Source organism: Diadema antillarum, unplaced genomic scaffold, assembly GCF_040938485.1.
Source record: "Diadema antillarum isolate AM-2024a unplaced genomic scaffold, OU_Dant_1.0 seq00001131_RagTag, whole genome shotgun sequence".
Taxonomy (NCBI): Eukaryota; Metazoa; Echinodermata; class Echinoidea; order Diadematoida; family Diadematidae; genus Diadema; species Diadema antillarum.
Window position 1 is genome coordinate 361,027 of NW_027271944.1, and position 144,179 is coordinate 505,205.

The 144,179-nt window shown below is 39.1% G+C and overlaps 3 protein-coding genes across 3 annotated transcripts; 2 read left to right on the top strand and 1 right to left on the bottom strand.

Annotated features, from left to right (window-relative positions):
- The first annotated feature begins 3,366 nt into the window (after positions 1-3,366).
- On the top strand, positions 3,367-71,345 carry LOC139744053 (stress-activated protein kinase JNK-like). Its single transcript, XM_071654510.1, has 12 exons — positions 3,367-3,496; positions 42,829-42,943; positions 52,628-52,819; positions 56,223-56,352; positions 57,932-58,129; positions 59,820-59,985; positions 62,198-62,269; positions 63,522-63,713; positions 64,710-64,834; positions 66,036-66,099; positions 67,233-67,343; positions 68,349-71,345. The coding sequence occupies exons 3-12, from the start codon at positions 52,653-52,655 to the stop codon at positions 68,483-68,485; spliced, it is 1,362 nt and encodes a 453-aa protein (XP_071510611.1). The 5' UTR covers positions 3,367-3,496; positions 42,829-42,943; positions 52,628-52,652; the 3' UTR covers positions 68,486-71,345.
- A 28,977-nt stretch (positions 71,346-100,322) lies between these two features.
- Positions 100,323-124,114, top strand: LOC139744049 (uncharacterized). Its single transcript, XM_071654508.1, has 5 exons — positions 100,323-100,569; positions 112,697-112,804; positions 116,349-116,481; positions 118,621-120,031; positions 124,028-124,114. Exons 1-5 carry the CDS (start codon positions 100,323-100,325, stop codon positions 124,112-124,114), a joined length of 1,986 nt encoding a protein of 661 aa, XP_071510609.1.
- An 11,351-nt stretch (positions 124,115-135,465) lies between these two features.
- LOC139744045 (histamine H3 receptor-like) lies at positions 135,466-136,665 on the bottom strand. Its single transcript, XM_071654504.1, has one exon. The coding sequence runs from the start codon at positions 136,663-136,665 to the stop codon at positions 135,466-135,468; it is 1,200 nt and encodes a 399-aa protein (XP_071510605.1).
- Positions 136,666-144,179: the final 7,514 nt, after the last annotated feature.

Genomic DNA, 144,179 nt, shown 5'->3' on the forward strand with positions numbered 1-144,179 from the left:
TTTCAATCATTTTCTTTGCTTTTCATCAGCCTCAATCTCAAATATTGCAACTTGATAAAAAAAAATGATTTATCTGTTTTTGCATGTAAGCTCTACATGATTATACACTGTATTCATGTCCTACTGTATATCATTGCTTGGGCATGTAATATCATTTTTTTTTCATCAAGTAAATTCAAGATGACAGAATTCAAAAAAGCACAAAATGATCTTGGTACGTACAGGTATGGTATTACCGGACACCATGGTATTACCGGACACGCACATTTTTGCGTACTGACATTCCGTACTCGCGAGACTTTGTAGATTAGCCTCACAGAACTTTGTGTGGAACGAAATCGCAAAAAAACGTGACATAAAGATGTAAAAACACGAAGAAATTCACATTTTATCTCAAATTTGTAGTTGAGTGACCCGCACCTCGTCATAATTAATATTTATGCATGTTTGAATCATATTTCGTGACTGAAATTCTATGAAATCCCACTCACATACAGGAAATATGCTGAAGATTCCAATAGAACCAAAAGTTCACTGATCGATATCAGAAATTTGTAGCTATCGTCCTCAAACGCGAACGATACGGAATAGTTGTGCGCTATAAGGAAGGGGCCCGCCACTCGTCACCCGCGCATGCAGCTCCCATAGACAAAGCACGTAAAATAGAAGTTGTCGATTTCTCACAAGGTTTTATTGCGTGAACTGTTCGAAATGTTCAAGACAGACATTTTACCGTAAAATACGAAATTTGAACCTCATTTGCCGATTTGTTTCTTTGTCATCCACTCAGTAAGAATGTGTACGGTGATTTGTGGGATGAATTGTGATTCTGATGCGAGGACTAGGTGCGAAAGACGTCGATTATTTCATTGCGAAAATCGTGTCCGGTAATACAATGCGATTCACCGCGCAAAAAGACAACTCTTTTTTAGAGGGGTACGTTTGAAGTATATTTCCTAAAAATTGGAGCGAACAATTGACATAAGTTGGCTGAATTCGTAATTTCCAGGAGTCTGTGAATAAGTGGTATTATTTTTAGCCGAAATTTCATCCTCTGAGTACGGAAATCGAAGCCACGAAAAAAAAAGAGTCCGGTGATACAATCTATTCTCCTACAAAGCAAGGAAAATGTGCCATGTGCATGGGATAGTTCCACGTCATATTCAAGTTTGATGAGAATACAAAAACAGTAACGTCAAACAAACAGAACGGAGAAAATATACTATAATCAAGTATTCATAAAAAGTTATGGAATTTCTGAGATTCTAATATTTTCTCGTAACAATGATAGCGGGCATAGGACCAACTCATCGTCTACAAGACAGATGAACTTCATAAACTTAGGGCTCCAGATAGCCTCACAAACTGTCCCTCTAATTTACGTTAACATAAGTGTCTTATATAGTGTATACTATAATCATTTGTTGTCAAAAGTTGGAAATGATTATAAGAACACCCATCATGCTGTAAAAAGTCACTATCTCAATTTTAACAGGGTATATTGCGAAAAATGTATCCTTATTTTTAGTTTGTTTTCAACAGAGAAATCTGAGCTAAGGATTTATGTGCAAGGTAATGAGAAAAATTATGCGATGATCAAGTTTTCAAACGTACTGTGAACGATATCACTCATAAATGCAAATATGAATGCAGACTATAATTTTTTTTTTAAATGGCCATTTTTGTCCAATTTGAATGAACATTTTAGTTTTTTTTTTGTAATTTGTTTGATGTGAGTCGATTTTATAAATGAATTCGACCATTGTCGGCGTTTCACGTGTGGACCTATACACGGGATATCATAGTCAATGATCATGAGACAGGATCGTGGCGACGTGTAAATAAACTGTAACAGCCTCATCACTTCCCTTGTCCATTGATCATCACAGGCGAAGGCTGCTAACAGAATGTCTGTAGTCAGACAAAAGATGGCGTTGTTAATGAATGCTTTTCTGTTGTCTACATCTTTGCTGCTCAACTGCTGGATGCATTTCCATGGATGTAATCATTGAATTTTGTGTGTGCGTGTGGGGTCTTTGTGTGCGTACCTCCATACATTTACTGAAGATCTGTGTTAAACACCAATGAAAACAACAATCTATTATACATTTTTAAGCGTCCGCACCTTCCGGACTGGAAAGTGATATTCTATCAATTTAGGCACATACATTTAATGTCGAAACATCAAACAAGCAAACAAACCAACTAACTGACCCAAAACATCAAACAAACAAACTAACTAACTAACAAACTAACTAACTAACTGACTGACTAACTAACTGAATAACTAACTAACTAACTAACTGACTGACTAACTAACTAACCAACTATACTCTCTGCATCACTTGTCGTTTGTACTAGCTTGTGTGAGACATGATTGAGAACTTATGAAGAACTGAGTACCCGACAGGGGTGTATTAGGGGAAAACGGTATACAAGACTATGAGGACAGAACGAAAGTGGATTATTATCTTAGCATGTTCTTAATCCAAAGTGGTCAATTTGCGGTTCGTTTAGCCATCATCTTGTATTTCTCTCTGATGGCAATCCAAATGAGCACAAATGGAAATGATCGATTCGTTTAAATAAAAAAAAACTTGTTGTTGTCAGTCACACAATTTTTCCCTCTCTCTCTTGTCTGACTCTAGGAAAGCAGATTTAATCTAGAAAATTCCAGTGTCGTATTAAAGTTTACCTTTTGAAACATTGGTTTTTGTGACCAATCTTATACATAAGTATTATTTATGACATTAGAGAATACGGTTTGATATCAAATGCTTACTCTTTCTTCTCACCATTTGATAGAACAGAACTTAACCAAAAAAAGAAAAGAAAGAGAGAGTCTCTTTATTATTGGATGGAAAACTTAACTCAAAGAGAAGAAGCAAAAGTAAAAGTCATACAAACAGAACGGTACAAACTTTATTAAAATCAGAAAACAGTGATGAGGATCACAACTCTGCAAATTGTATCTTTTATGAAATGCACGAAATTATATCACTATGACTTAATGATTTATTTGCAAATGATATGACGTGATGATAACCACGTCGAAAGCCTAAAGGATACCAGACAAAAACGATACATGGTAACACTTCGAAAACCTCTGGGTAAAATTCAGTGGCAATGACACAAGCTCTTTGTCGATGAAGTGAATTTGCTATAGCGTCCTCTACTGGCGACCTGTTCGGTTCAGCTTGTGAAAATTCGCTGACACCACCAGCGAAGGGATTTATTGCACCTTTTACGTATTACTCGACGACAACTTCAGTCTCAAAATAGCGGATCAAGCGAAATTGAAATGACGTCAATTGCCTATTTAGAACAGCATATTATTATGTGTACTATCCCAATCCTATGATTCTCGGCTGACAAACCTGCATCAGTGAAGCCAGTTTAGCATAGATCTGTACACATCTACATCAAGATTCTATCCTGTTAACACTCAAGGGTGTACGGGCGATCTTGCGAAACAATATCCATACTGTACAAGTCGGTAAGTGTGTATCACTTTTCCAGTAATGTTCAGTTTGCTATGTTTATCGTCGTTCTGTTCCGACTATTAAGTTTTTATCACCAGCCCACACAAATCAATTAAGTAAGGTATCGGTGCGGTGTAGACACAGGCTTACAACCTTACTAGATTCTATAATAGATGTGCTTCTACGGCTGCCCGTGGAGAACTCTAGCTGGTGAATTGCAGATTTGTAATATACCAGGGTAACCAGCTATCGTACAAGTTTTTTACAACAGATGTAGACGACTGTAGTGTTCTAGTGTGACATCAGTGATACTAACTGAGCTCTGTGACATTTGTGTGTATGTCCCAAGCTGAATTGTGTTCCATACCATACTGCATACACTTACGTAGGTCGTAGGAATTCAGTCTGTGGAAGTGGGCCCTGTGGAAGTATCACTGTATCATGGTCATAGTCATGTAATGAATAGAAGCCTGAGGTTTTTTGGTGATCATGTTGCCCTGCAGCTGCACTACTACTACTTAGTACTGGCCAAACAAAGGCACAGTGTAGACCCCAATATCTTCTTCTTCTTCTTCCAATATGCAATTTGCCAATAGAAGAGGGAACCTACCGATTGTATACATAATTATGTGAATACCAATTCTTCTTCCAATAATGTGCAGAACCTTGGCTTGGAAGATTGTGTCTACTCGCACAACTGATGAAAGGCTCTTCTTTTGTTTTTAAGTGCAGCTCAGGCTGCTTCATGCTTGAAGTTGAAGATCATGCACTGTTGTGTGCGTGTGTGTGTGTGTGTGTATGTGTGTGTGTAGGTAGTTAGGCCTCACATTATATGTGACCTCAAATTTATGTCCTTTCTGAGGGACTCTTGTTCATGCAGACAGTCTAGGCGTTTAAACAAAACAAAAGACTAATTAATAATAAAATGTATGGTCTATTATGTATAAGATTCAAAAGTCTAGTGCTTGGATAAATGACTAGTTGCCAAAGTCAACATCTCTTATTTTCTCTGGTTTTGATTTAGAATAGTTGTTAGCGGTAATATACTGTTTGTAGAAAATATATCATGCAGTGGTCAAAAAAGCGTAGAAAGTGAACAATCTTTGTGAGCGCCCTGATGCATTCTGTGTACATACAATGTAGATCCTTCTGTAGCCTGACCAGACCGCTGTGCACAGCACAGCAGTCTGACATGCGTTAGTGTTTCAATGTTGTAAACGACTGTCACTATTGATGGCAAAATCACATAAAATATCTTTTATTTTGTATGATTTTAAGAGTAATATAATTTTTAACACTCACCTACAGCGTATTTTCCTGATGGTTGAGTTGAATTCGGCGTTTTGTTAGTATCCAGACCTTATTGTTGAATTTTTCGGAGTAGATTGTGCGGTGGCATCTTTTCCTTCTAGAGCTTCACAAAATCAACTACCACGCATGCGCAACCGGAAGTGGTTGTGTTTTACGTACGCCCGTGCGCAGGTGCGTTTTATGTGTTACGTAAAGCTTATCTATTGGCCTACCTTGTTCATTACGCGCGCCGGCAATGATTTTACCTTTTTTAGTCGGGGTCATCCGACTATCTCATCACTTCCGCCCCGACTACCTACGTTGTAGTATACGAGAGTGAATGCCATACAAATAACACGCAGATGAGGAGTTAAGCAATAAGGACGTTTACAGACCTGATTTTAGCCACAGATTTCAGTGAGTTTTTAACGTAATTAAACAAAAAATCGCATACCGATTATTGAATGATTATCATAGATTACGATAATTCCTTATATTTTAGTTTTCCACGATTAATAAAGATATTCACGAAGGAAACAGTGAACCATAACAACGTCTGCGAAGGAATAGAGGTGCAGCCGAAGCGACAGCGGCTATGTGTAGTTAATCCTACTGTAGTTTTGATACAAAGTTACATGTACATGTAATGCTACTGTATTTCTCACATGCTACATCAAGTATAACCAAACTTTTTCTGTTGAATGTCTCGAAACTGTAAGGATAATTATAGTTGCAGGAGAAATGAGAAAAATAATCCATTATTCAGTGTCCAGCATGGGGCATGGGCATAACCAAAATTGTTACAAATGTGAAAAATTATATTAGCACTTATACTTGCTGAGTTGTTTGTTTGTGTGTGTGTGTGTGTGTGTATGTGTGCTGTGTTAAAAGATTTTCTCTGGAGAAATGCAATTGCCAGAACACTTGATAGCTGAAATACATGCATACATGTAGGTAATCTTTTAGCTGCCCATGGTATGTCAGTGCAAGAGCATAAAAATTTGAAGGGAGAAGTACACATACAAGTGTACAATATGTACATGTACATCTTGTAGGTATCCCAAAGACCAGGAACCAATAATTGTGGCCTACCTCCGAGTAGCCAATGTGCAATGCACACAACACAAAAACAATTTATGGTTGAGTCTGGAATTATATCGCGCAAATAGGTTTTATATGGATATGGTCATTGTTTAATAAAAATGTAGTTACTGGTACTACCATTGTAATGAAAATACATGTACTTATAGGCACACATTGTACATGTACCTGTCAATCTTGTGATTTACAAGAAAATGTTAGGTACACTGTGTCACTGTACTTTTGTTGCTGTGTAACAACAAGTACAGTAACTTTAGTAGACCCACCTTTAAGCGAACTGAAGAGATGATCCTCAATTAAGCTCATCAAAAAGACTTATTATGCAGTAAAATTAACAATTTTAATTGAGCCTTTCAAGTTCTAATTAGTACAGGTATTGAGGAAAACTGTTAAAAGCACTTTTTCTTGGTGTGCACTGATATTGAAAGAAGATTAAAAAGAGATCCTTCCTCCCAGATGCTTTCAGGTTATGGAACACCCTGCCAGAAAAACTTGTCACCACCACCTCTGCAAACCTCTTTAAGTAGGAGGTGCAGAGCATCCTGCTTTGTTAATAGTCTAGAGGAGCGTTGTTTTTAGCTGCACATATTGAAATGTGTTTTGAAGTCACTGTACATACACCGCATCAGACCTGCCAAATAGTACGACTATATACACCCGATGGTGGACTGTATATTGTACTTTCCAAGAAGAAGAAAAAACAACAAACTAATGTGTCTTTGTTTGCATAGTGTGTAAGTACTGTCAAAACAAGTCATTACCACTCCTTTCTAATCCTACACAAATCAATTTGAAGTGTTATATGACTTGTAGAACTTTGCATGTGTGTAATTTCATCTATTCAGCATGTGAAGCCCTCATTTTGGCTTGCCTGAGGCATTCTAAACTCTGTGGAAAATGTAAGAGCACTTGATTATCATGTGTGCTCAATACCAATTTATCATCCAATTTCTTTCTATTGCAAATAGGATAAATGTTATCTGTAGCAGACGTAATTGCAAACCTATTGACACATCTACAAAGATCCCCCCCCCCCTTCGTCATAGCAAGGATATAATCGCAATACAGTTGAAGGCCTTTGTTGGTGACCATGCCATCAGAGGTCTATTTTAGGAGCTTGTAGAAGATTAAACAAAAACAAAAACAAATGCCAAAAATCCTTGCTCAGAAATGTTACAAACAAGTTTCCTCTCATCCCCTCTACCCTCTTCCTTTCTCTCTCATTACCTCTATAATCGACACATCTGGTAGTGTGAAGTAACAAGTTTTATTACAAGTAACTGTAAATGCAGAATACAATGTACAAAGATCAGTGGCAGTGTATTCTTTATCAATTCAATCAGTCTGCATTTGTTTTAATATTCATTATTGATATTTTGTGGGGAAGCACGGAACAGGAATGCTCACAGTTCTGTCCATTGTTCATTACAATGTATTCACATATCCTTTTCCGGTAGGAACTGGACACAATTTCTCATACTCAACATCTCTCAAAACCTACATTGTATGCTGTTCTTTAGTTTGACTTGGTATGACTATGATTGTAATGATATGATTTGTTGTGTATTGATTGCAAATAAAGTCACACACATGTTGCACACATACATGTTTGTGTACCTTATATGAAAACACAAACAGCCATTCTTCATAATAAATACACTTTATAGTCATTGTTCTCAATGTTAGGAACTCCAAGCTTTGTATTACTGAGTATATGTGCTTCGTATGTACACAATACATTGTACATGTCTTGTATGGGACCCCTATCCAGTAGAGATGTAAAGACTGCTTTCTTCTTTCAAGCGCTGTCATCAGCTGCCAAAATGTTTTTGGCACATTGTTTTTGGCACATGCCTTTTTGGTGTCGAAATATTGCTTATATTTTTGTTGTAAGTTCCACGCATTTTCGAAGTTTGCCCAATCACTGTTAAATAACAACAGTGTAGACATCAGCTACCATGTACATGTATGCGTATCTTTATGATTGCATGTGTGTTACACAACTTTGCAATCAAATATTAACCTTGCTCGAAGGGACTTTCAAGTACACATACAGTACTACAATGTACCAAGCCCTCTCTGCAAGCCTTGACAGTTTCATTTCACAGGGCTGAGGAAGTGTCATGAAAAGGACATTGCTACAGAGTGTGGCAATATGTTGTACAATATAAATTTTGTTTATTTTCTTTTTGTTCTTTTCTTATTATGTAGATATGTTATATAGAATACTTGTAGAAGATAAGAAGAACAACAAAACAATATGAAGCAGTGACTGATTGACATCTGTGGGTGAAAATGTCAAGGAAATGAACTACAGTTGTACATGTACAATGGCCCACCTGTATTGGGAATCAGTGGGTGTCATTGTCTGAAGACCTAGAGCATCAAGTACAAATTTGTAGACCAGTTTACTATTAAACATTGCCAGTTATGTGCATGTCACTGCAACAAACATTGTTTCCAGCAACTCGCAAGCTTGTGTGCGGATCGTCTGACAGAGCAACAACAAATGCATGCAAACTGATTTCAAACAGGTATCAAAATATGTTTACTCGGAACAAAGGAATTAGATAGATTCTAACACAAATTGTAGGTTCTCAGGCTGTACTTAGTAGTAATGAGTTTGGAGTACATCAGTAAACTTTGGGTGCGTTCATGCTTCCATTTTGAGGGCCAAAATCAGGCATATGAAACGTGTTTAGTGCAAAACGCTGTTGCGTTCATGCTCATTTCGATAGAAACGCTGATTCAAAACGCCGATTCAAAACGCACAAAAAGGTGCGTTTACGATCGGCGTTTCTGACTAATCACGTTTGACGGGGGAGCGTAAACGCAACTCACATCACAAACGCGTTTAAATGACGTCATCTCCATCGCCTTTCCGGTTCACTTGAAAATGAGCACACCAGGCCAGCCGACCTTTCGATAACTTTACGTGCTGTGCAACATAATTTGCAGGTGCTGATCCTTCAAGCTCCCTGTTGGTACAGTACTGTACATGGTGACAGACATAACTATGAATTAATGCATGAAGAGCTCACTATTATCATACATTCCGACTTTGTCAACAATTCGTCAATGAAATAGAAACTTGTATTTCCCATCACTGTCTACAGTTCATGTTAGTAAAGCAATCGACACGCTATGGAACATGAACAATGCACACACTCAGGCCAGAACTTTCAAAAAACGCGCGCCCCAATTTGACCTGTCTCTGCTGAGGTCAGCGAAGCAATCGCAAACGCTCTTTCCAAGGCTCGAAGAAAGTGAGCATAAACAGTGCTCCCGTGAACGGCGTTTTGAATCAGCGTTTTGAATCAGCGTGTCAAAACGCTGATTCTGCCTTCGCAAATTGAGCATAAACACACCCTTACTTTATAGGTGTACCATAGAAATTCATGAAAATTCAACTTCATGTACTCTAAATCAACAGTTTCAGAAGTAACATTTGACCAGTTCAGAGGCATAGTCATAAGTCTGATTGTTCCTTGTGCTTCTCCAACTGTATTTTCATATGATCATTTCTTTTTTATTTATCTTGTGCTTTTGTATTTGTGGCAGGTTATGTCACAAATGGGTTGTTAAAATTTGTAGATTTTTTTTTTTAATGTGTGTATAATTGTAGAACCTGTATATATCACAGTCAGTGTAAGACTTGCAATGTTGATGTTCAAACTAATGGGTATATAAGCTTTTAACCCTGCAGCCCCCCCCCCATAACTACCTGAGGCTACCCGTGAAATCACTGCATCTCTCATTGTCTCCATTTCGTGTGTGTGTCTGTCTGTGTGTGTGTGTGTATATATGTGTGTGTGTGTGGCTAGGATGCAGCATGTTTTACAGTAAAAATGTGTGTATTTCTGTGTATGGTTCATGTATGTCATAGTATCTTCCTACTCTGCAATTTACTTTTTATCTTTTGTTACTTTATTAAACATGGTCAATTTGTTCAAACCCTATCAAAATTGTGAATTGTAAATTGTGAATTTACTGCATTCTTCATTGATTAGAAAATGAAATTGTAAGAAACCTCCAGGTGCCAACATATTCAGGTTCTAAGGGGTTAAACCAGACATTGACACAGCTGGTAGTCAGTGCACTTCAAATCTCAAGTGACAGAAAAAGTATCATCAATATTTATCTTTTTTTGTAATGCAATTGGCACACTTTTACTCCTTCCACAAGTTGGCCTATACAATTGTATGTAGTCAATGAACAGTTTATTGAGGCTTCCCTATTACAATACTCGAGACAGCGCAGCATTGCAATTTGAAAAGGAAAAAGCAGCTAGTGATGTAACCAGTGCTCTTGCAGAGACAAGTGCATGCCCACTCTGTCTCAAGATCTGTCTGTTATGCCTATTGCCCTTTTTGTTTTCAAGTCTGATGAAACAGTGTCCAAATTAGATATATATCCCCGACAATGCAATAACCTTCCCTCCCAAATTGGGCTGAATTAGAAATGTGCCATTATTATCTCCTTGTCCCCTTGTCCCCAGCTCCCCCTCCCAATTTCTCTTGTCCCCATCTCGTGGAGTCTGTCCATGCCCTGCCAGGGGCACCGCTGACGCCATTAGCATAATTGCCTCTGGAAGGCCCCTCACTTTATTCGCACAGCTCACATAAATTATGCAAGGGAGTTGGAGGGATGTGCAGTTGGTAGCGATGAGAAGGGGGATTGACGAAGCCCGTATTTTGAGCATACAGATTTTTTTCTTCATCTCGGTTTTGTCTCTCTCCATTCCATGTTGCCATTTCCTCTTTATTTTTTGTACCCCAGTTATTGAAAATCTGAATTGAAATCCTGGTGTATGCTCTGGGTAATCAGGGGGCAAGTAAATTTGCCTGGATGATTTTCTTTTTTTTTTATCTGACAGGGTGTTTTCAATTGTATTGTACATACATGCTGTAAGTAGTGAGTGCATGCTCTTCAGACCCCTGCTCTTAGCGCATGGGTCAGAAGGTGCATGTGTGTGTACTGTGCCTGATTTGCCAGAGAGGAGGGTGTGTTACAATGTATGTCCCTGCCATGTGATTTGTGAAGATCTTGTGCGATGCCCTCGTTTAATCCTGGCCTCCTGGTACTTGGTTCAGTCCTGTTTGCATGAGCTCTCTCTTCAATTTAGAATCCTCCTTTATCAGGCATATTTGCAGATGACAGTTATTGTAGCAATAAGAGGCCCTGTATAATTCTGCGGAATACAATTTGTATACAATGTTTTATCAGTGATTGCATGAATTATCAATATAACCTTCAACTAGTGCTACAACTGTACAATGGAGTAACGATCATCTGACCAGTGAAATGCAAATAAACAGATATGACACATGAGCTGTATAATGTCTCTGTAATCAATTTGAAATTATTCTGCCATCTCTGATGTGTGAGAGATAATTGATCCCTTATCATTGAATTGATCAGTCGTCCATTTTGAGACTTTGATCGAAAGTGGCTCAAATAGAGCGCCGTGAATCATTCCTTTCTCCAAAAGCATTGCTAAAACAGTGACTCAGGCTTACGCCATCGGTGGGAGTAAAGATGGTGAATCAGCAGACCCGTGTGTTTGACATCCCCGCACCACCCCTCTCCCGTGATCGCGCTCTCAGTGTGTTGAACAGAGAGACACTTTGATGACGGAGAGATCAAATTTATGGAATGCGTGCACTGCCTGCGTTGACCATGAATATTCCTCATTTCATATTTCTGTGCCTGGTACACAATTGAAAAGAGACCTTTGAAGTATTTCCAGATTTCTTACGTGTTGCCGACAAGGAATATTGACTTTTGTCGGGTATAAACAAGAAGTGGCATGACATTTCATAAGCCATCTCAATGTGTGTCCTACTCGATGCCTGGCCATATGAACTTGGATTTCATCTCATTTTAAACAAAGCCAGGATGGAACAGTGAACTGTGATCGTTCCCAAACATCCATTGCATCACGTGTGATACCGTGACAAGTACAAAAGATGTATCACATCTTAGTTTACTTTTCCTGTGACAATTTCCTTCTAAACAGTGCTCATTCTGCAGACACATGCATGATCTTTGTGGCACTTACGTCTGCACTGGGGAGGATGTCATGAAGTGTGCCTTGGATCTGTTAAATACAAGAGAAAGAAAAATGACACAATGAACTCCTGATGAACTATTATTAGTATTGTGCGAGTAACTCTGTACATTGTACATGCTCTTATGGTTGGCTTCAGGACTGTGAAACATGCAGCTGTAACAAGTGCATCGCTTAGAATAAAATTTCAGTTAGATGTGCAGGATTATGCATCACTGCTCCAACAATTCCTGCCACAATCAAGCTTGTGCAGTGATATTGTCAAGGTGAGAATTTGACAATCCCTATTATAGTAGTTTACTGTTCTTGCTGCTTTGTTGAAACAGACAGCTATCAGTGTGTGGTTCAATGTTGAGACTTTTCTTCGTCGTCAGCCATGTTGTTGAGAATTAGGAAGCAAAGATGTGCACTTGCCACATGTACATGTACCCCTGCCTTCATCAGCTTTGCGTAATTGTGATTTATACGAGGACAGGGTATCCTTCTCCACTGGACCAGTCCATCAACTGAAGTGAATGCCTGACCTGACCCCCTCGTCCTGCCAGTGTGGGTCGGTTTGATTGTTTCCGATGGCCTCAGTGTTTATTGGGGACAGTGCCTGGCCTCCCCTCTTTGATGAGATGGATGGAAATTCATGGACGACCTGCCTGAGTTTATGAGAAGGCAGAGATTGAGTATTGTCAGGCAAAGAATACCACGCACTGTTGGGGGAGAATTCATCATTGTGCCATGTGAGCGAGACCCTTCAACCGGAAGATGCTGATTCCCCCCTGCTCTGTCAGAGTTATTCACGTTCATGAATCTATAAACTTCTTTGGAGATGCACTGATATCTCCCATAGAGAAGAGGCTTTAGAGCTCGCTGGGAACCTATTTTGTATCCGATACATGGAAATTGATATGCTGAAATTGTATTCACACTACAGGTGAGCAAATTGAATTTTGACAATATGCACTGCATCTGTTCTTAAATGCAAATGAAGATACAGTTTGTATTTGACTTTGGTGTGATCATCATACACTTTTGTAATATCTCTTCCACTTTAATATGATCTACATGGTTGTATGGTTTGCTTAAAAGAGAAAAAAAAACACCTTTCCCCCTCCAGATTCCCTGCTGATGTAATTATTGTACAGTAGATGATTGAGTGATTGATGATCAATACCAAAATGGTTGGAAGTCCTGGTTAAGATGACACTTTGAAGTCAGTGATTAGCAGATATGCACACACACACAGACACAGACACAGACACAGACACACACACACACACACACACACACACAAGCACACAAACACACACACACACACACACACACACACCTTGGAAGAGGATGGCTGATGGCTTGTGATAAGATGAGGAGCAGTGGGCAGGTAGGATGCCGGAGACTCGGCTGCATCCTGGAGGACGGGATTACCATGTGGGCGGAGAGGAACTTGGGGAGAAACGAGCCTGATCCTAGCCCTGAATTTCTTCCTAGTGCGGATTCACTGGCTTCAATTTCAATGTGCTGTCTAATTAGCCATTACCTTGGCAACACTGATACAGTGTGCATGTGCTGCATGACACTTGGTCAATTTGTGCGGTAGTCCAATTAGCTTTCATTACCCCCCTCCCCTTATTTTTTTTTTCATGAGCATCACGGATACATCATAAACAGGGCAGGTTGATTATACAAAATTTACTGTATGTAGGCAGATTTATGTATTCAGTCTCGAGATAGGAGACATTGTGTTTTCCATGCAGTGTTGTAATGCTACAGTGTATGTGCTTTCAAAGCAATATGTACAATTGTACAGTGCTATATGTACAGTACTATACAGTTTTACATTCCTATCCACATGTAAACATCAGTAAGCCTTTTTCCAGATGAAATGAATAGCTGCAGATGTGTGTTTGAATTCCAGTGCTATCTATATTTATCACAAAATATTTATCACAAAATATTTGTATTCTGTAAAGAAAGAACAATTTACCATCAATTTAACAGGCATTCTAATAATGGGATGAAGATTACAGTGTACTTGAGATAATGTAGGCAGAAAAAGAACTTCTCTCCCATTTCATATCTTTAGATTGGATGTGTTACAGTGGAGATAAAGATGCAAAGTACTATCATTTTCAGCAAAGTAACATACAATGGAATGACATTCTCTTTCTTGGAGAAGATGTGATAACGCATTGTACATGTACAACATACAATTTTACTTCTATTGACATCCAATCATAACATTCTGTGCAGCCTCTACAGGGTGTATATACAAGCAGGGCTCCACCCAAGAAATTTGTTGGACAATTTTTGTGAGAGGAGTATAAACACAATGTCATTCTCATTATAAATTGTACAGCATGCTGTACTTTCTAAAAAAGCTTAGTGCTGCACAGTGTGGACACAATTAATTATGTGTCTATTTGTCGGGCCTGTCTGGATTATCTGTAAATCAGGCTCACCATGTGATTAACAATCTTTCCGTGACAAGCTGATGTGGATTGCTGAAAGGTGTGGTTTTAATAAGGAGACGCTGTGCATACATACTGTACGTGTGTGAGCGTTCTACATTTCATTTCGTAATCTAGATCTCGGTCTGCTTGACTTGCTGATTGGGAAATGCCCATTTCCTCCAGTGGCTGAACCCTCGGCAGTCAAGGGAGGGACCCGTTTCTTGGAGCATGTGATTTTCGGGGCACGCTGCCTCTTCGAGACGAGCAACACAAGGTTTGCTGAAAGGGCGAATCCTTGTGTTTGTGGCTATATGAAACAAATTCTATACAATATATTTTATAACATGATGGTAAAAGTCATTGTTGATGAGCATCATGTTGATATTAGACTTGAGTTTGGAAACATGCCATCTCTGATCTGCGATTATACCAGTGGAGAGGGCATCTCGCAAATGATGACAGTTTTTGAAAGCTCTGCAAGGGTGCATACTGAACATTCTACTATGAATATTTTTTGATCTGTCATTAAGCTGAATGAGGCACAAACAGTGTGATCAGTTTCAAAGGTGAATTGCATTGATTTTCAAGATGAAACAAGCTGCCTTTATTTTCTATGGTATTGTTGTTACTGTCATCATCATCATTATCATCACCATCACCGTCATCATCAGATATTGTTTTCATCATAATCATTTTCAGGACTACAGTGTTCATGCTGAGATGTTTCGTCCTATTAGTTTCCTATATTCATAGTGTGTCTTGAGTGAGAAAAAGAATGCCATCATGAATGATGCATTTCTGGAATGATTTTCAATTCCAAAATAGATAAATACGTGTACATGGCTTACCCAACTGTCTCTGCGTAAGAAATTTGCTTGTGTACGTACACATACAGTTGTATATTACAGTGTATGTCAATAACCTTGTATCAGTTGTGGCGCATAATTGATCAGGCTGATTTTCAGAACCATTTTGTACTAGATGCCATGTAGCTAGGATTCAACGAGGCTGTGCTACAACTGCAAAATGCACTTCAAATCCGGTTGTTTTTCGGGGATGCGCATCTCTGCATGTAACCTCAGGATGACCCCTCCAGAGCCTGTATAATCTGTCGAATCTGGAAGGCGCCCAAATGGAGAGGGTAGCAGGAGGAAAGGGATGGATGGGGATAGGACAAGGAATAGAAAGAAGAGGAAAAGTGAATGGAGAGGTACAATTGTATATAATCTATTTGTGCATGTGGAGTGGAGATTAGTAGTTGGGAAGATCCAGTGCCCATGATGAGGAATTGCTGTGGTGAAGATGAGCCAAAAGTTAGCAGCACACATCAATTAATTAATCCTGCTATTACTTACAATGTATAGAATGAGGCTCTGTCTGAGAGTGAAGGAATGTTGTATGTGGAGAAACCTATCCGGATGGTAAATGGATTGGCCTGCAGCAGATAAAAAATTGTATGAAGTAAAATGTGAAGGACAGAATGATTGAATTGTGAACAGGTTATTCAGTGATACAAAGGAAATGGACAGGGATTTGCTATTACATGTGTGTACAAAGAAGCAAAAATGAATGGCAGAGAGAAAGAGAAAAGGAAGGACAGAGAGAGAAAGAAGGAAAGACAGAAGGACAGAGAGTCAGGAGTTTTTAGTCTGTGCTTTCAAACTTCCGCAACAGGAGAGAGAAAATATCCACCTTCCTATTCCCCTCGGCTCGTGGCTTCCTCTGTCAATAGAGGCAATTAGAAAGAGATCCAAGCACTCGCACAGTAGTAAACCCTGCCTTTGAGAGGCACGGTCTGTTCCTGAAGTTCATGTCCATTTCAACTCCGAAATGTTGGCCACATCTTTTGCAAGAGTAAATCCCTCCAGGTAGCGCCAGCAGGCAAGGTACGCTGTCGGGTAATCCAGTAGCGCCGCCTTCTGCAAAGTCTCAGAGAGCCAGGATTTGGTGGATGATTTTGATCGATTTGCCTGGTAAATATAATTTTTTTTGTGTGTGTGTTGCTGTCAGCATGCCCAATGAATGCTGCGGTTGTATTTATTAAGACAGATCTTGTGTATGTGTTAGAATATGTCCATGTCATGTAGCCTCATGTGCAAAAAGTTTTTTTTTTTCCATGTATAACATGTTTCTTACTGCATACCAGCCGCGTAAACTGTAGTCAAAGATAGTAATGATTGTTGAGCATTGCAGATACATAAATTTGATATGCCTTAAACATCAAGAAAGTTTGAGTTTTGATGGTTTTGCTAATGCCTCTGCCCTACTGTAGTCAAAGATACAAACTTGTAGTAATGATTATTGAGCATTGCAGATACATAAATTTGAAATGCCTTAAACATCAAGAAAGTTTGAATTTTTGATGGTTTTGCTAATGCCTCTGCCCTATTAAGATTGCCTGAAGCATCACGGTTATTACATATTGTAGTACAGCTGTAGCCTTCTGTAAAATAGATTCAGTATTAATTGATACTCAAGTCTCTATGATCAGTGGGTCATATTTGTTTGGCAAATTTGGGAAGGTGCTGAGTATTTGATCCATTCAGGACCACCAGCTCAAAAATTCATTGCACACTGTGTACAATCAGGTTGTCATGGTGATGACTAAGTAACAGGACTTACATTTACATTGATATTGAAATACCATGGTACTGTATTTCGTGTAATATTTTGTATTGTGAATGCAAATACAATGTGAAATACTGTACTATATAGGGTGGTAATTGAAACTTCACACAAAATGTGACCAGCCACAACAAAAGGATCCAAAAGTCGCTGATGGTTGAGCCGAGAAAATTGTGTTTGAAATCAGATCATCTAAATCTGTCAAAACCATAGAATTTCTGGTTTTGGCATAATTTTTTAGTCTAATGTTTCATCTACCATCTGCTGAAATTTCAAAGCTAAATGATCAAGGGAAAGGCAAGAAATTAGCATTTTTCTGGGTCATGATTTTCTGACTTTCAGCAGAACAGAAACATGTTCGTAGATTTGGATTTAGTGCTGCAGATAGACTCCGCCCCTAGCAATGAGGGAGTGATCTTATTGGTCAGTGCGTGGCACCCTGGTTGCTGATTGGTCATTGTAGACCACTGGCACTAAAAAGTTTGAATGAACATCGTGAAGGTTGCTAGGACCATACATAAGAGGTGAAAACTGTTTTACCTCCCCTTGATCATGATCATATCGGAAGAAAAACCTCGAAGGCAGTTTTTTCAAAACGCTAATTTCCTAGACCACTCGACTTGCTCTCATAAAATCGTCTATATATCTGCAACCGAGTACATTTACGAGTCATGTTATGTATGAAATTAAAGCGGAAAAATGAGGAAATAATGTCACGTCATTTTCAGAAAATCGACTACCCCCGACTTTCCGATCCTTTTCTTGTAGTGGGTCACAAATATGCATGCGAGACTTGAGTGTAAATCTTGTTGCGAAGTACAGTGTTGTACCACCGATTGTACCATGGTGTACAAAAGTATTTCTCATTGACGGGAAGCACTTTGGTGTCTTTTCCTGTTGGAATGTGCATGAGCAATGATTGCCAGAAATTCCATGGTATTTCTTGAATGAGAATGGAACCAAGTGAATTACCACAGTACAGTGTATATGTACATGTAGTGTATATGTATTACTGTGGTATTTTGCCAGGGAGAAAAGTGCCAACATATTGCAGTGGTATTTATTACCACAGTAATTCTATTGTGAATGCACCTAGTGATTGCCTTTACAAGAGGCTACAAGTTGTATTTATCATTCCCTTCCCCCCTTTTCCCACGTTCACATTTTCTTCAGTTTTCTCTTTCAGATAAATTTAAAAAAAAGTTTCATAGCACATTAATATTTTTCTGTGATATCAAATGACCAAAGCACATTAATATGTCTAGGATATCAAATCCATTTGATATTCATAACTGTTGATGCCATGCAGGCTGTTTGTGTTGGATATTTTGGCCAGAAATCAGCGAAGCGACTTGGTGTATTCTGCACGATTTCAGTCTTCCTTTTCATATCATACAGCTTCCTGTAATGATGAATGCATTCCTGGAATCAGTGTTCTGGGATATTTAAAGCCTGGGAAATATTGATTTGTAAGCTTAGCACACAGTCCTTTAGGCAGTGGCGTCATGGATGCATTTGTTGACATATGCATATGATTTGCAGCTTGCTGTGTAGCATCACAGACATAAGAGCATGGTGATGATTGCAAGCTCTGTACAGTGCAACATACAGTACATTTGTACATAGCACGCTGTACTGTTTCTTACCTTATAGGCTTAAATACATTGTGTGATGTTCCTTGACCCTTCTTTATTGTTTTGCAGTTATGCTTGAAAAAGGGGATATTACTGTTTTAGCCTACTGCTTGAGTTCTGTTTATAAGGAAAATGAAAAAAATGAAGGATTTCTCAAATTTTTGGGTTTTTTAGCAGTAATACTGTGAAAATATTGAGATGCAATTACATGTGCATCTGTGTGCTTTCAAAAGCTAATGCACATTTAAGTATACAAGTTTGGAGTCCCTATGATTGTTAATTATCTGTGATGTTTAGCTAGAAGGATATCAAGATCAACAAATGCTTTGTTGGAAGTCACATTGGAAATTGGAAAATATAATTTACAAACATACATTGTATGTACAATGTAGAAAGAGTCTTCTTATACACCTATCAATACCCTACTTGTGAAAACTGACATTGGCTTGTCATCATGAATGTCTCAAAACAGAAACCTTGACCCATTTGGCTATGAAAAATTTCATGTAATGAAAGTCTTAACATGTCAAATTTGCAGTCTCAGTGCTTCTCGCAAAATATAAATAAACTGATTGTGCAAGTGTTCAAGTAGCTGGGAGGTACTCAGAGCATTCAAAGGAGAAAAAGTGAACAAGTTGCCTGAGTTTTTCCTGCCTTAACATTAAAAAGTTTTAGCCATGTTTTTTACATAATATGTGCCACATATTGTGAAGTAGTCATTGTAAGGTGTAATCTGTTGGCTGGGAGGGTTTGCATACCAGAACTGATGCCAGTAAAGCCTGTCTTGTCTCAGCCTCAGTTGAGATCGAGCCATCACCAGGCTGTGGCTGGGCATTTGTACTGCGACTACTGCTGCCATCTTGCCTCTTGAAGGAATCGATCTTTGTTGCAACTCTTGCGCTTGGCTCGCTCAAAATTGTGTCCAAATTGATGCCTAAGCTGGTGGTAAATGTTGCAGTTGCCAAGCCCAATAAGTACACTGCGCTAGGCGAAAAATTCTGCGAGTGGAGGAAAAAAAAAAAAGCCACCCGCAACATAAATCGAAGAGAGAGAGAGAAAGGGAGACGCTAAGAAGCAACGTTCTGTGGTCCTTGCAGCCAGGGTCTCCGCTTAATCAGGAGACGCCGCAGGATTTAAAGCTGGATGGAAGTTCACTTATCAGGGCGTCCTGAAATTACCACTGCCTCGCTGAGCTCCTAGTTTTACATTTGTTTTCTTTTTCTCCCTAGGTTTTCTGTGCAATACAAGTAAATTTGTATGAAGATTACAGTTGCCAAGAAAACATTTGCTTTGACTTCCAGAACCATTGCATAAAACTACAATTGTATTATATATACCATGTTTTGAAGTAGATTTATATGAGCTATGCTCTTTTCCATTTAAAGCTCATTAAATGGTTCCACAGTTTGATATGTTTTATGTTTGCACATGATCACATGAATGAGATTATGCTTGATTATTGGAGATACCCAGAAACATCAGTGAAAGCATATCCAGTTATGTTTATGCCTGCACACCCACACACAATTTGCGCAAGATTTTAAAAGTGATGATATTAGTGTGAAGTATGGCTCTCCAGTACAAATATAAGTACTGTAAAGCCAAAAATATTTCTGGCAGAAAATTTTTGCAGTTGGAGCTAATGGCTTTTTTCGTGGCATGAAATTTTTGCACTCACCACTGGCATTCAAGAACAGTGTATACAAGAATTTTCACATGAATTTTGATTTTGCAAATTCTGGTTCCTCGTGAAATTCTTGAAAATTTCATGCGTGTGAAAATTTCTGGTTTTACAGTACACATACATTGATATACTTCTACAGCTGTAATTATCACTGAAAGGCCGCATTTATCTAACTCGAGAGAGAGAGAATCACGTTTCAAAACGTGTTAAAGGGACTATACAGTTCTGGGTGAGGTGAGGATTTAGCTTTTAACATTTTGCGAAATATTCAGAAACCACTCTGAGATGTCAAAGAGCATGCAATTCTAAGGGGTATCAAAAGTTTATTTGGTGAAATTTGGTTTTGAAATGGCTGAGATATCCAAAAACAAGGTGAAACAAAGAGATCCTAATAAAGGCGTGGCCTGTCGCCTTTTATTATTATCACTTTTTTTTATATCTCAGCCATTTGAAAACCAATTTTCATCAGATAAACGTTGAATCCTTCTTAAACTTACATGCTCTTTCATGTTTCTTCAGAGGTTTCTCATTATCTCACTTAGGAATGTTATAAATCTGAATCCCCACCTCAACCAGTACTGTTCAGTCCCTTTAAGAATGGCTTTTAAGAAACGTGGTTTGAAATGTGATTCTCGGGGTGCCGCATTTATCTAAAACGTCATACAACAGTGATTCCAATGTTGTCACTACTGGGCTGCTTTGCACAGTTTGACCCGAGCTTTTTTTGTAAGTGATGGCTGTACAGTATACATTGTAGGTCCTAATGGAAGTTGACCTTGGCAGCTCCGAGAAACGCGTTTAAAAACGGCATTGCGTTTATCTACTCACGGAAAGGCCATCGTGGTCTCAAATGCATTTCAAATCGCCCTGTGAATGACGTTTCAAACCAGCGTTTCTAGATCATCTGAAAAACATGGTTGTGTTTATTTATTGCCCGAAAATGCCTCAAATGTGTTTAGGAAAGTTTTTTAGATAAACGCACCCTGAGTCCCCATGAATTTTAATTTGATATGTTGAGGGGAGATTAACCCTCTTGAGAAAAGGTTGTTGTGGTAAGATGAATAAAAATGCATGGAGGTGTAAATTGGATGTGTGCTGCATAAGTCACAATAATTTGAACATTAGTATGTCAGCAAGCATGATTTTCTGTAAGAAAATTAAAGTAAGGCTGTTGGTCCATGAGCCTCTTCCAAACCCTCCCCCCCCCCCCCGAAAAAAAATATATATATATATATATATAGGCCCAATTTATATATATGAGCCATAACTTATTTTTCTGATACTGGCTATTATCTTTAGAAAGAAAACAGAAAATGTGATAAATATTGGAAAAGCATGATAAGGAAGTCACCCCTTGTATAAAAGAAGACAATAAAAAACAGGAGAGTATGCTCCTTATTGGACATATCAAAAGATATCACTCAAGCTTGTTGGTCTGAAGACCAGATGACTTGAAAATATTCAGATTCAGATTTATCTTATTTGTCTTTGATAGGACATAAAAATTTTGTTTCCACGAACACTTTTTACAATAATAGTGCAAAAACAAATCACATAACAGTTACCATGGTAGGCCTACTCATTTCCATTACGGTCATGATACTTGTAGATATAACATATAGGCCTACAACTAGAAATATCGCTATGGCAACTCTTGTGTCCCCGCTACATCACATTATTCTTCTCAGGGATTGGAGATACAGTACCTGAACATTTACAAAAGCTATTTAGGGATAGGACAATCTTGATGTGTAGAGGAATTATTGAATGTTTAAACGTGTAGTATTCAAACAAGATTTTGTTCATGAGGGTACAAATGTACATCATGCATACAGTACAGAAGTTGACAGAGGGAATGCCCCAGCTCCATATTGTAGTTTTCATTGTATACATATAGCCTATATGATATTTAACTGCAATGATTGATTCTGATAATTTCATTTAACATTATTGCCTGTACTTGATTGCTTTGATATGGGATGATGGCATGGCAGAACAACCTGACAAGTGTTTACTGTGGACAGATTGTAGAAAGGGGGATGATAATACATGTACCTCATATCATGCATGAGCCATCGTCTTGCCACATTGACGTTCATGCTTGGAGCGGCTGGGAAGTATTTTTACTGGCTGCCGGCTCCCCTGGGCAATACCAATAAAATCCTAGAGCCTACATATTCCCCAAATTTCCCATAATGTAGAACTTGCCCTGCATGTAGTATGTTGTACGCACACCCGAAAACCTCACACTGTGCCCAATGCTTCCCCTCGTTCAAGCACCACTCAAGCCCTTCCCCCATGGATGGCTGGATGGACCTTCATAATTTATGACATTTTGTGCAAAGCCAAGCACACTGGTCCCCTGTATCCCATGCCTTCTTGCCTATATCTGCAGTGGTGTGTAATTGCGCAGGCAAAACAAGCATGGCCCTGTACAGGCGTACCATTCGTATGTGCGAACAGTGTATCTTCGCCTCGCTGATCCTCACTGTTTATGGCACTACCATGTGATAGCAACAACACATGGATGAAGTTATGTGAATGTGTTCATGTGTGCATGACTAACTTCATACATGTATGTCTGTGCACAAATACACATGTAGGCCTACTTGTTCATGTATATTATCTGTGCATTCACAATCATTTATTCTTTCATTCATTTACATAATCAGCTGATTCATGGGCAGGTTGTTTAAAGGGATCGTACAGTTTTGGTTGAGACATAATTTCAGGTTTCTAACATTTTTTGGTGAGAGAATGAGAAACCTCTTATGAAATATGAAAGAGCATGTAATTCTATGAGGAATTCAATGTTTATTTGATGAAAATTGGTTTTGAAATGGCTGAGATATCCAAAAAAGAACGATTCTAATAAAGTTTGGGACCCACACTTTATTACGATCGCTTTGTTTTACTTTGTTTTTGGATGGTTCATTCATTCCAAACCCGATTTTCATCAAATAAACTTTGAATTCCTCTTAAAATGGTATGCTCTGTACTATATCATAAGTGTTTTCTTGGTATCTCGCAAAAAGTTAAAAGCCAAATTCTCATCTCCACCAATACTGTACTCTCCCTTTAATACAGTAGTATCCGTAATGTACAGTTGTAACATGACCTGCACAGAGTGAATATACTGTAAAATGAGGAATGTTTGTGTGCATTTTAATTTCGCTAATTTCGCGAATTTCACGAGAGCCAAGATTCGGGAAATTAAAATGCACACAAATGTTCTTGTCTCCACTTTATGCATTGAATGCCAGTGGCAATTCACAAATATTTCATGCTGTGAGAAAAGCCATTGGTTCCAATTCGCAAAAATTTCATGCCGCAAATGTATCATGTTTTACAGTAGTATGTCTAGGAAATATGGTGAAATATCTCATCCTATTAGGGGTTGAGGGGATCTGGCAGAGTAATCTTTACTTTGTCCCTCTGGCCTTGAAAGTCCAAGTGGCATCTACAATCATCTAATTGGCATAAAGATAGGGACAGAGAGACAGAGACACCCATTTTAGATGAGTATAGTGAGGGGTAATCACACTAAAGTGATGTTGAATAGTTATATAAGATTTACAGGTTCTACATGTACCTATTCAAGCAATGAAATACCAAGTAATTGACTTTATGAAAGAAATATTCGTCATGACATATGATCCTTTTATTCCATGTAGACATACAGACGTCATGATTGGGGGAAAAAACAGAAGAGAGAAAAAAACCCTGGTAAAAATATGAAGCCAAACCCACAAATCAAACGCACATTTGGGGGGGGGGGGCGGGGGGATGGGAGAATCGAGGAGCTAAAAATAATATTCCATGAGCATTTTCTCTGATGACTCATAGCTTATACTGACACAGGGATGACTGATAAAGCAGTTTATCCAGAAGTTGGCACATATGCTATCCCCTTGCCTTGTTTGTGTGCAAACGCTACAGGTGCTTCACTCGATGACACATCACATTATTATGCGGCATATTTGACATTGACAGTCGATGCATTCCTAGCCAGGGTCACTTTGAGCAGATATTGTGTGCCCACTTTGCTTTACTCAGCATGAGAGTCTATTTGATATGTAGCACATATCAAAACAACTCATTTGACCTTTTACACTCAGGATGATAATGATATCATATCCTCAGAATATTTTTAGCCCGCCCCCCCCCCCCCCCATTCTTTATATTGCCGGAGACTTTCCTGATGTAGCAATCGATAAAGTAATCATCCAAACAGTCCCATCACAAACATGAACAAGTGATTACCGGTCACAAAGAGTAAAATGGAAAAAAAAAATCACAGGAATTCAGTATATACATGTAGTCTGAAATCAACCCTTGGGAAGAAGTTTTTTTTTTAATTTTGTTGGATGGAAACTGGCTAGGGGAAAACCAGGAAGTAGTATGTCACAGTAATACACTTCTTCATGTCACTGAGCACTTTTTTGTCAGATACGCTGAAATGCAACATATAATGTATCACAGTTGGGGAGGGCGATGTCTTTCGTAGGTTATAGAATCACTCCATGGCAATGTTACAAGTATATCTAAGGTTTTGATTAGATTTGATAGATTATTTTTGAAAAAAAAGTTAAACAATTCAATTCATTTCAATTCAATTCAATTCAATTCATTTTTTAATCATCCAATAAAAAACATTAAGGAAATTCAATTCAAGGGTGAAAATGATGTGGGGAGATGTTGTGATCTACAAAATATATATTGAATCTTGTTCTTTTGTTTGGAAGACTTTCTCCAGAGTAGCAAAGAAACCACTTGCCCCAGACTATTAGCTGTGCATGTATTTAACTACCATACACAAGTTTTAAAAGTTTGATACTACATTTGTACCTTGGGTATTGTGCACATTAAAAACATACATGTATGATGTTCATATGTTGTTGAATACATGATGTGATATGTGGTTCATCATGGAGTGCAAAGGGTTAAACGCTCAATTCATTTCATTGTCATTCCTGATGACAACATTAGAAGGAAAACAACAGGGCAGTATCTGTGTTTAGGGTTTTTGGTGTTCATAAGGATTTTAAAAGGGACAAGAACCTGTTGAATAGTCTTTCTATTTGCGGATATATCCGTATCATAATTTTGTCAAAGTACAGTGCATCAGTGTGGAATCCAGTGAACCAACAGTACCTTCTTATTTTAATAAAATATGTGGATAACAACATCAACATTTTTCTAGTTTCAGATTACTGTTTCAAGCTTATCTTGATGTTTGCCACAAGATGGCCAAAGAGAACTATGTACAGTGTATGTAATGACAATGTGTGGGCGTGTGAATGTGGATGTGGGTGTGTTTGTGTGTGTGTATGTGTGTGTGTGTATGTGTCAGTGTGTGTGAGTCTGTGTCCATGTATGTGTGTGATTAGGCCACAGTTTTGTGTACATCATCTTTCTCTCTTATTTCCCCCAGATTTTTGTATCTTTGTTGTGTGAAAGCAGTTACCTAGCAATAAGGTCACAGTGTCTCTCCCATACACCAATGTGCAATCCATACCTCGTCAGGAACTCAGCTCGTCGTCGTCGTAGTTACCGGAGGGAGTTGAGAGAATTGATGATTTCTGGATGGCATTCCAGTGTGTGCCCATCAGTATTGCTTACATTGGAGCAGACTAAAGCTGATATTCCCTGAGCTTTGGAGTGATCTTGTCTTGTTTGGCACATTGAAATACCATGTTGAAGTCTTGGACAGGTACTTAGCATGTCCAGTCATAATGTATGCAAATAGGATTACATCATATTCCTTGTGTGTTAGCAGTCATGAAAAATTTTTGTGACATGTGCTAGCTGTATACCCCAAACTGTTCTCACTTCCTTTACTGATACTGTACACTGTGGGTCTACACAGAAGTGAATTTTATTGTATATCATAGGAACAGAGTATTGGGCGCAGTAAAAGTACTTTTATGGTAGAGCTCAGTTTGTGCAGGTAAGAAGAAAAAAATCAACAAACACAAAGATGATATTAACAATCACAAAACCTTTGTCATAAATGTTTCTTTTGATGGCTATTTGCATACAAATATAATGTTAGCACTTTTTGGAGGGGGAGGGGAAGGAAACAGATGGCACATTCAAGGATACGATACGTGAAAAAATTTACACTTACCCTATATATCAACATTGGCATTTTTCTAGATATATTAGCCCAGAACTCTACAACTGTAAGTCTGCAGGAGTTATGGAAAATTGCCCTTGTAAGCGAACTCAATATCTAGTGAATGCAAGTAAGGGAATAAAACAGATCAAGGCCAAAAAACAAAAAAAGAAGCAAATGTGGACAGATTCTGGTTTATTTTTGGCCAGTTTAACGTGCAGTAGGTGTAGACATTGAACATCACATTTCATATGCCCCCTAGAAAATTTGACCTACTTCAGTTGATGAAGATATGCCTTGATAAATGTCAATAATAACTGTAATGAGTTGGTCTCTTGTTTACACAACTGTTGAGTGATTTTATAAAAGGAATGCCACCGTCATGTGATTGGAATGGGTATGTTAGAGTTTCCCCGAATGACGACATGTCAACTGATTAAGTCAATATCAAAACTGTTGTGACTGCTCTGGCTTTGTTCAAGCTTTCGTGGGCCTGTTTCTTTGAGTTTATCAAATACAATCAAAATTGGTTTTCCTTTTAAGCCATGTTTATTTGGGTATTTTTTCAAGAAGATCAGAAAGAAAGAAGAAAAAACCTGTGATTAAAACTAGATGTAGAGTCATTCTGTGTTTTTCTTTTCCATATATGTATCCCTATCTTCCCTCTTCTTTATCTCTGACTCTTTTTCCCCACTCCCTCTCGCTCTCCCTCTACTCAGCCCCCCCCCCCTCCATCCCATCGTTGAACTTGATCAGCAAACACCTGTGGACTGCTGAGACACACCCCATCACATGTCCCATGTAAAATATTTATACAACACGTGTCTCAAGTACCCCTGCCTGACAAGACCGCTCTGTGTATCAACGATTCAATGTGAGGACTCCTAGTGTGTGCATATTTCACTGGTATGTGTGCATTATGCGCTGGTGTGTGTACACTAGGGGTTTGAGTATTCTTGCTGTGCTTGGAATGATTTCTTGATTTCAAGCAATGTTTGATTTTTAAAAGAAAAAGAAAAGGAAGATAACAAGAAGGACTATGTTAATAAGCTCCCTGTGTCCCAAAGGCTGCATTTATCATCTTTTTCCGGTTTGAAACGGCTTTCCATTCCCAGTATCAAAAGTCGTTTCCAAAGCCCTTTGCAAACGCCTTCCAAAACAGTTTGCGTTTAAATTGACTCATCACCAGCACGAAAACTGGCCTTGTCACTGTGCCGCTGCATTGTGCCATTTGACCCGAGGAGAAGGGGTCTTATACAGCATTTGCAGTACTAAGCTGTTTCAAAATAGTTTTGCGTTTATCTCACTTCTAGAAACCTGTTTCTGGCTGAAACCTGTTTCAGGCTGCGTTTATCATCTTTCCCCAGTTTGAAACGGCTTTCCATACCCACTTTCAAAAGTCAAAAAGGCTTTCTGAAACCCATAATCAAAACAGCTTTGCGTTTATCATCTCTAAAAAAAAATCCCTGAAAGCCGTTTGGAAAACCTGTTTCTGCCAAATAAAAGTTGATAAACGCATCCTAAGTCGGATTGTGAGGCTCATGTCTTTCATGATACTTTATGCCGAGCGTTAGCTCTGGAACATGATTCATGGCACTTCTTCACATTGTACCATGATTTATTCATTCATCATGACTCCATCTTGAGTTGAAACAACCAGCTTATGAGCTGTCAGTCAAATGATAGAATTATTTTCCTTTCATGCAGCTGATCTTGAGCAGAGTACTTGTCTTTCATTCACTATCATTCACTGTGTACTGTAAGAGCAATTATTTTTGCATACAGATGTTTTTTGTTTTTTTTTTACAAAAGAGAAGGTAACAGACATTTTCGCGAGTTGTTGTTTTGGCGATTTTGACAGCGAGGCTATCATATGTGCACTTGTGCCTGTCCGTTTGCGACATTTCTGTGTGGTGTTAAATTCGCGGCCCAGCAGTGATGCGCGGGATATGTTAAAAGTAAACCCTCGCAAAATAACATCTGCAACAGTATGCTCATAGGATAGTTTGATGTTGATCCCTCAAAGGACTGATACTTCCAATGCCATTAATATCTACCACAGTGTACGTGTAGTTTGCAGATTACAGGGTTAAATACAAAAGTGTGTTTGGAATATATGTAGCTACTGCAAGCTTAGGCATATTTTTCTCTCAACTGCAGAGCAGCAGTGTGTGAAATAGTGGCTGTACCCAGAGACTAGCTTCTGTAGCTTTTGCGCCCGGTTCGTATTTGCTGCTTCTGCAGTGTTAGGAGCATTCAGTAGCAGGCATATGGGAGAGAGATAGAGAGCGGCCGAGAGATGGGGGAGGAAAAAAAAGTACTTTGGCATGAGTCATCGCCCACAGACAGCCAGAATACACATGGCTTGATAAACCTGGTAGTTCAGGGAATACCCTTTTTGCCCAGGATGACTCATACCTGATGGAATGTCATTTCATTCATGCTTTTTTTTTTTTTCCCTCCCTCTGTCTCTGGCCTGTGTAGTATACAACTGAGAGGGATTCCTTCCGCTAGTCTTGTACAAGGGGTATGCCTTGTTTTCTTCAAAATTTCGCCTTGCATTTTCAAAAATGAAGGCCTTATGAATATTGTGTGGTCGTTTTCACATTGCTAGGGCAGGGCTTTTACAATAGTCATGTTGTACAGAAGAAAGCAGAATAATGTGTCCTGAAATTTTTTTTTCTTCAAAATTTAATGAATGTTGTTAGTCATCATATTAACCAATTTGGCCTACATGTACATTACAGATGATTTAGAGGCTCAGGTTATTATTGTTGTATGGTTCTTTTTCTGTTATCATCATTACCTCAAACACTTTACCATTCAGCAGAATGATTAATTTCTCATCGGGCTGTAGAAATGTATCATGCTCATTAAATGCCATTTTAGTGGCTTTTGCTTTTCAGTTGATTCATGATAATGCGATATTGCTCTACTTGAATTGGCAGACTTGAGTGCAGTGCATTATCAAATGATCATTTTTATTGGGTTAGTATCATGTTTCACATACCTATTATGTATTGTACAAAGGAAATGCTATGTAGTTGCTCCTGGCTTGTGAAAATGTGTGACGTCTACCGTTTGTAGCCTTGATCATACACTGTAGCCTGTTTTAGGATGATGCAAAGCAAGAAGTATATATTCATGAGATAGATTGCATCAGGATATTAAGAAAGTTGACATTACAGTTTGGCACTTAACATATCATCCATTGTAGGGTGAATTATTGAAAAATAGAATAGGCCACTAGATCGATGGCGCATTACAAATGCTGTGGTTATGATTATTGTTATTGTAATGTTCTGCAAATCTCATTAAGAGAATGTGTCATAGCTAATGTAAGAACTTATGGTTTTGACAGATTTGCCAATTGATTTAAGAAAAAAAAAAAAAAAAAAAAAAAATATATATATATATATATATATATATATATATATATATATATATATATATATATATATATATATATATTTGTGATGAAACTACCTCTGTTCCAGTGTTACCAAGTACAGTGTCTGGTCAAAATTCCCAAGATTAGGAAATGAAACATGATACCTGAGACCCACCAGCTAGACTGACGTTCATACCAAGTTGATAGTGCACATATTTTCTTTCATAATCATTCTCCCTATCTCTGCTTTTCTTTCTGGTGACATACAAGTCATATTATATCTATGACGCGTGATCATGTACAAATGTTGTACAAGATGCATGAGTGTATTTCTCTCTGAGCTGTGGTATACAAACTCATGGTTCACATACTGTACATTATGCATTGAAAGCCTATTCAGTCATTATCTATATTGCCATTGTCTGGCCTTCATACAGTTAGTCTTTTGGGTGGATGTCAGTGCAGACGTAGTTCACCAAAAAGCAATCCCCAAACTACACCCAAAAAACAACAGCATAGATTTCTAACCACCTGTGGAATTTACATTTTAACACTAACTATATATACATATATTTTTTTTTTTTTGATCAGTGTGAGCCAAAATATTGTAGGACCTATTCAGTGTACATTAGGTCATATGATCGTAAAGCCCCTTGCTGTGAGAGGGGGAAACCCCCCTTTTCATCTCCTCCACCCCCTCCACCCCCCCCCCCCCCCCACCCCCTTGATGCCTTGCCTTCCTCTGCTGCCCTACAAAATCTCATGCCAAGCTGCTCTCTGAACTTGACATTTCTGTCAATGTCTTTGTCATTATGAATTTATTTGAAGGTACAAGGTAGCTTATGCTTTTAAAGCTAAATGTCATGATACCAGATGTTAAATAATGCAAAAAAAAGACTGCAACTTTGACATATAGCACTTGCAGTCACAGTATTCTGTACAGCTGTACAGCAGAAAGCAATGTAAAGTGCACTCAGAAATGGCTACATACACTTGTACAGCTGTACATTACCTACAATGTACTCTATCTGTATGCACAGTCTGGCCCTATCTGTGTGTGTGGCTGTGTGAGTGTGTGAATGTGTGAGTACATGTTCTTCAGGTTACAGCGGTGTGTGCTTTCCTGTATAGAACCATGTTTGTTTTCTTTGTGGTCATGTTTCCAATTTTTTTTTTAACATGACTAGGCCTTTCTGGGTTTTTTTCCCCTCTAAGCAGCACGCTAAGAGTGGTAGTGTTTTTGCACTATGTTTGTTTGGTTTGGTTCGCCCGTTGTTGTTGTTGTTGTTTTACTGGCAATGTTATGACTGAAAGTCATATAACTCGTGAGTGAGTGTGTAAAACCCAACTCATAGAATAAGAATATCTTGGACTATTTTAGCAAATTCACAGTTGTTACTGGCCCACACATGTACCTGTACATGTACAGTATGTATCTCTTGCAAGTTGCTAATTACATGTATATCACAGCTGTACTGTAATTGCAAAGATCTGCATGTATTGTACGTGGACATGTGCATCCAAGTTAGTTGCTGGGTAATCAGTTCTGCCTAACAAGATCAATCTAAACCAAGAACATGACCGGGGAAAGGAATGCTATGTTTATGTACATGTACATTAAACAGTTGTAGATACTGACAGGGTTACTTTGTTGTCTGTCTCAGAGCTTGTCACATGCTGTCTGATAACACTACAGGCAGTATCCTTCATTTGACGCTGGCTGTTGTATTTTTGGATCGCCAGAATTATATGCCAGCCACAGGTGTGTACCCATGCAGTTTCAATAGTAGTCTCTTGCCCTTTTATACCCAGTTGCCACCTTGTTAACACACTGAAATCTACGCTGTCGCGATGTGTGAACAGTGCCACGACTATGGTGATCCCATACTCCCACTTCGTCTAATAGCCATTTAGTCTCAACCCACATGGTCTAATCCCATTTTGTCTACAAACAGTTTGTCTAAGGACCATTTAGTCCAATTGCCACTTAGCCTCATTACCAGTTCATCTACTACCAGATGGGCTATGCCCATTTTGTCTAATACCCACAGTTTATATAGACAAAATGGAAAAAATGCAAGGAACCAAAATTGCAATTAGACCATCTGGTCATTAGATGAAACGATAATTAGCCAAACTGGACATTAGACCAAGTGAGGATTAGACCAAACGGGCATTAGACGAAATTAATAGTAGTGAGTTTAGCCGTAGTGGTGTTAGATGAACTGGGAAGTAGACCATCTGATATTAGACCAAGTGGCAATAACCCACGACTACCATGGTTTGCATAGATTGTGCGTCTGACCTCTATGTTTGATCATATCACAGGATTTCTTAGGGAGGAAGCTGTACAAAGGGAAACTTTCACTTAGACTTCTGATTTATATATAGGGCCTATATATTTTTTTAGGTGATCCGAGTATCCTTCGGATCACCTTCTGTATCTGTACGGATTCTTTCTTCTTCTTTGTTTCTTTATTTCTCCGCAAAAGTTGTGCAGAGGTTAGCTCAGAAAGTCCGCTGCCTATCAATTTCAAAATTATACCATGTATGCATCATGTCCCAAAGACGACAAATCTAATGTATCATCGTGATCAGTCGACCGTGACGTCACTATGACGTCATTATATGAAAACACATTCTCAATCATATCTCATTAATCGAATGAAATTTTTCAATGAAATTTACGTCATATATATTTCAAATTATGCGCATTCTACTCATGTTCTCAAAATTCATATTTTCTCTTAAAACGTGCGCGTACGCGCGCGTTGAAATATTTGTATGCTCCAATCGAGCTCAAAATTTTTTTGCACACGTTTCAGACCATTTGGAGCATTTTTTGAAAAATTGAAAAAATCGGACGGACGCGTACGCGCGCGCGCATATACGCACGCACAGCTCATGTGCAATTGAAATTTCCAGTTTTTTCACTTTGATCGGATGTCTGAAATGTTAAGGAATATTTATACCAAGTTTCAAATCAATGCGACTCAATATGACGTCATACGGGCCCGTCAAAGTTGAAATTCCGCGCGCGCGCGTTAATGGCGATATACAGTGCAACTATGCCAAAAAACTGCTAATATTAAATTCAATTTTACTCGTCAGGATGGACGGTGACCCTCCAATTTCTTTACATATTTTAAAACCTGATGAGTTGTACATGTCATTTCATGGGGTGGAAATGCTGACAAAATGATTAAAAGATAGCAAATTTCTTAATAAAGTAAAAAAAGTAAATTTTCAAAATGACGTCATCAAATTTCAAGTTCATTCGAGCGTATCTCACTAGTCCTTTGTCAATTTTCACCCAGATTTCAGTATGTTGTAGCTTATTTAATGTTCTTTCAAACATAAATTTACAAAATTTTGATTGGATAACGGTATCACCTCGTAAAAATGGATTGAAAGTAACCTTGTCAAATTTGACCAGTTTACGTGTTATCTCTATGGGAGTGCAGTTTTTCTGGAAATGAAAATTGACATGACTATCTTTATCGAGCACTAGCTCACTTAAGCTTCTATAAATTTCTCCCAGATTTTAATATGTTGTAGCTGAGACTTTACGCTACCGTAAGTGTGTCCTTCGTTTTTTCATACGATGTCGGGATCACGTCAAAAATTTTGGTTGAAATTCAGGCTTATCTTCGATGTATTGAGATATTTCTTTCTTTTTGCAACTTTCTTTGCAATAACTCAAGAAAAACACGCCCTATCACTTCCATATTTTGCACATGTTTAGTTCATGTCACGTACATTATTTCATAAAATAACAACTACTTGATCGGACACCATCTTGGGTATGTAAATTAGGGTCAAAGGTCATAAGTGTTTCATCCTGTATCTTAGTAAATACATGTCCTATCTTTCCCATATTTTGCAAACGCAAAGACAATGTTACAAGGATCATTTCACAAAATAACCACTTTTTACTCAGATGCCATCTTGTCTGTGCAAATTGAGGTCAAAGGTCATATGTACTTCTTTTTGTATCTTCGTTTTGATATGACGTGTTATCTCTATGGGAGGGAATTTTTTTAAATGTGAAAATTGACATGATTGTCTTTATCGAGCACTAGCTCACTTACCCTTCGGTGAATTTCTCCCAGATTTTAATATGTTGTAGCTGAGACTTTGCGCTATCGTTAAATTTGATTTTGTTTTTTCATACGATGTCGGGATCACGATAAAAAACTTGGTTGAAATTAAAGCCTATCTTCTATGTATTGAGATATTTCTTTCTTTCTGCAACTTTCTTTGCAATAACTCAAGAAAAACACGCCCTATCACCCCCATATTCTGCACATGTTTAGTTCATGTCACGTACATTATTTCATAAAATAACAACTACTTGATCGGACAACATCTTGGGTATGTAAATTAGGGTCAAAGGTCATAAATGTTTCATCTTGTATCTTGGCGAATACCTGTCCTATCTTTCCCATATTTTGCACACGTATAGACGATGTCGCAAGAATCATTTCACAAAATAACCACTTTTTCCTCAGATGCCATCTTGGGAGTGTAAAGGTGGGTCAAAGGTCATATGTATTTGTTGTTGTATCTTCGTTATCTAGTGTATACGGAATTTGGTACGAAAGATGGCAGATATGACTCCCTTTTCTAAACGAGAATTCAAACATCACACGGCCAACGTTTTTAACAACAGACGAAACCTGTATGGTCATGCCTATTGCGATCAGGACTCGAATCATTGATGAAAAAAAAAAATCGGATCACCTTAATTTGTCAGTAATGACAAATTACAATCTCTAGTTAGGTGATCCGAGTATCCTCTCGGATCACCTTCTGTATCTGTACGGATTCTTTGTTAGGTGATCCGAGTATCCTCTCGGATCACCTTCTGTATCTGTACGGATTCTTTCTTCTTCTTCTTCTTTCTTTATTTCTCCCCAAAAGTTGTGCAGAGGTTAGCTCAGAAAGTGCTATGCCTATCAAGTTCAAACTTATACCATGTATGTATCGTGTCCCAAAGACGGCAATCAAACTAATATCAAAGTGATCAGTCGACCTTGACGTCACTATGACGTCATTATATGAAAACACATTCTCAATCATATCTCATTAATGGAATGAAGTTTTTCAATGAAATTTACGTCACATTTATTTCAAGTTATGCGCATTCTACTCATATTCTCAAAATTCACATTTTCTCTTGATATGTGCGCGTACGCGCGCGTTGAAATATTTGTATGCTCAAATCGAGCTCAAATTTTTTTTGCACACGTTTCAGACCATTTGGAGCATTTTTTGAAAAATTGAAAAAATCGGACGGACGCGTACGCGCGCGCGCATATACGCACGCACAGCTCATGTGCAATTGAAATTTCCAGTTTTTTCACTTTGATCGGATGTCTGAAATGTTAAGGAATATTTATACCAAGTTTCAAATCAATGCGACTCAATATGACGTCATACTGGCCCGTCAAAGTTGAAATTCCGCGCGCACGTCAATGGCGATATACAGTGCAACTATGCCAAAAAACTGCTAATTTTAAATTCGATTTTACACGTCAGGATGGACGGTGACCCCCCATTTTCTTTGCATATTTTAAAACCTGATGAGTTGTACATGTCATTTCATGGGGTGGCAATGCTGACAAAATGATTAAAAGATAGCAAATTTCTTAATAAAGTAAAAAAAGTAAATTTTCAAAATGATGTCATCAAATTTCAAGTTCATTCGAGCGTATCTCACTAGTCCTTTGTCAATTTTCACCCAGATTTCAGTATGTTGTAGCTTATTCAATGTTCTTTCAAACATAAAATTACAAAATTTTGATTGGATAACGGTATCACCTCGTAAAAATGGATTGAAAGTAACCTAGTCAAATTTGACCAGTTTACGTGTTATCTCTATGGGAGTGCAGTTTTTCTGGAAATGAAAATTGACATGACTATCTTTATCGAGCACTAGCTCACTTACCCTTCGGTAAATTTCTCCCAGATTTTGATATGTTGTAGCTGAGACCTTACGCTACCGTAAGTGTGCCCTTTATTTTTTCATACGATGTCGGGATCACATCAAAAATTTTGGTTGACTTTCAGGCTTATCTTCGATGTATTGAGATATTTCTTTCTTTCTGCAACTTTCTTTGCAATAACTCAAGAAAAACACGCCCTATCACCCCCATATTCTGCACATGTTTAGTTCATGTCACGTACATTACTTCATAAAATAACAACTACTTGATCAGACACCATCTTGGGTATGTAAATTAGGGTCAAAGGTCATAAGTGTTTCATCCTGTATCTTAGTGAATACATGTCCTATCTTTCCCATATTTTGCAAACACAAAGACCATGTTATAAGGATCATTTCACAAAATAACCACTTTTTACTCAGATGCCATCTTGTCTGTGCAAATTGAGGTCAAAGGTCATATGTACTTCTTCGTTATGACGTGTTATCTCTATGGGAGGGAATTTTTTTAAATGTGAAAATTGACATGATTGTCTTTATCGAGCACTAGCTCACTTACCCTTCGGTGAATTTCTCCCAGATTTTAATATGTTGTAGCTGAGACTTTGCGCTACCGTTAGTATGCCCTTCGTTTTTTCATACGATGTCGGGATCACGATAAAAAACTTGGTTGAAATTAAAGCTTATCTTCTATGTATTGAGATATTTCTTTCTTTCTGCAACTTTCTTTGCAATAACTCAAGAAAAACACGCCCTATCACCCCCATATTCTGCACATGTTTAGTTCATGTCACGTACATTACTTCATAAAATAACAACTACTTGATCGGACACCATCTTGGGTATGTAAATTAGGGTCAAAGGTCATAAATGTTTCATCTTGTATCTTGGCGAATACCTGTCCTATCTTTCCCATATTTTGCACACGTATAGACGATGTCGCAAGAATCATTTCACAAAATAACCACTTTTTCCTCAGATGCCATCTTGCGAGTGTAAAGGTGGGTCAAAGGTCATATGTATTTGTTGTATCTTCGTTATCTAGTGTATACGGAATTTGGTACCAAAGATGGCAGATATGACTCCCTTTTCTAAACGAGAATTCAAACATCACACGGCCAACGTTTTTAACAACAGACGAAACCTGTATGGTCATGCCTATTGCGATCAGGACTGGATTCATTGATGAAAAAAAAAAATCGGATCACCTTAATTTGTCAGTAATGACAAATTACAATCTCTAGTTCATTTTGATGTGGTCACAAAAACAGGGAATTGATAAAAGCTTCAAAGAAAATGTGACCAAATCCTGAATAGTTATCAGAATCTTGATCAAATGCTTGCTAATTCAACTGTTATTTTCTCTTTTGTTCTTATGCAATTTCAATTGTGTAAAGGTTACTTATAATTTTCTGGTCAGTTGCTGTTCAAATTGTTTAAAGATACGGCACATGTAATTCTGGACATTTTCATGACTGCATATAAAGCTGACAAAAAGGTTGTTTGTGTTGGTACTACATTTGATAAAAAGAAAATAATACACTTAACTTTTTATGATATCAAAGCTGTTTTATTAGCGGGGTGAACGCATTTGCAAATTGGGTAGTGAGCGAGGAGTCGACATTGGCGCATGCCCAGTGCGTAAAAAATATGTCATAGCACGGTGACCCTGGTGTCAACGTGCGAATAAAAAGTGCCTAAAAAGTGTCCATCTCTCCTATCTCCATAGACTGTGCCTTGTGTAGATGAACTACACATGGACATTCAATTCTTTATTTGTGCTTGCACAGTCTCTGTCACATAATGTATTTTGACATTCACAAGGACACGTAGTACAAGTACCTTCATGTACAATGGGCTGTACATGAAGGTACAGGTTTGGCAATGCCTTTTAGAAACATTAAGTGTCATTCCTGGTTGTACAGTACAGTATACATTTAATTGCCACTAAAAAGAGAACATATTGAGATAAACAGTTGATGTATTAAATACAGAATAGGCATGTGTGCCCCTGTAAATTTCCATCTGACAGGTCACCAAAATTGATAATGCACATCAAGGGATTACTTGGCATGCCCAGTCTTGAAATGTCGCAGGGGAAATTGGGTATTTTACCAAGTTGCTTTTGTTTGTTTCTGTGTGTGTCTTTTTTTAATTAGATCTGTTGTTTATTAGTGTCAAGAAGCTTGCAATTTTACTGCAATCCTAGGAATGACTGTAAGGCCTCAATAGAGAAACATTCAAACTCTAGAAGGACATAGCAAGAGAGAGAGATGGACAGAGGCAGAGAAAGCAAGAGAGAGCTGCTGCGATTTTAATTATCATTCAATTTGATGACGGAGTTGTCGGCATTGCCACTGGCTCAACACGTATCTTTGGGTGTACAGGTGCAGACCCTCTGGGTTTTGGCAGTGTGAGGTTTGTGTGTATGTGTGTGTGTGTGTGCAGGGAGGTGCCTCCCTGGTGTGTGTGTGTGTGTGTGTGTATGTGTGTGTGTGTGTTTTGGGATGGGAAAGTGGGAGGGGAAGGGCAAGATTAATCAAAGGGGGATTGGAAGGAATTATATTGAAAGACATTGATTTACATCATAAAGGCGAATTGTAGGCATGTCACGAGATGATCTACGTGTACTGTACCCTTACATGTACCCTTGTACATGATTTTCATGTACTGTTGAAGGTATGTGCAAAAATGACAGTTTGATGCCCTGACAGAAGTACTCTTGGTGGTGGTGGTGGGGGTGGGTAAGTGCATGCTTTGGTCACTAGTAGTATCCTCCCCCTCCCCTTTCATATCTTCTGGAAAGAAAGAGGATAATTATTTCAATGCTGAGGATGGTGAAATATATTTGGAATGGGCATAGAGGGAAAGAGGTACTTAACACTACAGGGAAAAAAATGTTTATGTTCCCATACAGTCTGTGCTGCAAAGCATTCAAAAGGAATGTATAGATGTAAATATGATAGATGTAGGACTGACAACCATCAATGATTCAGCTAGGTTAGGGAGAATGAACTGATACCGAGGTGCTTGAGAGGGATAGTCCATGCTCAACTTCAGATAAACTGTCTAGTGGATTTCATCGAGAAAAGACGGATGTAGTGGATGAAGAGGGAAAAACAAAAGACAAACAAATGTGGTATTTGTGGGGAAATGTAATGTGTCTACCATGACCAAATTCTATCAAATTCTTATTATTTTCATTGGTTCAAGGACTTATTTGATGCATTTACATTCTGCAACATCATAATGACTGGGTACATTGCAAATGAATGAGATTTGTTATGGTGCAGTGAATGTTTGGTTAGTTTTGTTTTTTTAATGGAAGAGTAGATGTACTGACACATTTTGATGTCTGCAGCATTCTCGGGCATAGACAGAGACATTGCAAGGGACATGCGCTGGTTGATGATAACTATGCATAAGAAATGCATGCATGCATGCATTGGGCCAGTGCTCGCCTCTCTGCGATGCACCGTACGCACGCACGCATCGGAGAGGCACCCTTTGTTATTTACTGCTGGGCAAAGAGAGGGAGAGCAAATTATCTAAATGCGGCAAAGTGTGTGTGTGCATGCTCGTGCATCCTGAATGCCCAGCGATATTGGATGTGTTAGCCAAGGCCACGCGTAGATGGAGATTGTCCTTACCCCCCCCCCCCCTTTCTCTTCATCGTCTTCTTCGTTGGAGGAGACTGCAGGGCGGCCACTTGAGTGGCGCGTGGAAGATTTGCACAGATGATTCGCTCTATTCGATTCCAGGAGCCTTGAGGGGAGAATAATGCCTCCTAATGATAATCAAAGTGGGGTTGGGGGATTGGTGGTTCCGCAGATGGTCTTCAAATGTGCGGTAGATGTGTGAACTAGATCTTCCTGATTGGTGAGATAAAGACTCACGATTGTATTAATGCGCTTCGTCTGTGTTTGTATTTTTTTTTCAATGATTTCTGCTGTAGGTCACATACAACCAAATGTAACTTTTTTTTTCAATATTGACAGAATGTAGCTTCTTGAAGATGCTGTATATACATTGTAGCAAAACTACAATAAATCTAAAGCTAGAGTTTGAATTTTTAGTGACATGCAGTTGTTTGTATGTAAGTTAACCATGTGATTTTTCTCCTACAAACAAGAGGCGCCATGTCAGATTTCTACTAAAGTGTTATCGAAATGCAAGTTGCTATAGACCATCATGCCCATTTGCTTCTTGGGTACCTCATTTATACAGGGCATTTACATGTAGAGTACTCTAAACTCTCTATAATTGGACACCAATATTTAATGAGCCCTTGAAGATTCACTCCTTTCTCTGTCACTGCATCACCAACATTTACAGATAATGATTTCCAAGGTTACAAGGTTAGATTACTTTAGAGTATTTTATCATTCAAATTGGTCCTGTCCATTTCTCTGGCTGTTTTGCCTTTTTGGTAAATCCATAATATCAATTGTTTTCACATCCATCTTCCTTTTTTGAATATTATCATTCCATCTTCATGGACTTTGTGGCAATACTATTATAAGTACCTTACATGTAATTGCCATGTGCTGATCTATGACCATTACCACGTCTGGTCACCTTATTTGATCATGTGCCCTACAATGTGTACTGTAAAACGGGGAATGTTCTTGTGCATTTCAATTTTGCGAATTTCGCAAGCGTCAATATTCGCGAAACTTAAAATGCACACGAAAGTTCTTGCCTACACGATATACATTGGATGCCAGTGGCAATTCGCGAAAATTTCATGGTGCGAGAAAGGCCGTCAGCTCCAATTCGTGAAATTTTCATGCCACGAATATATCATGTTTTACAGTACAGGTTTTCAATGACAACTGGATATCTATTTCCATCTGCTCAGCTGTGAAGCAATCAATACGTAGGTTCGTTAGCACATGCAATTACTACTTTGGCTAATTAAGGTCTTACAGTGTTATTATTAATTCTTCTTTTCTTTTTTTTTAAGCCGTCGACTACAGATCATTTATGGCATTGGGCATTGTCGGTCAACATTTGAGCAGCAAGTAGGCAGTCTGTGTTGTTGGGATAGAGTATACTGCATTGAGCAGTCATGCTTACAACATGTTCTCACAGCCTTCAAACCGTGCACATAACATGTGCAAGGTTCTACATGATACAGCATAGGTTGCAGTGTCATGGTAATATTTGCCAAGGGTAAAATCTTCCTGCTTGCAAGACAGTCGTCTTCAAAGGCTGTCATCATAGTAGGTCGAGAAGATTGACCTTTTTGGGCAAGCACGCTCTGTGAAGAACGGATATACACAATGCCCAGACTTATGGAATAAGTGTAGGCGGGTTGTGGAAGTTCATGGTAATACTGGAGAAGCTGTGTGTAAGCACCTAATAAAGTTTTTATTCAATGAAAATATATATATGCTTATACATGTATATATATTTCTTTTCTAAAAAGAAAAGGAAGGCATTGTTTTGATCATCTATAAACAGGATGATAAACAGATAGGAATCACACAAATTTGCAGAAGGAAACAGACATTTTAACTTGCTGAGAAAGAATTGGGTATCATATTGGATACTTTTTTTTTTTAATGCTTGGCAATATATAGTCATTAAATGATACAATTACATTTTTGCTTTAAGAGTTGTTTATAGAAACATTTGCCTTTTATTTTATGCTTGCAATATGATGACCTTCTCATATTGTATTCAAAGTTATCTTCTTACATGTATTTTATTTTTTTCATATCATATTTTCCCCTTATCAGGTTATTTGTTAGCTTTACAGTGTAGATTATTATCTACATGTGTAGATGCATTGTACTCCTGCCAGGTTATACATTGTAATATGCTGGAACTCTTAAAAAATATCACAAGGCCTGTGCATAATTTAGTAGTTTACGTAATCCTCCTGTGTGAGCGTTGCATGCAACATGAGTGTCAGAAACCAAAATAGCCACCATTAGTGCACGTCACGTCACGTCAAGAGGAGTAATGCTGTCCAAATATTTACATGTTTTACATTGAATTCGTCTTTTGACGAGTTACGCAGCCATAAAATGATACAGAGGTTGCACAATCCTGTGACGACATGTATCATACTGTTACATGCACAGTTTACATGTACAATGGTACATTGTGCATGTCAAGATGCTTCCGACCCACTTTCCCTGTTTGCCCAGGGCAATAAAAACTCACTGTTGTGGCAAGTAATGTGAGATTGATGAGTTGATGATTCCATGACATTTTCTCCTGTGACCATTGCTCCTGTGAAATATTTGCACACTAAGCCAAACATAAATTCTATACACAAACATAGCACTAACCATAATCTAATCCTCACATCAAACTAAACCTTATACCCTATCACATCTCTAAACCTAACCCTAAGTCCTTGGAGAATATAAGAGTGGAGCAATTGTTGTAGGAGCAAATGTCGTGTCACCGTTGATGAAATGTATCACTTGCCCACTTCTCATTTTCTTGCAAGTGGAAGGAATGGCTGCGGTAATATCCTGCACCGGATTTGAAATGATACAAGTACATATACCTCAGAACCAACTAGTCACAAATGTTGCACATCTCCTGCATGGTATTTCCCCCGATAGCCTGTGATGAAATTACAATTTGTACTTTGTATATTTTCGCTAACGTTAAGCTTGCTAGATGGGGGCTTTTCTGTCATCTGTTCGCATATATATTAGCCAAAATTTGGAGTGAATACAAGGAATTGATTCTGCAAAGTACTGTACATATCAGCCAGTCAATGATGACTCCTATGTTTGCTCGTTTGTACCACCGCCAGGAGTAAAGATATGACCCTTTCTCGCAGTGAGTTGCTTTTTCTCATTGTATTCTTTTATTATAATTATTATAATTGTTATTGTTATTATTATCATTTTCATCATTATTGTTGTTATTATTATTATCATTATTGTTATTATTATTATTATTATTATTATTATTATTATTATCATCATTATTATTGTCATTATTATTATTATTATTATTATTATTATTATTATTATTATTATTATTATTGTTATCATTTTATTTTGTCTTTGTGCAGAGCTCACCTTGAAGGAAGGGAGGACTAACAAACTCGCTGCCCAAGCTGTAGGGACTAACGCCAACCAGCAGCCGCCAAGAGCTGCTCTCTGCCTTCGGGATCCTATTCTTTGTATGTGAGTACTTTAAGATTCAGTTTCATCAGGCGTCGGCACAGTATCTACATGTACACCCTGTAGGCAACTTGAAATTTGCTGATATTTACAGCGCAAGACATTTTAATAGTAGGCATTGTTGTCTATTGAGTACCAAAGTGATGATGTCATACGTTTTCTCTCTTGTTTCAGCTTAGGTTGGAACCAGGTGGGCGCATAAACACTCAGGCCAGATGAGTTTGTTTAGAACCAGTTACCATGGCAATGAATGGCTATGACATCATGCTTTGGTACATGTACCCTAGAATCATTGAGCTATTTGTATACTGTACCTCATCAAGATTGGATTCTTCAGAGAATGGATTTCACAGCAACACAAAAATGAAATCATAGGGTGGTATCAGGTGTCAGATGGCACAATGGAATGCATTACGTAGAGAAATGGAGGATACAACTGTATATCCCAATATTTTTGTGTTTTTGTTGTACCCTTTTGTATAGGCCAAATGTATCCTTCATTTGAAGTTGAACAGTACGTTCAGTTAGATTTTGTTGTTTTTTCGAGTTGGGCTTCCTGCTTTGTAATGTCCGTTGTGGCTACCTTTAGGTAATTGTCAAGTTCTCATTTTTCTGCTGTTGTTGGAATTAATTTTTTTTTTTTCTTTTTTTTTGGGGGGGGGGGGGGGTTTCCACGATGTAGAATATACTAGCCCGCACAATGTAATCTTGTTTACCTTCATCATATCCCTTTATGTAACATGTCACTAAGCTCTTCAAAGATTACTGTGCTGTGTGGAACTTAAGAAGTCAATTGATATACCCAGATAAGCCCCCTTAAATGGCCACAAGCTGTACTAGCACCACCACCCCCCCCCCCCCTGGAAAACATGTTTGCAATTTGCCTGTTTATGGTAATCTTATTATTTCAGTTTCCTAGTCCCTGCTTAATGAGGATTACCAGACCTTTATGAAGATTTTGTGTTGACTTGTGAGCACTCTTGTGTTACTGGTTAGATTTGGTACTCAAACTCACTGAAAAATATCAAATCTTTGTGGACAGATTGTGTCATTTTCAATACCAATTTCAGTTGTGACGTTTCTAAAATCCTGATGACCTACTCTACTTCAGGCAGAGATAAAGGTTGGTAAATTTGATTGATAGCAAGCAATTTTCCTGTTTTTGTTGTGGTTGTTGTTTCGAAGTATTTGCATCCGCAGGCACACACTGGAATATTTGCATGGTCCAAACAGGGTAGAAGCAAGGAATCATTTCAAGTACAAGGAATATAAATCATCAAAGTTGATGGGACATAACCATGAGAACTGTTCCACTTTCTGAAGGTCTTATTCATTACAAATGCATCTGATGAAACATTTTACAACAATCTCTGGAATATTTGTAGAATGTCTCTTCTTCATAAACACCTACAGTAGTCACACTTTCTGTCTTAAATCAAAGAGGCTCTAGGCATTGATGTTTGTAGTTGGCTGTGCACCCTTTTAGCAGAGAACAGCCATCAAGCCTATAAGTCTTTGAGACTATTTTTGTCAAAGCACAAAATATGAAGAAACATCGATGTCGTGTTTATAGTGTTGCCATTGTAATAAACCTTGGCATTTTAGAATGCTTAAAGCAAAAGTTCAAAACATTCCCCCACCCTCCCTATCCAGTTTACCCCTTTTATGTGCCCAGACACTAGTTAGCCTAACTTGTCAAGCCTTTTCATTAGCAGTCAGTTATCAATCCAAGTTGTAAAGTTAGTACTCAGGTGTAGCAATGTGCTTCAGTCCAATAGGACGGTCATGGTGGCACAACAGGGATTTAAGGAGATTAACTAATCTCTATTCATTGACAAGTAGTGTCCTCAACATCTATGCTAAATAGGTGAAGAAAGAATTTCAGCTTGTGTGCCAAATCAGGTAATGAAGGAGATTAAAGGTCAATCAGATATGCAGGCAAAGTAGCAACTATACCTTGTTGCTACATGTAGTCTCTGTTAATGAATACCTTTCCTGTAATCTAGAGATTTTTCTTTTTTTGGTGATTTTTATTGAAAAGACATTTTAAATAATCCACACATTCACATTTGAACATTTTATGTTAGCTGAATGAATGACACTTGGTGTAAGTTTTCTGATATGGAAAAAAAATAAGATAAGAACACAAGGTGTCTTTGTAGTCAAATGCAGACACATGCATGCAGTTGTAATATGCGACTGAAGTGAGACAGAGTGGGGCTCAACATAGGCAATGTCATGGGGCCACTATAAATTGATGTTGGGACACCAAATTTCCCCCAAAAAAGGTTGTCATTTTGTGGCCAGATCAGGCAGCTATGATTAAAGATGACATTTTGTATTTCCTTTCATTTTGGGCCACCAAGATGTCACATTCAAAGATTTTAGTAGCCCAAACAGGCCACCATATAAAGGGTTGAACCCTGCAGAGAAAGTAAAAAACAAACAATGAAATCAGTTCTACATAGTACATTACTCTCAATCACTACCCCAATCTCAACCATCCCTTCTTTTGTGGAAAAAAGGAAGTTGTATATTTTTTCAGCATTTTTTTTTAGCACACACATGCAAGAGCAAAGTTGTTTTTCTAAATCTTCTATGCTTCCAAATTATACTTGATGATAAGACTTTATTAGTAGCTGAGACTGATTTATCAACAAGGGGTTTAAAAAACTGTAAAATTTACAAGGAACTACAAAAGATTATTGATTGACAGTATTTATCCTTTCTTCTGCTTGTGACCTTTCACATTTGTAGTAGGGTACTATAACCTTTTAAAAATATTATCTAGCCTAGAAACAAAAAAGAGGGAATGATTTCACTGGTGCTGAAAATGGAAATCCATTATTGTTAATGTATGATGAAATGAGTTCACGGTCATGTTGTAACAGCTACCTCATCAATCACCCTACAAATTTTTCACAGTTGGAAGATGAATCAAGTGTTCAAGGAAAATGGCATGAAATTAAAGTGCATCGGTATCTTCCAGTATTTCATGTTGGGTTATAAACTGACAGTGTCTTTTAAAACCGTATGAAGCCACCCAATGAAAAAAAAAACACAAACAAACAAACAAACAACAACAACAACAACAACAACCTTATCCCAAATCCTGTTGAATGTAATTTACTAAGGTAATGTCAGGTCAAGACATATAAATTTGATAAGCACATTTATTGTGCTGTGATGTCTCAGTCTTACAGTATGTGCACCCCCCCTTTAACAAGTAATGTCGTCATAAATTGTGAAAGGGGAAAATAAAAGGATGTGCAGCTTGGGTTAGCTGCAGTACATTTGCATAAAAAATGTTCTACGTACTTCTGTGCACTAGATTCTCAAGTTTGCATGTGGACCTACTGTATACATGTAGTAGATGTTGTTTGTCATTATTTCCATAAATGTGATGCACTTGTGCAATTATATCATTGTACATGTGCACATAGAGTGGGAAACATGGGAATTGGTTTTGAGTTTATCGTTGTGCATTCCTACAATGTATGTATGGCTCACAAATTTGATCTTTTGGTTAAGAATACTCAGTAATGGTACCCTGTGAAGAAGTGTCAGTGTCATGCACAATGGAATTTCATCTTCAGGTTTAACTTAATTGGCTTTTTGTTTCTCTTTTTTTTTTGGGGGGGGGGGGAGGTGGGGGAGATGCATCTACTGCATGGTTACAGTGCTACACATACCCTAAATTGTGTCAGGGAGGGCATAATAGTGATGTAGTGTTTGGTTTGGATTGTTATCAAGGGAGGTCTCCTGACCGTCTAACTGCTTTTGATGGACAGACAATTTCCCTTTGGAGGAAATCAAGCACAGTTTGCTTTCTTGATAAAAAGAGAGGGGAAAAATATAACCAGATTTCAGGCAGTTGACCTTCTCTAGATTGTACCAAACAACGACAAGACAATGCAATCGGGGGTGCACTAATGAAAGCAGTACAGATGTCGGTATCTCGGAAAAGATGTTTAGTTACATGCAAATGTTTTTTGTGTCAACGTTGGCGGTGTTTTGGCTGTTCTCTGCCAAGGAATTCTACTTCCTTGTTTTGTTGTCATGAACTGATGCAAAGTCATTTCATCACGCATTTGCTGCGAATGGAAAAGTGTGTTCCCATGAGACGGGATAAGTTATCTTTTCATTAAGTCTATTGTGCAGTCAATTTGGGTGTGTCGATAATGAAATCCGTAATTCCCCCCACCGTTTTTAGTGTTGACATCATGTGCAACAAATATAGTTGCCTCGTGTTAAAGCAGTGTCAATAGAGAAAAGCCTTTATAGGTAGATAAAAGGTGTGCAGAATGCACAATTTAAAATTGATTTACGTCGATGTAGGGCCATTTGTCAATCAGTTGCAATTTTAAACAAAATCTGTTCTCATATACAATCCATATCCACTATGCAGAGGTAAGGATTTCAGAACAGAACGTTTGTGTGAGTGAATTATAAAGTGGCAGTTAGACATAATTGTGAGTAATTTAAAACCAGGAGTGAGATTAAATTCAGGTTTGAAGGAGTCACCCCGTGAAGCAGTTTGAGGACAGCATGAAATCCACTCTGAATAATCTTGAAAGTGTCTTCTGTGTACCATATAGTTCATCTCTGATGTATGACCATAATGCTTTTATCAGCGTGTATTCAGGCTGTTCCTTTCAATGACCTGTTGGAATTGTTTTGCATTTATGCCTTATAAAGTTGCCCCTATGGAGTTTCTTCTATTCATGAAGCAATTTCCAGCTTTACATTAGAACAGTGCATGACAGTACATGTATTGCTGTTACTGTTTATTGCTGATTAAAAGAAGGTGTGACGCGTACCCCTTCAGTGGATGTAGCCAACGACTGGTACAAACAAAAACATTTGTTCCACGACTGTCTTTATTTCTATTTCTATATATATTTTTTCTTCAAAATAGCTTCCATATTGTAAGCATTGAAAGGATTACATTTTTTTTTCTAGGAGGCAATATAATGAAGGACAGGAATGTATAATTTTGGCACATCCATTGTAAAAATAACCTTTGGATTGTTCCTAATAGCACACCAAGGCCAAGCAGCTCTCCTGTTCATCTTTTGTCTCAATTTTCCCCCCTCCAGATCTGTGGTTACAATTAATTTCGGTGCCAAGTAAAGGGGTAGAAAAAGTGCAAATGGGTGCTCGTTAGTAAAATGCCGAATTCAGCTCGCGGTGTCAGCAAATGTTCCAACGGGAATAACTTCAAGGTTGATTTAAAGTCATGATGCTCCCCCATGAAAATGTAACAACATTAAATTCTCCTCCCCCCCCCCCCCCCCTTAGAGAAAAGCCAACAACACCAACATCAACCAGTTTGCCAGTGTTCATATAAATGTAAAGTGTGGAATTTTTGTTACAATTAACAATAACTTTTCTGTCATTTAGACATCAGTAGCAATTCTTCATAGTGGTACATAGGACACCTATATAATTATATACACATGAACATTGGTAAACATGTTAGTGATTAAAAGCCACACTAGGAAATTCATTACAAGCTGTGTTCGGCTAGAACGAACATTGCAGATATGACCTTTACCTTGTTTAGAATCCCCTTTACCAGGAGGACCTTCAGAATGTTTTGTTTTGTTCAGTTTTTATTCTTTGGAGGGGGGGGGGGGAATGAGAGAGAACCCAGTTTAGAGTTCCCGGTTGCCTTGCACAAGGTCAGCATATGTTTCTATGGAAACCAGTGGGCACGCTTTTCCTCTCAAGAGAAGTGGGCAGTTTCTCTTGGGCACATATGTGCACTCCGCCGTGAACAGCGTAGGTCACCGAAAGTGTGTGCCATGTTCAAGCCGAGACCGATTAGTGTCTCTTCGTCTACAGTAAACACAGCATTACCTCTAGACTCGTGCTAGGCTGTCTGGCACAACATTCACGCCAGACTCGCTCCAGACTCACTCCAGACTCACTCCAGACTCACTCCAGACTCGTGCGTTGTGCTTTGTGCCGTGACCGTGTAGAGTCCCCATCGTCTGAGGTAAACACGTCGCGACCTACGGAGGTTGTGCCATGTTTTGGGGACTCTAAATGGGGGTATATGTCGAACTATTATCTATAAGTGTGATGATTGTGCGGCCATAAAAACCTTTTGTTGGGTTGAATGAATTAGGAGACTTTATAGAGGTATTGTTGCATAACCATACATGCATGCATACTGTATAAGTTGAGATCTCCACATACAACCTTGAGATAGTTAAGTTTCTTCAAATCTGAAGTGCGTCCTCCCGACTAGAAGGATGCATGTAACTTAAAATGCATTTGAAAAGAAATAAGAGTTCACATCTTGATCACTAATACCAAATGATACATGTATTTGTCATTACAGTTTTAGTGTTAAATTTAGATTTTGCACGGATGCTTTGTCTTTGTTAAGATTTTATTGACGGGACAGAAATATTAAGAATGGTTTTAATTTGTGTCTGTGTCCTCTACATGAGCTAAAGGGATAATGACATTGACATTAAAGTTTTAACATTTCTCAAAGTAGAAATAAAACAAAACAAAGAGCTTGACTTTAGAAGACATTGTGATCTGAAACCTGACACATAGTACAAGCTGATGGTATTTGCTATCTACAGTGCACTTGCATGATAACGAGCACAGTCACCATGAAATATTGTTATAACCAAGCAAAAATTGGGGTCCCAAAATTATTATTTATATTGTTTACGTTATTTCTTCGGCTTTAACAAAATATCAATATAAGGACGAAAACTGCTGGCCCCGAGGACTTCCTAATAATGAGAGCTGCCTGTGTATTAAACTGAATTTTGTTGATGCTTTTGTTGACCTTGTGTTGGCTTGCAGAAGCCTTTGATTTGACATGGTTAAGCCTTTGCACAAAGCAACTAGGGTGTTGGAATTCCTATGGGGGAGGTTGAAAGGGTATTATACATTTGTTTTCACTTCCCATGTGTGCCACTATTATTAGTCTGAATGGATTATCAGATAATTTCGGGATTTCCAGTGTGATGTACTTGTTGCCTGTAAACATTTTATCTGCGTGTGGTCAATATCACACCTTACAAGGAGTAAGTTCTCTTTGTGTCGAGAAGTATGGTTTGTTTTGTTTTTGTTTTGTTTTTTGCCCAGTGGGGCTAAAGTGATTAAACTATATCCCAGGGGTGCGTCAAAACATGAAATCTCATTCTTGCAGTTGTATACCGGAGCTAATGAACCCAATTTCCCCTTGCCATCCGGACTTCAGCTCATGGCACTCTGCTGCTGAAGTCGGGATATAAATACAAAGTTGTGACGTTTACATTTATGAACTGTAACTATGGTGTCATTCAACTCCGATATACAACATTTTTATCTTTTGACTTATTTTCTCTTCAAGTTTTTATTTTCATTTGTTAAGTCTTTTCCCATAAGTTGAGACAGTGATGATGTTAAGCACAGAATTTGACACTATTTCAAACACTGTACAAAGTGAAAGCCTGGTAGAATTGCTATTCATTTTAGTCGAACAGCCACTGGTAATGCAATGTACACTGATGACTAATCAATGCAGTATAATATACAAGTGCATTAAGTTTGTTTTTTTTTTGGGGGGGGGGACAAACAAATTTCTAATTCAATTTTGAGTCATGAGCATTGGAAATATTTTACTGTAAGCATACACAATGTACAATGTATATTGAGTCATGAGAATTGTAAATGTTTTACTGTAAACAAAAATAAATGGGAAGAACTAGATACAGTTGTACACAAACATAGATTTGTAAGTAATGAGAATGAACGGAATTAGAAAACCTGTCCAGTAAAAGTATTATGTATGATGATTTTTTTTTTCCAATAGGCATATCTGGGTCTTTTACAAACTTTCTTTGCCATAAGGAAGCATTTATTTCTGATAACAACCTTCCTTGGTCTCTCCCACAACCCCATAAATCAGAGACTGCTACCCTTAACCCTTTGGATACCAAGGCAACTGTACCAAGGTAAAAATTTAAAAGCAGCAGTGCACATTCGCACTTTGAAATGGAGTTTGTTTGGGACCCAGCGAGTTAGAAACAGCATCGGGAATGCGGCATTTTCAGACAGGGCAATACATCACGAGCAGGGGGAGAGAGTGCCTTGTGTTCCCAGCCCCGAATTAGAAAGAAAGGGAAATAATTAATAGACGTCAGTCTACCGCAGGACGAGCCTGTGGCGCCTCGCTAATCTCGGTAAACATTTCGAATTTTGTGGGACATGTGGGTGAGCCTCTCAATGAGCGTGTGCTTGTCAACGTCGCTGTGCTCATTTACAATCTCTGTCTCTCTCCTTCCCTTTCTACTCCATTCACGTCTAAAAACTTAGATGTGTTGTATGTTTACATGACTGAAAGAGAGTGCTATCACTGTTCTTTGTAAGAGTATCTTTTTTTCTGTTGTTTGCTGTTGTTTATTCTGACCTTTTGGAGCTGAAATCTCATCAAGTGACACATTCCAATGAAATCCTTTGTGGATGTACATGTATTGTCAATGAAGTTCTATGGTATCCTCTTTCTAATGTCTCAGAACTATTCAACAAAATCATACCCTGTACTTGTGTTTCAACATTTCAGTTTTCAAGAAATCAAAGACTATTCTTTCTATTTTTTTTTTAGAGAGAGAGAGAGTGAGTAAAAGGAGATATAGTCTGGATAATTGATAACAACAATATAGTTGATAGCAGACCATATGCTTTTTTCACAAATAAACTGTCAATATCCAGTACAGAATTATATTCTCTTTATTTATATAGTTTTTAAGTTATTGCAATGACTTACATTGAAATGTACAGTGTTTTGGATTTGATTTCAGTAGTCCGGACACATTTCCAATAGTTCAAAACTGTTAAAGAGGTTTCCTGAACATTTATCAGAATTTCCCGTCAATGTAATATGTGTATGCATTTTAGTGCTGTCTTGCAATATGACATTTGGCTATGTAAATTACAATGAAAAATTATTGGCACCAAGCTTTTTGATTATAGTTGCATTTAGTCTAAAATGGGGGAAGAGTATACAAATAATGACTGCTATGAGGGGCACAGTTAAAATTATGGGCCCAAGGTGATGTGAAAACCGTAACCATGCCTGAAGCGAAGCTGAGGGCATGGTTATGGTTTTCACATCACCAAGGGCCTACTTAATTTTAACTGTGCCCCGAATATCAAGCATTTATTATTTGTTTTATATACCAAAAATATAGATTCTAGTCTCTTTTACAGCACTCGTAATCGATGCTGATCGACAGCGCGGCGGTCATATCATTGGTACGCACATGAGTGATCATTTATATGTGTACAGTGTACGGGGTCGCGACTGTCTCCAAACCAGTCCGCTAGTCTCTTTTACAGCACGCTGATCGAATGCGCGGCGGTCGTATCATTGGTGCGTACATATGAGCGATCTATGTGTGCGGGGTCGTGACTGTCTCCAAACCTATTTACTAACTGAGCCCGGGCCCCGGTCACAGTAACTAAAAAATAGGGCACAACTATTTTCATGACTTCCCTTTTAACCAATCAGATGAGAGAATTCTAGAAATGAGGTATATAAAAGACAATGGTATTGGAAGAGACATAATTTCCCATGGGGCTTTAGACTGTGGACTCACATTGAGACTTTGTATCTCTACTTTAACCATCTGCTTCCTTGTGCTTTGTCTCCCTCTGTTGTTGTGAAACATGTAGGTGCAGGCCCTAGCGGAAAGCGTTCATGGCAGGCACAAAGCTCAACCACCACCAACCCAACCACCACCAGTTCAACTACCACCAACTCAACACCCAGTTCTACCATGTCACCATCGGCGACACCCACTTCCAGGTGCTCAAGCGGTACAAGAACCTCAAGAGCGTCGGCAGTGGGGCCCAAGGCCTCGTCGTGTGAGTACCCAAAAACCTTCTCTACCCAGAGTGCCACTCTCCCACAAGGTCCGTTTTTTTCCCTCCCATGTCTCCTTAAAACATGATCAAAATACTAAATATTGATGGTGATGATATCAAATGATGTACTCAATATTCAAAAGGTCATGAAACAAAAAATTTACAGCCTGCAGCTGTTGGTATGTTTTAGAAAGGGTAGCATTGGTGGAGCTTGCGATGGGAGACTGGAGAGGCAAGGGTTGTGGGTTGTGGGGGAGATGGCATGTTATCATAGTACGTTATTGATGGGCCCCACTTGGTCCCCATGTGTGTCAATCATCACCCTTTTTTATATACCGTAGGCCCACACCTTGCTCTCCATTGTGATTGAAGTTTACTGCGCAAATTGTACGTCCGTAGTGAGGGTAATTTGTGGGCAGGAATCTCTTGACAGTGCATCCTGGCCTGTCACATGAATTCTTCTGTCCTAGTTCCACTCAAATTGATAATTGCCTGTTGTCCGTATTAAGGTACTTTTCACTCTGCTTCGTGTGCCCCTCCCTTCTTCTTTCGCATCACCATCCAAGCTTCACATGCAAAACGAAGATTTTCCCTTCGATCAAAATCCCTTACATATTTTTGTAGCTATTATACCAACTGGCCCCTTGGAGCAAATCATATCGCAGTATTTTTGTCAGCCGACGGTGGAAGGGGCTGAGCGAGCATTGATCCCGCAACGATGGCTGCCAATTTCCCGGCCATTTCCAGCCAATTTTGTACCATCCGCATGTCACTCGTCTGTAGCCATCAAAGGTGAACGTACAGGTAGAGAAGCGGTTCGTTGCTTCCCTGTTCTTGCCACCATTACATGTCTTTCTTTCTGTTTTTGGTGGCAATAAAATGGAGCAGCTTATAAAGAGGTCACCAAGGACACTGCTTTCCAACCTCCCAGGCATCTCCTCCATCCTCTCTACATCGTGTGTGGTTCCTGTAGTCATGGTGTTTGAGTAGGCAATGCTTGACACTGGCACGGGTCAATTTCAATTCAATTCAAAATGATTTTATTTCCATATAAAGTAATACAAAGCAATATACATAATGCTTACATGAGTACATAATATCTTAAGACACTTTGAATCACGTCTTTGAATCTGACGGTCCTAGACTGGTAAAAATCACTATCGGGCCAGTGGCTTCACTAGAATTGCCGAATTTACTGGTCTGACATGACCGGTAAAAAGAACAAAACAAAAAAGTTTTGTCAGGACCAGTCCAAAAAAAAGTGCAGGACTAATGTATTATAGGTTCAGACCAGTAGAAAATGAAAAAACAAAAACTAATATATCACAGGTTTGGACCAGTAGAAAATGAAAAAACAAAAACTAATATATCACAGGTTTGGACCAGTAGAAAATGAAAAAACAAACAAAAAAGGTGTGCAGCCCTGGAGTAGGGTAGCTTTGGCTATGTTGGTCGTGCGTGCTTCCGCTGGTTGGAACACATGGCTTTAGACACCAGTTGTAGCTAACACCTACTTGTAGGACATTGTAAAGAAGAGACGATGCAATATCAGTAGCTGTTCTCTAACCACCAGGAGGTGTGAGCACCCTTGGTAACCTTAGATCAACTCATCCCAAGATGGAATCATGGTTCTCCTGTGGCTTGTTTAATCGTTACGCACCACGAAAGGCAGGGAGTGTATGAGTGGGGGCGCACTTGGCATTAGCAAGTGCCAAGAAAGTCACACCAGCTTTTAGCACGCAGCAAATGACACCTGGCAGGATTCAAAACAAAACAGAAACAACGGGGGGAAAAAAACCGGAACAGCGCAAAAATAAATGTTTTGCCCCGCAGGGACAACCCGCAGACTTTTGATTTCCCAAATGTTTGTCGTGCAGTTCCAGCGAGGAAACTATCAATTTGCCAAAATTATCGCAAAGAGCTCGAGATGTCCGTGATAGAGGTTTGTAGTGTGTCAGAGAACATGAGCAGATCGACGAAAGCGAATTTTATGGACTGTACACATTACAGCAAGAGAACAAATTGGAGGCGGAGGAGGGGCAGAGGGGGAAATAAAGTAAATCCTGTTGGAGATATTTTTGACAAGAATAGATGGATACTCGATGCACCCTTGTCATGTGATTTGGGATAGTTCAATGAACACCTGTAATTGAATTGATTTTTAACAAAAGCATATATATATCAATGGTAGCACTAGGCATTCAGAAGGGTCTTTTGTAGTATCATACATGAGCATTGTACCAAATTACAGTTATATCCTGTTTCTTTTGTGATAACCTCAGTAACCTTGCACGAGGGCACATAGAGCAGCAGCTAGGAAAACATTAATTAGACTATTAGCACAAAGTAAAAATTACCGACTCCATTATGTGGACTAAATCTGGAGAGGAGAAATAGTTTGTATGATGCAAGATTTGATATTTTCAGAAGGAGCGTGCAGTGATTGCTGCTGGATTTGTGAACAGTTGGCCAAGAATTTTGAAGTTTGTTGTGTTGTGTGTGTGTGTTTTTTTTTTGTGTGTGTCTGTGTTTTGTTTTTGGATATTAATCAGCATTTCGTGCGTGACACTACCACTCTGCCCGTTTTTGCCCATTTCTCACAGAAACTTGGAACACATGCAGATAAACAGGTTTACTTGCCATAGCAATAACCAATCATGAGTATTTAGGTTGTTTAGTTTATAATTGTTGTAAGTCCAAATCATTAAAGGACAAGTTCACCTTCATAAACATAAGGATTGAGAGAATGTAGCGATATTAGTAGAACACATCATTGAAAGTTTGAGGAAAATCGGACAATCCGTTCAAAAGTTATGAATTTTTGAAGTTTTTGTGCACTAACCGCTGGATGAGAAGACTACTGCAGTGTATGAATAACTTAGATGTCACATGCGTACAACAATACAAGGAAAATATAAAGAGAATTTCACAAAATTTCATCTTTTGTAAAAAGTACACATTCCCTTGACTCGTTACCGACATATGTTATGGGTAATATTATTCCCCCTGCCTTTAGAAAGAGGCAAGTCAAGTGGTCTTTTATTATGCGAAAAAAGTGAAAATATGTTGAATTTTCTTTACATTTTCTTTATACTGTTGTACGCATATGACTCACAAGCTGTAGTAGTCTCCTCATCCAGCGGTTCCAACACAAAAATTTTAAAAATTCATAACTTTTGCATCGATTGTCCAATTTTCCTCAAACTTTCACTGATGTGTTCTACTTATATTGCTGCATTTTCTCAACCCTTATGTTTATGAAGGTGAACCTGTCCTTTAAAAATGTTTGAAAAGGTGCCATGATAAATCAGTACAGGAGTTGTGTGTGACCGCAACATCTCTGAGGTAATCATGGATTTTCATTATATTTCTTTCTTCCTCTTTTCTTTTTTCTTTTCTACAGAGCTGCCTACGATGTGCTCACAAATCAGAGTGTTGCCATCAAGAAGTTAAGTCGGCCGTTCCAGAATGTCACACATGCAAAACGAGCGTACAGAGAGTACATCCTCATGAAATTGTGCAATCATAAAAATGTGAGTTGGTCTTTAAAAAAAGAAACACCACAAAATATCCTCAAATAGTGTGGTAACAGCATTGTGAATGATAACAGTTGGGTTTATATGCCTTGAATAATGGATAATGTAAACAACACTGAATCAGCAGAATTTGTTAAAACCCTCAGTATGCTGTTGAAGTACTGACACAGTTGTGGATACGTTGGACTGGCATGGTGATTTGTAAGAGTATGATGTTTCAGAAAAATATAGTGATTTGGTCCTGACATTACTTTTTTTTTCTCCCCCAGTTCAGTCATTAGTTGTAATTTGTTATGTACTGTCTTCAATGGATGATAAACAGAGCGGAAAACTAGAAATAAAAACATTTGGCCAGCACAGGTGGGCTGGTCTTTTGAGGATAAACATAGTGTCAAGGAAATATTCATCAATCACATTTTCATACGGATTGTTTAGTGAGGTAGTGATGAAAGGGGTTGACAGAACAGACCATATGGTCTGAGCGGTGAAAGTGTATTTGACAATGGGCTAAATGTACTCGAGGAGAAGGTCATGGTTAATTATTGATTCTAGTTTCTCATTAAAAGGTCAGGATCAGGCCACTGCAGATTTACTTGGCTTGATCTGATTGAAAGCAATGGTGCTGCATTTAGGAGGGTGGGGGGAGGGGAAGGATTGGAGTGCAACTGCCTTCCATAAAATTAATTGTGTTGACAGAGTAGGAAAGTGAAGTGGGGGATGGAATGGGAATGAAACATTTATGATCTGGTGTGGACTTGTTGCTTATTTTGATCTTGCATTATTGTACATATGCAATCCAGAGGTTGATTTTTGTGCATTTTGTGATCCAGTGTAGATTTTTGTACATCATAATCCTGTGTTGATATTTGTACATTGTAATCCAGTGTTGATATGTGGACATTATGTGTACATAAGTGGGCATTGGAAGGCGGATGATTAAAATGTCCGCGTTGACTTAAATAACTCGCTATCTTGAGGGTGTCACATGATATGATAACATTGATCCAACGCCACCCCACCACCTGCTAGAAACCAGACAGCATAGAGTGAAGCAAGAATATTGGAAGAAAGAAAAAAAGAGGAAAAGGTGAAAGATTGTAAATGTAAGAAAAAGGGGCAGAGTATTAGCAAGAGATGTGAAGGAAATAAGTTATTTCTGAGTAGTAATAAGTGGTTACGTGTCTTCTTTCTGATCTCTATCATAATGATGCTTTCTCTGTTATAGAGAGGAGACAGAGGTATGATAATTCTGCACAAAATTGTAATCTTCATTGCCCTCCTTCAGCTCCGTCAACAATCGAGATGTTGAAAATAGATCACACATCATGCATCCGTAGCTGTTCGCTTAACATGCAGATATGCTCTATCACCAATCAGTTGTCCATGTTACAGTTTGCACATTTTCCTTTTCTTCACGTAAACTTCTGCATTATCTACAAACTGACTTCTGTATAAAAGCAAATTTGCATTCAGCAATGTTGAACTGGACTTATACTGAAGGTCAGAAAATGCTGCTTCTTGATGTTAATCATGTAACTCTTTTTTTTTTCCCCTTCCAATGGTTTTCCTTCTGCAGATTATAGGACTGTTGAATGTCTTCACGCCTCAGCGGACATTTGAAGATTTCTCCGACGTGTACCTGGTCATGGAGCTGATGGACGCTAGCCTGGTCCAAGTAGTACAGATGGACCTGGACCACGAGCGGATCTCCTACCTGCTATACCAGATGCTGTGTGGCATCAAACACTTACACAGTGCAGGCATCATACACAGAGTAGGCCATACACTGAGGCTACATTCAATTGGCCCTGCTTTTTTTCTTTTTTGCGTGCCCACTCACTAACTTTTTGTGTGAATGTGCTGTTTTGTAAAGTGGCCAGGTTTAGCTCAAATTTTAATGCCCTGGTTACCCCTAAGTGCCTCTTTTCCATGCAAGAGACTGACAGTTGATAGTGGTAATAAGAAATGCAGCACTTAGGCTACCATCATTTTAAGCTACAGGTTTTGCAAGTTAATTAAGATCAAATATGTCAAGGATGTTCAATCTCCTGGAAAAGGGGCAGTGAAGGGGCTTCGTATTCCAAATGAGAACAGTATCACGCAATCCAAGTGAAGGAATGCTGTTGTGAAAACTAGATGTTTTCGTGCATTTTGATGGGTTTTTTTTTGTGCTTGAATTCCTGTGTATTTGCAAAAATCAGTGCAGATCTTTTCTTTTGATTGGCATCTGTAGTCTAGTGTTATATTGCATCAGTTAATCTCATGCTCTGATACAGTAGTTTCTCTAGCTGCAGAGCTTTGCATTGCAAATAAGAGCTAGCGCCTTTAATCAGTGTAAATATCTTAGCGGTTAGACGGCAGCCAACATGCAGCAGCATCGTGAGGAAGGAATTCAGGAGCAAAAAATAGGTTTCATTATAGCTCGAAATGTCAAGTCATTCCAGAAACACATTACCACATTTGACTTTAGGTTACAAGGTGCAACATCTAGAGAAGAAGGTGAAGGTCACTTATGTATGTCTTGAGGCGACTGGGGAGAGGCCTCTACATCTCACAGTAGACAGGAGGAAGGATGTTCTTCTTCATTTCCCAATTGCCTCTCTGCGTATTTTGACATCCATTTGTAGGTGACGTTAGATGAAGCTGTGGATGAGTGGTGAGAGATGGCATCACTAAGGGATGGGAAAAGAACACAATTCCTATTCAATTCTGCTGCCTATTTTTCAGATCGGTTGGGGAAATTTGCTGTCTGCATGACTTACAATGAGCCCCGTTTTAACAGAGCATTTCATACCCGAGTGACCGCGACAATGTCCGGGCAATCTCTTTTTACCGTGCCTGTTAAAGCGGTCCCTGCAAAATGTTGCTCTGATGTTGTCGCGGTAGCTTCTGCCAAATTCTACCCTAGCCAGCCAGGGTAATTACCCCGACATTACCCTAACATTACCTCAACATTACCCTTCTTTTAGAATACTCTTGAGGTAACATTCCATGAATACACTCAAAACGCATGTGCATTAGTCCAGATAGAATGACCTGCCGCTCATCGATCACATGCATGGATTGTAACCACATCCCATTTGTGCTTGAATGGATAGGTTGTTAGGACAACCTACCCGGAGGTTTTCTTTGTGTGTCTCTTAGTTGTGGTTTTGTTGCCCAAGACAAGGAATTTTCTTCTCCGGATGTTGTCCCGATGTTGTTGGGGTAAGGTCTGTTAAAACAGGGCTTTTGCTGCTACTGTGGTCACGGTACAAGCTAGCTCTTGTGCAAAGCATGTTTTGGTGTGCTAATAATGTGGCATACATACAGAGAAGGCAGTCATGCACACACACACACACGTATTGAAAGAGTTGGTGATTTCAACACTAAATGCATTTATATGGGTAAATAGTCAAATCTTTGATTAGAGAGTTCATCAGCCAAATCCAACATCCTTGTTTTACCGTCCTTCCAACCTACAGGATCTGAAACCCAGCAATATAGTAGTGAAAACAGACTGCTCCCTGAAGATCCTAGACTTTGGTCTGGCGAGGACAGCCAGTCCTGGCTTCATGATGACGCCTTACGTGGTCACCAGGTACTACAGAGCACCGGAAGTTATCCTAGGCATGGGTTACAAGGAGAACGGTGAGTAAAGCAGTGTGCCAAGAACTCGCTCAGGGTGTCTTGGAATTACCGTATGAAAACAGTAGTGATCTGATCTCATTTATCCAAGAGAAATCTCTTGGTTGCTAGTGTTCATTTTAGAACTGCTTTCCAGACGTTGGTGGCATGCATATATAGTGATGGAGAATTTTTGTGTTGTAATTAAAGGGATGGTATAGTTTTGGTTGAGATGGGAATTAAGGTTTTAACTTTTTATGAGATAATTAGAAAACTTCTTATATAAAAAATAAAAGAGCATACATTTCCAGGAGAAATTAAATGGTTATTTGACAAAAATTGGTTTTGAAATAGCTGAGATGTCCAGAACAAAGGGGTCCTAATAAAATGTGGGTCCCACCTGTTATTAGGACCACTTTGTTTTACTTTGTTTTTTGATCTCTTAGCCATTTCAAACCCGATTTTCATCAAACTTTGAATTCCTCTTTATAGATTGTATGCTCTTTCATATTTCATATAAGTGGTTTCTAATTATCTCGTAAAAAGTTAAAACCTAAATTCCCATTTCAACCAAAACTATACCATCCCTTTGAGAGTGTTACTAAACCTCAGCATTTTGCTGTGGTGGAGATTCCAGCTAAATTTTTTAGCGCATTGATATACATTATACATGTGTTTGAAAATCATCCTGTCCAAATTTGTTGGGGCAAGTTTGAAAAGGGCAGACACATCTGTACCAAACAAATCCTTGCGTCTTTCCTAAAAGTTGTAATTCTTGAAGGGATGATACAGTATTGGAGGAGATGAGAATTGGGAACTTTTTGCGAGATAACAAGAAAACACTTATTAGATAGTACAGAGCATACCATTTTAAGAGGAATTCAAAGTTTATTTGATAAAACTCGGGTTTGGAATGACTGAAACATCCAAAAACAAAGTAAAACAAAGCGATCGTAATAAAGTGTGGGACCCACACTTATTAGAATCGCACTGTTTTGGGTATCTCAGCCTTTTCAAAACCAATTTTCATCAAATAAACGTTGAATTCCTCATAGAATTACATGCTCTTTCATATTTCATAAGAGGTTTCTCATTATCTCACCAAAAAATATTAGAAACCTGAAATTAGGTCTCAACCAAAACTATACAATCCCTTTAAAGTCTTCCCCAGCAGAAGTGAAAAATCTCGTACAAATCTCACACTGCTATTCCTATTAAACTTACTGGTAATGTGTTTCTACTTCATTCTTGTGTGATCTCACACATTTTGTCATGCCTCTGTTAGAGTTGAACAGTGTAGATCTTTAGTAAGTGTTGGGAGGGAAAACCTTTATGTCCTCGCAAGCTTTCTTTTGTGAGATTGTAATTAAGAATACAGAACTTCGTATGAAAATCATATATATTGGATTGCCAAAGCTTTTTAAGACATCTGAAGGACGGGAAAAAATAACATTCGGTAAGCCAATTTTATGGGAATGAGTTTTATCAATCTCTTTCTATTTTCAAAATGTTTGACACCAATCTTTACTTCAGATGAGCAGATATGCTACCAGCAGTTATCATGTTTACATTGTGCATTCTGTGTCCGGTTCTGCAGTAATTGTTATGATCCCAAAGTAAACCAAGGTCTGGATATTTTATGTCATGAAACTTGATTCCCCATCTCAAAAAACATTTTCCTCCCATGTGAAATCCATTGATGTTGATTAAAAAAAAACAAAAAACACACACACAGAAAAAAAAAAAGGCTGGTACTATTAAAGGGATTGTGACATAGTTGATTTTGAATTGAGAATGTGATCTTATAAATGTTTGATAAGAGCTGCATATTTATACCAGTGAAGAACTGGCTTGAATCTCTTAGGTGAGTATCCCACATAGTAGAGAGATCAGGGAAAACTGTTAGACAGAGCACACACGGTGCCCATGGTGGTGCGAGAGACATTGTGAACACCAACCCAGATAGCCTGATCATTTGTTCGTCTACAAAACAAATTGGTAGAATTCAAGAGAAACTGAACATTTACTGAATGAATTATGACAGTGTAGAAAATTTGTAAAATTGTCTTTTCATACACTGTGGATGGAAACCTTACACAGAGCTATCTTAGCTGTGGGAATGTGACGTCATTTCACATAAAAATTCTTTTGTCTTGTACGTACAATATGTATATTTCTGTAATTGTATTTCTGATTACACCTCTTTATTCTTTTCTCTGATCTTTTCTTCACACAGTTGACATCTGGTCCATTGGCTGTATATTTGGAGAAATGATACGGGGCCAAGTTATGTTCCCAGGCTCGGATCGTATCCTTTCGACTCTCGTAGTCTATTTCCACAAGTTTTGAGATATGGTGGACAGTGCACCTATTGCAAAACAAAAGGGGGGGGGAGAGAGAATTTGGAAAAATGAATACGGTTAGTGTACGTATTCTTTTTATTCCTTTACTGGAGTTATAAGGCTTTCCAACTCTTAAAGATCTGTTAGTTATGCTGTGCTTTCCAGTGCATGATGTGGAATAGTCACATTCAAGCAGATTTACTCAACCAAAGCAAGCTACCTGTGCCACAAAGTATTTATTACACCATTAAAGTGACCATAAATGCAGTTTCACATGGGTAAAGTTGCAAGGAAAAATGTATTTATACATGTTTCATCGTACATTATGGCAAGCAAACTGGAAGACATTTCAAGAATGAAGTCTTTATATGTAAGGTAGTTTTTTTTTCCTACAAGTTATGCATAATTTTGAAAACTGCTCCTTGTATCCACAAAAAAATGTACCTTCCAAAATCCATCAATTATCAGTGAATTGTGTTTTTTCTATTAGCATTTGTTTATGCAACAGTATTCATGTACCATGTATGCCAGTACAGTGGAAAGCAGCTTTTTCTACAGCAGACTTACACACACACACATTTTGGGGTGTTTTTGTCGTTGTTGGGTTTTTTTTTTAGCATCTCCATAGATATGTTGGTGACTTGAAAGAAAAGTGATGACTGGGATCCATTCAGGTTTCAAAATTATGTTCTCTTTCTGGGTCATTGGGAACAAACAGATTTTCAGGGGATCACAATTGACTGTACGGCTATCACCACTAGCGGCTCTGTGATTTATTGGGCAGTAACCCTTGGCTTTCTGTCTCCTAATGCAGCGTATATCCCTCTCACTTGAAAAAATTAGAAAGATTGGAGATATTGATGTGAAAGTCATCAGTAAAATATTATGTGAACCACAATTATGACTGTTTTTTATGAGGTCAATATTCATGTTAGTGGCACTCATCAAGCATTTCTGGGTGTGAAAGAAGGTGTCACAAGAGAAAAAATTACCTTATTTGAATATCCAACATATTAGCTGATCACTTGATGCTTGATTTCTTGTTAACACTTTTGTGGTAAAATGCTTACATCTACTCGGGCTGTCCCAAATCATGAACAAGGTTTACATGATATTCTAATTTCTCATGGTTTGCTGGCTTCTGCAACCAATTGCTAAAGATTCCATTCTGGGTTTGAGGTCCAATTCCTTAACCCTTACACCGCCACCTATGTGCAGACATCGATCAGTGGAACAAGATTGCGGATCTCCTGGGAACCCCCTCAGACATCTTCCTCTCCAGGCTCCAGCCCATGGTCAAGCAGTACGTGGAGAACAGGACAAAATGCCCGGGCTATTCGTTTGAGATGCTCTTCCCAGACGAGCTGTTCTACCAGGCAGAGAGCAGTACAGAGAAGACCAAACTGTGTGGTGAGTGGCGCTGGACTAGAGGGCTCACCAGAGTGAGGGATTTATGAGTGTTGTGTAATTTGCGATTCTGGTCCCGATACGAGCGGTAGTGGTCAAAAGGATGAGGATGAGAATGAGGAGGATGAGGAGGATGAGGAGGATGAGGCAGGTGAGATGATGATAATGATGATGATGATGATGATACGAGCGGTAGTGGTTAAAAGGATGAGGATGAGAATGAGGAGGATGAGGCAGGTGATGATGATGATGATGATGATGATGATGATGATGATGATGATGATGATGAGGAGGAGGAGGAGGAGGAGGAGGAGGAGGAGGAGGAGGAGGAGGAGGAGGAGGAGGATAGTGATGATGACAATGAAGAAGAGGGTGAGGGTGAGGAATAGGATGAGAATGATAATGATGAGGTAGAGGAGGATGAGGAGAAGACAGGGATGAAAATAGTGGCAATGACACTGATGAGAAGAAGACAGTAATTACATTGATGTCGCTGCTGATTTTGATTGTGATGAGGAATGTAATAATGCTAACTTTTGTGGTGATGATGACAATAAGAATGTGTGTAGATGTTGAATTATGATGTGAAATTATGGAGGCATATTAAAGACTTTTTGATTTTCTTGGACAGCCTTAGCCACATGGACATCGTAATACAGCATAATTTTAATGAGATGCTGTTGAGTTTGACTTCGGGAAAAGGAAGTATATTGTTTCTGTCAGATGCTCAAGTTATTTTGGTGTCTTCAGCCTGTCTTAAACAATGAAAGACAGTTCTAATGTCAATGTCTCTGTAAGACCATGAATGAAATTACATGATGTGTTTGTCTGATAATTGTGTTTTGTTGTTTTTTGTTTTGTTTTTTTCCATCTGCAAATGTTAGCATGGAGCTTTAACACTTCCCACTGTGATCACCTGTGGCAATCATTTCTGGGAGAATGATGTAAACATGTAATTTCCCATTCATCGTTGCCATATCTGTCTCCACCTCAAAACAGTCGCACAAGCAAGAAATCTCCTGGCCAAGATGCTGGTGGTAGATCCTGAGCAGAGGATATCGGTAGACGAGGCTCTCCAGCACCCCTACATCAACGTGTGGTTTGACCCAAGGGAAGTCTATGGGGTGAGTGTATATGGCCATGGAGTCAAGTTTTTGTGATGATAGTGTTTCAAGGAGAACATAAAGTTACCTTTGGTATGACGTGACGAAAGTCTGTGGGACTAGTCCTCCAAACCCTGGACTCCAGTGTGGTTTAACCTGAGAGTATATAAGTTGAGCCTGTGTGACTATGGACTAAAAGTTATGAAGGGAAAGGATTGAAGAGAAACATAAGTGGTAAGACCCAAGGATTAAGTCTTTGGATTAACGATCTTTGGATTGAGTACAAGTGTCTCTTAACCAACATGTATGAGGCATAGCTTCAAGGGGACAGTCCTTTGGTATTTGTTTCAATGTGACTTCTATGTCTCTAGGCTAAATGTAGACAACTTTGGAGTCATCATTTGTGATGTAAGGCTTTGAGGGGGAAAAAATTGGACAACTTATTTCATCCTCTGTAGTACAGTGAGTTGTGCATGAGATGAGAAGACTATGCAGCACTCAACTCAGGGGAGTATGAATGATTGTTGCAGATGGTTTGATGATTAAGTTGTCTTGACATAAATTTGAGGAAAAAGATGGTGACTTTCTTTCTGCCTTTTGATTTTTAATCACAGTAAATACATTTTTGTCTGTGTGCGCCTGTGTTCAATGGTATGCAGAATGTAAGTCAGCCAGGAAAAACTGTCTCCTTAAAAGTTGTCAGACCTGTCTGTTTGTTTTATCTCTTTATGTTGTCAATGTGGTCAGACCTTTGTGGCTGTGTCGAGTCACATCTGATTATTGTGTTCAGTAAAAAATTGCACAGGTCAAGTAAAAACTGCTGGTGGAGGAAAGTATATAGGACCAATTTATGTTAACTTTGGAGTCCATTGTGTAGCCATTGTTGATTGAATCAAATAGATAAGGAAACCTTGTTAACATTCATACACACACTCACACACACGCTTCTCAGTGTTTATTAGGTTGAATGACTAAAGAAAACCTTATATCAAACATCTATCCATGGCCCAGCCATGTGTACTGCCCCTAACAGATTTAGCACGGGTATGTTGAGTCTCAACATCAAATTCTATGAATACAAATGTTGTGAATAGTTCAGAGATGAGCAAGATTTCATGTAAAATACTATTGTATGGTAAAGTAGGTATGTACAAGGCCTTATACCAGGCTCTATACAAGACTCTTAATCATTTTATACTCCCCTTTTGTTCCTTTCGTCCAGCCGCCACCCATACCATACGACCACTCAATAGATGAGAGAGAACATTCATTAGAAGAATGGAAAGGTAAGTTGTGGGTGTTGATTCAGTCTCATCATTTCTGGAAGGGCCCCTTTCGTTTCCTTGTTGTGAAGATGCCATGATCTATGTGTACTGGTTGCTATGAGGACTCACACCATATGTTTTGGTGGGCATTTTGTAGCCGTGGTATTATGTCACAGTGCCTTGAGTAAAGCTAGAGGTTCAGAGATTCTCTGTAGCAAGTGCTATCAATGTCCTCATATGATCCATATGATATGTACTCGTAAGGGTTGTCGGCAAAATGCGATGTAACATTTCTGTAACAGCCAAATAATTGTTTAAAAAAAGTTTTGTTCCATTGTCTTTTGAAAGAGGGTGTAGCGCAATTGCTTGACCCCCCCCCCCCCCACATTTGCTCTTGAAAGAGGAATTCCAAAAGCCTTCACAAAATTAGACCCACTCGTGCCACTGTATGGAGAGGCTTGCTGTTGTAAAAGCATCCAGAAACACTAAAATACCAAAACAGAAATCAACAGAGCCTTCTGTCTTATACCTATGTATCAATCGTAGGTGTAGTTATTCACTTGATATGTTATAGACCAGACTGTCATCAATCTTAATAGAAGTCTTTATGTGGCTCTGCTCAGGTGATGAAATAATGTCTAGTTAGTTTTCAGCTATAATTTGAATAAGTAACATCTACAAGATTTTGATTACTGGAACATATGGCAACCAAAAAATATCGCTTGCTTTTATTTTCGCGGCAGTTTCTGGTTGCGCGAAATGTGCGATCATTTTAACACTGCAAAAATTTCATCAATCTTAATAGAAGTCTTTATGTGGCTCTGCTCAGGTGATGAAATAATGCCTAGGTAGTTTTAAGCTATAATTTGAATAAGTAACATCTACAAGACATCGACTACTGGAACATATGGCAACCCAAAAATATTGCTTGCATTTATTTTCGCGGCAGTTTTGGTTGTGCGAAATGTTCAAAAATTTTAACACCACAAAAATTCCTCTTTTACAGTATACACATAAAGAATTTAGTCGAGGCAGGGTAATGTTGCTTTCTAGTACCTTTCCTACTACTTCCAATCTTAATGAGACCCACCTTCTCTGTCTGATGACCTGCTCATTATGTCATAATCTCAACTCTTTGCACCCCCCTCCCACAGAGCTGATGTTCAAGGAGGTGATGAGTGCCATGTGCCACAATAACTCGATACCCTTTGACCCCGTCTCCGACGTCATGCCAAGAGAGAACGGTCACGAGGAACACCACCAAGGTGAGCAAGCCTCTTTCACTCGGGACAGGATGGATAATGAGAATAAAATAAACAAAGGAAAAGAGAATTGAAAGGGTTTGAGGAATGTTAGAAACAGATCTCCAGATAGATGGATGGATAGATATGTCGGTAGATAGGCAGGGGGAGAGAGAGAGAGTGACTTTTACAATACTGTATACGCCAAATATTTCGCAAGGTTTTTATGTTCGCGAAGTTCGCGAGTCGGGAGCTATTCGCGAATTTAAAGGTGTGAAAATATTGACTTTCATCCCGACATAAATGTGACATGCTCACATACCTTTCTCCATACAGTACTGCACTTCATGATTACAAATTAAACTAATCGTTTAATCGTCAAGAAGTCCCGATTCGGGAAGAATTAGACTTGCTTGATATATGCCGTATTCAGTATGTTGGCTATGAGGAGGTAATATATATAAGAGATGAAGTCATATAGTAGTAAGAGGGTGAAGATTTCAGGGTGCAGAGCACATTGAAGAAGACCAGCAGTATGTATATTTTCTGTGGAAGAATATTGAAAATAGCTCATTTCCTAGTTAGTTGTGGCAAAGAATGTGCTATTCAAATGCCTGTACTAGGCATCTTGACAGGAAGTCTAGAACGTGAAAACGTCCATATGCTGATAGTGTTACGTCATATTCGCCAGAAGGCTGGTATACGGATGTATTCAAATGTATTTAAGTATTTTCCCCTGACCTGGTATGGGGCTTTTCAAGGTGCCTTTTCCTATGATATATACATTTCAATGTGTGTGTCCACTTGCATTTGTTAGTTGCTATGTTGGGCAAACTTTAGGCAAGCTTTCTACTTCTCAGGAGCAGCCTTTGTGATAAAAAATACACCTATTCTGTGAATGAGATTGAAACTGGGTCTAGATGAGGAAGCAGCACGAGAAGCCAGTTTGTACACACACAGTTTAGAGACCAATGAAAAGTTGGCAATCACATCATCTGCATTGCTTTGCTGTCTTTATTTGAGTTGCAGATCTCAGGATGGGCGCCCGGAATACGAGTAGAGCGTACCCCAAGGGCCACAACCACTGCGATGCCGGCGAGGAGCTTCAGGGCGCCGCCTCGGGGACGGCGGCCGCTCCCCTGGCAGCCGCTGCCGCCAAGAGGTAGCCAGGGAGGATGCATCAACGACCTTTGACCTCTGGACCGCGAGGAGACCACCCCCCCGGGAGATTCCAAAGACAGCCAGCCCCCCTCACCGTTTGTCGTTGCTCAAATCGGAATATCACGCTGTTGTTGTTGTTTTTTCTTTTTGTCGTTGTGGTTTCAGATTCATCTGGCAGAGACTCTTCTCGATTTCGGGCGCATCACGACGTTTGTCGGATGTGCTAAGTGTGAAGCATATATACGTGTGTGTGTCACAAATGCTCTGTGTGATGTTGCAAAAGTTTAATGGGATGTATCTGTCGCTAGGCACCCAACAGTGTAGTATTAACATTTGAAATGTAACATAGTTTGATTGTCAACCGCAGCATATCGGTAAGATTACATAAGCCATTACAGATAATTTTCAACTTGATGGTGGATTTTTCTTCATTTTGTTCTTTCCTCTTTTTTGATAATGTCCACTTATTAAAGCCACATCCTATATCAGTACTTAATCCTGCAACTTGGAAATCTTGTCCATGATTGAAAAAAAAAGAAGGATCGAAGAGATCTGAAGGAAAAAGAAAAAAGCAAACAAGTAAACTAAGATTTCACATAGTTTTGTGCCTTCAAGGAACAAGCTTTAAAACACAACTTCTCCATCCTATGAGGGAAGTGACAGATATACGAGATGAATTGCACACATTGCAATCTATGATGCCAGACTCTAATTCGCTCCTAATTTCCCAAGGCTCTCTCTTTTTTTAAACAAAACTTTTATGTGTATCAGTAAAATGAGAAATCCAGGATGAAACTTATGGTGTTCATGACTCTAGAGATTTCAATTAAAAGAGACACGTAAGCTTCTATTATGGCAAGTCGCCGATTTGGCGCCGTCACAAGAAAAAAATGATATTAGTTTGCATTTCCATTGCAAGGTAAAAAATGTGTATAGATATTATATTTAAGATTGTACATATGCATCCAATATTTCAACATTTTTCGTCGAGTCTTCTCTCCAAATTAACTGAAAAAGAGAGAAAAAAAAACGAACCTCCCAAACATACAGTTGATTCCATCAAGGAGATATAATCCTTCTCTGATGTGAAATTACGTACTGTAAAAGTGGATATTTTTGCGAGAGTAATTATTCGCGCTCTGCCGAGTAAGATGAATGCGTTTTTAATTCCACGGAATTGAGGCATTACATAGTGGTACGTATAACAAGCAAAAATATTTGCATGCTTTTATTTCCGTGCTAGTTTCTGGTTTGGCAAAATGCACGAAAATATCCACACCGTGAAAATTTCCGCTTTTACAGTATGTTCCCTCTACCACCCAATCTCTTCAATCTCTCCCAGCCTCTCTCTCTCTCTCTTTCTCTCTCTCCCCTGCACCTACACTTTAATTTTGAAATCTTTGTGATTGAATATTAATCATAGAAGCTTGTTAACTCGTTCCCGCCCAGAAACCCCTGTCTCCGTAGTACTCAATGTTTCTGCATGCTAAACTCGCAGCAGTCAAAGTCGTTGGTGTCGTACATTCAAAACGCACCCAGTTATGACTACCCTATTCGGGGTACCTGTCTTGCGGTACATGCATGTACGTTGTGTGTCGTGGGGATGGTACATGCATGCGTTTGTATTGATTCAAGCTTTGCACGGTTTTGCATTCTTGGATTTTTACAAAGACGAAAACAGTGGCAGGTTGACTATTGTGTTTGGTCATCAAAGAGCTAGGCTTATTTGTTCCTGTGATTTCTGTGTGAATCCATAAATTTAGAAGAAAAAAAAAAAGCCCACGCATATCAGATAGGAAGAATTAGTTGTTCTCGGTATAGAAAATGAAACACACACAGTGGTCAGATTAGCTAGACCCATATGTTCTAGGTAACTCGAGCGTTTTTTCACATCGTGACATTTAGCCAGATAGAGCTTTTATATAGTTGAGAAAGAACTGACAGTGTGCTCTAAATTGTGTAGTTAGCATGCACGTGTTGGCAATGACACATTTCGTCATTTCACTTTTGAAATCTGCTCTCACGTAACTGTAGTTTTCATGCAACCAGAGTAAAGCTAGTGGGACTTGATTCCTACAAATTTACTTTACTTTGACTGGTTTAGAAAAAAACAAAAACAAGAAAAGGATGAAAATAGCACAAGCGAAAAATATTCTGTTATACATGTGCAGCACAAAATAACAGTCAGCCATCTTCAGAGGTGCCTTCAGTAGACAACTTGAGGGTTGCGCCTCCCACTTGTCAGAGGCGAGGGATTTATGGGAGAGGGAAGAGTCAGAGAGAGGGTGTCAAAGGTCGTGTCAAGAGGTACAATGAGGCTCCCTCCATCACAATCACAACACACCGAATCTTTTTTTCGTACGTGTCTTGAACAGCTTCAAGTCGCAGTGGTTTGTTTCTCGGCACGGCAAGCCATGATACGAGGAACATGCCACTGCGCAAGACACCACAATTCAACACTCCCGTACTAACGGATACTGCAAGAGGAGTCTTTGGTCTCGCCTTGTTAAGAACTTTTGCTGTTCTTTGTTTGTTTGTTTGTTTGTTTGTATGTATACAAGAGAAGTAATAACTATTATCTGTGCAGAGGAGTGTAGAACACACAAAGACGCTTTGTAAATATTGTTGATAAAAGAGAACAGAGGTTAAAAAGAAAAAGCCGCTGACAATGTCACTGTGTATGAATGTTTCTAATAGTGTAAGAAAAACTAAAAAAAGAAGAGCACACACACACACACACACACAAACGCAAACAAAAACAAACTGCCGGGGCAGGATTGCCCCATGGCTGAGTGTAGTATCATCTAGATGTAAAGTTGACTCTTACCTGCCTGCCCGAGCTCTATACAAAGCTACAGAGTGACAGAGAAGTGCATTAGACACATGGTCCTCATTTGCCACCAAGCTCCTACATGACTCTTTTGTATCAGTGTTAATTCCACAACATAATGCTGCCATCAGGGACATATCAACTTATGTCATCACCCTTATCTTACCAATCTTTTCTTTGTCTTTACTAGTTCAGGGGGTTTTCGTTTTTCTTGTTTTCATATTCTAAATGGGGCAAAAGAATAAATCCACTCCTGCTGGAATAATGTATGTATGCTGGGTGCACAAATCCTTAACAGTCTCATTCTAATTGTGGCTCAAAGACATTGTTTGAAATCTTATATCCTTCTGCCCCATGAGATTATGTTTTTTGATATGCAGAGAGAGCTCCCTAAGCAAGGAATCTGGAAAAAACAAATTTAAATGAGGAATGTATCATCCCTCCTCCATTGCCTCTGAGCACGGTTTACAGTGCAATAGTGATTGCAAAATGCGAAACACCGGTGCATGTGAAGGGTTCCCTCTTAAAATGAGTGGACAAGATGAATAATGACACCACACCGAATGCATTGACCCAGAAAATGTTGAAGAGCCTGTTTTAGGGAGAAAGCACAGTAAGCAATATTCTTGCCCTCCTTCTGTCATTTCGCTTGATGTGTGGAGATCCAGAAGCCCCGTGAAATCATCCAAGTTTTGTGGTATCATATTGAATTTTTGAAAGAATTGTCGGCCAGAATTTACTTGAGTATCCGTAACTAGAAATTCATCTTCTGCCATCTCTCATAATTTCCTCCAAATTACCAAAAAAAACTATGCACTCAAGTGTTAAGGTAAACAAAATTGAAGGTCTAGAGGGACGTATTTTTTATTCTGTTGAAAGACATCAGTTGCTCAATGCAGTTGCTTAAAGTTAGGGTATGCACCTCCCCCCCCCCCCCAAAAAAAAAAAAAAAAAATGCATTACTGATGATCAGGAGTTGAATTGGAGTGTCTCCCATATTACAGACTCAAAGATGTTGAAGGCTACAACTTTTCTGAAGGGCTTTAAAGGGTCAATTACATCAGACAGCAAGAATCACTTTGCTGTAAGACTTCACGTTGGGCATATCCTGCTGCTTAACTGGAATCACATTAGCTCTAAGTTTGCAGAGGGAATAATCTTGCGGATGTAGCTCCTTTGCAGTTTCTTAAAGTCGATTTGTCATGTTTTTCCATGGCGTTCTTCATCACACGGCAAGATAAGAGTCGCTGGGAGGTGGCGTGAGGCTAACTAATTTCACAAACCTTGATTTACTCGAGTGACAGACACTCTGCAAGCTTGTCGCTCGTTGCGAGCCAGTAGATACCTGTGTGCACACACTGAACTGGAGAGACCACACATGAGTAAGGGACTGTGATGTGTGAGAGAGTAGAGGGATGAGGTGGGCAGCCAGCCAAGGAGAGACTCTTTAGAGCTTGTACTAAAAAACTGTCTAGGTTGTATATATATATCTGTGTTTTGTGGTCGTCCTTTCATTGTTTTGTGTAAAGTCATAGACTTACAGCTCGTTTCCACAGAAGGCTGTTAGTTTGCCATGAAGACGGGAGGGGTCTTAAATTGCGCCAAATACCGAAACCTTCTCTCTTTCTGTTGCTTTATCTCTCATTATTTTGTTTTCTTATCTGCGCGCCAGCATTCATTCAACTGCCATATTTTCTTTTTGTTATGTGTGTGGTTCACGAAGTGTGGTCAGCATACTGCTGACCAGATCTCAGACGGCTAAAGGGGTTTGGAAGTGTGATTAATCAACAAATTAGTTCTTCAAGTTGAGATGTTCTTGTAATGTTTCCACTCCTTGCATTTCTTTTAGCATGTCATTCGTCAGTGACCCGTGAAACAAAACCCAGAAAATGTCCTCTGGCACATTTGAAATTTCGCTGAGATTTTTCATTACCAGGGAACAGCGTAGGTACAGTCTGCGCACGCGTCGTCCAAAGATTTGGGATAAAATCTGATCGCCTCAAAACGCAAGGGAAGAGAGAAGTGGTAAAGCTGTCGGAGGTGGCAATTTAAGTTGGGCATTGAGATATTTGTGGCAAATCTAAAGCTCTTTGTGGAAATGAACTTGTATATCATATCCTTGATGGCTATCATTGGAAACGAGAAGAATAAAAAAGTCAAGTCATATCTATGATGTTTCCAACTAGAAGCAGTGATTGCAAGGCGTAATGAGCTAGTGATTAACATGTACATTTATTACCTATGTGAATAGAATTACTGTCTTTGTGTATGTATAAACAGAGTTTTGCCAGACATGCTGGCGGAACTTGTGGAACTGTTGAAAATTGGAAAAGAAAAAAAAAAGACAAAAACGAAACAGAAGTAATCATGGTGTGTTGCGTAATCAATATTCAACGTGTTCGTTATCATTTCTATAGCGTTGAAACTTTTTTGACGAGAGAAGCAAATATCACAGTACAATAAAATTGAAATGTTGGAAGAAGAGAAGAAGATAATGGTGAAGAAATATTGTTCAAATGATAATAAAGATGTTGGTGTTGATGGTAGAAAATTTGTGAATATTTGAGAAACAGATGATAAAGTTGTCAACACTGTGAAGAAGAGGTCCTAGCACTAATCGAATGCCATCTTAGTGCAGCCTCGATTTATTTTTATTTTTGAATGTGGCTTGAATTTGAAAAGAAAATGCCTTTTGCCGTGTCTAGATTGAATATGAAGCAGGGAAGATATCATGATTTGAGTGGGAGAAGGGTTTGTAGGGCTTCACGATGAGGGGCATAACAGATTAGATTATTACATATTTCTTTACGAAATATTGTTGTTCCACTTTATCCCTTCCTTTTATATACTGCTTATCATAGTATCTTATGGGGTTGGTGAGTGAAATGTATGATTTATGGTCTTTAATGCAAGAATCGTGGAAGAATTAGTGTTTTTAGGTGCCACAAGTCTTCAGCATTTGTGTTGCGTGGCAAGAACATTATAGAGTGAAATGTTAAATGTGCTTATATTCCTGGGGTGAAAACTAACTTTGATCTGATGAGCAGCACGTAGTGTTCTGCCCTGTCATGTTCTCGTGGTTCAATCTCTGACAGACTGCTGACAGTGAAATTTTTAAGGGAGGGGGTTTGTGAGAAAATTGGAAGCAACAGACCAGCGAGATCCTTTCCGAGCTGAAGACGAGATGATACAGGTCAGATTTGCTGCCACGCCTGGCAACTTATGGCCTGAGTTATCAAGGCAGTGGGAAACCTCTATGTTGATTCAAGATAATGACTAACAAAAATCATGTAAACTTTTTCTAACAAGTATTTGGGTGATAGAGTCGGGAAATGATATCAACAACTCCGGGCTTAGAGGGCCTGCCCAGTCGGACATTGTTGTCCTTAATTTGTTCATTTTATCAGTCTTGCCTTTGAGGGCATTCTCTTGACTCTGTCCTGATCCTCAAGGTATCTTACACCATGGCTATCCCTGCTTCATCTTCAATCTTGACTCAATCATGTAAAACCTACTTAATTTTGTGAAAAGATAATACCTTCTCTACTCTTTTCCTTTGCTTTCCTGCTTGTATCACTCTACTTTCCAATTATGTTTTCGAGACTCCACACTACACTCATTGTGGTGTCCTAAAATTTTTTCTCTGCATTTCTCTTTTTTTTTTCATTTTTCTCCCTTTTCTCCTAAAGCCTACTCTATTCCTATTTCTTTGTTTTCTCCATACCTTCTTCTCTGTATAGTTTAACTCCTTTTATTTGCAAATTGAAGTTGTCTATTTTTTCCAAGGTTTCATTTCCAGCTAACCTTGTAAAATGGATGTAGTGTTGTACAAAAAAAATACAGATTTCATCCTTTTTTGTAATTTATTGGTCGTATGTGAAATACTATGTTAATGTGGTGTCCATTATACTGTTCAAATAAAAACTTCAGTTATGAGACTTTATGTGCGTTAATTGTTTGGTTCTGTACCTGTTAAACCATTTCTGTGGACAAAAATTTCCAAGACATAGATGTGATCAACAATGTCTTCTGATTTGCAGTGGTATGTGAAGCAATATGCTCTCAGATGTTCTGCATTGTTACATTTGTTTTTTAAAGTGCACACACAGCTGTATAGACACATACAGTGCTAGTACAAAGTTATATTTGAAACACATGGCTATGCATGAGATACTTGTGCGCAGTTCATTTACTCTTCGATGCAATGGGTTGTTAGAAACTGTTACATGTACACACAAATCTTTCAAACAAAGTGCTGTTGGATACTATGTCATGAGATGCACACAGGCAATTCAATACACAGTGTTGTATGATCAACACAGTTCAATTCAACACTACAGGAACATGCAAGTCTTTGTCACAAAGCTCTGTTCAATACACATTGCCAATTTGATGCAGTTTGCCAACACCCATTTTTTTTCCCCATACAATGCTGTTCATTACTATTGGTGTTTGAGACAAAGTGATGGCTGTACTTGGTGCTACTGAGTGCTTTCAGAGACAGTTATTGTGTGTTCACCGCTTCATTAGCTAGTAATGATTCTTATTATCAACATTTCTTACTGTATGAAGTCTTATTCATGCTTTTTCATCTACTCATAATTAATATATATGACCGAGTACGTGCGTAATATGTTTGTTAATACAGTAGTAGGACGATATAATGGGAAAGGGGAGGAGAGGTAAAGCCAGTGGCGGATCCAGAGGGGGGCGCAACCGGCGCATGCCCCCCCCCCCCCCTTTATTTTTCCTTAAAAACAAAAGAAATAAAAAGAAAAAAATGAAATGAAACCCGGAAGTGGCACCAGAAATATCAGTCACGCTCCCCCTCCCCCTTTACAGAATTCCTGGATCCGCCCCTGAAAGCAGCAGAAGGAATAGAAGAGATAGAAAATAGAATGAAAGACAGAAGACAGAGGAGGAAGAAGAGGTCCAAGAATACATAGAAACAAAGTGAATATTGAAGGAGGCGGAGTAAGAGGTTATAGGGCCATATGGGGCAGGGTTTGATGACCTGCCCGTTAGTTTTTGACAGATAACGCTGGTTAGCTTGACAGGCATAACTGCTTTGGTTGCATTGCTGTAATGAGGGGAGGCTGTAAAATCACGTGATCAACGTACCTCATATACAAAGTTTGGATAGTTACCATGAAATGACGCGCTCGCTATAAAACCTACAAACTGGCCATTATAAAATGCTGTGTCGAGGCATGGCTCCAGACCTGATTTTGAAAGGATTTGCATGCGATGACCCACGTCAGGTGAGACGCTATATGGCTTGGAAAGTCCGGAACATCATACAGAACGGTCATCTTTCTCCACCTAGTCTGGCTTCCAGACCCTCTGCCCATACTATTTCGCTATTCAGGATAATGACGCCCTCAACGTCGAAAACTAGTATAGTTTGAGGCGGCGACTTCCTCGCCGCGGAGTCAAGTTGGCAAAGGGTCTGGAAACCAGACTATTCTCCACCGTGCTCTGCTTCATTTTTGCAAGGCGTCTATGCCATAAAGATGTCGACGGGTCAGTAGTGCGGCTTTACTGTAATGTTTGACAACTTTGATCATGAAACTGAGGGGAAATGACAAATTACTTGGACTCGAACAATATTACATTTTCTTTTCTTTTTTTTTTATTACAATGCACATGAAGAAATTTCAAACAAAGAATATGCCTACACTACTTATATCCGATCCAGTGTCGCCACATTGTTTATTAGTCTGTGCATGGAAAAACAAACAATACTTCTCTGGTCTCGTTTAGTCTCCCGTTCTGATTCTCCAGTGAATTCTAAACTAACGGTGCTGCCGAATCTCCACAGTAACGAATATAAAGCAAAACTTTTTGATATAGACCGGAAGAATTCATCATCGACAAGAGTCCTTCATATTCTTTTATTGTCCTGTAATTCCCGTCTTTTATAAGTTTGTTTCCTAATCCATATGCTGCTTTCTCTCTGTAGTGTTACCTTTCCATTTGGTCGGCTTCCTTTTTTATTTTTTCCAATTCCTTTCTGGAGATCCCTGTATACCTTCTCGGTCGAAGCTGCACGCGTAACTGATCAAAAATACCAATTTGATTTGTACGTGACTACAAATAACACGAACCAGACGAATATGTCATAAAAGGTCAATGTGTTTAACAGCCAACAAGACCCATCATCGTATTTTTATCTTTTCCCTACAGAAGATATAATTAATGCTATAATTTCCACAGCGTTATGTCTCATCGTGATCAACATCGTGACCACATCACTGTATACCATCGTGATCGTCGTCAAAATGGTCGTCGTTGTCAACATGGCATTTGTGTGTCGTCATGATCGTCATCAACGCGGAAGTTGTGAGTCATTATGATCATTATCGTCTCTACAGTAATTATGTGTCGGCTTGGTCATCATCAACATGGTGTTTGTGAGTAATAGTTATCACAGCATCAACACGGCAATGTGTGCCACCATGGTCATCATTGTCAACACGGTATTTTCATGTCATCTTGATCATCGCCGTCAACACGGCACTGTGTATCTTCGTCATCATCGGCAGAAGAGTATTTGTCAGTCATCGTCATCATCGTCATCACAACATTGTGCGTTATCATGGTTGTCAATGTCACCACGACATTGTGTGTCACCTTGGTCATTGGCATGGTGTGTCATCGTCGTCATCATTGTCAACACACCATTGTGCGTTATTATAGGTTTTCCCGGCCAATTTCGCACTTTTGTAAGTCCAATTCCTAATTGCTGCATTCAATTTAGCAAAATTTAGCGTAGATGACATGTTCGGTATTTCAACTTCATGATCTCTTCATTCAAATTCATTTTGGAGCATTCAAATTACCTTTATCCTCATTCTAATTAACACTTTTTCAATTGAAATTCGTAAAACAAGCACCATTTCGTTATTCGTTCATTCAATTTAGAATGACATAGTCACGTGATCACGGACATGCTGCACTCGTTCAATCGAATTCATTTTAGGCATCCAATTTAACAAATTTTGCAGTCAATTTAGCACGCATGTTTATGCTTTGGTTCTTTCTCTATTTTTTCAACATATTTATTGTTTTGTAAGCGTCATTACATTTCATATTTTAGTATTTGTTTTAGAGATTGTGGCAACAGTTTTTTTTTTCATCAATGTGCTTATTGAGTCTTCCAGTCCGAAGATAGAGCATGTGGCCACAACTGGCCGTTGAGCGCTTTATTCCGAGTGTGTCGGCCAGTTCTAGGAAGTCAAGGTTATGATCATCAAATTGTCCTACAATTCTTTTTCTGTCTTATCGAGAAAAACGTATGTATCTAACTTGTGCTGTCATGACTGTAAGAAGATGATGTTAATCTGTAGTATTGGTACATGTAGGCCTAAAATGACATGTACGGAAGAAAAGGGGCGTTACAGAACAACAAACTCGAGTTATATAGGGTCAAAAATATGATACTTTTACTGCTTAATAGTGCGTGGATGAAACAAAAAGTCACATAGAAATACGCGTTTAAATGTTCTCACCTTTTTAAAAAAGAAATAACATGACGTTAATTTGAATGACCATGTTTGGAATTTGACTGCCCATACGCGAAATTTAATGACTGAAATACCCTTTTTGGCCAGTGCTGGCGAATTTGAATGACTGAAGAGCACGTGCCAATTTGAATGCCCGTTTTACGAATAGGAAAGGCACATGTGCAAATTTCATCGATCGAAATGCTAAATTGAACGACCAACTTGCAATTTTGCATGACAGAATGTGCATTGACGAGGATTTTCGCTGAATTGAATGAACCTTTTATCAAATGAACTGACAAAAGTGCGAAATTGGCCGGGAAAACCTATATTAGCATCGTCAACATGGCATTGTGTCATCATAGTCATCGTCAACATGACATTGCGTGTCATCATGGTCATACTCGTAAAGATGGCTTTCATCTGTCATCTTGGTCATCATCGTCAACACGGCATTCCGTGTTATCTTGGTCATCATTGTCAACACGGCATTTGTGTGTCATAATTGTGGGTCTTGAAGGTCGACATCGTTGTCCCCAGGTGTTTGTGTGTCATCGGCATCCATGACATTGAATGTCAACGTTGTCATTCTCGTCACCACGGCACTGTGTGTCATCTTAGTCATTGTCACTACCATAATCTGCCATCATGGTCATCTTTGTCCATCATGATCATCTTTGTCCATCATGGTCATCTTTGTCCATCATAGTCATCTTTGTCCATCATAGTCATCTTTGTCCATCATGGAATCGCGTCATCATTTATGAGTTATCAATGCAGTCATTGATAGTCATCGTTACCACGGCAACGTGATATCGAAATTATCGTCGTCACCACAGCATATTGTGTTCTTGTCGCAATTATTGTCACCATATCTCATGGCAGTGTGGTCGTCACTCCTCGAAAGTGCGTAATCGTCGCCACCATCTCCACCCATGTCATTGTGTTTCTTTGTGGTCATCGTCGTCACCACGGCAATGTGCTTGAAATGTGGTCATTATTATCGTCACCTCGGCATGAATCCGTGCCAATATTGTCGAACTCGTCAACACATCATTATTATTCTGTCCCTGTGGCCATCATCGTCATCACGTAACCGTGCGTCACCATGGTCTGAACTGCTCAAACGGATTATCTTTTTTTGTTTTGTAAACTTTATTGTCAACATACCATTGTGCATTCACCTTCCATGCTGCGGCTGCTTGGCTAGCGATTCCTCTCGTCTGCCATTATATTTCTGAGAAATCACCATTTCTCGTCGAAGGTGCTTTTGTGAGAAGCGATTTACTTTCATGTTCAAGTGATTCACGGTGTGAATACAGTGAGATCAAGGGTAATGAAAGGGAAACTTTTCTAGCACTAGAATGATATTACATGTATTTAAAGAAAAAAAAAACACCGTGAAAATCTTCAGGTGCCAAAACAGCTTCTACAATGTAACAGATCTCACCAGCAAGTGCATTGCAATTGTGTCACAAGCCCACGCACTATCTGTATCACCCGGGGTATCACCCTTCTTCGAAAATGTGTGTCACGTATTTCCCATATTGTTTCCGTTTCTGAATCAAGCATGTCCGCCAAATAATTACAGTATGTAGCCCTTGATTGGAACATCATGTGTATTTTCGTAAAGTTTCGTACGTCTCATGGAGCTGCGTTCTTTTTCTCGTCTTCACATATCACGGCGTGGGATAAGATAGACGCAAGTCGTATGTTTTACTGACGCCTTTTCCGCTACATCGACTCGTTGCGCTACATCGAACACACCAATTGACAGTTGTGAGCGTTATGTCCACGCACATACAGCAGATTGATTATCCCTGTAGCAGGATTGACTACATAATTTCCAGGAGAAGGAGATTGTTATCTTCTCGACAAGATGCAGGTGGTCATTCATTCTGTGGAATTACACAGAAGAGTGGCGGAGAATTCTCGAACAAAAATCAGGAGATCCTTGAAAGCTCAGCTTCCACCATTGGATTGCATTGTGTGTGTTGGTATTTTTACCTCAATAATCTAGATTGTACTTTGGGGAAATTGCTTCTTTTCAATATCATTCTCTATCTAGATCCAATACGTAGATCGACCTCTATCCACCTAGACATTTGTTTCGCGTCTGTGTTCAGTGATTTTCACATGTGCTATACAGCTATAAGGGCTCGTCATTAGCGGTAGCTCGTTGATGTCGTGGCACCAAATTTCAGAAAAGATTATCTTTTCGTGGCCCAATTGGGAAGCTAAAAATTTATAATGAAACCTTTTCCTCTTATTTCGGGCCAGTACTTTTCTTTTTCGAGCCACCAAGATTGCAGATTCAAAGATTTGAGTGGCCCGAATGGGCCATCAGAGATAATATATGTGGCATGTCGATGGAATACAACGTAGATTTTCTGTGAAACATTATCCTTTAGTAACTGTTGTTGCTTTTCTTTCAATGCACAGTGCACACATATCTTTTAATGTACGTGTTTCAAGTTTATTTGTTTGTTGTGTTAAGTCACCTTCCGGTCACCTTAATTATGAAACCTGGAATATCATACACGAATCATACTTTATGACAATGGTTTGAAAACTTGTAATGACGAGAAGTCATATAAACACCTTTCCGTAATTCTGGACACTTACCTCGATCCTATCACTCTTCCCAGTTCCCGAGTATTAGCTTCATTGACTTTAGAGGTAAAAACTCTGCCCCAGTTGGCAGTTCGCAGGGGCCGACGTGTAGACTCGTCCGAAGTCTGTTTTCACTTTTCTTTCCTTGTTCCTTCCATTATCGCCTACAGTTCCCTGCCAAGCGTTTTCCATGCAGGAGCATCGACCCTTTGCCAGAAACCCCATATCTTCCACCACCGTTAGCCTTGTTTTTGCCAATTTTTCCCCGAGTTGGCGAGGAAAGAAGGCTATCTCGTAATGATTCACGGAAACTATGCATTTTTTACGATGCCGTTGAACCGGGCAAACCGGAGTCAACAAGGAAATAACGAGACAAGGAAAAGCGAAGAAGCACTTTTGTTTACAATTATTCATTAGTGGAGTTGCTGTCCCAACTTGGCAGTGGTTTGGTCCCTTGGCGAAGTGAAGAGGATATGCGAATTCGACCATCGGCACTATACGTGTCCATGCATATAGGCCTACATGCGCCAAACAGTTCTTGGACCCGACAGGATATTTCGTTTTGTTTTGTTTTGTTTCGGTTCGGGTTTCTTATGTTTGTTTGTTTTTGTTTTGATCTTTTTTTAATGTTTGTTTGTGTTTTGTTTTGTTTTGTTTTTTGCTTTCGCTCGGTTACCTGTGTCCAATTGTACGATGGCTTTGGGGTGAAAATGCTTATCTGCATATTTTTCGTCAGGTAATTAACTTGAATTCCGCTCATGGACTGAAAGAGGGCAAGTCTAAAGTTTGCCAATCTGATCGCATGACGTTTTCGGAGAACTGAATTGACAGGAACTACGAAGTGTATTACGATAAATGGGGCGCTAAGGTTTCAAGTGTGCATTCACATCTCGAGAGTTTTGTCGATCGTTTTGTTGTCTTTTTTTTTTAATAACGACGCTCTATGTCATAAAGCCAATTCTATCTGGCTTGCAGTGATCAAAGGAGTCATTGCGGCACTGCCTGCCTAAAAATCAGATCAGATCGAAAGGGACTTGCTCTCTACCCCTCCAAACACCCCCATACACATACGCACAGGCACGCACCTTTTTAGTGGCTCTAGTTCTCATACGAACATGTTTGACATGGATTACGCAAAAATACAGCTCTAGAAAGGGTGCGTGCGCAGGAGTGTATTTTCCACATTTGTCATATAAACAAGAAGTCGAACTGGGAAAAGAAATTAGAGAGGGAGGAGGACGAATAAGAAAACAAACATTTATTTTCCGTTTTGATATTCTGTTCACATCCCCTCTCCAGTGCAAGGGGAGAGGAGGAGGTCATTCGAGCCCCTCCCCCTCCCCATTCCCTGTCCCCCCCCCCCCCCCCCCCCCCCCCCCACTGCAGCTCCTTCCGCCTTTCCAATCATCCCTTCAGAGGAGTAAGGTGTACATTGTCTGTCTGTGCAGACCAGTGGTTAAACATTACAACACGTCGCCGGATACACTATCTAGGTGAATTTCCAGGCGATTCACATACAACTTTGTGCGTGAAAAGGACGAGTCCAAGTTTCGATACAGGTGAAAAGTTCGAGAGTTCCGCTCGAAACTGGTTTGAATTTTGTTGAGGAAACTATGACACAAATATATAATATTTTTAAGGAGTTTTTCAGTTCATGTGCACAGCTTTATGTCTTATGCTTTTCCTTACTGCTTTCACTTACTGGGAAAGCGAGAGCAGTTATCAAAACCGCAAAACAGGTCACCTACCTACTTTGTTAATTTGCTTGTCTGTTTATTTCCTTTTAATGTGTTAGTCGCCCACATACCTCTGATACCCATCTTAAACAAGCGTTTGGATAACACCAATGCTTAAAGATAAGACAGCTGAAGTGGATTTTGTCCAATTCTTTACCATCATGAAATTTTCTTCTTCTATGAGGAGAACATTTTTGTTTAGATACGCTCTACATTTTGTAGGCGTATCGGTTCGTGATTATTGGCAGAGCAGAAGAAATCAGTTATTCCAAATAATTCCAGGTGAAATTGTTTTAATTTCTGTTTTGTCTCCCTCATCTGTTTCATCCGTTAGATTCAAACATTACTTAGTACCCTTGTTCAATTGACTTTATGTTACATTTATGTATGAAAAAGAAATGCTGGGGGGTGGGGGAATCGATCAATCATGAGTCGTCAAGCAGACAAATATCCTTTCGAGACGTCCGTAAGACGCCATGTTGGTCAGTGGCGGATCCAGAGGGGGGCGCAGGAGGCGCACGCCCCCCCTTTATTTATCGGTAAAAACAAAAGAAATAAAAAGAAAAAAAAGAAATGAAACCCGGAAGTGGCTCCAAAAATAATAGTTACGCCCCCCCCCCCTTTACAGAATTCCTGGATCCGCCCCTGTTGGTCGACACTAATTTGGACACACATTTCTTCACATTTCTACGTTACGTGCTCATACACTTTCTTCACAAACTTTGTTTCCAGCCAAACAAAGCAGAATGAACATAGAAAAACAAGCAAGCAAACAAACAAAATCTTTGAAAAAAAAAAAACTACTATCAAAATTCTGCATATCTCAAAACCACCGAAAATCTTAGGTGGGTGAAACAGTGCTATTTTATGCTGACTGCTGATCTACATCATGAATACTTCGGCATCTTTTGGCTGCGTGCACCTCCACGAAATTTTATAGCAATTAGTAACCATCAGGGAATTTATTCATCATGGTAATCTGCACCTGACGGACACTACGTAATCTTACACTGTAACCATGGTAACGAATGTAAGAAGGACCCCCCGTAAAGAATGTTAAAAGGAAATTCCCAATCAGGGGTTTCCAGTTGACTTTATTGTGAAGGGCAACGCTAAATAAACAGAGTGGTCAAATTTCCAATAAATTCGAGCTGTCAATTAATGTTCAACAGATTTTAGCCAAAAATCAAGAAGATTAGAAAAGTGCAAAGTTTAACATATTTTTGGGAAAGACTGATATCGGTCATAATCACATAAGTCGCGATCATATTGACAAAACATCGTGAAGGTTAAGATCGCGAAGTTTAAGTTCTCGAAGATTTGTCATCAATGTGACCGCGGTTATTGAGATATGCAAATTAGACCTCCCAACTATCTCACTGGTTTTTCCACAAAATGTCATTAGAAATATCTTATTGTCAATTACATTCTGCAACTGTACCTCCCTTCGACGTCACAAATTTATCATCGCTAGATCGTTACAGTTGCAGATCAGTCAAATATACATGCCATAATTTAATCTTCTTAACTTGTGTAGAAATTGTAATATGAATAATGGATACTGCGCAAGCGAATGTGAAATTTATGAGGACAAAGCAACATCGCTTCATATGATTTTGTATTGGTGACTATGATAGTTAACACTGTTCATGGAAGACTTTATTAAAAAGTGAAATTCGGTCATTTATATTATGTCTCATGATTTTTGTTGTTTATTTGTTTGTTTGATGCACACTATGTACATTGAAGTAAGTTTGACATAGAATGGGATTTCACTTTAATACAGGATGATTTAACTCAGATATTCTGTTCTTCTTTGATTGGTTTTTCTTTGTATGAGGTCATTTTGATAAATAAAGACTATTCCTCAACGTAAGTGGCAAATTATTCGGAGAATAGTCATTTTTATGCCGAGGGCTTCCCATCATATATCCCGGATTTAAAATGCGATGATTCCACTTCATATGACTTAAAATAATTTTGACGGCCTGTGAGTTCTACTTCCTTCAGCACATGTATATGTGTCTACTTCGGATTACCTGTATAAGTCCTTACTGGGAAATTTAAGCTAGCTTCCCAGCATACATCGGCGACCACGCTAACTACCACGTGACTTCCGCTGTAAATCTCGCAATGTATAGTGGCGGATTAGCACCTTCTGCAAGCGCTGATGGGTAACAGTCCATTTCTTACATAACGGGCATTTGTCCTTATTACGGAATGACACCAGGCTGTTCTATTTCCTGCATCCAGTTACATTGATCCCACCTCATCCACACAAATTAGCGAGTGGCCCCCTTTTTGTATGTATCCGGGGCGCGCTTGCATGCACGGTTCCCCGTTAACTGACCTCGTCGCGATGTAAAGCTGATCATTTGCGAATCCGCTAATCCTCTGATTAGGAACAGGACAGTGAATCAACCATTGTCACACCATAGTTAACTGGGATCAGCCTTGTCAGATTGGACTTCATTCCCCCTCCCATCTCCGCTACTAAATCTCCGGCCAGATTGTTCATTTCTCCCCGTTTCCTGAAATTATCTGTTCCTGTATTTCACGACAGACGAATCTACTAAGCCTAATTGACGTTAATACATATCTGCTGCGAATTATACAATGCTCTGCATAGAAAAACTGGAACCAACTCGGGTAACATGTTCAATTCAACGCAATTCAATGCAGATTTTCAATATCACGTAAATTCTTTCAAATACAATAATGACAAGAAGTTAATGTGATAAAAATATATGAAATATTTGAAAGCAAGTGACATGTAATGAAATCAGTCTAGTAGAAATATGTGTGTTATCAAATGATAGTTAACAGATGCTTTTTGACGTAAGCAAATATATATATATAGTACATTGTATATCGTGCGTTCTACAAAATTTAAGTAAAGTACATTAAATCAACAGGGCGAGGCACTCACATTGCAGGTCCCATCTGGATACAGCGCTAGTTTGGATTTACTGCAGGGTACTAAAGCGTCCGCATCTCTGAAGTTATCTGAATTTTGTTTTCTTACCTCTCGTTCACTTCTTGTATTTTGCTCAGTGATCATAATCTCCTTCATCGTCGTTATCATTATCATCATCATCTTTATCTGTCGTCGTCATCATTATCATCATCACCACCATCATCATCATCATCTTCATTATCACCTTATCTGTCATCATCATTATCTTATCTTTATCCGTCATCACTATCACATCATCATCAGTCATAATCATCAACTTCATCATGAAAACGATTCAATAATTATAATCACAATCATTGTCAGCTCTATTATCACTGGCATGGTCATCCTCGTTATCATCATTATTATTTTCCTTCTTCCCTTCATCATATTTCAACGTCCCAGGCATAATCTAATCTTTTCATTCCCCTTTCTTCACCTGATTTACTATTTCAAAGTTGTCCATCCTTCTCCTTCATAACCCTTTCTTTTCTTAAACCAGCCTTCTTCTTCTTCTCTTCGTATTTGTCTTTGTCGTCGTCACCTCCTCCTAACTCCTTCATTCTCCACCTTTTCATCTTCTTCTAATTCCTCCACACATTCTCTCTCTCCTCTTCCTTATCTTCCTCCTTCTCACCTCCGCTTCCTCTTCCTCATCTTTCTCCCCTTGTCATCCTCCTCCTTCTCTTCCTCATTATCTTCATCCTTTAATCTCCTTCCCCTTCTCCTCCTCCTCGCCTCTCCTTCTCTCCATCCTCTTCCTTCTCCTCCTCCATCTCCCTGCCCCCTCTCCTCCTATGTATCCCTCTCCTCCCCTGCAACCGCTATCCCCCTGCTGCTTTCCTTGAGCCTCGGGATTCTCTGCCACTTCCTGCCCAGGGTAGTGAGTAATACATGGTACGGCAGCCCCACTCCGTCACTAGACACACGGCTGCCTCTGAGTCACGTCAGTTTCAGCTTGTTTTACGGGCTGGCCTTAAAGGAGTTAACGTCCTCTTGCGAGTACACTCAATTTCCCGAAAACATTTCGTCCACAGAATATCATTTGGTGGAAGAATAGTACGTAAAAAAGTTACGATCAAACTCTCTACTTTTAACTTAAGAAATGAGACATTCCCCAGGTTTCCTTCCTGTGCGTTTTTAAATCAGTTCAATCGTTTACAATAACTTTTGACGGCAAAGGAAACGTTAGCTACCATAGGCACGTGGTTACATTTTGGCCTCGATTCAAAAGTGTGGAGGTGTTTTCTGGATAAGTCATTATTTCATCTTTTTGTTTAGATCTCCAGGGAAGGCTTGCAAATCATGAACATTTATATATCTTTTTTTTTCTTTGTAAATCATTAAAGGGGAGGTGTGGGTAGGGAGTTTTCTCGAGGGAAAGGGCCTTTACGTAGTGTGACAGCTAATCTGGAGCATGCATTGCTGGAATGAACTCGCAGGAATATTTCAAAACGCATTTATGCCATTGAATGATGATAACAGAGGGTGACAAAATGCCATACTGGGCAAATTTGCCACGCAGGTCACATCTTTTGTAATAATTGCTACAGTATGAGATATTTAATCTACACGGACAGCAAGGATTCGGATAGATAGATAGATAGATAGATAGATAAATGGATGGATAGATAGACAGACAGACAGATAGATAGACAGACAGATGGATGGATGGATAGATAGATGGATGGATAGATAGATAGATAGATAGATAGATGGATAGATAGATACATGGATGGATAGATAAATAGAGATAGATAGATAGAGATAGATAGATAGATAGATAGAGAGAGAGAGAGAGAGAAAGAGATCGAGGGAGAGAGAGGGAGAGAAGGTAAAGAGAACATATATCTCACACTCATCTATTAATTCTCTTAACCTGTTCCTTCTCATTAATCCTCTTGTTGCGGTCCTCGACCGACCTTGTTCTCATTCCTCGTCTCTGTGAATGTTGCTGTCATCGTCCTTGCAGCTCAGTTTGACTGTGTCACTCATTGTCTTCTTCCTCCCTCTCCCTACCCCCCCCCCCCTCATCTCTCATTATCTTTCACGGGCATGTCAGAGACAGGTATGTATCTTTGGTGATTTCATGTTTCGTTTAATGTCAAGCAAATTTGCGGCTAACCAGCCTCGTTCAATCATTGCACCGTCGTGCATTACTCATGTTGCTGAATAACTGAATTAATGACTGATAAAATTGAAGCACATACTCGCGAAGACGCTCAAACAAACACACACACACACAAACACACACACACACACGCACACACACACACACACCCACTATCAATTCGTCGAACCTGTCAATTGTCAGCCTGTCAAAACCCGCAACTAAGACATTTTGATACAACTTTCTTGTGAGAGTTGGGAAACACTGTTCGCATCCACAATTTATACTCTGCACCACTGGAATTTGCGCCTTTAAAGTTCAATGTACCCAAAACATATTAATAGATAACATAAAGATTATACAAAGAGGATTTATTACAGTTTCATTCTCAACCAAAAGTACACATCATTTCCTCGACTAGCTACTGACATTACATTAAGGGTAACATTATCCCCCGACGTCTTCTGAAGGAGATAAGTCAAGTGCTCTTTCATTATGCTATTAGACAAATAAAACTATGTGTAAGTTTCTGCATTATTTCCACATACAATTATTCCACTATCTGTGACATCACGAACTGTTGTAGCCTTCCTGTGGATTTAACCAAATATAAAAAAAAATACATAGCTTTTAAACGGATTGTCCAATGTTCCTCAAACTTCGCTGATGCGTTACACAATTTTTTTTTTACTGTATTCACCGAATGAGGTTAATTTCTCTTTAACTGAACCCAATAAACATTTTGATCTCATTCAACTTTTTCAACTCTGAACTTACGCAAAGATCTAATAAACGTACCTACAAAATGTAGTTGTGGTTCTCTGGTAACACTAAGATTGTACTTACTTAGATTTTACTGGCATTATGTGAAAAATGAAATCGGGTTTTTTTTTCGATATTTAGGGAGAAAATGTGCAAAAGAAAGCAACATGACTTCGCTTTTTGTGAAGAAGATCTATAAACCCGACTCGGAAAACAAATTTTGCCATCCACCATCATGACCATTTGTCAAAAGTCAAAAGTGGTATCTATATGAACAAAAAAACAACAACAAATAAACAAAGAAAAAAAAAACACCCGACCTTGAAAATGAATCTTTGTTGAATGAATGAAGACGCATTTACCAATATATATTGAAGAAATCGCCGGTGTAAAAGTGTCAACATTATTATAATGAGTCAAATTCAAGGTTTGGTGCAGAGGCACATAACAACACTGTCCCCTCCCCTCCCTCCCCCGCCCCCTCCCCGCCCCCCTCCCCATCACCTGCCACAGTGAGGTTTGGCACCGTTACTATATCTGGACGCTGCAAAGTCGGGGCTGATGTACCTGTGTGGATCCTCTCTGAGGGTTTAGACCGTTGACGAGTCAGACCAGGTACAACATACGAGATACAGAGAGCGGGAGAGAGATATAAAGAACAGATAGACAGATAGATAGATAAGTAGATAAATAGATAGTTAGATAATATGTAGAATATACAGATAGAGAGATAGATAGATAGATAGATAGATAGATAGATAGATAGATAGATAGATAGATAGATAGAGAGATAGTGTAAAAACCAAATCCCAGAACACGATAGGATATTGTGTATTATTTGATGAAACAGAAAGTATAGATAATAATGTTCTTACATAACAAATAAAATAAACAAGACCGTTAACGATTTTGTTACCGTGACATTGGGAAATCATAATCGAAGGAGCGTATTTACAAGTGTAACACTAATTTAATGAACGGGACTTTGTTCTTATACGCTCGGAATAATCATATATAATTCAGAGATATTGCTATTGCCATTGTGATTGTTTACTACATTCTCTCTTCACAGTTAGAAGTAAATCATGTTTTATACTTACAGAAAATCGATTGTACTTGAACGCAGATATTGCAGGATAAGTCAGCCTGATTATTTTCAAGGAAGCAAACCAGTGTTGGTGCTTCGATGAGCGGGAAGAAATGAATGTAAGATATTCAGGGCAAGGACGATAAGGGCTATCGAACGCAAAACCACGGTTATCGTTATCATATTTTTTGTTGTTGTTCTTTTCTAGCCAAAGAGCTTACCCAGCACTCCCATTCCCCTCTCTCACTTCTATTTTCCCCCTCCCCCTTTCTCACTGTGCACGGGATAGGAAGTGAGCTCATCCTTGTGACTCGGCCCGAAGGAAGGGGTATCTCGACGCAGACGGCATAACGAGCGATAGAATCGATCGATACAGGTTAGCAGGACACACTGTGCGACGAACAGCGCGAGCCCCCGATGCGAGTTGGCCGTCTGAATGGAGATCCGTCCGGACGTACACGCAGCGTACACACACCATCGTCTGCTACCGAAGTTGCCTGTCGTTGGAGGAGAGTTTTTTGCTAGTATCGTGGGAAAGTTTGACCAAGCGTCCACGATGCGACCCTTGGCCAAGGAAAGCTAAGCCGTCAGACACTGTGTGTCACTGTCAGTATTTCATCAAGTCTAGCATCACTTTGCTCATTTTTTGGTCTGAAACTTACGGAGTCAGAATTGCAAAATGATAGCTGACAACATCTTCTCAAGAGAGACTAGCCACATCAGCTAAAGCGGAGGAAATAACTAATGGATGAGGTATATTGCTACTTGCACTTCGGATGATCACCTGTGACTAAACTACATTCATACCAACAGGAATTTAATCGTCTGGAGATAACTAACGTTACACTGTCGGCATTGTTTGGATTCCTTTTTCGTCAAAATTCATCTGGTTTCAGTGTTGCTGTTGGGTTTTTTTCCCCCGCAACATATTTGAAACTTTCCAGCCAGGATAGGGTTTGCCAAATTCATTATACCACCTGTAGCTTGAAAACTGCTTTTGAAATTGCACTAATTGGAGTAACTTGACCACAATGGGACCGCCTTGGAAAGTAACTTCTTGTGGATGTTAAAGAATGGAGCGCTATCTGTAGGTTTTTACAATATACGTGCGGTACGAGTTGCGTAATTCCCCTTTCGAAGTCGCTCAAAGATATCAAGGTAAGATCTTCTCTTCCGATCTGGGTTTGAACGTTTCATGTGCTTTATCATATTGTACTATTTCACTACTTTGCCGAGTGATTTGAGATAGACTCTAGTCTATAGATCTATTGTCATGTTCAAGAAATGTATCAAAGTGTTAGTAATATTTTCTCTGGGCAGCATCAGCAGAAAATTAGATTGAGATTCAAGGAACCCTTATGTATGAATCATCCAAAGATTTGTTATCTCAAATCTAAATAGACCTGGTCTATTGCCATCTGATGTTGCAAAGAGTAACAAAAAAGTAGGCCAAATGAATACTGAATTTGTTTTAAAAGGCGACTTCATATGAATACGGTTATCAAAATCGTAGAAAATGAAAATCACGTAAAGTTAACGACGGTCCACTCTGTTCCAGAAACCTCAGAGTCTGTTTTTATCGATAGATCGCTTTGCATCATCTGCAAAATATTAGATAGAGGTCTATTCAATTCAAATCGATGAATGAAAGGCATACTAATATGCACGAGGGACATACAAATAAAACTTTCTGGAGGTATAGACAACTGTTTTATTTCCAGTGACAATCTTGCACTGATCTAGACGCAAATGTACATGGATTTATGGCCACAATTTAGCCCTCTACATGGCCCAGAGCCGTTGCCTGGGGAAAAACATGGTTAGCAGCACGGACTCAAATGAAACCGATCAAGTACAAGCGATTTATAGTTCACCAGTCGCTGTACGTAGGCAGGCTGTTCCTATCAATAGCCTTTTTCTTGTATTGGGAGGGGGAAAATTATACATGCAGTCATCGACTGTTATGCCTGGGGCGGGATAATAAACGTCAATGAAAAATCATAACTAGGTCTCCAGTGATTTGATGTGTATCAGGCTTCGCTCATATCTCGCAGTTTTTTAATTTGCCTTATATTCTGCATTAGATACGAGCTCCGTTCCCTATTTGTTCGGCTTTTTTTTTAAAGAAGTCGATTGAATTCTATATTTCCTGCTGTGTGATAATCATAAAGGGTGCATCATGATTCCAAGTCGTAAATTACCTATTCCAGAAAGCATTAAAGACAAAACTACCTCGACGTCGTCAATTCATTTCCCATAAATGTTGAAACAAGCGATGATGATGCATTTTAGGTGTTAGAATTTCTTAGAATGATAAACAGCAAATATCAGTCCGGCACACACTTTTTAAAAGTAAATAGCGTGAAATTTTCCCCACAAAGTCTCCAGGGTAACTCACTGGTGTGAAACAAACGAGAAAAACTCGGTAAGGAAAATCGATGTAATCTTATGCTTTGATTTTGAATTTTGAATTAGATTAAGATGAAATCAAATGAGGATACCTCAGCTGTGAAACTTACAACGAGGTACGAACGTCCCCCTGTCACTGTAAAATCGTAGTGGCAGTAGTTTACTGTGGCACAAATGATTCACTAGGGCGATGTTTATCCGACGCGCCGTGCTATATGTGGTGCTAAGTGATGAGTAAGGCTCGGCACTTCCTTCAGATCGTGATCGATTAATACGCTGATGCGATGCTGTGCTGATATCGCTGCGGGGTGATACGATCTGGTTTGTTTTCTCTCTACCGAAGAATACGTACGTACAGACGACCTCGATACATTGTGAAGATGATCGGTCGATCGCTCATAGAAACAGAAACAGAAAGAGAACAGTTGCGGGATCTCAAGTCAGAGCAAAGTTTGAAGAAACGCTGATCACTTCTCACGCACGTAAGGTAGCAAGCACAACTCATAACAAAATATTAATGCGTTTCCATGCGCAGTAAGGTTATGAGATGATGGTAAACTCAGCCCGCTATTTATGAATCTATGGTTTGAAAGAAAACAGTTGGTCTATAAGTTGATAGTGAGGGGGGAAATGTGTTTCATATCTATTATGAAACAGAGGAACTGTGTCAAAAAGAAGTCATGGTTGATGCCCAGTAATGCAGTAATATTGTTTATTATTAAGCCGGACATTCAAATCAAACCTTGTATAACAGCAGTTTTTGAGTGTTTTTCTTCTCTCCCTAATGTGTAAAACCTCAGACATGATAAATTACCTATGCAACAAAATACACGAAGTAAGCTCTCATTCAACTTTGCAGGCACAAGTTGCGGCAGACTGCATTTAGGTGTTCCAGACCTGAGAGTCGTAAATAGTTATTACATAATATAACATTGTCAACTTTAAGGAGAAGTTACTGGTAGACATGCGGGATACAGATTTTGCTGAAATTGTTTGTGGCAGTATGTCAAGAACTAAATCTTTCTCACAATTTTTTTATATGGAGTGAGTGTGTACGCATGCGTCAATGTGTGATGGACATTGTACATTCAACACGGGCAAGTAAGACCAATGAATGATTGTGTGACTGTGTATTTATGTGTGTACGTGTGTTTTCATGCCTATTTTCTTGGAATCAGTCGGTGTGAGTCACGCTTTTCACTGTGACACCTTATAAAGCGATTGCAATGTTTTGGCAAAGTTTCCCCAAAGTTCCCACATTACGTATTCTGGAACGTGAACGCTTGTGCACTCTTTTGAAAACTTTCAAGATGTGACCTTTCTCAAGTCTCCTAGATGCGATCGAGCGAGTTGATACATGGTTAAGCCTCAAGGGATAGAAACATTTGAAGAAACAGAACGAAGAAGAAATAATAGCCAGAACGAAAACAGCTATCTTATAGAGAACCTCACTACAGATTGTATTTAGCAAGCAACAGGATCATGTTTTCACCATCATTTTGCGTTTCAATTCTTCTGCAGCAAACGAATTTTAAGCATCAAATCTGTAAGTAAACGCCAGTGAAAACCTCTTAGCACAACACGTGGATTTATGCTGGTTAATGATTAAACCACTAACCTCAACGAATTTCCACCATTTCGTTTCAAACCTTTTGCCCCTGCTGAAATAGCTCATTGACACTTTTCTCTGCTCAGTGTGACAAACATAGCTAGGCCCTACTATAAAACAATCATCTAACTCAGTGCAATAAAAAAAAACCTCCGGGGATAAACGTTTTAGATTATGCACTTAACGAATAATTATAATGCAACTAAATTGTGTATTACGCCATGCAATTTTAGGATATAACTTATTATAATTAGTCTCTGTTTTGAGATGCTCGATCCAGTTTATAGCGTGCTTCGTGCATCCGTTTGTTTGCTTTCATAATTATATCAAACATTCAAAGTAACATATTAAAATTGTTGTCCACATGCTTTAAATCTATCTAGTGATATAGGTCCCTAGCCTTCATGCCATTTTACGCAGATTATTTTCTCTCTGAAACATTACTTCAACTTTATCAAGTATTTTCGTATGAGTGTAAAATGAAGGAAATTCAAATCAATTGCAAATGAATCAAAGTCAGATGAAAAGCTTAACCTATAATGATGTGTAAAAGGAAATGGATAGAAACAGTATTTTGATCATTCAACAAAAGATCCCAACGTCTAGATAGTAAGTGACCCCCATGCGTAGGGGTACATTGATATAATTTCCGGTTTGTGCACATATTTTTTCATGGGGAAAATCGCGCAAAGTTTGCGCATTAATATAGAATAGATGTTATACAAGGTACAAAATTTGCGCATGAGTATAGACACATATCTCGGACAAGACATTGTTAATTCAGTTCCTATTCAATTTAATATATGGGTTTAAGGTATCCTTTTCTAATTAAAACCATGCCCATGGAAACGTGCAACCTTTCTCGTTAACGTCTTCATGAATGTATTCCTCATAGATTAACTAGGCTCATTCAACTAAAGTTTGACCGTTTTAGATTTGATACCCCGAGTATGAAACCCCTCCAAACTGCGCAATGGAGAAAGACCCATAATGCCAGTTCTAAGATTTGCGTTCAATTTCTTCAGCGAATCTATATGCATAATTTCTTGAATTCATGAACTAATATGCATTATTTCTGTTGCTGAAGAAAGTGAGATTTACGTTTATATACTATTTTACTATGGAAAAAACGAAATGATTTTGAACTTGAACTTGAATCAAGTAACGATTTCTTTACCCAGGTGTTTCGTGCAAACCTTTAACGCGATACAAAAGTGACATCATGTCGCGTGAGTCATATCAAAACGTGAAACTTAAGACTTACGAATCAAAGTCAAGGGAACTGCGTACCTGACACCAATCAGGAGGCTGAGAAACGGAGAATGTGGTTGAGCAGCACAGGTGTGAACGTTGCCTCTTGTCACAAGACAGGTTAAGCGAAAAGAAACGTTCAAATAAAAGATATCCAATTTGGGAATGAAAAATCAGTTTGTCCTCTTGAAAAGTCTAACACCTTGTGGTATTCTTCGTTACATCTCTTACATTCTTGTTTTAGTCAGAAAATTTTTCTTCTGTATCTATCTAATCTAGTGTAATCATATTGCTTTAGCTCCAGATAAACAAGAATCAACTCAATTGTTGATTCATATGTGGAAATTAAAATCATTCAGTAAGATGAAATGATCTGAACGTGAATTGATAAATGTGAACATGTACATCTAGTCCTTTGGATGTATTCATCCTTTTTTGCTACACTTGCTTTTCCTGTTTATGCGCTGAGGTCGAAAGCAGATAGACAGAGACAGGGGGAGAGAGAAAAAAAACAGTGATAGAGGGAGAGAGAGAGAAAAAAGGGGGTGGAGGTCAAAATTGAGTGAGGGAACAACGATCTAAAAAAACTTAGCACGCTTTTATTTAGTTCTGAAACAGACTCAAGGTTACTAAGCACTGCTTTCTTTACGTCATGCCATCGTCCACATTGACTCGATACTCTTACTTACATAGTGTATCAAATTACTGAATGTAAAACAGAGAAACACGCAAACTTGGATTAAAAGGGTTAGCTTGCGACAATATACTGCATTAGGCCCCGTAACATTAAGCACAGATCCAGGGGGTAGCATGCAGTTTCTGACATGATTAAATTCAAAATCGATACTGCGGAATTTGCAGAAATCAATTAGCTGCTAATTGGACGTTCTTGAATATCTTTCGTTCAAGCACTTTTAAGATTTGATTTACCACAGTATACAGTGTACAAGAAGATAAGGATAACTAATGTGCCGTCATGTTTTCCGAACACATGACGCACGTGACCAACCGTGGAATTGTAACCTCTTGAATTACGGGCTTTAAAGAGCTCATGCCTCCAAAACATATTTTCACCTTCTGCGAAGTAAGACTACTGTTATATTCTGCTTTAACACACATTACCATGTATGTTATCAATATGTTTGTCACGCTATAATGCATTAAAAAAATTAAATCAATTAGCGTTTGAAGCGAGAGCATGTTAAGGTTTAGCATAATCATGCGCTGGTACTTTGGCATTTCTGCTTTGTTCTTCAGGCATCTATCGCTTTGATATCTTTTGTTTGGTTGCCGATGGTATTGGCGGCTTTGCAATCAGGCGTGACACATCCAAAGCAAGGAGGAATTAGTCGAAGGCGGAGCCACTTGTTGCCGCACCTGTCTCACAGTCATCACATGATTACAGGTGCCAGACACATCACATCACTTGGCGACCGTGCGCCAGAGGTGTGCTCTGTATGTGCGTGCTTACGTATGCTATGATCGTGTTTGCCGAGATACGTATAAATGTGTGTTCAAAAGTGTATTCCAATGTGTATGTTGTGTGTAAAAGCAACAACAACCAAAACCATACAAAAATAGATGTGTTGGCCATATCGATATTGTTGTCGACTAATCGACGGCTTCAATAAGTTTACTTTTCTTAGGGATAAAAACAAACAATCACTGCCTTTCCATGATGTGTCTTCTTGCTTGATTTATCTGATTTCCTTCTTCAGATATCTAATAAAGTCATGATTTTTTTTTTTCTTATCAGTTCCCAGTGTAATCCATAAGTCTATGACCAAGGTTACATTGCAATTACCACACCGTGCACAACAGGATAGACTTTAATCATACATGGGAGATACAACTTTGTCAAAATACTTTTCGTCAAAGTTTACTTATACAAGAAAAGAAAATTGGATAAATTTGTTGATAAAGTACTAACCTTTCTGCCGATGTCAAAGAACGAGGGCTACAAGAATCCTTTCAACATGATTATGCACTGCATGAGACACTGATTCACGTTGGATCATGACGCTAATCCCATGATTAAATCCAAAGTCATTAATCTGACGAGCGCAACACATGTATTTCGCAAATCCACGGACGTTATAAGCTCTCTCTTCTTCTGTTCTCATCTCTCATTTGCAACAAATCACTACCTTATTCAAATGCGGTATAGTTTTCAGCTCAGCGCGTGTTGATCTCTGATAAACTGTCCTTGAAGAATCATCTTTAATCACCTGAGACTGAAACATTTAATGTTCGTGATTTTGGTAGTCAGAGCTTCGACTTGTAAGATTTATTATAAAAAAAAACACCCATCTCTATTCGCTCATTATATAAGTTTGTATAGAGGATGGATGAAGTAGAATCGGCATGCAGTATTACATTCGCTGCATCATCAGGGGAATCCCATCGCGTCATAAGTTGAATAATTGACAAAATATGCGGCACATTATTTTTTTTTCTTGGTAACCTTTGTAACATGAGTAAGGAGTAATCGCCAGATATCACGACTGGATAGCCAAGCCTACGCAGGAGTATAAGTCACGCGTGTACTGGTGGTTTAGCGGTTTGTAACACTCGGCTCTTCCGAATAGTACGTCTGAGTTCATATGGGTTCATATAATTATTCTTATTCATGTACTCTGTTCACTCGCTATTCATTACTCAGTACAATTACACATTGTTTTTTTTTTTGCTTTCTTTTGTACCCTTCAACGTATGTATTTTCCCAATTCATAATTTGTCATTCTCTACAACTATAATTTTTTAATGTAAGAAGAGACATGAAAGGGATGGTATAGTGTTGGTTGAGATGTGGATTCAGATTTCTACACTTTTTGCGAGGTAATCATATAAACCACTTTTATGAAATATTAAAGAGCATGCAATTCTCATATGAATTAAAAGTTTATTTGATAAATATTGGTTTTTGAAATGGCTGAGCTATCAAAAAATAAAGTAGACATAATTAAAGGTGAGGCTTTGATGTAAATCGGTTTTGAAATGGCTGAGATATATCCAAAAACAAAGTCTCGTTTATTTCACTTTGTTTTTGAATATCTCAGCCATTTCAAAACCGATTTTCATCAAATAAACTGTCAATTTCTCTTAGAATTTTATACTCTTTTATAATTCACATACAAGTGGTTTCTAACTATCTTGCAAAAAAATGAAATCTTAATCCCCATCTCAACAAAAACTACACTATCCCTTAAATATCGCTCTCACCTCTCATAATCAGTCATTCACATACAAACAAATTGAATGTAGGCCTACTTATATAAAAGTGTATTATTGGATTAGTTTCGTGTTAAAATTCTGTATGAATGGTTCCATCGTGAAATGGTTTGAGATAACCGCGAAGGACTCATCACGGAACATTGCACGAAAACGTACTTTCCATTTCACCTGCATAATTATTCAACAACTAACAAAGCTGTGGCTTCCCTTTGATATGTATAATTACAGCGATGCTAACATTTCTATAAAGCACTTCATATCTTTCCTCGTGATCTACTAAAATCTTTTGAGATATTTATGAAAAATATCAATTTCAATTGCAAATACTGAAACTAGTTGGAGCATTTATTGTTCAGTTCGTACTAAATTTGTGCATTTGCAATGCAAGTGATGAAGAAGCCTGCAAAGAATATTTCGCTGTTTACACGCGCAATCCATGTTCTGGTATAATGGAGAAATGTATGTGTAGGGAAACCAACCTTGGGACCACATTCGGTAAAATACCTTAAATGACAAAAATATTACTTTTGTCATCATCTTTTGCAATTTCTATTTCAGTTTTCGTTTCTAGGAGAAGCTCTACATGATTATATCCAACTAATTATTTCTGCAATAACATTATCCGATTAACCGGAAAATGACCTTCATCGTGTTTGTTTTACAGAGAAACCGTTCGCAAAACATGAACGGAGAGAATCAATTAGCTAATTAGTACGTCAGGACTAAAGCTATCAAACGACGATTTCCTCACCATTCATTACAATTATTTAGCGTCAGTCAAAGAAGCATGGGATATAGTATGTCGACGGTGATATAAATTTACTTTCCAGCTATACAAAACTTTGATCTGCGATGCAAACGCCAAATTCAGTTTTAATAGGAATCCATTGCAGTTGTGAAGATGTACACGGCCAGAGAAGGGGAAAAAAAAAAGAGAAATCGTGTCCAATCGGTCAACAAGTAGCGCGACACAAACTTAAACAATGATTCAGTGTAGATGAGCCCCTCTCGATAAATTGGGTCGAAAGGTTTGACAGGTACGATCTCTGTTAGATAAATTTGGAGCATGTCTTCTCTGTCGGATGTTCTCCTCACTTTTATTGATATCAACGCAGGTGCTGTGGTCACGTGGTAAGCATGAGTCTGTTAATCACGGCTTGAGGTTTTCGGCTAATCAAGACTCCCCACGTTTTTTCGGTAATAGTCCGAATTGTTACCCTTTCGCGAATGAATAAGACGTGATAAGTCTTCTAGAGTCAGCCCAGTGGTGTAACGAAACTCTTGCTGTGAGCTCACAATGTACCCTTTCGGAGAGAGGAATTGGCAATTCACAATGTATGGGGTGGATATGGATTCGTTGGACACTGAGGTATTTCAGATTTCTCTGATTGTTGTCTACAAGCAATTAGTCACACTGTTTCGTTTGCTCGATCATTATCCTCAAATCTCTTGATATGTCTGGTAAGATATCCTTCATTGCAATTTTTGTTGAAAACGTAATGATGGCGATCATTCTTAAAGGAATCCAGGATGAGGATGCTTTCGGTGATGACGAGTACGGTGATGATTACGTCGATGACAATGTTGCTGACGATGATGGTGATCCTATGTATATTGTATGTCGTTGGTGATCATTTTGATTCTATTATACATGTCTTCACCACATACATCTGACCAGTACCGTGATCTCCCCTCCCATCCCCTCTCCACTTCATCCAGCCCCACCCCTTCCAGGAAACGATGCCGCACCACATCGACAACCCGCCCTTCAGCCGCAAAGATGCCATCTGGTCCGGCTGGCTCATCAGTCGCATCCCCAGCCTCATCCCGTTCCGTCCGTGGAAACAGTACTGGTTCGTGCTCGCCGACGGCCGCATTCACTACTTCAAGCACGCCGGATCCGTGCCCCTCCACGGCTGTCGCATGATATCGCGAACGAGCAACGACCCCGAGGAGCCGCTTGGATTCGTACTGGAGATCAACCCTCGTAAGTGTTGTCATATCCTCAAAAATATCTGATTTTCATTCGGAAGCAGTAAGCCTTCCCCTTAGTGTCCAAAATTACGCCTTAACTGATAACTGGATATAATCGACGCCATATTTGAGAGATGAATGTAATGATCATACTAGATGAATTTTCCTTTCATTATTTTTATCCAAATGAAATACATTCACTGGATTCCTTTGAACTCAAAGGACTATGGTGTACTCTCTAAAAAATATCGAGTGAAACTATTCACTCTTAAAGGAGTGAATACAAAAAAGAGTGAATTTAGAGTGAAATTGGAGTGAATTTTGAGTGAAAATGCTCATTTTCACTCATTTTGGAGTGACCTCAGGATCACTCGAAGATTTAGGAGTGATTGAGGTCACTCCAAAAACAAGTGAAAATGAGCATTTTCACTCAAAATTCACTCCAATTTCACTCTAAATTCACTCTTTTTTTTTGTATTCACTCCTTTAAGAGTGAATAGTTTCACTCGATTTTTTTTTAGAGAGTATGTGATATAGTGCGCTTTTCTATTGGCCTGAATAAACAAGTCTTCCAATCTCATTCATGTCTGTTGTGATATTAAATGGATGTGTGATGTCACAAGTTGAAAAGTAGAAAGACGTTCATGCCATGTCAGTCTACCAACTGTTTACAGTGTTCCAGCATTTTACTTCTCAACCATTAAATATGTCAGCGTGCTGTTAATAAAATTGCCATAACACTTCAGCAAATGATATTTTGAAATGGCAATGTGTGATTACATCGTATAAATAATAATGAAAAACCACGTTTTCACACTGTAGTACAGGGGTCGCGGAACGTTTTGTTGAGGGGGGTGGGGGTAAGGGTCAATGTACTATGTATTTTTTCTTTTTTATCATATTTTTTGGAAGAGCTTAAAATGTGTGTGTGTGTGTGTGTGTGTGTGTGTGGAGGGGGGTGGATGCAGTCCCCCCCCCCCCCCCCCCGCCTCGCTGCCCCTGTTGGAGTAAACCTGCCAGGCGTTAACCATTTTGGTTGTTGTACATGACAGTGGTCAGTCCTGTGTTAAATCTTATTGTTCTTTGGCTACCTATATACATCTTTACTACTTGTATTTCTTGCTGGATGTTCCTTAGGTTAATTTTTAAATCATACTCTTCTATGTCCTGTAAACATGAAAACGAAAAGGCGCTAAAGGTTCGCGTCTTCCAATGTTTCCAAACAGTTGCGGTTTTCCTTCTTAGCTCATGCTTACAGTACTTTAGTTCCTCGAGCTCCGTATTTTCATTACAAGGAGGATACCGTCGACATTGTGCTATATTTAGACACGACTGGGAAGCGTGACAGGATATGGGTTGATTGGGGGACACGACGAGGAGGGAATCCTTCCGACATCTTAATTTCGCAGCGGGCGAAACAGTGAAGGGCGAGTCAGTCGCTGACAATCTCGCGTCGTATCGCAGTCGGAACGAAAGCGTCGACCTAATAATTGTCGGGTCGCAGGCAATGAAAACAAAAATCCTCGAGACTAACATTTTAGAGTTCAATTCCACTCAGAGTCTAAGTTGACTTTAAGAAATAGTAAAATCAGACACATGACTCGTAAAAGTTTCATCGGAAATCGGACGTGAGATGTGAGGGTTACGGAATCATTAAAGAAGTAGGAACCTTTTGAAATTCACATACTTTCAACCCCCCCCCCAAAAAAAAAAAGGAAAAAAAAGATAGATACAGTTGGAACCATTATACGTGAAGTCATGATTTCGGCTCACAAATCTCCTATTCGCTTGTACACAAATCTTCATTGAATTTCCTGTTTTGACCTAAATTCAGTAGGACGAAATTCTATTCCTCGGATCGAATTGCTTTACAATTATGACGATTGAGCACTGACTCAATAAGCTGGGAGAGGTTATAGTTACTGATTTATTGGGAAAACACAAAAGTTTTATGACAATTTCTATTATGTACGTATCAAGCGGGTATTCATTGTTAAGACAATAAGGCAACAATGCCTGTTCCTTTTGTTTGATTTTACCTGTATATTTTTAAGTCAACTTGGACGAACTGTCAATGGCTTTTCACTTTGAGAGGCAATCTAAAGATTTCTTAAACTTTCCTATTATACAGAAGTATCTAAACGGCACTAAGCAACCATACAGTTAAAGAGATGGTGTAGTATTGGTTGAGATGAGGCTTGAACTTTTAACTTTTTGCGAGGTACTAAGATACCACCTATGACATGTTGCACAGCATACAATTCTAAGAGGAATTCAGAGTTTATTTGATGACGATCTGTTTTGAAATGGCTGAGATATTCCAAAACAAAGCAAAACAAAGCGATCCTTAAAAGGTGGGTCCTACCTTTTACTATAGGATCCCCATGTATTTGATATCTTAGCCATTTTAAAACCAATTTTCATCCCTCTTTGAATTACATGCTTTTTCATATCTCATAAGAGTTTTCTCATTATCTTACAAAAATTGGAAACCCCAAGCCCCATCTCAACCAAGACTACACAATTTCTTTAACGGTTCGTGATGACTTGAGGCATGCTTGAGGTAAGTACCCACCAAATCTGAAGAATGCAAAATAAAAGGGAGACCGTCAGGATGGGTGTTTTGTCATACCTGTGGAGACACTGATCTGCAACAAATGTCATATTCTTACCAACAAGAACAGCCATCTCTATTTGTATTTACTGCATATTTTGAAACGCTCCCAAACCTCAGTGCTGAAGGTGGTTTGAAAAATATTTTGTCCCCTTTACGCCAATACTTATTGACTATACTCATTAAGCTGCGCCTGTCTATTAAAACTCAGTGCGAGAACACGCCTCTGAGTGTATCGAACATCTCCGACATCGGTCAATGTAGACCAAGAAATACCAACATGCCGTGGAAGATTATTTCCGATCTACACCTGATATAGAACGAGTAATCCCTCAGCCGCAGCCTACACGAACCTTGACATCTATGATCGACAGACGTGTAGAAATCAAGAGCTATAACTGAGTGTTGTGCGGTTGTGTTTACGCGCATTTTGCTAGTCTTTCCGATATCCCAATTAATTTCGTGGTATATGTGGTATATTTGTATCAAAGTATCATGTGTTAAGAAACCGTTTGCACACTCATAGACGGGCAGATATCAAAGTTTTCCTCGAATTTATCAATCGTTTGTATGCTTTCAACTGAAAAACCGAATGAAGTTACTGATTTAAGTCTATCACATACAGAGACCATCAACTGCCTCTAAATGTCTTCCCCCACGAGTCTCCAACTGAAGCTATTATAGGGTGCCTGTTCTTCTATTAACAGCATTTCTCCTAATAAGACCTACCACTTAAAACGAGTCACTGATATAGAATGAATTGATACCCCACACTTCATTACATGATGTTGACTCTTGGACATAATATGATATAGAGCACCGAGACCAATACACGATATCAGCGAGGATGTCCTTTGAGATCCATATCTTGCATTTTACGTGTTTTAGGGAAGGTATAGTTGTTTTAAACTAATGTGAGAAAAGAAGACAATACTTGCGGATCTGCGGGAAGGCCTACGTTTCCCTAATTATTAATGACATAAGAAAGTGGGCTAGTTCTGCCGAAATTGATATTTCGTTTTACCTTTTCTTTTTTCTGAAATTGAATGTGTCTGCTCAAAGCTCATTATATTATAACGATGAAAAACAGTTTATCAATAATGTTATCAACATACTAATATGATGATTTTATATTTGATTAATATTCAATAAATAATCAACATTACATGGTAATCAGTCATTTTGTAGACCAACTTCATTCACATATTCTGCTTTGACGCAGTCGTCCAGTCTGCAGATACACCTTTTGGCACTGGACTAATTTCAGCGGAAGACATGTGACGTGTCAAAACTTGACCACAGACTTCACTGCCTTGAGCTGGACTTGTTAACTCGTTCACACAAACATCATGACTTTGCAAACTGTGATACTATCACTGGGTAGTTCGTGTATTTAAGGGGGCGCATGCAGGCCCGCTATACGAAGCTCTTTCTCTACTGGAACGAAATAGTGGCTATTGAACTGCCTTGTAATGCCGACTGGATAGGATGACTGTTCAAGTATTTCTCGTGCATCCAATACGCTGCCTCTTTTTATCTTGATGGGCTGTGACTTTTCCTACAGAAAAGGGAAGGGTGTGTATTGACTGCAGTAACGTATGGTTGATGTGTCATTATGGAGGGGGCCTAGATTCTACGATACTTTTTTTTTTTGTTTCCTTCCTCATTATATACGTACTGTGAATCCTGTAGTGTTCTGACCTGATCTGCTTTTGATGGCGGAAAGGGAACGGGTGGCGGTTTCGTTCATTTATCATAATTTCGGACTGAATATTTTTTTGTGGAAAATTTCTAACATATGATTCATAATTTGTAGCAGGGAAATGGAGGGCAATTATATGAAGGTTGAAGGGACGGGGAAAGTGAAGCTACAAGGGGAGGGGAAAAAAAAGAAAATTATCAGTCGCAACAGGAACAGTCTGTCGCAGATGTTGGAGCAGGGATAAGGATGGTGGCACTGAGAGGGGGAGAGAGAGGGTGTTAATAATCTCGAGTTTTGAAAGATTAAAGCAGGATGGAGGACGTACAGATGAACAAACAAACATACAAATACATGGACACACAGAAAGGATGCGAAGAGAAGTAGGACGAGAATAAGAAGAAGGAGAAAAAGGATGAAGAGACATGTATAAGTATGGGTAGATGAAATATCAAAAGATAACAAAATACATTTTTCTTTGTTATTCTTTGACAAGGCCATGTACGCTTGCATTCCCTTGGGCTTATTCCCCTGATAAATATTCCTCATAGATTTGCTTGTTGAAAACTGTCTCTTCCACCTGTTTAAAGATTTGTCATGAAAATAATTTATGTATTATTTCACACGATTATATATTTGTAATGAACTCTTGTTTATATTTTCATGACTTGTGAATATGTTTGATATTCTCATTCTCATTTTTCTGTTACACAAGTGGAGAAATATGGACAATATACTGAAATATTCAGAAAGCGGAAGCGAAGAGCATTCAAAAGAAAACAAAAAGAAGCAGACAAATAATAGATAACAATATAGGAATGATAATATGCTGATAATAATAATAAGAGGTAACACAAAGAGAAGAAGAAAAAAGAAGAAGAGACAGGAGTAGAGATCAGGGGAGATGGAGTGAACAGCCAATTATAGGTTACAAATTTCTAGTGTATTCTTGTATGATATTATGTTCGCTTCGACTCAGTCCCTGAATTGTCAATGTTTCAGCAGGGAGTAACATGGTCATCTCAGCAGTGTTCAAGTCCATTTTTCATCGCGGTGTAACCGTCTCCTCCCCAAAGCATGGCCCCGCCTTCCCCGTATCTTATCTGAATATCCGTTCCGCGAGATCGGCTTACTCCACAAGGGACTTCCGAGCCATCATGAAGCAGGTCTCAGGTTCGGGACGGCGAACTTCACAAGACATCCTGTCCACACAGAAAAGCCCGAGCAGCCTCGTTCGCGATGATTGAGAGGTGGTGTGGAGACAAAATGAATAAGTTCCCCTCGCTTTTGTCATCGGCCATATACATTATGATTTCCTAAATCTGCCAAATTGCGCGAATAAGCCTCTGTCGTCTGCGAGCCTTCTTGAAAACGAAACACCGACTGCGATAAATTTCAGTGTCTGCGGAGGATAATGGCATATTGTCAACAACCCCTTTCACACATTTTGGGAATTTCTTTACGTGAGTCAAGAATATCATAATGACTTCTATTCTTCTAACGGCATGTCATCAACACCAATTCATAACTTGTCTGGGTTTTTTTTTATTTGATTTTCTTCTCATGCTATTACATCGAATTTGCTAAACAGAAGACTTTATTCATTTGTTTGATGGTAATAAGCATCTTCGTTGATAAACCTTCGCGTCATTCTTGTAATATAAAGATAAGGCAAATGAAAATACTTTCGCTAAAGGATAGGTCAAATAAACATCCTAAATCGAGATAAAAACCAAATATTGCGGCAGAAATTAAAGAGGATAAAAAAGCTATAATCCGGATGAGAAGTATTGAGGTTTTTGACAATTCTTATGATCTTGGGGTGAAGTGTAATCCACATACACTGATCTGGAGGTATAGTTAGCGCCAAAACAGCAATCCGCAAGGTACCTGCTTGAAGGGATATGACATAATGTTGTTGTTGTTCCAAGTACACTTTGTGACGCTATCTGAAACTTCTTGTGAGTTCGACTGTGCAAGTGTGTTTATGAGCATGTATTATGTGTGTGTATAGTTGTGCGCGTTTCTCTTTTCTTTATGTGTAACCTATAATGGCCTCTCAGAGATATGATCTGGCCATTTTTCTCTTTGGTTCGGGTCTCATCGTTGCGACATTTGACCTCTTATTTTCCACCCCAAACTGAAGTCCAGAGATCTGTAACCTCTGTCTTAGCGGTTGTAGACCTTTAAGACTTCCCCTTGGCAAATCGACTGCAAAGCTGCCTTCAGACTAACTTAGTCCTGCTCGGCGCCAGTGTGGCGCCCGCTTCTGTCCGCGTCGCTTACTCGACGGATCAGCACTAGTTCGGAATCGCAAGCCCCATGACTAAAATGTGATTTCTCATATTACCCCAGAAATTTAATGTTAGGCAAACAAGAATTACAGAGAATGATCGAGGTCTTACGCGGCTTTTAAGCTTGGCGAGGCTCCAGGGTACTCCAGGTTCATCTGTAGCCGGAGAAATAGACATTACCACAAACTCATTCTGTTATGAACACGACTTGGAGAGTATGTATATAGTACCAGGGTATACATGAACAGAGAAATTCTCGTAGACATTTCAATACTATTAAAATCAGCTGCAAAAGTAGTAGCTTATGATAGCACACTCATACTCACAGAGAGTAAAATGGCGCGAATAGATTGGAAAGAGTTTTATTGATTTAAATCAATTGATTTTTTTTTTGGGATATGTGATATATATTTTTGTTTCTCGAGTAGTGACATCGGTCAGAAACACAATTAGGGAAATCAACCAAGGACATGTTGTCATCAATAAATACTCATAAATTTATCATCGGTTTGTGAATGAAAACATTATAAGAATAGCGCTTTTGGTCGGTAATTTAGCAGCTACAACTCTTTCAAACTACACGTGTATAAGCGTTATAATTATTGATGATATTATGATGATCCCTGAAAAGTCAAATGTCTTATCAGTACAATCTGCTGTAACAAGCATCTTGCAGTCGTTTAGGAGTGTGAGCACGTGCGTGTGTGGGTGTGTGTGTGTGTGTGTGTGCGTGTCTGTGGGAGATGAAGAAAAATAAAAAGAGAGTTTTTAGGTCACTTTTTTTTTTCTCAACTCACTTTATCGCTAAGAATCATGCGATGTCATCCATGCTATTTGAGTCGAAATTTGGAGGACAAGAGTTCATCCGGGCATTTATTGTCCTACACCCAATCGTTCGTCCTCACAAGGATGATAGGTCAGAATGTTCAAACCTTACCATCATCACAATCATCATCATCATCATCATCATCATCGTTATCGTCATCATCATCACCGCCATCATCATCATATTATTTTCATCATCATTCCCGTCATAGTTACATTCCTTATAGGCGCAGCCAAAAATTAATTCTTAATGCACCATTCAAACAAACAAAAGAATATGAAATACTCACCCCGACCATTTCAAAAAGAAAAAAAAATAACGCTCAAGATGTGAAGAATTAAAAGCCGTTAGTCAACGCTGAGCAACTTGATGAGAGAACATCATATTAGATAAGAAGACAAGGCCGCAAAACAAAAGGAATAAAAAGTGAAAGTAAACCAACAGAGAAGCACGAAACCAAACAGAGGTCACCAGTATAGATAGTGTCTACTAGTATACCCACATGTGACATTCCCCGTCACTGCCATTATAAAGCTTACTCAGATGAAGGAGTTCAAGACCACTCTTAATTCGTGATAAGTCGATCTTAAGATCTCGTGAATGACAGGACGTGACTTCTGAAAGTCCAAAGCTGTGTTATTTATGTTCTGTTTATTAGTTCCTTTGTCGTATTCTTCTTCTTCCTTTTTTTTTTTTTTCTCTCAGGACGGGGTTTGGGGATTGATAGAGGAAATTGTTCATGTCGGCTACGAACATCCGATGTTTATTCATAATAATTCAGAGGCGTCACATGCAATGAACTGTGTATAACTACACTCGTTGTATCCTTTAACACCCAAAACGAAATCTTTCCATAAATTGTTTATCGCAACATCCATCCCCGTTCTAAATAGATTGCATTGATTTGGGTTGAGAAGATGATTATACGCTTTAATGCAAAGCAGGTGTATGGGAGGCCTCGTTTTTCCGATGTGGACCAGATCGACTTGATCTAATCGTGACTTTGCATCGTCACCGTTGCTGGTTCTATTGTAAGCTAAAAGTGACGGCCTAAACTTCCTCGGGTAACAACAGCTCTTCCTTCTGTTCTCTCTCCCAAAACATGGAGGCAGACAACGCCACCAAGAAGGTTTTCCCCTCCATTTTATGCCTCGTCACGATGTGTGTCCGTCCAATGAGGCCACATTTCTTGCTCGGCGATTCACTCTCGACTCCAAGTTAGAAATGCAGCGACACTTAAAACTGAGCACGGCAGCGGGTGCGATAATAATTGATCGGAAGTTTTCCGTAATCAACGTTCCCAAGGGTTTCGTTTATCAATTATAAGTTCGTTGGCCGGGGCTGGGCTGCTCATATTTTCTGTTGACGTCACTAGTTCTCATGTCGCTGAATCGAGAGATAAGATGTCAGTACTAGTAACTGTGCTGCCGACCACTTAACAAAAACTGTGCAACTAAAGACGCGAGCTGTGAAGTATCTTCTAGTCACTGAAATTTCCTAGAAACTTGCGAAATGTGTTCATTGCGAAAGCAGCACTTCCACTTTGCCGCCAGGGTGATCTTAAGTCTTAATGTGTTGGTCTGAACATGTACATGCTGGTGTTACCTTCTTTGACACGTAGCAATATTCCTGTTGATGAATCATTAAATGACGAAATTCGAGCATAAATTTGTGTTACTGCAACATCATCAATGACAAAGCAGATGACACGAAGAGTGACAAAGTAATACCAGTCTACCGAGTGCCAAAGTGACATGGCTGAATAATACCCGTATGTCTACTCACAGCACAACTCATACGTCTCAGATGACTAGATGTCTTACACCAACTGTATTTCAGACAGCAAAGTGTTCCTGTTACTGTACACACTTACCCTAACTTTGTCCAATGATCACAGCCCAATTCATAGTCAGCGCATTCATTCCTATTCATCTCGAGGATTGCTTGACACCTTCGATGGGTTACAGATATAGCATTTCTTTCTAAGCATTTGCTAAGATAGGGAGTGCTCTTGAACTTTTTTTTTTAAAGATGACCTATTGTGGAAGCTGAATTCCAGTCTTTGTCTGTGGTACATGTAATATCAATATTGTGATTACACATCTTATCTAGATCGCGGCTCATTTAAGCTCTTCCGATTTTGTAAGTGGCTTCGCGCTTCCGATCTCTGTATTTTCATGTGTATCTGACTCTTAACCAAGGTTGCCAACGTGATTGGAGAAAGAATGTGCCGCAAATGGGAAAAAATTTGTATGATACGAGTCAAAAGTATAGCAAAATGTAACATTACTTCCTCGACAAGCATCAACAAGAGATTTTGCGATTCTTGAAGACGTAATGTTAAATTTTCAAGAGAACCCAAAGAAAGCCTGATAATGACCTGACCTGATAGATTTCATTTTTTATGGACGATTTGTCATTTTTCCTTAGAAAATATCCTGATTAATATAAAAGAGAAATCCATCCACGTCGAATAATCCCTCTTTGTGTCCACAAGTGATAGGAAATCCCTTTCAGACATAGAATATCATGTGTCTTGTCGAGCATATGAATACGCGACAGAGACAATTACGCAGGATGAGTAACAGGCAATTAATTTCACAATCGGCTGGTTGTACGAGCACTTACTGAATCTCTAACCCACTCTCTTAAGGAGCGAATTAATGTCATATGTTACCCTCCTCCCCTCCCCAGACATCTAACTGGCAATTTAGTTCACGTCCTACATGTGATATCTTATCACAATATCCTAACAGTGTAATCGAACAGCCATTATACTCGAAAATCGAGGGTCTGTCTTTTTCAGATGTCTTGTGCACAAGTTTTCTCCTTTTCGTGTACGAGTTTAAGTTTTTGTTCCTCTTCCTCCATCACTTTCCACCCCTCCCCCTCCTCCCTCTCCCGTTTCTCTTTTGAAAAGGGGACATGTTACTCATCGAGAGCTGTAGGGAGACAATAGGAAGTAGGCAATGAAGGACAAAACTTATCAAGGTCATTTCAGCGGGAAGCTATAATATAATGCAATTCTTCCGTGGTAAAAGCGTACAACTATATACGTTTACGTTTTGTCGGATCTTTCTACTAAACTTTTCCTTGTCTTTAAGTCATCGTTTCCAATTAGCGAGACCTGTCAGATACGGACCAGATTATGATATCAAATCGGTTTTTACACCATGCCTTTAATCAATTGGCAAGTGTCTAACAAGTCGGTTTTGGCAGTTGCCACAGTTTTGTTTGTATCTGATGTTTTAGCCAACTCTAAAGGTACTAGTAATGTGTCATAACTGCGGATCTGGAAGTAGACGTGTATTGCGCTTTACGGTATCGCGAGGACTGTCATACACTTTCCGTTTTACCGCATACTCGTTTCAAATGATGTCAAGGTGTCGCTGAATTGCTGGTACAATTGCATATATTGTAACATAAAAGTTAAGTCGTCCGAAAACACATCCTGAAGGCTGACGTGGCCAGCTTATTTGAAAATAAGAGTTAGTAACATTTGCTCAATCTTTGTGTAATGTCCCTTTTTATCTTATTTTCATTTGTCAGGATAAATATTATTCACCTGTTCCCATGAGTGGTGGTGACTGTTGATGGGGTTACAGCTGATGATTTGTCATCAAATATTCATCATATTTTCTCTTTTTAGTCTCCTCTCTCCCTTGCCTCTCTGACACTTCTAACCGTTCTCCTCGAGGGTCTGAATTGAGTCGATTCCAAACCAAAATACCCACAATGCCGTCAAATATTCCTTACATTAGCCTAAATGTGCCTCAGATCTCGACTGAGATGGTAGAATCATTCCCGAGTTGGACGGCTGACAAGAATGAGCTGCAGGTAGAGAGCAGCTCTGGAATAACATGCCAGCATGACAGAATTAAAGAGATCGAGAGGGAAAAAGCCGATGGCTTTTGATTAAACCCAATAATCCTGGTGCTAATTAGCATGCTATGGGCGTTGTCATATTAGACGTTGCGTATACATGACTTTGTCAACTAATGAATTTCAGATGACGAAAAATCGCGGCGATGATCAAGTATACAGTATATGACATTATAGAGTGTCTTTCTCATATTTGCAAGCACTATTTCATTTCAAACAAAGTCTCTTTATGCAAGCTTACAGATTACATCATACAATAAAGTCATTTACGATGTGTTGTGAGTTCTGCTGTTGTATGTTTGAGAATGGAACACACTGTCGAGACTTAGTAGGTATTCCGGTCTCACTCATGAAAGTGACTGTCTTCAGGGTGGTGGATCTCTTTTTAAAAATCTTTCACATATTTCCATTTTTTTTTTGTCTGTGAGTGTTTGTCTGTTTGTTTGTTTTTAATTTCTGCAAAATTCCTAACCGTGGTAATATTAGAATATCTCACTCTGATTTGGGAATTACTTGAAAGGTTTTAGGGAGAAACACACTATTAAACTGAATAAAACCACTTAACAAATATTAAAGCCACGATGTGAATCTTGTATTAGATGTCAGCCACGTAATCACTGACAATTAACCGCATTTCCCCTACTAATCCTGTTACTTAATTGGTTCATCAGCGAACAGTTCCCGAGCTACAGCAATGTAAAAACAATGACGATGATGATAATAACAGCTTTTTTACACAATAAATAAACATCACATAGCACATATACTAAAATTAAGGTGAAGTTGACATAATATGTACTCTTCCCCTTTCTTCTTATCATCCAGGTAAAAACCCCGACCAGCCAGATGTCCTCGGCAAGTCCTTCTTGTTATGTTCTCCAAAACAAGCAGAACTGGATGTATGGGAACGAGAAATCAGGAAACTCAGAGGCGGTAAGAAGAACAAGTCTATTCTAGTATGTAATCATTCTCTTCGAGTTGTTGCTGATTACTATGATGACCGATTGAAAATCGTGACATTTAGGGACGAAAACGTCGGTAGCATAATGGCAACAGGTGTTGACTTAGAATCTTCAGCTGCAGATTGTAACTGAGTATAAGAGCAACAGTGAGGTGATCACAAGATATGTGTCGACAATGGCACCAATCAATGGCACTGCCACGGACAAAATAGACAATGATCTTTTTTTCAGGCGTTTTCAGTCTAGTTTCAGACAGTGTTGTCAGTATCAAAGGGCTCTTGGGGTTCATTCCAGGTTTGGCAAGGTGTCTGTTTGGTTCTTTTTTTATGTTTAATTGTCATTTAGGACGTGAAAATTATGATATGCATGCATCCCTTTCATGTCAAGCATGTACTACAGAAACTCTTTTGCTCGTTGCAGCATGAAGCTCACTGGTAGCAGTCATGGCGTTCGTAGCTGTCAGTATGTAAGTTAAAGCGTGTCTGTCGGCGTGCGGTCATGAGTTACAGGCAAAGAGTTTCAAAAGTGCCCAATTTGAGGGGTGACATGATGGTAGGTAGTGGTGAGATAGAATCGTGATGCTGATATTAGGGCCAAGGCTAAATGAGAGGGTCCTATACTCGTTCTATTTCCCTTGAAATACTGTTTGTGAACGTGATGCAAAGCGGATGTTTAAGATTATGGTCTATGCACCCTTCTGGAAAATTATTACAACGGTAATCGCCACGTTTGATATCTTTGTCATGGGGACGTAGACATAATAGTTAGGCAACAAGGTCACTCATTTCAAGCGAGCAGTAGAGCATGGAACGGAAGCAAACAACCATGCTTTTCACAATACAATCGAAACGTTGTGACGATATGTGCAACAATATCTTGTTCAGATGTTTTCCGTTCATATATCCTTTCCACTTTATTGTTTTATTTCTGTCTTTTTGAAGTAAAGTACCGGTTATCATCAGTCAAGTTTCTGGGTATCACATGGTCCGTGGAGTCAGAAAGGGGGGGGGGGGGGGCCCAATTGCCAATCAATCACCCCCCCCCCCCCCCATGAAGAAAAAGACCCGTTGCGCCTTTGATAGAGAGAGATCTGAATTACTTCGTATTTACTTCAGCACTGCGACAATTTCATTTCAGTTACTATTTCTCATGGATAAAGGGGAAAAGTCTTAAGAGAGAATTGCCTTGATTAGAGTGATTGAAAAGTTAGGGCTGCTTACCAGATCAAACATACCTTCACTTCATTTGTTGAAAGAAGTAATGCCATGTTCTACTTAAATTTGTCGGACCAAGTCATCCTGGCATAAAGCTCACAGATGCTTGAAAGTGCTGCACACCGTGCTGTTTGGTCCATTGTTTTGTGTGGCTCAAGTTCAAAATACAATAATCAACGACAATCTTTAGTCGACGTGTTTCGGAATCGAGGAAGTGACAAATGAGCACAATGTGGTTTTAGGATCATGAAAATATGAATGTGTCTTCGGAGAAAAATATCTATTTCTGGGATTCATGCAATCGAAACATGTTTCACGTAGTCACACTTTCTTCCGAGAGAAACAAAACGATCCCACACTGTAATTTATACCACGTAAATATCTACACAAATATTTTCCTTTAAAGTAGGAATAGAAAATACGATATATGAAACGTCATATTAGAATTGCTACTGAGAGAAACTAAAGGATCCCATTCTGTAAGTTATACCACATCAATACACAAATATCTTTTTTTAAGTGAGAATAGAAAATACGATAACTGAAAATTCATAGAAAACTGCATTGAAAAGATATGACCTAGAATTTTCGATTATCAAAGTGGGACAATTAGGGAACCACCCACTAATGAGAATTAGGGATTCTGTTTTTTTTTCTGAAGTCTGTTGTTTTAGTAAGTGTAACGCAAATGTCTAAATGGGGAGATAATTGCAGGTGCAAACTCTGTGTTGACTTGTACATTGAGGGCAGTTTCGTGCAGGAAGTGTAGTTGTCCTCAGTTCGTGGTTAACCGCACGGCGATCACACACCATCCTCATTACGGAGCCGTGGGACCAGATAACTCTGTACAGCTGTTAATTGCGACGCTTGGAGCATCCTCGTTGCTAAATTGGGTCTGACCTGGTCTATATTTAGGGCACTGGCAATCAAAACAATGCCTAAATATAGCCCTGGTTAATGTATTGTATACTCGAGTGAGTCGCTGAAACAAAATCAATTGAGAAGGAAGTGTGAACCTTGAATGGGTTCGTGTCCCGATGAGTTTGCTTGAAGTGCCCGGAAGATGACATCGACGAAGGAAGAGCATCCACAAAGCATCACGAGTGTTCTCAAAAGACACCTACTTTTGTCTGGTAAACGTGCCACATCGGCCAATTTACGACCGGAGCGTTAGAAGTTCAACAAGTTTCGTCGTTCCGCGCGTACCTGCAATTCGGTCCTCTAATATACAGCGTTAGGGAAGTCCGTCGTATAGTTCGGTTCTCGTGTAAAGGAGAGGATAATCGAGAGCCTGATATCACGTCAACTTACTTCGTGGACATCCTGTTACCGACAGTTAATACACCTGCACGTCACGCACGATCACATCAAATCCTGAAACACTTGCGTGCTCTGTAGCGCCACCCAGCTTAGAAAACCGAATTATGCAAACTTTAGGTAGTGACGATAGCCCAGTTGGACTCTACTGAGGACGTATGGTACTGGATTCTGCTTAACGAATTCCTCATGCAACACATGTCCATCTAAGTCCACTGAATGAATCCTCAATGCAGCGAAATGAATACAAGAAAAAAAGATATCTCCCAGGTTAAGACACCTGAGCACCCTTTTCACTACAAGAATTCAATCATCATGGTTCACAATGACTGCAAGTGCCAATGACTAAACTGCCCACATTCTGTTTGGTTGATTTCATTTATCATGTCCTTCAATGACAGCTTCAAAAAAAAGTTGCAACAGCTGTGCATGAGGTCCTTTTTCTCGAAACGGAGCGAAACGTACACGTGAACATGAAAATGATTAATTCGACAAAAAATTGTCTTTTGAGTTGAGATTGTTGAAGTCGAGTAAATTTGATCTCGTGAATGATCAGAACCAGAACCTTACATTGCCATTTTCTTGACGTCCAATTTCAGTCTTAACTGTTGAAGAAATCCCACGAAGCTTCTTTGATTAAGCATGACTTTCAATTTGAAACTTAATGATAGTTCGGGTCAGAATTGTAATAACGGGTAAACCCATCCCTGCTTTGTAATATGGCTAACGTTGTGATAGGGTGTGTGTGTGTGTGTGTGTGTGTGTGTGTGTGTGTGTGTGTTTGTGTAAATTATGAACTGTCGTCTGCCATATTTTGGAAATATCAGTTTAGTAATATAAGTAGTAACGACTTTGTTTTAATTTGTGTAAACCTGACAGCCGTTTCTTGTTACTGTATCGAAAAATCCCACATTTTATATTCATGTTCAAAGGATCTTGTTGTGTAAAAGATCGTTCTGGTTGATCTTATTTTCGTCACTCCAGGAGTATTCGGCCAGAGTCTCGAAGACACGATCGTCAACGAGAGCGAGGAATGCACTCGGGAGATTCCAGTGGTGGTGGAACGGTGCGTGGCGTACCTCCGAGAAAACGGCCTACACGAGGAAGGAATCTTTAGGTGAGTTGACATTGACGCAAATTCCAGACGGTGCTCTTGATGGAAAACGATTGACGCTTATAGAAACTCGTATTCATAAAGCTGTCATAGGTGTCTGTTTCTATGTGCTTGTGTTTGTCATACATGTATGAGTGATGGAGTGATCAGTGCGAACTTTTCCCCCATCACCTGCATAGACCTACTTCTTCTGAATTCGAAACGTTGGCAGTGCAATACGGCAGTACACTCGTGCTTAATGTGATGGATTCGATAAGATTTTTAAAAACACATTGCCATGTGATATGACGTCACAGAATGCGAAATTGACAAAGACACATTGTCAAGCTTTGGACGTATCTTAGCTGGGTATAAACTTCATTGTACCCCAACAGTCCGTAAGCCTGATACTAGCACGACGTTTAAGTGAATATAATGCACAGAAAAGAAACAGGGTCATAGGCTTGAGATTTGACGATGCGCAGAAGCTAACCACAAACTCGATAAAAAAACCCGTCAAGTTACTCTTCATCTTCTAAACACTTATTTGCGTTGTTATTCCTCTTCCCCGTTGGGTGGATACTTTAATGGTTATAAAGCACCACAAGACATCAAGCACAAAGATCCCCGGCGAGTTAACGTCTTGATGTTCCACTTAAAGCAGACGGTATGATGGCTATCACTACATGGGCGTGAGTCACCAAGACTAGACCCGCTGTTTCGGGAGACAGGGCATCCTATGGGTCTATTTTTACCCTCCGAGCGGTGCGCGAACAAGAAAGGGCGTGCAACGAGTCCCTTTGCACTTCCATTTCACTTTGCATCAGCTATCTTGTTATAACAAACAGGCCGTTGGGAGGAATTGGTACTGACCTTTACGCTCAGCTGTTCAGAATTCTTGAAACTGTCACAATTTGTGGAGCTGAAACTCGCTTACAGATTCCTTTCAAGATAGATTATCGATCGAAGTCGAAAGAGTAGTTCGTTCGCATGGCATGAGCCACTTGCTATTTGGAGATTGTCATGCCACTTTTTGTAGATATCTTTATGCCTTTGAAAATCTTCAGAGTACTGACAAAGAGAAGAGAAAGAAAACAAAAAGAAAAACGAGATTGACTTCGTCTTGTCTTGTCATTTCGTGTAAAGATTTATAGATTACTGTTGTCATGATGTCGACTGAAAGACATGCCAATTTACCTTTCATCAAACTTCCTATTGATTTCGCCCCCTACAACTACTTGCTGTGACTCATTCACCGAAACAAAAATTGCACTTTACATACATAAACTGGTCGTGCCTGAAAATCGCCCCCACACTTCAGAAGAATATTCATCGTAATCTATAAGCTTAAGCTCTGTGAATCTTTTGCTCTTTGAAGTTGCGTCCCTGGGAATTCTCCAGGAACATTATTTCATACTTAAAGAGAAAATAGCCCATCCCTACGGAAAAGTCGACAAACGTTCATCCGCTCGTTTTTAAATGCCTTTCTGTCGTGTTCTACGTCTGCATCCCTTGCCCAAGGCATCTCCGGGTCGCCAGGAGGTTGAGTCACCAGTTACCTTGGCAACACATGCTTGTAATAATTCCATTTGTTGCGTATCTGAAACCATATCTGGGGGAGACGCAAGGGATAGCTGCTGGCACAAACTTTATGACAATAATCTGTTGTTGTTGTGGTTTTTTTTATGTGGGACTTTCCCATACAGGCATTGGTTGAAACAAATCGTTGTCAGTTACTTCAGGTTGATAGGATGGATGCGTAATTCAAGGAATGAGTAAACAGATTGATAAACAGCTGATAAAATGGATCGACGGGAAACGATTTAATGACTAAATAAACCCCAGAAAAGTTTGATGCATAGATAGACAATCTCAACTGACAAATCTTTTCATGATTATTCGGGATGACGTCAAATGAGTTGACAGTCTCCTCGTCTCATAATGACCGATTATCAATAAAAGTTATACGAATTCACATGAATCTTATAAAGCTGTCCATATCAGAACGCACATCTAAATAGGTAATCAATTTCCATTCTTCTGAAAAAGACCCCATATCTAAATATTCTCATGAAACACCCTGAAATCCGTTCATAACAGCTTCTTCCTCTGCAACAGAAACTTACAGGCATTTTCTCTTTCTCTTTCTATGCTTTCTGATAGGCTGAATGGTCGTAGCAGTATGGTGCAGCAACTCCAAGACATCTTTGACAACGGAGAATTCCCTGATTTCGACAGCTATGGCGCAAGTTCACACACGGTCGCGTCGCTGCTTAAACGTTACTTCCAGTACCTCCCGGAGCCCATCATCCCCTGGAGACACTGCCGATACTTCATCCCTGCCATGCAACGGCTCCAGCAGTGCGAAGAGGAAGGACGACGACAGCTGGTCGTGCAACTCGCTCTCCTACCCAAGGTCAACTACAACCTCCTCAAGTTCCTCTGCCGCTTTCTGCACGAGGTGCACAAGTTTGAGGCCCACAATAAGATGGGATTGGGTAACCTCGCCAACATCTTCGCGCCTCACATCCTGCGTCCGCAGCACGCAGAGGGGTCGTTTCTGCTGGGCAGCACGGCCCTCAGCCTCCAGCTTGTACACTACCTGATCCGTAACCAGGACAAGGTGTTTCCGCCCATTAGCACGATCCAGATGCATTGTGCCCTCACGACTAAAGACTTCATCGCTCACGAGAAGCTAGCGAAGGAGTGTGCAAAGAGGGCGTCCCTCCAGGAGAGCAAGTACCTCAACCACACACCAATGGGCACCCCAGAGGAGGAGCCTAGAATGGCAAAGAGGGCGCTCCGACCTCGAGAAATTACCCAGGAGGAAGAGGAATGTGGGGAGATGTTCAACTATGTAAATGGTGAAGTAACAGACGGAGACATTGAAAATGGCATCAATGACTGTTCCGTGCACAGCATTTATGAAAATCTAGAAATCCCGACGAACTCCACGCAACATTCAGTCTCCTTGATAGAGTCGCTCAAATCCAGGATATCGGAAGTACCTAGCAAACCAAGGACACAAACTGAACAAAAGGCGAAGCGTTATGGTGTGTCTTACCGTGATCCATCATCTATAATATCACCCGCCTTCAACGGACCAAAATCGTCGTCGTACTCAAACGGGACTTCGCACGCAAGCCATCCAAAAGAGGAGGCTGTTGGTCGCGGTAAGAAACCCAAAGTACTCAAGGGTGATGTGCACAGTCAGTTGCCGCATGGGACCACCTACCAAAACATCGAACTCGGTGTCTCCTCGATGCCTAACGGGAAGGAATCACGGCACACAAACGGCGAAGTGCTTTCCAAACCTCTGCCAGAGATGCCTCCAAAGTATGGCGAACATATTCACAACAGCACGCCGAAAATGGTGGGAGACTACTCGAACGAGACTTTTACCACGCCGTATGGGGTAAAAATGCCACCGTTGATCAACGGAGAGGTTCCAGGGCACATGCAAAGTATGCGGAACAGATTAAGACAGAAGGATGACGAGTTGAGCAAACTGCAGAAGTCCATGGAGCGGTTGAAAAAGGAGTACGAGTCTATGAAATTGAAGTTGAACGTTGAGGTGGGTTCCGTTGATTTTATTGTTCAATCCTGATGAGTATGTAGAGAAATCTAAGGTAGATGTAAAGTAAGGATTTTCGTTTGTCACAGGTACCGGTGTGCATGATACGCATATTTCACGAACTCCCTCATCAGTGGCGGATCCAGAGGGGGGCGCAACCGGCGCACGCCCCCCCCCCTCATTTTTCGTGAAAAACAAAAGAAAAAAAAGAAAAAAAAAGAAATGAAACCCGGAAGTGCCACCAGAAATATTAGTCACGCCCCCCCCCCCCCTTTACAGAATTCCTGGATCCGCCCCTGCTCATACACATGTACACGCGTGTGCCGTGTGTATTTGTGTTGTGAGTGATCATATATTCGTGAGGACAAAAAAAAAAAGAAACATTGCGCTGGTTGAATAATCTACTTGCTCATTCCATCCAACATTAGGCCAGACACTGTAAGGTCACGTGAGTACCTGATGACAATGTTTTAAAAGCGTATTTTGTTGAATCAAACAAAGTCTTTTGACTTCCCGTAATCATTACTGATTGAGGAGCACTGCCGCGTTTTTGAACTACATCCTTTTAAAATTTCATTATGTTGACATTGGCCAGAAAAAAAGTCAGACTCTCTGTCAAGTGGAGAAGAACTGAAATCATTGAAATTTCCTAGTGAAAAATCCTTTGTTTAACAGGTGGGCTTGACTTGCAATGTCACAGAAATTGATTGATTTGCATGTAGTCAAGTTGATAAGACGTCATTGCGTTACGTATCAAAATATACAGTCTTCTCACTTTGTTTGCATTGATCAAATTCAAACATTGAAGGAGTAAACAGCGATGATTGAAGCAAACTCCCAATCCTTTATCCATCGTCCTTGAGCTGTCTGGTGTTCGATAATCCCTTCGAGGAAGTGATATCTCCTTGACAAGTTTGGAGTTGAGAGGGTCTCCCGTCATAACGAAACGTCGCAGACTGCTGCCGGCGCTCAGGCCGCTGCCTCTACACTAAAATTATCGAATACACCAGTAAAAATAGGCCATATGAATTGATGACATGATTAACACCCCCGTAGGCGAGAGTGGCGGAACAGCTGAGGGGAAGTAATGCGGTCTCTTCTCGGAATATAAAGTTTATTTTAAAATTGTGTGTCAAACCGCCACGAAAACTGGTTCCTCATATATCACTGCCCAATATTACCCTCATTGATTAGCGCGTCTCTTGAACAGGATGAAAACATCACTGAATAATATTAGAAAGCATACAGGAAGAACCATCGACAGAAATCCATAGCTTTAAAGAGCACCTGGAAGAAAACATGTAGCCAAAGTTAAAGGACTTTTCATAATTGAATTCGACAGTCCACCACTCTTTTGATACTGCATACTTCCACATTTATCATCCTCCTGTTTTACAAAATATATAATTACGAAGAAGTGCAAATTATAGAGATAGCGTGTTAAGCTCTGTGTACCTGAGTTTGAGAAAATACATTCATGTCCCTCCACCGTGCATCTACGAAAAAAGTTTCACAATCATGGAAAATGAATGGTACATCATATCTTTTATCAATATGTATATCAGTATACTCGGACAGCAATGACCAGGATACTGCAGAAATATCAGTTCCAATACATAAACGATAATCGAGGATTAAAGGGTGATTATTGTCAGAACAGTTTTAGATTGTATATCGACGGGATGCTCTTGAACATGTAGGGTGCGCCCTTTGTGTGAAGCTGCCTATCAGTGTTCAAGGTTGAAGAACTCTAACACTGACGGAAAAATGAAATCAAACAAGAACAACGTTCATATTTTGTAGAAAACATTGGAGTAGACAGGTTACACCTTGACGCCTTCAACCTCCCCAACAAAGTCGGCGTGACTGGGAATCACCGTCCCGCTCAATATCCGGCGCTTGGCTCTGAAGCTAATCCCCAGTGTTTACATCAAGTCGTGACATGTGCTCTCTATTAAGAGATAATGATCCATCATGTTCCCCAGCCCATGCAGGACAAGAAAGAGTCTCGATAAATTATACTGCTTTTGTTCAACGTACTATTAATACTCGGTGTTCAGCGAACATCACCTCTAAACTACCTTCAACTCACCGGTACCTTCGTCACTGCAAGCGCAATTACAGCTGCAGACACGGAGGCACTTACAGGTCATATGTTCAAGGGACATTGTCAGGATAAGGGAACTATTTTGAAATGACGCAATGAAGAAAAAATAACAATAGAGCGAAAGTTTCAGCAAAATCAGGACTTCTTAAGAATCCTTCAGGGATATTCCTAATCTTTTTGCGTCATCAAGTATGCCGTCATCAATGCCTATCTATATTTTGAATACCAGTTTCTGACATGAGAATATCATCACATAACTGACATAATAATTTGACACTAAAACAAAACGCTAGCATGATTATTAAAAAGAAAGAAACATGAGAATAACTTGTTGTGATTATGTAGTTCATCTTTGTCATAAAAATCTCAGAGATTTCAGTGCATTTATTCTTCTATAAACCTTCAAGTAGGGAATATGTACCAATAAAGGACAGAGAACATAATTGAGAATTTGAGTCAATGGAAATCAAGTTCGCACGTATGTGTTGTTGTTTTTTTTTCTGATATGAACCGAAAATGAGATCCTCGTGAAATCATGCAGAGCCAAGATTGTCACAGACGTAACAAAATTGAGGTTGTCAAAAAAGTTGCTATAATACACTCGATTTTTTTTTGTTTACTACTCACCGTTGTTCACGTGTCATCTGGGAGCTTTCAAGGCTACCATAGATAAGTCACACCAAGAGGAACTTGGGTTAAACAATGCCACATAAATGGTTTGTCGATGTAATTCCGATATGAACAGACTCGTGCTATTATGTCGTCTGCCAGTACGGCGTGAGTCAGAGGGGGTGCCTCGACATCTAGGGCGAGGGGGGTTTGAAGGGCGTATTTCCTAGCCGCGTCTGAGTGAAACCACTAAGTTTTAATCATGGCTCTGGAAGCAGTAGTATAATTTGTTTTTAAAGTCCACTGAATGTAATGTAATGTATCGTTCAAAGGATTTCGTGTATGATTAGATAAATACTGTAAGTCTTTTTGGCAAAACATCAGGGTCTTCAGCAGAAAAAAAATCATTTGGATAAAAGAATACGCTAAACATAGTACATCGTCGCATCGCCATTGAGACGAGACCTTAAAACGCAGTTTATTTTAAGATGACAAAACAGAAACAATGTAGTGAATTTCTTTTATAAGTCTATCAATTTTCATTATTATTTTGTCTACAGTTTGCTCAACATGTAAAATGTGATGCGTGCGGTACCTACTTATCCCCCACGAAATAAAAAAAAACCCTCTTGCAGTATAAACCTGAAACAACTAGATTCATCCTTAATCACACAATCGTTACATTAAGTCAGAATGGTTGCAGATATAACAATTCATGAATGTATATATTCATTTCCAGCAGACTATACCTTGGAGGAAAATGATGTGATATTTTCATAACGGTGGCGATGTTTGCCATTCTACGTCATTCTATTGGTCCAGAAGGCCGATTCCCCCATGGAGAGAAGACATGTTAGCAAAGGCAAAGGAATGACGAATGTAATAGATAAAAATTGATTGCATATTACATTCTGATTCCATTTCGTAATTTAAATCGGACAAACAAACAGCCCAGTCCAAAGTAGGGACTTCGCTTTCACTCTTTGACCATAAGCATGACAGAAAAAATGCTTAATTTGCTTTTATAGTTATAAAGGATGTTAAAACTGAGTAAGACACCACAAGGAAGATGGAAATCACGCTCAGATTGTATGATTATTGAAAAATTTCAAAGAAAACTCTTGCTAGAGCCCGGTAAATGTTCTTATATTTATCTTTATGTTTTGTTGTTATTGTTGTTGTTGTATTGTTTTCATTATAGCTCAAATAAACAATGCCCATTATATTAACGTTTATAAATATTTTGGTTTTCTTCCTCTTTCAATGTTACATCTCTGCAGGAATCGGCACGCCTAAACGCAGAGGAGGAGAATCAACAACTTCATATAGAGCTGGAATATCTGAGGAGATGCCTTGCTAGCAGATAGTTGGAAATAAATGTGTCTGTTTGAGTGTTCTCATCGTTTGAGTATCTACACAAAGTGGCTGCCTTTCCTTGTCGTCACTAAATGCTTGATAACAATTGACAATATGAGTGTTATATTCTCTCAGTTTCAAACGTTTTTATAGGGCCAGTGTTCTAAACAAGGCCGTATGTACGATGTGCCTTATCAAAATGTTGCTTACTTACATCGGGCCAGTTATTTGTATAGTTTAGTAAGTATTTATGATCAATGAATATTTACCTGTTTTAGTTATTCGTGTCCATGGAAAACAATTATTTTCCATATTGGTTTTCACTAACGCGTTACTTTTAGGCCAATGATGTTAAAAGGCATGTCTTCCCTTCAGTGTGATTCTCATATTCAAGATTGCATTGTGGTACAAAAGAGAGGAAAAAAAAAAACCTGACATATATTGTCAGTTTGCTTGCTCTTCCAGTGGACATGATGGGTGCCAAACGTTATAAGATAAGATAGGAACAATGCTTAAAGGAGGAGAAAAAGGGAAATTTAAGAACATTGTTTACATTATAAGTCGAAATCTTATCACTCTCTGAGGCAGAAACAGAATGTCAGTATAGTAGCAGTAATAGTAGTTGTAGTGGCATAGTACTCATATAAGTGACAGATATGGTAGTTGGCCTAATGATGTTTTAGTGATAGCCGCGGTTAGTTAAACAAAAGAGTCAAACTGTTTTAAGGGTGCGGTTAATATTTGTGTTTCATTGGTTCCAGTACCATTATAGGGGATTTACCTATCTACCTACCACCCCCCTCCCCCCCCCAAAAAAAAAAAAAAAAGAAAGAAAGAGAGGTTTGGTGAATTGTCAAAATCGTAGCAGAGCTTTCATTTTTATATAAAGTCTTGTTATGTCTACTTATTGCTGCAAACCATCGTGTAATATTGTTATAATCATACTGGCTTGCGAATCTCTATTCTTTTCGAATGAACGGCCAAATCTTAGGCAACATTTTTTTTTACTCTTTCTTGTTCGTCTTCGCCAGCTTATCTACAATTGTAGAAGATTCTTCTTTTTGAAAGGAGAAAAGAGCTCATTCGTTACTTGCCTCTTGCGCCACCCTTTTTCTTTCTGCTGAGTAAAAGAAAAAAAAATAGTATGAGTTTGCACAAAATCTTAACAAGACATCTGTCACTTCTCTCAAATGTCTCTCTGTCAAGATACGATCAGATCCTGCGAATTAAGATACGAAAATAGGGAAATTAGCCGAGAAACCACGCGCGTCGGAGAGGATTTACGAGGTGTTGCAGACAGAGAAGGGTTAAATGGATGGAGGATGAGGGAGAGGGATGGGGTAGTGAGTGTGAACTCAAGTTTGTCTGCTTGTTCTGTTGTTGAAGAAATCACGCGTGTGACTCCCTTAAAAGGTAGTCGGCGTTGACATTCCTGTACAAGACCCAAAGTGTTGCCAGCGATTAAACGAAAGATAAGTGAAGTGAAACGGTTCTGTATGACTCAGACGATGTTGTTCAACAACACTTGGTTAAAAGATCAAACTATACCTGCTATTGTGATACGCAAATGTTGCTGTTTAACATTACCCCAAAACTAATCAAAACAAATTAATGATGTCTACCTTTTTTAACCATTTGTATTTCGTAATAACGTATTCAAAAAATGTATGTCGCATTCGTGTTGCATTTCATACGTAAAATCTGCCTTTAACCCAGAGTCCAAATCAAGGTTTCCAAGATTTCAGAAAACAGGCCTTGCTGTTAAGATCGTGTGGGGAGGCAAGCTCAGAGTTCGTCGTGCCGTGTACCGCGTAGGATGAATCATTTCACGCAGACTTGCATGTGTCTTCCGCGAAGCCCCTAGCTGAGCCAGGGTGGACTTTTACGCCAAATAACTCTTAAGAATAAGACTTTTTTTTTTCATCTTCTTGCAGTGGTGTGTTAGCTGTCTTATCATCTATTTCGGGATGAAACCACTAGGAACGGGATTTGTTGCAGCTGCTAAATCCTCTTTTTAATCGAGTCTGCTCTCTGTGGACCAACTAAAAATCACGCTTTCTCACATTTGTTTAGTCTGGTTTGTTGTTGTTTCGTTTTAATAAGATCAACATGTCAGGATGTTTAATCCTTTAAAAATAGAAAAGGCACATCAGGAAGTCAAGATTCGTTGCCGTGTTAATTTTTTTTTTAATTCAAGATATAGAAGGTTTCATCACGTAATATACCGAATGTACATTTGCTAAATCGGTTATGTTTCAGAGCCGCTGGCTATTATACATAAACTTGCAGAACAAGCAACGGAGAAAGAATTGCATGACATAATGTATTGTATCAATAATGTTTCTTTGTATGTATTCTTGCCTGGTGAATCATGTCTTGAGCAATAAAATTTTTCACCTCCAGGACCGATGAATATTAAATCCTACAACTTCCTTTCATATACTAAGCCAGCTGATCCGGGTGATTTTTAATCGACGACCACACGGGGAATATCGATCATAATTGCAGACATGAACGCGATTTGTAAGTGTTTGTCTGTTTGTTTATATGTTTGTCTGTTTGTTTGTTATTCATCATCTCCTGTTGTATGGCTATCGACGACCAGAAGAAACTGTCGACGCTTCACGGCAGTGTGCGTTTTACTCATATCCTCTGGTAGCACACCGGGGGAACTTTTGACAGTGACATAAAATGAGAAGGACGCATTTACAAGCCGATAATGGGTAACATTTGGAGACCTTTAGTTCGTCAGGACAGAGGTGTATCGCTGGTCGATAAAACTGATCTATTAAAGGAACATGACGGAGCAAACCGAAGCACGTGGAGACTGCTCAATCTTTCCAATTTACATAGGCCTATGCAGATTTTTATCCACCCTTTTTCAGAGGACATCCCTCCATTTCGTTCTGTCATCCCTTTTAACTGTATAAATAAATAACTCAAGGCTAAATGAATACAGTTTTTTTAGTGATTATGTAATATATGTTTGCACTGATCCACCAAGCGATGATTTGCGTTGGGTTGATGTCATCAGAGTGTGAAACAAACTTACACACCTCACAGGAAAAGAGTTTTGTTAATGTCAGACATCTTACATCCGTATTCCCTTTAAGTTTGTGGCAATTTTGACATTACGGTATGGTGGTCTAAATGTTTCTACGATCTAATATTACTTCTTGTATAGTCTATGTTATGCCATTGGTTGGAGAACCAAAGGGACTGACGGTGAACAGAGTTTACACTATTGCGCACAAATACCATCTCGAGTAGGGCATTGATAACATATGGAATGCACAACAACAAGTGCTTTATAATCGAATCGAAGTATCAAAACACTCAAAACGGTATCCAATAACTTTGTGCAAAGAAATCATTCACAATGTTCGTCTGAAGAGAGCGTGTGTATTTACATGATATTACGTAATAGAGCTATATATTGAGTTTAAGACATTGAGGCATAACAAATGCAATTAAAAAAAATACTATGCAAACAAATGAAAACAAAACGTTTTGTGTCTCAGACAATATTATATACTACTGCATCCAGGTAGTTTTCCAAAGTATGTATTCTTAAAATAGAAACTGAACTAGCATTATACATAAAAATATGATATTGTATGTATATAGGACGTTATGTAATTACATTGAATTATATAGCATGTATATCATTTTGAGATATAACAATTTTGTATGTGTATAAAATTGTAGATACGTTTTCTTCCAGTTCCCTGCCATATATTTGTTTATCATGAATCTTGATGGTATGTTGTACATACAAAGCGATGTAAATGGTTTAAATATATTTCTTGTATAATAAATTGACTCATCCCAAGACATATCAAGTTTCCGTGACGTCATTATCAACGTGCCCGTTCCATTTCATTTTCATCTGTAAATGTCGGTATAAAGTGGCACTATGAATATCAGTCATATTAAGTCATATCAAACTCTGAAGATAATCTTCTTCTAAACACTCGTGATTACCGTGGAAACAAGTCTGAGTTTAATCCGGTCTTAGTTCACAGAGGAATTCAACGTAACAACAGACAAAAGGGCCGCATAAGTTAAAGATCTCGGGTCAAATCAGTATATGCTTTATGCGTCTTTCCGGCGGTATTTCCCATTCTGTAATACATAATGAGGGTAAAAACAAAGTCTTGCCAAAATCTTGCCAGGGTAACTTTTGGAGTAACTGCTACGCAAACAGCCAATCAGCTATTCGGATTTCAGCTGGTGCCATGGAAACCTTTGTTGCTTTGCGTTACTTACATTATCAACTCTCGACCTGCAAGGAGGACCCTCGGCTACTCATATTCCCTTTGGACCATGTATATAATATACCGCGAGCCCACTTTGTAGAAGACGTAACACATTGTAATTCCAACTTCGGGTAATTAAAACTACCATAGCAACAGCCAAAAAGCTACAAAACGAGTGAGAAAAGTGTTCGGTGCAAGAAATTGGCGGGGTGGGGGTGGGGGGTGGGGTGGGGAGTTCGGGACGAAACAAGGGACAACGATTGTGAGCAATGCATGAAAATAACTCATTATGCAACCACAGTTATTCGATGAATAATGACGTAACCATGACCAAGTATGAGGCTTGATAAAGAGGCCAAGGGACTGTATATAGGCCTTACTAGACAAGACGAGAGTTGAAGCAAACGACAGTGACATGATAAAGCTATGTACAAAATCTACCTGGTTTCGACATGGCTGAAAAGGGTTGATATTTGCCATTCTTGACAGTTTGTTGTGTTCAGGGGTCGTTTTACATTAATGTGTCCCGCCCTTCATGGCTTATATTTCTCGCTCTTTTCCAGTCTTGCCATATCATCTTTTCCTTTTTTTCCTTTTTTTTTTTGTATCCTCAAATTATGCCCCTTTGTGATCATTCGCATGGAAAGAGCTGCCATTATCGTAAATGATGATCGGATCAGGTTAACACACTCTGCATAAAACATTATGTTCTGCACTTAACAGTCACCCGTACCATAACCCTAATGTAGACTGCCTACATGTATATCAGTGATAATTGACGATGAGAAACCATAAATATCTAAACTACACATAAACCAATACATCCGGACATACACGTATATAAATGCATAAAATGAATGAATGAAGTTTAAAATAGATCAATGAATATATAGAGCTATCAATATAATTATGCATACATGTATTTTATATCATATATACATATATATTATATTATATATATATATATATATGTAATTTACATACACCATAGAGTATCTTTATGTAAATTTCGATGTGGTAACTATAATCGGTGAGTCATTAAATGACGTTATTCATCTGATCTACCTCTTGAAATATATATGAGTACTGAGTGATGAATTGCATTATGCTTTGGTGAGTCCGTTTTTTATTGATGAGCGTAAGAGGTATGTTAAAGGTCAGTACTACCACAGGCCTAATGCTATAAACTTTAATCAGTTATTTAATGTTAAATCTGTTAAGCAACTAAAGAATCTTTCAATATATATATATATATATATATATATATATATATATATATATATATATGTGTGTGTGTGTGTGTGTGTGTGTGTGTGTTTGATATGAGAAAGAATAACATATATATATATATATATATATATATATATGTATGTATGCTCAACATACACACGAACAGAAGAGCCACATAAAATCTTTATTGTGCGTGTGTGTGCGTGTGTGTACGTGTTTTTGATGAATTCTGTTAGCTTATATCAGAGGTTTTCATTTGCTACAAGCGATGAGGATTTCGCTCTGATTGTGTGATTTAATTTTAGCAACGTATAGCGAGGCGTCGACGTATGGTGTACAGCAGCTGTTTGGCCCGAAGATATCTTACTAAAACCACTGGCACATCTCTCACTCCTACAAACGACCGGTATACCTGCCGGACTGGACACTGACCAGGGACTGACCAAGAGAGAGTGCCCCATCGTTTGACACGATTGCCAACAGCGCTGGTGGCCAAAATTAGGGGGTGGAAAGGGAGACACAGACACACACAGATAGATAGACAGACAGACAGACAGACAGACAGACACACACGCACACACAGAACCTCTGAGAACTAGATCTATTCATAGACTTGACGCAAAATGTATAAACCGAATTATTAGCACTTTATAGTTTGGCCAGTTTCCAGCGTAGAATTACGCCGGTCATATTCATCACTAATAGGGCAAGAAGTTGGTGGGTACGTTGTGAGGGTGAAATACTTTCATTTCAGACATGATGTATTCATGTCCGGCGTTACGTTATCATTCTCAACCATGGTTGGTTTTGAAAGGCTTTACGAATGCATAATGTAATCTTTCATTTGCATGAAATGGACAGCGAGAACAATAAGTTGTCTAGGGGGGGAAAAAAGCCTACAAATCTAGCATGCATATTCACATTCGACTGGGCTTTTAAGGTAAGATATTGATAAATACAATCATTCAGTCAGAAGATATCGTGTGAATATAACGAATTTAAGAATTTCAAATCTGTCGTGTGTGCTTATCCCTCAACCCTTTTTCTACAAGCACTTTCAGGAAGATTTTTTTCACTGAGATTCTTTTCACGAAGCTCCACTACACAATACTTACAATCGCTGGTAATTGCAATAGTTACTATGGCAACAGCAAGGTATCGTCTAATCGGCTGTAAGCATTATAGCTATTGATATGGTTAAAAAATTGTAAATGACATAAAGATGTAGGTCTCTAGATAGTTACATTGTGTGTATGTGTGAGTGCTGTGACTGAATAAAAATACGTACACATGGGTGATTCACACATTCGCCATTTGGTTTTACTTCTGTTTAATTTGACATACCCTTTAAGTGGCGCAAACTCATATTCATGCCTAAAGAGAAGAAGACAGAAAAACAACAACAACACACGCACACTCACACAAAAATACACGTAAACCGCACTGAGCGATTTCTCCGCTATAAAAGACGAATTAACTGGCAGCCTTTCAGAGCCCAACAAACTGATCGTTGCTGTGGTGGCGTAAAAACTTTGCTATACAGCTACATAAACGCATGCCTCGTTTGTGTGATCTAAGTTAAAGTGACTTTAACCAACACTTTTTACGATGAATTCCTGACTGATGAAATGTATGTCGAAATAAGATAATCTTCTAAGCAGTTAATATGGATCATAAAACAAATGCAATTTCATTGGTTGAGTTCTTGCACAGATAACCATTACTACTCCTGTTATATGGACAATCAAACCCATTTTAAGCATGTGTGTGCAATTTACTTCAAAATCCATTGAGAAACTTTTCCGTCTTTTATCTCATTACATTTGTACAGAGAGTCTTTTGCGTCTGATTTGTGTGTATAGTTCCTTTGTTTTGTCTTTTTCCCTTCAAGTATATAGTCTGTTCACTGCTAACTTTATTTCGTCGGGAAACGAATGACAGAAAGAGAGGGTTAGGAGAGAAGGAGAAGTAGACATCTACAGATTAAGGGATTTTGAAGGTGAACGCAATATAATGCAAGAGTCTCCCGCTGGCAGAAGAGATTCTCATGTGCCTGAGTACTTTCTGCTCAAATATCGACTCACCATTTCGAAGAATTCAACAAGAAATGAACATCTCGCAGGTTATTATACGACCTCGGTTATAAGTGTGACATCCGCAGTGGCTGAAAGATATCATGCCTTGGAAAAACATACAACCATGGAGCTACATAGCTCCATGATACAATAAGCCAGTTCGGGGTTCCACTTTGAGCATGAGCAGAAACAGGTCATCTGCATTGTAAAAGCAGAGCACGTTGGTTTTTAAATTCATTGGCCCGAATTCATGAAGGTGGTACAAATGAAACCATGGTTTAAACCATGGACAAAAACCATGGAGCACCAAGTGTCGCACGAAATGTTTCATTACGAAATTGGTCATTTCGTCGACAAAATGACCGTTTCGTTAACGAAATTATCATTTCGTGGACGAAATGTTCATTTAACGTCACAAAATAATCATTTCCTCAACGAAAAGACTGATTTCGTAACGAAATATTCCATGCGACACTTGGCGCTCCATGGTTTTTGTCCATGGTTTAAACTATGGTTTCATTTGTACCACCTTCATGAATTCGGGCCATTGAGATATGCATGCGTGATGTAATGATTATTCAAGTGGTCTTTATAAGTGGTGCTTGCCAGCACATCCACCTGACAGCAAAAGCACGCATTTGAAAATATCAATAGAAAAAGATTGTTAACACATTCAATGCAAAATAATGAAATGGATGCTTTCCAAAATGCTAATGGAAGGATCATTCTGGTCACCTGGTCCATGCAAGTTCATCCTTGGTATGAACATGACAGATGAATTCCATAAATCGTTAAGTTGGGCAAGCTTATGCCTTCTGTCGCTTGAAACTAGTGGAGTGCCTAATCAACTGAGAATGAAGAAAGGTCACTTGTACCCATATGCCCATGAGCTAACCTCGAACTGGCTTATTGTATGCATTTTGATGACGAACAACTAAATGGGTGGACATGCGTGATGGGTCATTTCCATTTCGCGCCATCAAAGTTTGACTCTGACTCTTTGGCTCTGTGCATGTCTCTGCTTGCTCGTCTTAAAAAAAAGAAAATCATTCTTAATAATTAATTTGCTTCTCTCTCCGTCCTTACACCGTATAGTTCTATCTTATATACATAATTATGGTCCTCTACCTAACAGCTAGGGTGTGTGCATGTATGTGTGTGTGTGTGTGTGTGTGTGTGTGTGTGTGTGTGTGAAAAAACGAAGTTAGGATAAGTGCAAGATTTCGTCGAAAGTTTTCTCAGTTGTACTCTTGTGTCACAATGCATGTCTGTTGTTTCTGGAAGTCTTGCCAGCACACCTTGGTTTTATAACTTATCGGTATATAAGTACATAAGGGATGCGTTATCGTGATGGTGGTCCGGGCACGTAGTGTTCGTCTCCATATGTGTTTTATCGTTGTTTTTGTAGCTTGGAAATATGTTGATCATTATCATAGAGATTGGAAGTCGAGGTTTTGCTGAGAAGCTTGTTAACATGGGAATAGCTCAAGATCAGTTCAGCATAAATCCATCTTTTCTGATATACAGGAAACTTGTTTTATCCAGGTTTTGATGACTCTCTAGCATGTGTCGAAACTTTTCCAGGGTCTTGCAACAGACGACAAAGCCCCGAATCATGCATATAAGATAGTGCATTATATTATTTAGGCCTATGTGTGTGGGTGTGTGTACGGAAATGCAATACCCCTTTATGTTGCCCCATCGCATGACGAAAACGTGATGGGTCATCTCAGCTTTATATTCCCCTCCCTATATGTCGACATGGAAAGGGGTAGAACGTTTTGCGGTACCACGAGATCCATCAAAACCCGACTTTAAAACAAGCAGCCTCTGCTGCATCGTGTACCCCCTCTGACCGGGCAGGTGACAATTACCAACGAGACAGGTGCGGGCGATCCACGCACGTCCGCTCCGCTCGATGACTCAGTCCCGAGTTGGAAGTTTGAATCACATGTGGATCTTAGGAGAGCCTATAGTCCGAGGAAATCTCGGTATCTTGGGCCCCGCCGTCAAATGACTTCCCACAAAGGCGAGAGGATAATCGAAACGGGCTGGCAGCGTCGAGCTTAACGAAGCCAGCTAGGAAATGCGGCTCAAGTCATGTTCTTGAAAGAAGCCGCGAAGTTTTAAGACGGGTGCAGAGCTATACAGACAGCGGGAATTATAGTGTAAAGATAATTGTGAACCATAAAAACCGCTGACGTGTCAGCGATATCCTGGATGGATTGTTACTTATTAGTCTTCAAAAAAAAAAATAATAATAACGATAATGCGATAATGCCGAAAGGAACCTGGGAACTGATTATCCTTAAACTTACCACAGATTACACAATATCATTTAAAATCATCGAGTATTTCATTTTGGGGAATTCATGCAGATAAGGGTCATGATTTACCACGAATCCACATCATATTTGACCCCAGAGGTAGATTCTCCATCTCCGCACTCGATGTTTATGTCCATGGCTCTGTAGGACGAGAAGTATTAATCTTTATTTTTAGGGATATTTCAGCTGTCACAACGCCTCAGATATAGATGATATCTCTGATATCTGATGGTGCTTATCCGAAAGGATGACGCGACAAAAAAAAAAAAAAAAAATTCTCCCTCAATCCCACTAAGTATCATTTGTCCATTCAGCTTCAGATAGGTCTCTTTAAACAAGGCGTGTTTGTCATTCAATGTATCATATGTATCATTTGCTACAGGAAAAAAAAAAACCTTTGAAACAATAGAAAATGTGCGAACGATATTCAAGTATAGTGTGTTGTGACTTTTTCCCTGGACATTGCTTGCCAATATTAATAGATGTTCCTTGTTCAATCTGAACTTAATCAGCAGATTTAAATTAAGACCTGACCTTAAGTGTTTTATTTTAGAGATGTCCAGAAATAAGATTATACAATGAGCACTATTGGGTCAAAATACAAAATACAAGAGCATGGAATAGAACAGAGCTATAAAAAGAAATTGAGATGTTATCGAGAGATGTTTATTTCTCTTTACCTCATTCCTTGGCTGGTGTTAAAAGGTATCAATGATGTACATCGTCGGCAATTTAATGGCTATGACCAATAGATTAATAATGCCAAAAGAAAAACGAAATAAATTTTGCTCAAGTCACTAGGTCGTGGACTTGGCTCAAGTGTAGCCTACTTAGTAGATTCGTGGACAGTCTGCGGTCGAGCTTTCCTGCGACGTGCGATGCTTGATACAACACACAGGGTGATGATATAACATAATTAAGACAGATTCTAGAATCGTTTGTCATACATGATTAATTTCAAGATTTATCCTTTGAAACGCTGTTTTGAGACAAATTTTCACGGTGAGAAAATTGCTTTTACACTCAAAACCTATCTTATAAAACAAGTAATGCACAGTGTAATGTTCGTGACGTTGGGACAATGCGGCGCGCTCGGCGTCGCCTCGGTGCGTTGTGGCAGCTGAGAGTGTGCCACAACTCGCCTCGGTGCGTTGTGGCAGCTGAGAGTGTGCCACACCGTACCAGCGCACTCACCACTTGTGCATTATTTGTGTACTAGTAGCACTCCGCGAGTTACATCACTGTGATCTATGTACGAGCTGCGCCGGACGTATGCCAGTCTCCAGGAACTCAAAGAACTGGACCTTAGTTTATGTAACGCGTAGTACATTTCATCAGCTTAGCTTATACGTTCTATATACTGAGATCCACTGGAATCGCATTTGGCAACAATCAACCAATAATATCATAAATATAACTACAGGATTTATGAACAAAAGGGAGGTCTCTTTTCCATATTCCATACCTACAACTACGTCGTTAAGAAGGTTTTTGAGATCGTCCGACCCTTGTGTTGACATTTCAGAAGTTCTTTGACGTTCCGTCGGAACCGTGGATCGGTTAGGGCATATAGCACAGGATTGATGGCAGAATTGGCCCACAACATGTTCTCCGCCACGTCCCACGCTAGTTGATCAACACAACCGCTGCTACAGAACGCGTTGACAATAGAGAGCAGCTCGTAGGGTAGAAGGCAGGCACCAAACACTGCAACCAACAAGGCAAGCCTGGACGCTAGCTTGATGCTGGCTCGAAGTCGGGCTCCGGACTGCGTTGTTCCCAAGTTGGTGTCGTCGCGACCAGTACAGACCATAGTCTGCGAGATTGTGAAGACCTTAGGTTGCCGGTCGTCTGTCGCTTCGCCTTTGGTAGATGGGCAGACAGTCCTTGAATTAGAATCTTCTCTGTGACACTCAGTGCCGACTGTACAAGAAGGTTCCTGGTTTGCTTGACGACTTTGTGAAGAGTGCGTGATTTTGTATCTGTTAAATAGCGCCATCTGCTTTCTGATGTTAGCAAAGATGAGAACGTTTAGGACAACCACGCCCGCGTACGGAATCAAGAACATTATAGCGCTGGTAGACACGGTTGCAGAAGGATCGTCCAAGTATGGTAGAAAACAGTCCCGCGAATAGTCTACGTCGCTTTCCGAAACTCCAAATATGGGCCATCCAAACACGACGAGGCACCAAAACGAGGCTATCCCAGTCCAGATGAGACCTATCGCAAGTCTCACTCGCCTCCTTGACATAAAGACGCGATACTTGATGTGCTTTGTGACCAGCCAGTATCGATCAAGGCTGATGAATACAATCATGGCTCCGGAGAAATTGACAAGGACGTAGTCCCCCATGCAGAAGAATTTGCAGACAACCTCACCGAACAGCCATCGACCACTCACGATCCTTGACAGGTTGATCGTAAGGGAAAATACCCCGACCAGAAAGTCCGCGATGGCAAGGTTGAAAATGATGACGTTCGCGCCACGCTTCTTGAGTTCCCTGTCGCGATAGTATGACATCAGAACAAGTAGATTTCCAGCGATGATGATGACAATAAAGATACCATAGCCAATGGTCGTAGGCCCGACAGTATTTGATAGGTTGCTATCTTCAGTAGAGGTACTGACCGTGGTCCCTCGCGCGTCGGAGAACGCAGAACTTGCTTCCATTAAATTCTGTTTAAATGATAAACGGACATTTCTAAAAGATAATGACGAGTTGATTATCATATGGAAACAAAAGCCATCTTACTTCCTAAATTAGCTCTAACTCTTACTTTTCCACAACGATGGTATAGGACAGAGCCTGTTCAACGATCAGGGTTGAGTTATCTTTTGCTACTCCGCTTTGAATAACCTATTGTGTGTACTGTACAAGTATCCTGCGCTGCTATTTTTTTTAAACAGTTAGCATTTTACGCTCATTTTGGAAATGGTTTCTTATCATGTAAAATAGCCGGTTATCAGCAATCCCCTGTTGAAACGAACAGGCCATAATTTTGACAGCTTTGTGTGGAAATGTTACCGCTTTGCTTTTTTTTGGGGGGGGGGAAGGGGGTGGGTAGGGGAGTAATTTGAGGAATCATAGCGCCAGTATAGGCATAATTAATGTGTAATGGGGATTAAGACTTTCAGATGGCGCAATTTAATTTTGCGTTTAGGTCTCCTTTCCTCGTTTGTTGTATTCAGCCATGGAGCATTATGTCAAAGATCAAATATCCTGTTACCATTGCTCCTCGGGAATTTCCTTCTTAATCACACAATTTAACAAATCTTTATCTATAATTTCGTTAATGACACCCTTTTCCTTCATTCTCGAATTTAGAAAACACATACCGATTGATACTTCTTCACTTATTGCAACTCGTCTGATAAAAACACTATAGATTTCTACATCTGATCCAAGGGAAAGAATAAAAAAAATCACATCAAAATAAAAAGGTCAGATACACTAAACGTGATGCTACATTCATACTTAGCCTATTCGAAGCCGAGAAGAGCTACAAGCACCAGATTCGTCCCACGGCAATTTCGTTGATAATTAAAGTAATGATAATTACAATGGTAACGACAAGGGTAGTAATAGCTTTGGTGGCGAGACGTTTCGTTCTTCATTACACCGTAGTACAGACACGATCCGCGATTCCAATTTGCTAGCAATTACATGCTTTTGAAACGCGATGCCAAAGTGGACTTCCCCGGCTATACGGAATATGAAAGCTCGAGCAAGCGACTCTAATATGTTTAGTTGGGTCCGTTTCCCAATCATCGTCGAAAAGAGCTACTACCGTAAACAAATTAATTTGTATTCCATATTTCCGATCATGTTTCATTAATAACGGATGTAGGTTTTCAAGGAACATGATTGTTACAGTCTGCGTTCATAAGAGAACAGCCTTGTGATTTTTTATATAAATATATGACATATCACATGTGTGTGTGTGTGTGTGGGGGGGGGGGTCCGTTTTCCGGTTATCTTCTGAATGAGCTACTCTACACCGTAAACAAACCAATTTGCATTCCATATTTCCCCTCATATTTTATTGATGAGACGTTTTCAAAGCTAAAGGTACTTTTTAGGGATGATCGCTTTATTTTCTGTTTCCAGTGTGCATTACCCTCAATACAATATGATCTTCTAGAACACTTTAGTGAGATATAACTTTGCCCCAAAATCACTTCAGATAAGCAATATATTAAACGTTTTGGGTGAACGTATGTAACGCTGAACAGAAATCGACGTACTCACATATTATGAAGGTCAAATCATCAATGCTCATTGAAACTTTGTTGTTTTCAAATAAATGGCCTAATTTTGATGAAAGAAGAAAATAACAGCTTTAAAATTCTGTTGAACACTGTGTTTTATACCATTTCTAGACTTAGTGGTGAACGCATTAACATGGACAGACCAGGTTACTTGTCGCGTTTTATAGATTTTTGATAGCCACAGGCCCTTATGATAAAGAAATACACTTTATATTTTTTTTTTTTGTATTTCCTTTTTCCTGCTTCCTTCCCCCTTTGCACCAACGCTCGTATCTTTATTGCATTTTATTACTCTCTTTCTTTGCGAAATTCAGAAGAAAAAAAGTGTTGTCACGGCACAGCAATTTTGCTTTACATGGGTCCTTTTTTTTTTGAAAACAATATTGTTTATGTCTTGTTTATGTACAATAGTACGGTATTCAAACTGTCAAAATTGCAACAATTGATAGAAATGTATAAATAAATGAATTATCAGCATATAACCGTCATAACCTAGTATACAACCCCACTTTGTGGCAGTGTGCTCTTTACGACCTCAATTCTTTGGTAAAAACGTGTAAAAATCACCTGCAAATGCAGCTTTTGGGATGAAGGGCTTTCCCAATTAAAATGTAATTGCATGCGTAAATGGTATACGATGCGAGCAAATTGAGACCAAGGCAAACGCACGTAGGCAAGCACTTAATGCACAATATTATACACATTACGTGTAAAATCTGGTTGTCACGGGAACAGCTCCCTTCATTATCTAGAACATTGACCCATTCACTGTATGCCATTATGGCCACCTGTTCTTCAAGTAGGAATTATAATTCTTCAAGAATATACACATTACGTAAAATTTGTGTCCCCTTCAATGAATATTTTAAAAACAAAGGTTAGGGTACCCAAGGGTAACCCCTGGACTTGCCCGACTTAGCAACATCTGGTTTACGCAAAGTGGATGGGATCGTCATCAGATTTTCATAACAGAACCCCAACTACAGGTATACCAGAAAACAGCTGTTGGCTAAAGGTTGTCATGAAGAAACATGCGTACATCACGTTTTGTACTATGCACCCAATCGATTTAAACAGACAATATTGGGCAAACCCATTCAAGGCAAGCTGCTGGGTTACGTTCTGTGAAAGGACTGGGCACATAAAAATGCCATGCAATCGCAAATAGTCAGGCAGGCTGCAATGAGTACAGCAACAATTAAAAAAAAAATGGTAGTAATGTTGATAGGAATAATTATTTCAACAATATGTTTCTTTTATAGAGAATATTAGTATAGATAGTCCATGATATTGCGTGTAGAATTCATACAGGATAACTATGCTTTGTTTGCAACTGCTAACAAGAATTCATAAGATGGTAAAGAGCACAGTGCTATTGATGCACACAGAATCATGATATACTGAAACTTAAACGAATGAAATCTCAAAACATTATGTGTGAATTCAGCAAATTTCTATTCACATTTGTGGGTTTATCAAATCACACATTTAACATTTCACACAAAACACGATTTCGTTCGCCTTTATCGCATCTAAAATGATCTCTATATACGAGTCAAATGAAATTGAACTGTACGATTGATGAGAAACAAATTGCACTTTTTTTCTAATTTCTATTTAGGTCATTTATACTTGGAAAACAGTTTGGAAAAACAAACAAACAATAATTCGGTAACAGCAGCGAGCTATACCAGAATGGATTTTACAATAATTATTGCAAAACAGCAACAACAAAAAATGTATTTGAATATCTTATAGACACCGTTAGGAACAGTTATTAATGAGAAAGACAAACAAACAAATCAATAACAACAACTTCCTATATACAAGAATGGATATTACAATAATCATTGCACAACAGCAACAAAAAATGTGCGTTTGAACACTAGAAACCGAACTCACCGCCATGTACACTGATGCAGGATACTGGGTTTATCTGCACATGATGTCAAACGTGCGGAGCCAAGATGCGGGAGCTGACGCCATCCCAGATGTCTCAAACCATGTGTGATCCCACCACCGGACAGCAGAGCCAACTTTATACTGGCGCCGCGGAGGACCAACCCTGGAAGTAATGACGTCACACATATTGGCGTTCCGGGGAAACTCGCCGTTTTAACATTTGATTGTTTTTTGTTTCTTTGTTTGTATGTTTCGATATATTGTTGTAGTTGTTGTTGCTGTTGTTGTTGTTGTTGTTGTTGCTGTTGTTGTTTTTTTGCCAAGATGTACAGAAGCGAAAAATGTGTCGTCGCAGGAAACATTTTGGAAAGAAGGCTGTAGTTCCTTCATTTTTTGCTGATGATTTTTCTGTTCTGTCTGTCCTGACTTTTAATTACTTTCTGCAAGTTTTTGCGCCGACTCTATGTGATATTCACGTGTACAAGCTCTGCTTTTTAATGGACCCTCACTTATTTGTTTTTTTTTCCTTTTGAAATAAGTTTGGCGTGAAACGGAGTATGCATTATACAATATACCTTCAATTCCTTAATTACAACTAATTCTATCGTTGTCGATTTTATTGTCAACTTTTATGTACTCAAGATCATTTGTCGCATTTCTCGCGTTTATGTTACGCCCTGTGGAAGGAGAAAAATGAGGATTGATCGAATCAAAAATTTGAATTGAATTTCTTTGTTGAACACAGAGCTCGCCAGGCTCATAAAGTCTGATGGATTTCACACACGATTTTGCTAAGACAGAGTGATCGCTGACTAAATTTTCATTCAATTTCCATTTCGTCGTGCTATGTTTATTATTTGGCCATTTTGAGCGTCCACGTATAATCCTATAAAGATCTGCCTATTACAAAGCGGAAACAGTGCAATAATTTACTGTACGCTGCCGGGGATTATGTATTATATCATCGACATTTCATTTTTTACCTCAGCGCAAACGGATTTCCTTAATTTTTAATTTCTCATAAGCTAAAAAGCATTATTGTAATGTGCAAAATGGAGCCATTTTTTTTTTTTTTTGGGGGGGGGGGGGGGGGTAAACCACGTTCCCGTATCATTTTACGTACGAGGCATCTTTACTTATACAACCTACAATTCATGGAATATCAACAAGCGTGATCTTTTTTTCTCTCTCTCCCTTCTACAGTCTCTATATGCATCTCTTCTGCACCATAATTCTGTAGACATGATTAAGATGACAACGTGCGTAGCAAGACTATATACATCGTCACCTCGGACAATAGATGTGATTTCTTCGATTTATTTACGCTCATTATTCTCTTATGAATAGCGAGCTTCTCTCATTAATATGGTTGGTCGCCTATACAGGAATGTAGGCCTACGTAAATTTCTCCATGCATTCATTACCTCTAATTTCCATTACTTACACCAACGACAACAACAAAATGGACAAAAATCCATGTCGGACCACGCAACATGCATATAGGGACTGACTGTCGATTAAGACGAAGTCAAATGTCGAATTCAGCGAACACGGAATTTATGATGTCGCTGTATGTATAGGGTATCTATATTACAGCATCTTCGATTCAATAATCTTTCTCTCACCTGGCCTTTACGTCATGAGAACTCTTTGGAAATTAAGTTTTTCCTCGAAATTATGCAACGGGACTACCACAATGCGCCGTACTAGATTTCACTCAGGTGCTTAATTTTAGTCTGAAACTATGCAGACATTAGGGCTACATGGTATACAGACGAGAACTGTACTTTGTGTTTATTGGATCTATCAGAAAGCAAGTTTCACGGGAAGTAGGCCTGTTAGTTTAGTGAAAGGGATATCTTCCACCTCAGCCACTGTACCAGTCACTTATCATGTGGAAGATTATAGACGAACAGGGTCGATGGTGACGATGATGATGTCATAATGATAACCGTAACGTAGAGATTATGGTTGTTATGGTGATAATAATAATAGTTATGGGCTTATTTACCCATCAGGGTAGCCTCTTCAGGGTTTGCACTGTTCTTTCGAAGGGGCCTGCCAGTACAGGGCAACCTTGTTATAGTGAGGACCAAGTGTCATTAATGTTTTAGTAAATCAAGTGTGTTATATAGCATTGACTTGTCTGGGCAAGGAGACTCCCCATACAAGAATTAAAAAAAAAAAATCACGATGATTTAAATTTTGGCAGCCATTTTGGATATTTCAAAACCGTCAGGAATGCAAGAGTTGATTCATCCACATTGTGATTCAGCGCCTTCGAAATAGTATAAAAACATTTAAAAAAAACTCCCAACAACATGAATATTGTGCCGACCGTTAAACAAGGTTAGATCAAAAATCTGACTTTGGCAACCTGACTACATGTATATCTACAAATGTTAGGTTCGAGGCTGAGTGAATTTTGCAGAGCGGTGGTGTTCTCTATACCGCATCCAGACTGACAACACAGTCGGGGATCTGCATACAATCTATCATACAGTAGTGCACCACAGTCGAGAATACACGAATTGCATGTTCGTAATGTTTCACTTTTCTCAGTCTTGTAGAAAACTTAATTTTACCTATATTATTTTCTTATACTATATTATCACTGGTGTATTTTCGTTTCTATAATTGTGTTCTTGCAAAAGTTGCAGAAATGAATTCATGTTTAAATTCAAATTATATTCTTTTCAAAACGACTCCGTTATAATATTGTTTTGGAATTTGAATGATTGGTTTTTGCATCCACATTCCTGGCCAGACAAGAATATTATATACGTGTGTGTGCGTGTGTGTGTGTGTGTGTGTGTGTGTGGGTCCTATGCGCTCGCGTGTGTGGATGTGTGAGTAAATAACTTATTTCTCATATTGTCACTCCTTAATGAGCAAGTACTCCGTATGACGTCAATCTAATTGAAATCCAAGAAAAGTAACCGCTCCTAATGAAGTGTGAGATGGTCTACATGCAGCTCAGCAGAAAGTGTGCTGATATTTGGTGGTTCTGTCAGCAGGTCTTGGAAAAGAATGTTTGTTGAACACTATTTTGTCACGTCTATAGTTCTTTTTGTTAACAGCGTAAACATTGGAACAAGGTAGATAATCATTGTGATTTGTTAACCATTAGATATAAACTTGGTCCCCAGTCATCTTTACGTGAAGGACGTGAGAAGTGTGTAAGGCATAGGAAGGTTTCGAACCAGGCATGAGGGAAACTTGAACCTTCTAACACGGGTCTGCTCCAGACAACGTTTTTGGCCGTAATGGGATATTTCCACTCATACTTTTGGTCAAATTTCAATCATCGCGGTGTTCCCCGCCCTGTCTCAAATTTCTGTCTGCTCTTCTTGCCCTTCTCAGACCACAACTCCGCATGAAACACAATGACAATTGCGATACAGTCACGCTCAGCGTCATTGTTGCCATGGCAACACACCGGATTTTTGAAATGATTGAGTAACAGGCGATGAAGTGTCATACGTGGCTTCAGACTCATTTCTTCCTTTACTCTTCCGTACGACTATTATAAACTATAAGTTTGCATCACCTTTTTATGTCGTTGTCTCAAAGACTGCACCGGACAGACAGATTGACCTGTCTTTTCTTTTCCAACACAGTATTTTCCTCTTGAGTGTCATGTACTACAGCCTTGATCTAAATTTTTCTGTGGTCCCTTGCAAAAATGCTTCCTTGGAAAACCTATATTTTTCCCATGAAATGCTGCAAAACTGAATAGATCAAAAAGAACTGATCAATGATTAGAATTGGATACAACGATAACCGAAGGAAGACTGAATTATGAATGAACAACATTGCAAACGAACACATTAGGTGAATTTATACACTGCAAGACCATCGGTGTTAGAATTAACACCATGGATGTTAAATCTAACACTGATCAGTTAGTGTCAATAGAGGACCACACCCACAGGTGTAGAAAGTATATTGTGATGGTGTTGAAAAGTGTTCATCTGGCACTTCGTGGTGTTATCTTAACACTGTAACTGGTG

Excerpts from the sequence above, each read along its gene's own strand:
- LOC139744045 (XM_071654504.1), bottom strand. The coding sequence starts at position 136,665 with ATGGAAGCAAGTTCTGCGTTCTCCGACGCGCGAGGGACCACGGTCAGT.
- LOC139744053 (XM_071654510.1), top strand. The coding sequence starts at position 52,653 with ATGGCAGGCACAAAGCTCAACCACCACCAACCCAACCACCACCAGTTC. Across the intron at positions 52,820-56,222 it reads GGGGCCCAAGGCCTCGTCGT|AGCTGCCTACGATGTGCTCA; the intron begins GTGAGTACCCAA and ends TCTTTTCTACAG. Across the intron at positions 59,986-62,197 it reads CATGGGTTACAAGGAGAACG|TTGACATCTGGTCCATTGGC; the intron begins GTGAGTAAAGCA and ends TTCTTCACACAG.
- LOC139744049 (XM_071654508.1), top strand. The coding sequence starts at position 100,323 with ATGCCGCACCACATCGACAACCCGCCCTTCAGCCGCAAAGATGCCATC. Across the intron at positions 112,805-116,348 it reads AATCAGGAAACTCAGAGGCG|GAGTATTCGGCCAGAGTCTC; the intron begins GTAAGAAGAACA and ends TCGTCACTCCAG. Across the intron at positions 116,482-118,620 it reads CACGAGGAAGGAATCTTTAG|GCTGAATGGTCGTAGCAGTA; the intron begins GTGAGTTGACAT and ends GCTTTCTGATAG.